The sequence below is a fragment of the Bos indicus x Bos taurus genome, chromosome 3 (assembly GCF_003369695.1).
Source record: "Bos indicus x Bos taurus breed Angus x Brahman F1 hybrid chromosome 3, Bos_hybrid_MaternalHap_v2.0, whole genome shotgun sequence".
NCBI classification, from domain to species: Eukaryota; Metazoa; Chordata; class Mammalia; order Artiodactyla; family Bovidae; genus Bos; species Bos indicus x Bos taurus.
The window spans coordinates 54,575,165-54,719,343 of record NC_040078.1 but is presented as its reverse complement, the minus strand read 5'-3'; the positions used below and the strand labels follow the sequence as shown (position 1 = coordinate 54,719,343).

Below are 144,179 nucleotides of genomic sequence, written 5' to 3'. Positions count from 1 at the left end.
ACTCTGTCATACATATACATGTATCCATTCTCCCACAAACTTCTCTCCAATCTAGGCTGCCTCATAACACTGAGGAGAGTTCCATGTGCCATACAGTAGCACCTCATTGGTTAGCCATTTTCAATATTGCAGTGAGTACATGTTGGTACCAAACTTCTTAACTATCCCTTCCTCCCATTCTTCCCCCATGGAATATTAATATTTTTAATACAAAAATAATCCTGTCTGTGTTTAAGATTTAAATAGTCTGTATGTTAAGGGCCTTCTTTCTGTTTTTTTTCCAATGCCCAGCAAGGAATAGACAGAATGCAATCAGACTCGGGGAGATGGGGGCAGGGGGAAGCGACCTCAGCCAGTGCCTCTCTGAAGAGGTAGGCGCTGGGTCATGCAGTCCTAGGAAGGACTACAGCCCCCTTACCTCAGAAGAGTTAGGATGCACACCTCTGTATTCCATGGTGGGCTTCTTTCTGCACTCCTGGATGGATGCTGGAGGAGGAGCATCCATCCAGGACACGGTTGCATAGGCTGTTGCCTCCCAGCTGCCTCAGGTCCAAACCGAGAGGCTAAGTGGCAGGCTCTCATCCTTTGCAGGCTGGAGGAGGAGCATCCATCCAGGACACGGTTGCATAGGCTGTTGCCTCCCAGCTGCCTCAGGTCCAAACCGAGAGGCTGAGTGGCAGGCTCTCATCCCTGCAGGCTGCTCATCCTTTGCTCCTTCCATGACCCCTTGCCTCCCTTCCCAAAGTGTGGGCTCTGTGTTGGGGGATTTATTGCTCTTTCTAGTCAGCCAAAAAGTGTTCATAAGTAAATTTTAGGAGTGTACTTGCTTTGTGTGTATTCTGCAGCCAGGGAACAATTTCTCAGCTTTCTTTGCTTATTTCTGGAGCCCCTCCTGTGTTTGGTTCTGGGGGAAATGCTTCTCTTTAGAAGCAGAAAACGGAGCGGGATGTTACACCCATCCTGTTATGGACTGAGTTGATAAAGGAGCCTATTATACAGAGTGAAGTAAGCCAGAGAGAAAAACACCAATACAGTAAACTAACGCATATACATGGAATTTAGAAGGATGGTAACAACATCCCTGTATGCAAGACAGCAAAGGAGACACAGGTATATGGAACAGTCTTTTGGACTCTGTGGGAGAGGGACGTGGGTGATGATTTGGGAGAATGGCATTAAAACATGTATAATATCATATAAGAAACGAATTGCCAGTCCAGGTTTGATGCAGGATACAGGAAGCTTGGGGCTGGTGCACTGGGATGACCCAGAGGGATGGAATGGGCACGGAGGTGGGAGGGGGGTTCAGGATGGGGAACACATGTACACCCGTGGTGGACACAGAAGAACTGTACAAAAAAGATCTTCATGACCCAGATAATCACGATGGTGTGATCACTGACCTAGAGACAGACATCCTGGAATGTGAAGTCAAGTGGGCCTTAGAAAGCATCACTACAAACAAAGCTAGTGGAGGTGATGGAATTCCAGTTGAGTTATTCCAAATCCTGAAAGATGATGATGTGAAAGTGCTGCATTCAATATGCCAGCAAATTTGGAAAACTCAGCAGTGGCCACAGGACTGGAAAAGGTCAGTTTTCATTCCAATCCCAAAGAAAGGCAATGCCAAAGAATGCTCAAACTACCGCACAATTGCACTCATCTCACACGCTACTAAAGTAATGCCCAAAATTCTCCAAACCAGGCTTCAGCACTATGTGAACCATGAACTTCCTGATATTCAAGCTGGTTTTAGAAAAGGCAGAGGAACCTGTGATCAAATTGCCAACATCCGCTGGATCATAGAAAAAGCAAGAGAGTTCCAGAAAAACATCTATTTCTGCTTTATTGACTATGCCAAAGCCTTTGACTGTGTGGATCACAATAAACTGTGGAAAATTCTGAAAGAGATGGGAATACCAGACTACCTGATCTGCCTCTTGAGAAATTTGTATGCAGGTCAGGAAGCAACAGTTAGAACTGGACATGGAACAACAGACTGCTTCCAAATAGGAAAAGGAGTTCATCAAGGCTGTATATTGTCACCCTGTTTATTTAACTTATATGCAGAGTACATCATGAGAAACGCTGGACTGGAAGAAACACAAACTGGAATCAAGATTGCCGGGAGAAATATCAGTAACCTCAGATATGCAGATGACACCACCCTTATGGCAGAAAGTGAAGAGGAACTCAAAAGCCTCTTGATGAAAGTGAAAGTGGAGAGTGAAAAAGTTGGCTTAAAGCTCAACATTCAGAAAACAAAGATCATGGCATCTGGTCCCACCACTTCATGGGAAATAGATGGGAAAACAGGTCAGACTTTATTTTTCTGGGCTCCAAAATCACTGCAGATGGTGACCGCAGCCATGAAATTAAAAGGCGCTTACTCCTTGGAAGGAAAGTTATGACCAACCTAGATAGCATATTCAAAAGCAGAGACATTACATTGCCAACAAAGGTTCGTCTAGTCAAGGCTATGGTTTTTCCAGTGGTCATGTATGGATGTGAGAGTTGGACTGTGAAGAAGGCTGAGCGCCAAAGAATTGAGGCTTTTGAACTGTGGTGTTGGAGAAGACTCTTGCAAGTCCCTTGGACTGCAAGGAGATCCAACCAGTCCATTCTGAAGGAGATCAGCTCTGGGATTTCTTTGGAAGGAATGATGCTAAAGCTGAAACTCCAGTACTTTGGCCACCTGATGAGAAGAGTTGACTCATTGGAAAAGACTCTGATGCTGGGAGGGATTGGGGGCAGGAGGAGAAGGAGACGACAGAGGATGAGATGGCTGGATGGCATCACTGACTCGATGGACGTGAGCCTCAGTGAACTCCGGGAGTTGGTGATGGACAGGGAGGCCTGGCGTGCTGCGATTCATGGGGTCGCAAAGAGTTGGACACGACTGAGCGACTGATCTGATCTGATCACAAAACTGATACAATACTGTAAAGTAAAAAAAAATAATAATAATAATAAAAAGAGAGAGGAAATCAGGTCTAAGCCACATGGCCTTTTTTGGAGAGGTTAGTTGTTAGATTTTCTTTCTTTTTTCATTTCTGTGTTCTGCTCTGAGGCAAGGACACCAGATGAGGTGCGAACAGTGGCATCCCTTCCTCCACACTCAGGTTTACAATCCCACCCTCAGTCGTCCTCCCCAGTTGCCTTTGGGGGTCTTTTGTGTTTTAATACAGAATGAAAACCTATTTTTTCTGGGTCTGTGAAAAATTCTACTGGTATTTTCATAGGGATTGCACTAATCTGTAGATTGTCTTGATTATCATGGCCCTTTTTACAATACTGATTCTTCCAATCCACAAACATGGTATATCTTTCCATTTGTTGGTGTCATCTCTCATTTCCTTGATCAATGTCTTACAGTTTTCAGAGTACATATCTTTTGCCTCCTTAGGTAAGATTACTCTTATACTGTTTACTGTTTTTGCTGGAATGGTAAATGGGATTGTTTCCTTCTCTTTCTGATGGCTCATATTTAGTGTATTGAGTGCAATAGATCTCTGTTTACTAATTTTGCATCTCCTTCCCAATTTTAAGATGTTTTAGTTCTATTTCTGGGAAAAAAGTCATTGGTAACTTAATAGGGATTGTATTGGATCTGTGTATTGCCTTGAGAAGCACAATCATTTGACCAATATTGATTCTTACAACACTTAACATGCTATATCTTTTCATCTATTGGTCTTGGTGCCAAGATGAAGATGTCCAGGAGACCTCACACTGATTAGTATTCTTTGAGACCTGAAATTCTCTGTTAGTCCCGTGGATTGGACTCAGCACTCATACCACAAGAGCTCAAGCTCAACACTTAGCTTGAGAGTCAAGCCTCTGCAAGCCAGGCTGAATGGAAACAAACAAAAAGCAAAAGACAGCAACAGTAAAGAAAAGAATAATAACAAAGAATAAATGCTAAGCTAAAATTTAAAAAAATAAAAACATACATTAGAAAAAAATAGCAATAAAAATGGAACAGCAGTATTCAAAGAAAAGAAATCCACAATAGCAAAAAAAAAAAAAAAAGTGAAAGTGAGTGAAAGTCTGTCAGTCATATCCGACTCTTTGTGACCCCAAGGACTGTAGCCTGCCAGACTCCTCTGTCCATGGCATTTTCCAGGCAAGAATACTGGAGTGGGAAGCTGTTCCCTTCTCCAGGGAATCTTCCCAACCCGGGATTGAACCCAGGTCTCCTGCATTGCAGGTGGATTCTTTACATCTGAGCCATCAGGAAAGCCCAAGAAACCTGGAGTGGGTAGCCTATATCTTCTTCAGGAGACCTTCCCAACCCAGGGATTGAACTGGGGCTCTTGCATTGCAGGCAGATTGTTTACCAGCTGAGCTACTAGGGAAGCCCACAATGGCAAAATAAATATGTCAGAAAGAAAAACACCAATACAATATTATACTAATGCATATATATGGAATTCAGAAAGATGGTAACAATGACCCTATATGTGAGACAGCAAAAGAGACACAGATGTATAGAATAGTCTTTTGGACTCTGTGGGAGAGGGTGAGGGTGGGATGATTTGAGAGAATAGCATTGAAACATGTATATTATCATATGTGAAATAGATCGCCAGTCCAGGTTCGATGCATGAGACAGGGTGCTCAGGGCCAGTTCACTGGGATGACCCTGAGGGATGGGATGGGGAGGGGGGAGGGAGGGAGTGTCAGGATGGGGAACTCATGTATACCCATGGCTGATTCATGTCAATGTATGGCAAAATCTACTACAATATTGTAAAGTAATTAGCCTCCAATTAAAATAAATAACTTTTTTTAAAAAGGCAAAAAAAGTAAAAAGATAAAAAACTAAACAATATTAATAATAATATAAATTTTTTAAAAGGTAAAAAATATAAAAATTCCCTGGTGCATCCTCTCTCAGGGTCCTTGCCCCCATGGTGAGCTACAACATATCTCTGCCTCCCAGGCAGGCCGCCAAGGCCTCCAGGCAGCTCTCTGGCCCTGTGTGTCAGCCCACCTCTGTGTGTGCTCTTCTCACCGGCGTTTACTCCTGGAGCTGCTTCTGATCACATGTGCCTATGCAGGCTGCCAGGGATGCAGGTTTCCACAGATACCCCATAAGAGCCGGTGCAGCTGGAAGAAGCCTTGGAAGGTGCTCAGCCTTGGTCGGAGTAGGGGCACAGGAGGTGCAGCTCAGGCCTGGGAAACCCCAGCAACCGGGAAAGACCCTGATGGTTGGATGTGGTCCAGGGCCAGGGGCCTGTCTGGCTGGAAGAGGCCTTGAGAAGGGTGGTATTCTAGCTTTCATTTGATTTCTATTAGCATGAAATCTCTTTTTCCATCTGCTCACTTTCAAACTGTATGTGTCTATAGATGTGAAGTGAGCCTCTTGTAGGCAGCATATACACAGGTCTTGTTTTTTTATACATTCAGCTACTCTATCTCTCTTGGTTGGAGCATTTTGGATATGTACACTCAAGATAAAGATCAATATGTATGTTCTTATGGCCATTTGGTGAATTGTTTTGGAAATGTTTCTGTAGGTCTTCTTTTCCTCTTTGTTCATCTTTTGCTCTCTTCTTTTATGATTTGATGACTAACTACAATGTTGTGTTTAGATTCCTTGAGTTATTTGTGTACATCTATTACGGAGTTTTGATTTGCAGTTACCAGGAAGTGTCTTTTTTTAATTAAAGGCTATGCTGCTGCTAAGTCGCTTCAGTTGTGTCTGACTCTGTGTGACCCCACCAGGCTCCCCTGTCCCTGGGATTCTCCAGGCAAGAACACTGGAGTGGGTTGCCATTTCCTTCTCCAATGCATCAAAGTGAAAAGTGAAAGTGGAGTCGCTCAGTCATGTCCAACTCTTAGCGACCCCATGGAATGCAGCCTACCAGGCTCCTCTGTCCGTGGGATTTTCCAGGCAATGGAAACCATTGGAGTGGTTGCCATTGCCTTCTCCAATGAAAGGCTATATGTATATGTATATGTAATATGTATATGTAATTAAGTTGTTGATCTCTTATTTTCAAATACATTTTCAAAACCCTGCATTTGTATTCTCCTTCCTTCAAGATTACAATTTTTGATAGCCTATTTTGCATCTCTTTATTTTGTGTATCCTTTAATTGTTCATTGTGGTTAGAGACCATTTTACTGCTTTTGTCCTGTAATCTCCTTATTAGATTTGTGTGTGGCTGATTTCCTGCCTTTACTGTTGAGCCTTTCATTTCATAATTTTCTTGTTTTACTTATGGCCATTTTTGCCTAGAAACTCTTTTATCATTTGTTGTCATGGTTGTTTGGTGGTATTGAACTCTTTTACCTTTTGCTTACCTGTAACACCTTTGAACTCTCCATCAAGTCTTAATGATTGCCCTATTGCACAGAGCAGGCTTAGTTTTGGTTTTTCCCTTTAATCACTTTAAATATATGGTGTCTATATATTTCATCTAGCCTGCAGTTTCTGCTGAAAAATTAGTTTATATCTTATGGAAGTTCTTTTGCATATTATTTGCTTATTTTCCCTTGTTTCTTTTAGTATGGTCTCTTTGTCTTTATTTTTTTTTAATTTTCACTGATCTTTTATTTTAAAGTTTTATTGAAGTATAGTTGATTTACAATGCTATGTTAGTTTAAGGTGTACAGCAAAATGAATCAGTTATACATATACATATATCCACTTTTTTTTTTAAAGATTCTTATCCCATATAGGCCATTACAGAGTACGGAGTCGAGTTTCCTGTGCTATACAGTAGGTCCTGAGTAGTTATCTGTTTTATATATAGCAGTATGTATATGTCAATCACAATCTTCCAGTTTATCCTTCCCCTCCTATCCCTTGGTAACCATAAGTTTGTTTTCTACATCTGTGACTCTACTTCTGTTTTGTAGATAAGTTCATTTGTACCTTTTTGTAGATTCCACATATAAGAGATATCATATGATATTTGTCTTCTTGTGTCTGACTTCACTTAGTAATGACAATCTCCAGATCCATCCATGTTGCTGCAAATGGTATTATTTTGCTCTTTTTATGGTTGAGTAATATTCCATTGTATATATGTACTATATCTTCTGTATCTGTTCCTCTGTTGAGGAACATTTAGGTTGCTTCCGTGTCCTGGCTATAGTAAATAGTGCTGTAATGAAAATTGGGGTGCATGTATCTTTTTGAATTATGGTTTTCTCTGGGTATATGCCTGGGAGTGCAACTGTTGGGTCATATAATAGTTCTCTTTTTAGTTTTTTAAGGAACATCCATACTCTTCTCCATAGTGGCTATGCTGCACTGTGCTCAGTTGTGTCTGACTCTTTTGTGACCCCATAGACTAGTCCACCAGGATCCTCTGTCCATGGAATTTTCTAGGCATGAATACAGGAGTGAGTTGCCATTTCCTTTCCCAGGGGATCTTCCCCAGCCAGGGATTGAACCCTAGTCTCTTTTGTCTCCTGCACTGGCAGGTGGATTCTTTACCCCTGAGCCACCCGGGAAGCCCCATAGTGGCCGTACCAATTTACATTAATTCTATTTCATTTTATTTTTAATTTATTTATTTTAATTGGAAGCTAATTACTTTACAATATTGTAGTGGATTTTGCCATACATTGACATGAATCAGCCATGGGTATACATGAGTTCCCCATCCTGACACTCTCTCCCTCCTCCCTCCCCATCCCATCCCTCAGGGTCATCCCAGTGAACTGGCCCTGAGCACCACATCGAACCTGGACTGGCAATCTATTTAACATATGGTAATATACATGTTTCAGTGCTATTCTCTCAAATCATCCCACCCTCACCTTCTCCCACAGAATCCAAAAGTCTGTCCATTACATCTGTGTCTCTTTTGCTGGCTCGCATACAGGGTCATCGTTACCATCTTTCTAAATTCCATATATATGCGTTAATATACTGTATTGATGTTTTCTTTCTGACTTACTTCACTCTGTATAATAGGCTCCAGTTTCATCTACTTCATTAGAACTGATTCAAATGCATTCTTTTTAATGGCTGAGTAATATTTCATTGTGTATATGTACCATGGCCTTCTTATACATTCATCTGCTGATGGACATCTAGATTGCTTCCATGTCCTAGCTATTGTAAACAATGCTGCAATGAGCATTGGGGTACATGTGTCTCTTTCAATTCTGGTTTCCTCGGTGTGTATGCCCAGTAGCGGGATTGCTGGGTCATATGGCAGTTCTATTTCCAGTTTTTTAAGGAATCTCCACACTGTTCTCCATAGTGGCTGTACTAGTTTGCATTCCCACCAAGAGTGTAAGAGGGTTCCTTTTTCTTCACACCCTCTCCAGCATTTATTGCTTGTAGATTTTGGATAGCAGACATTCTGACTGGCATGAGATGGTACCTCATTGTGGTTTTGATTTGCATCTGTCTGATAATGAGTGATGTTGAGCATCTTTTCATGTGTTAGTTAGCCATCTGTATGTCTTCTTTGGAGAAATGTCTGTTAGTTCTTTGGCCCATTTTTTGATTGGGTCATTTATTTTTCTGGAATTGAGCTGCATGAGCTGCTTATGTATTTTTGAGATTAATTCTTTGTCAGTTGCTTTGTTTGCTATTATTGTCTCCCATTCTGAAGGCTGTCTTTTCACCTTGCTTATAGCTTCCTTCATTGTGCAAAAGCTTTTAAGTTTAATTAGGTCCCATTTGTTTATTTTTGCTTTTATTTCCATTACTCTGGGAGGTGGGTCATAGAGGATCTTGCTGTGATTTATGTCAGAGAGTGTTTTGCCTATGTTTTCCTCTAGTTTTATATTTTCTGGTTGTCTTTTTAATTATAATGTATCTTGATGTGTCACTCTGGATTCATGTTATGTGAAACACTCTCCACTTCCTAGACTCCAGTGTCTGTTTCCTTTTCCAGGTTAGGGAGGTTTTCAGCTATGACATCTTCAGTTATATTCTCATCCCCCTCCCTCTCTCTCTTCTCCTTCTGGGACCCCTATACTACACTGAAAATATGTGTCAGCTTAATGGTATAGGGTCTCTTAAATTGTCTTCAGCCTTTTGGGTAGGGACAGATCTTGGAACTAAAGAGTCAATATGGAAGCTGCCAAGAGTGTTCATGTGGTTCAGAGTTTCTCAGTATGGCTGCCACCCAGAATCTGTGTCTCCAGGGTGATCTACAATCACCACCTCGCCTCTCCAGGAAACTCCAAAATTAGCCAGTAGGGCTGGCCCAGGCTTCTATCAAATTGCTGCTTTTTCTCTGGGTCCTCACATGAGTGAAATTTTGTGTGTGCCATTTTAGACTGGGATTCCTGAAACTATGCCCTATTGGCCTTCAAAGTTAGATGCTCTGGGGCTCATCTTTCTGGTACTGGAGTCCTGTGTTCAAGAGCATGAAGTGGGGCTCAGACCTCTTGCTCCTGCAGGAGAACCTCTACAAGATGATTATTCTCCAGTTTGAGGGTTCCCTCACTCAGGGTGTATGGGATCTGATGATATTGTGATTTTGCCCCTCCTACCAGTCTCCTTGTCATTCCCTCCTTATGTCTTTAATTATAGAAGATATATTCTGGTATTTTCCCATCTTTTCCATTGATTGCTTCTCTGCAAGTAGTTTTGGTTTGGTGTGCTTATAAGTGTAAGAAAGCTCAGGGTCTTTCTAAAATTCCATCTTGGCTGTTCTCAAAAGTTATTTCTTTTTTTTTAATTTTTAAACTTTACATAATTGTATTAGTTTCGCCAAATATCAAAATGAATCCGCCACAGGTATACATGTGTTCCCCATCCTGAACCCTCCTCCCTCCTCCCTCCCCATACCATCCCTCTGGGTCGTCCCAGTGCACTAGCCCCAAGCATCCAGTATCGTGCATCGAAGCTGGACTGGCATCTTGTTTCATACATGATATTTTACATGTTTCAATGCCATTCTCCCAAATCTTCCCACCCTCTCCCTCTCCCATAGAGTCCATAAGACTGTTCTATAACCCTGTGTACGAGACAGCAAAAAAGTTATTTCTTAACTAAGCTTTCAAGAAATTGGTGTCAGGTTCTCAAATGACATGTCAGTGTGTCCATAGAGTTTAAGGCTGTATTTAAGTCTAATTTGAGAAAATTTGGGCAACAATTCATGAATTCTGCCTGTCTCCTCCCTTGTTTCCTTTCTTGCTTTGTTTGATTAATGTTTTATAAATGAGAAGTTCTAAAGTTTATCTCGACCCTTTTTCATGAATGTAAAGTGCTGGTGTCAATTTTAGGACAAAATGTGAAGTACAGTTTATGGTTAATAGAAGTGAAATTGAAAATGAAAGTAGGGCAGGATTACTTTGAAATAGGTCTAATGCTAGGAATTAGACCTATTTTGATTAGATTCTTATTTTGATCAGCTTCTTATTTTGATCAAAAAAATGTACTGTTTATGTGGGAAACAAACCAAAACGTTGATACCAGGGACAATCGAAACTTTTTGTAAATTGCATATAATATCAAGGTAAATGATGGTGAATTCTTTAAGTTTATAACTTGAAGAAAGTTCATTTTCCCATCTCTCTTTTAGAGTGTTTCTTTCGAGATAGTTGGGCAAATGTACTTTCCCTATTTGTAAAACTATTTATGTTTCATGTATACATCACTATAATTTGACATCTGTATATAGAAATAAATGATCACTACCACAAATACACTTGTCATTCATCACTGTACAGTTGATTCTCTTCACCAATTTTGTCTACCCCCTGGCACCGTTTCCTCTTGTAATTGCCAATTGTTCACTGTATCTATGAGTTCATTTTGTTTTACTTTGTTTGCTTATTTGCTTTTTCTTTTTTTGTCTCCTCATACGAGTGAAATAATATGGTATTTGTCTTTCTCCACTTGATCTATTTCATTCAGCATAATAGTGTCAAGGTCCTTCAGTGTTGCAAAAGTCAGAATTTCATTCTATTTTATGGCTGACTAGTATTTATTGTATTTATATATAAAACATCTTTTTTTGTCCATTTATTCATTGACAGGCACTTAGGTTGTTTCCGTATCTTGACTATTGCAAATAAAACTGCAAAGAATATAGGGGTGCCTGCCAGGAGCCACCACAGGAGATCCCACCCATGACAAAGGTCATGCGGAAGAGACCTGGCAGGCAAAGGTGGATCAGGCCTCGAGGGACCCCCTGAATCTGCTCGAGCATCTACCCCAAAACCAAAATCTCTCTGTTTATTACATTGTGCCTTTCACCAACTCTTCTGACATTAACAGGGGGCTGTCCCCGACCACCTTTCTCTGGAAAAAACCAACTTAGGGCTTTAGTTAATGGACATGATAAGAGTGTTTCAATTCAAAACCCTCTGATGGCTTTCTAGCTTGCCTGACGGATTTATCCATGCTCTTGCAATTAACACACATGATTGCTCACAACTCCCCAACCTTGAAAGGCACAGGAAGCCAAAACTTTCTAAAAGTCCTAATGAGCATAAAGTCTTTTAAGGGTTGAAAAATTATTAGAATAGATAGTACTGGTAAAGGGCTTCATTATTGGGCCAATGCTTGCTGCCAAGTTCCCATATCCCTTATCCATTGTGCACCTGGGAGTGCCTTGGTTAACATAGTTGGAATGTAAGAAAAACAAGTAGCAATCTTGGAATTAACCACATCAGACCTTTGAGCTAATTGGTTATTTCTTTGTTGTGACCCACTGCACCTTTGCTCCGTGAGAATGTAACTTTATTTAGTATTTTCTGAGGCTGGGGAAAATAGAGCAAAAACACTTCAAGGGAAAATAAGTTTTCTGGTTGAGCAGCCTTTATCAAAAAAGGGTCATAAAATGTCCACAGGCCTCCAAGGCCAGAAGATATTGTACACAACATTGTTTATGGGAAAGGTATGAAGAAAAAAATCCCGGTTTTGATAAAGACAAAACAGATACAATGTTTGGGCTGACTCTGTATGACTTTGCATCTTTCATTTCCCTCTACGTACAAGTTAAGGTATAAAAGTTCCTTTTGAAAATAAAGTTATGGGCCTCGCTCACCAAAGCTTGGTTTCCCTGTGTCATTCTTTTTTTCCTTTTCCCTCCCTTTCTCTCTCTGTTCTTCCTTCAGGATGACTCCTTGGAACACAGGAGCTTTATTGGCTTTCTGTGTAAATCAAGGAAGATTAAGCCCTGCTCTCCGCTTTGCTATCCTTATCACCTAAGCCATCATCCTGAGGGTAGCCCTGGATCCTGCTGGGGCTGGACCCCGGAAGGTGCCTGTATCCTTTGGAGGTATTCCCTGGTGGCTCAGATGATAAAGAATCAGCCTGTAATGAGGGAGGTCTGAGTCAATCCCTGGGTCCAGAAGATCCCCTGGAGAAGGAAATGGCAGCCCACTCCAGTATTCTTGCCTGAAAAATCCCATGGATGAAGGAGCCTGATAGGCTACAGTCCATAGGATCACAGAGTGACCACACGACTGAGTGACTACACTTTTATATCCTTTTGAATTACTTTTCCTATTCTTTGGAATAACCCTAACCCTAACCCTAAACCCTAACCCTAACCCTAACCATATACTCAGGATCCTTCAAGCTAGGATTCAACAGTACGTGAAGATTTAGAAAAGACAGAGGAACCAGAGATCAAATTGCTAACATTTGTTGGATCATAGAGAAAGCAAACATCTGTTGGATCATAGAGAAAGCAAGGGAATTCAAAAAAAAACATCTACTTTTGCTTCACTGACTATGCTAAAGCCCTTGAGTGTGTGGATCACAATAAACCATGGAAAATGCTTAAAGAAATGGGAATACCAGACCACCTTATCTGCCTCCTGAGAAACCTTTATGCAGGTAAAGAAGCAACAGTTAGAACCAGACATGGAACAATGGAGTGGTTCAAAATTGGGAAAGGAGTACATCAAGGCTGCATATTGTCACCCTGCTTATTTAACATACATGCCGAGTACATCATATGAAATGTTGGGTTGGATGACTCACAAGCTGGAATCAAGATTGCTGGGAGAAATATCAATAATCTCTGATATGTGAATGACACCTCTCTAATGGAAGAAAGCAAAGAGGAACTAAAGAACATCTTGATGAAGGTGAAAGAGGAGAGTGCAAAAGCTGGCTTAAAACTCAACATTCAAAAAATGAAGAGAATGGCATCTGGTCCCATCTCTTTATGGCAAATAGATGGAGAAAACATGGAAATAATGACAGGCTTATTTTCTTGGGCCCCAAAATTAGTGTAGATAGTGACTGCAGCCATGAAATTAAAAGATGCTTGCTCTTTGGAAGGAAAGCTATGACCAACTGAGAGCATTTTATAAAGCTGAGACATCAGTTTGAAAAAAAAAAAAAGTACATAGAGTCAAAGCTATGTTTTTTCCAGTAGTCAAGTACAGATGTGAGAGTTGTACCCTCAAGAAGGCTGAGCACCAAAGAATTGATGCTTTCAAATTGTGATGCTGGAGAAGACGGTTGAGAGCAGCATGGAGATCAAACCAGTCAATCCTGAAGGAAATCAATCCTGAACATACATTGGAAGGACTGATTCTGAAACTGAAGCTCCAATACTTTGGCCACATGATGCAAAGAGCCAGCTCACTCTGGAAAAGACCCTGGGAAAGAATGAAGGAAGGAGGAGAAAGGGGTGACAGAGGATGAGATGGTTAGATGGCATCACGGACTCAATGGACATGAGTTTGAGCAAACTTTTGGCGATAGTGAAGGACAGGGAAGCCTGGCAAGCTGCAGTTCATGGGGTTGCAAAGAGTTGGACATGACTAAGTGACTGAACAACAACAATGGTAGTTTTATTTCCAGGCTCCCTGACATTTTGGTGGCTTAACCTATGTTCAATTCTGGCTGTAATCATTTCTTTTCAGAGAGCTGAGATGTAAAATTATTCTTTCCCATGAGGGCAATTAACCTAACAATGGATTACTCAGTTTCCATTTTCGCATGAGTTGAACACTATGAAGCAAGGCTCAGAAAGTTCAGCATGTAATAGCAAATTTTACAGTTTTCATCATATTATGGGAAAACAAGATCCCATTGATCTTACGGAAACATGCTCTGTACTGGCTAAAAAATGCAATGGAAAGGACTTATTTGCTTTGATATATAATGAAACCATTTTATCCTTTCTAGTCGTGTGTGTGTGTGTTAGTCATGTCTGACTCTTTGTGAGCCCATGGGATTGTAGCCCGCCAGGTTCCTCTGTCCATGGAATTCTCCAGGCAAAAATACTGGAATGGTTATCCATTCATTTCTCCAGAGGACCATCCTGACCCAGAAATCGAATCCAGGTCTCCTGTATTGTTGGCAGATTCTTTACCATCTGATTACAGTCTACCTATATGCATGTTCTAGTGTTATTCTCTTAGTTGTGTCTGACTCCTTGCAACCCCATTGACTGTGGCCCGCCAGGCTCCTCAGTCCTTGGCAATCTACAAGCAAGAATAATGGAATGGGTTGCCATGCCCTTCTCCAGGGGATCTTCCTGACCCAGGGATTGAATCCAGGTCTCAGTCATTGGAGGCAGATTCTTTACTATTTGAGCTATGAGAGAACCCCATGCATGTACTAGGCCTGCTTATTCAATGATATAAAAATGTCCTCTTTTTAAATTGTTATGAAGAGGAATTTCTTTAAAAGGTTTTTTTTTTTTTTTTTTTTGGTTTGCTTATTTATTTATTTTAAATTTATTTATCTTAATTGGAGGCTAATTACTTTACAATATTGTATTGGTTTTGCCATACATCAACATGAATCCGCCATGGATGTACACGTGTTCCGCATCCTGAACTCCACACCCCCACCTCCCTCCCCATACCATCCCTCTGGGTCATCCTAGTGCACCAGTCCCAAGCATCCTGTATCATGCATCAAACCTGGACTGGCAATTCATTTCTTATATGACATTATACATGTTTCAATGCCCTTCTCCCAAATCATCCCACCCTCTCCCTCTCCCACAGAGTCCAAAAAACTGTTCTATACTTCTGTGTCTCTTTTGCTATCTCGCATACAGGGTTATCATTATCATCTTTCTAAATTCCATATATATGCGTTAGTATACTGTATTGGTGTTTTTCTTTCTGGCTTACTTCACTCTGTATAATTGGCTCCAGTTTCATCCACCTCATTAGAACTGATTCAAATGTATTTTTTTAATGGCTGAGTAATACTCCATTGTGTATATGTACCACAACTTTCTTTTTCTTTTTTTTTTTCTTTTTTTTTTTCCATTTTTTTTTTTATTTTTAAAATTAAAAAAATTTCAGGTATACACGTGCTCCCCATCCTGAACCCTCCTCCCTCCCCCCTCCCCATACCATCCCCCTGGGCCGTCCCAGCACACCAGCCCCAAGCATCCAGCATCGTGCACTGAACCTGGACTGGCATCTCGTTTCATACATGACATTTCACATGTTTCAATGCCATTCTCCCAAATCTTCCCACCCTCTCCCTCTCCCACAGAGTCCATAAGACTGTTCTATACATCATTGTCTCTTTTGCTGTCTCGTATACAGGGTTATCGTTACCATCTTTCTAAATTCCATATATATGCGTTAGTATACTGTATTTATGTTTTTCCTTCTGGCTTACTTCACTCTGTATAATAGGCTCCAGTTTCATCCACCTCATTAGAACTGATTCAAATGTATTCTTTTTAATGGCTGAGTAATACTCCATTGTGTATATGTACCACAGCTTTCTTATCCATTCATCTGCTGATGGACATCTAGGTTGCTTCCATGTCCTGGCTATTATAAACAGTGCTGCGATGAACATTGGGGTACATGTGTCTCTTTCCCTTCTGGTTTCCTCAGTGTGTATGCCCAGCAGTGGGATTGCTGGATCATAAGGCAGTTCTATTTCCAGTTTTTTAAGGACTCTCCACACTGTTCTCCATAGTGGCTGTACTAGTTTGCATTCCCACCAACAGTGTAAGAGGGTTCCCTTTTCTCCACACCCTCTCCAGCATTTATTATTTGTAGACTTTTGGATCGCAGCCATTCTGACTGGCGTGAAATGGTACCTCATAGTGGTTTTGATTTGCATTTCTCTGATAAGGAATGATGTTGAGCATCTTTTCATGTGTTTGTTAGCCATCTGTATGTCTTCTTTGGAGAAATGTCTATTTAGATCTTTGGCCCATTTTTTGATTGGGTCATTTATTTTTCTGGAGTTGAGCTGTAGGAGTTGCTTGTATATTTTTGAGATTAGTTGTTTGTCGGTTGCTTCATTTGCTATTATTTTCTCCCATTCTGAAGGCTGTCTTTTCACCTTGCTAATAGTTTCCTTTGATGTGCAGAAGCTTTTAAGGTTAATTAGGTCCCATTTGTTTATTTTTGCTTTTATTTCCAATATTCTGGGAGGTGGGTCATAGAGGATCCTGCTGTGATGTATGTCAGAGAGTGTTTTGCCTATGTTCTCCTCTAGGAGTTTTATAATTTCTGGTCTTACGTTGAGATCTTTAATCCATTTTGAGTTTATTTTTGTATATGGTGTTAGAAAGTGTTCTAGTTTCATTCTTTTACAAGTGGTTGACCAGATTTCCCAGCACCACTTGTTAAAGAGATTGTCTTTAATCCACTGTATATTCTTGCCTCCTTTGTCAAAGATAAGCTGTCCATATGTGCGTGGATTTATCTCTGGGCTTTCTATTTTGTTCCATTGATCTATATTTCTGTCTTTGTGCCAGTACCATACTGTCTTGATAACTGTGGCTTTGTAGTAGAGCCTGAAGTCAGGTAGGTTGATTCCTCCAGTTCCATTCTTCTTTCTCAAGATCGCTTTGGCTATTCGAGGTTTTTTGTATTTCCATACAAATTGTGAAATTATTTGTTCTAGCTCTGTGAAGAATACTGTTGGTAGCTTGATAGGGATTGCATTGAATCTATAAATTGCTTTGGGTAGTATACTCATTTTCACTATATTGATTCTTCCAATCCATGAACATGGTATATTTCTCCATCTATTAGTGTCCTCTTTGATTTCTTTCACCAGTGTTTTATAGTTTTCTATACATAGGTCTTTAGTTTCTTTAGGTAGATATATTCCTAAGTATTTTATTCTTTTCGTTGCAATGGTGAATGGAATTGTTTCCTTAATTTCTCTTTCTGTTTTCTCATTATTAGTGTATAGGAATGCAAGGGATTTCTGTGTGTTGATTTTATATCCTGCAACTTTACTATAATCATTGATTAGTTCTAGTAATTTTCTGGTGGAGTCTTTAGGGTTTTCTATGTAGAGGATCATGTCATCTGCAAATAGTGAGAGTTTTACTTCTTCTTTTCCAATTTGGATTCCTTTTATTTCTTTTTCTGCTCTGATTGCTGTAGCCAAAACTTCCAAAACTATGTTGAATAGTAATGGTGAAAGTGGGCACCCTTGTCTTGTTCCTGACTTTAGAGGAAATGCTTTCAATTTTTCACCATTGAGGATAATGTTCGCTGTGGGTTTGTCATATATAGCTTTTATTATGTTGAGGTATGTTCCTTCTATTCCTGCTTTCTGGAGAGTTTTTATCATAAATGGGTGTTGAATTTTGTCAAAGGCTTTCTCTGCATCTATTGAGATAATCATATGGTTTTTGTTTTTCAATTTGTTAATGTGGTGTATTACATTGATTGATTTGCGGATATTGAAGAATCCTTGCATCCCTGGGATAAAGCCCACTTGGTCATGGTGTATGATCTTTTTAATGTGTTGTTGGATTCTGATTGCTAGAATTTTGTTTAGGATTTTTGCATCTATGTTCATCAGTGATATTGGCCTGTAGTTTTCTTTTTTTGTGGGATCTTTGTCAGGTTTTGGTATTAGGGTGATGGTAGCCTCATAGAATGAGTTTGGAAGTTTACCTTCCTCTGCAATTTTCTGGAAGAGTTTGAGCAGGATAGGTGTTAGCTCTTCTCTAAATTTTTGGTAGAATTCAGCTGTGAAGCCGTCTGGACCTGGGCTTTTGTTTGCTGGAAGATTTTTGATTACAGTTTCAATTTCCGTGCTTGTGATGGGTCTGTTAAGGTTTTCTATTTCTTCCTGGTCGAGTTTTGGAAAGTTGTACTTTTCTAAGAATTTGTCCATTTCTTCCTCGTTGTCCATTTTATTGGCATATAATTGTTGATAATAGTCTCTTATGATCCTTTGTATTTCTGTGTTGTCTGTTGTGATCTCTCCATTTTCGTTTCTAATTTTATTGATTTGATTTTTCTCCCTTTGTTTCTTGATGAGTCTGGCTAATGGTTTGTCAATTTTATTTATCCTTTCAAAGAACCAGCTTTTGGCTTTGTTGATTTTTGCTATGGTCTCTTTTGTTTCTTTTGCATTTATTTCTGCTCTAATTTTTAAGATTTCTTTCCTTCTACTAACCCTGGGGTTCTTCATTTCTTCCTTTTCTAGTTGCTTTAGGTGTAGAGTTAGGTTATTTATTTGACTTTTTTCTTGTTTCTTGAGGTGTGCCTGTATTGCTATGAACTTTCCCCTTAGGACTGCTTTTACTGTGTCCCACAGGTTTTGGGTTGTTGTGTTTTCATTTTCATTCGTTTCTATGCAAATTTTGATTTCTTTTTTGATTTCTTCTGTGATTTGTTGGTTATTCAGCAGCGTGTTGTTCAGCCTCCATATGTTGGAATTTTTAATAGTTTTTCTCCTGTAATTGAGATCTAATCTTACTGCATTGTGGTCAGAAAAGATGCTTGGAATGATTTCTATTTTTTTGAATTTACCAAGGCTAGCTTTATGGCCCAGGATGTGATCTATCCTGGAGAAGGTTCCATGTGCGCTTGAGAAAAAGGTGAAATTCATTGTTTTGGGATGAAATGTCCTATAGATATCAATTAGGTCTAACTGGTCTATTGTATCGTTTAAAGTTTGTGTTTCCTTGTTAATTTTCTGTTTAGTTGATCTATCCATAGGTGTGAGTGGGGTATTAAAGTCTCCCACTATTATTGTGTTATTGTTAATTTCTCCTTTCATACTTGTTAGCATTTGTCTTACATACTGCGGTGCTCCCGTGTTGGGTGCATATATATTTATAATTGTTATATCTCCTTCTTGGATTGATCCTTTGATCATTATGTAGTGACCTTCTTTGTCTCTTTTCACAGCCTTTGTTTTAAAGTCTATTTTATCTGATATGAGTATTGCTACTCCTGCTTTCTTTTGGTCCCTATTTGCATGGAAAATCTTTTTCCAGCCCTTCACTTTCAGTCTGTATGTGTCCCCTGTTTTGAGGTGGGTCTCCTGTAGACAACATATGTAGGGGTCTTGTTTTTGTATCCATTCAGCCAGTCTTTGTCTTTTGGTTGGGGCATTCAACCCATTTACGTTTAAGGTAATTACTGATAAGTATGATCCCGTTGCCATTTACTTTATTGTTTGGGGTTCGAATTTATACACCATTTTTGTGTTTCCTGTCTAGAGAATATCCTTTAGTATTTGTTGTAGAGATGGTTTGGTGGTGCAGAATTCTCTCAGCTTTTGCTTGTCTGAGAAGCTTTTGATTTCTCCTTCATACTTGAATGAAATCCTTGCTGGGTACAATAATCTGGGCTGTAGGTTATTTTCTTTCATCATTTTAAGTATGTCTTGCCATTCCCTCCTGGCTTGAAGAGTTTCTATTGAAAGATCAGCTGTTATCCTTATGGGATTTCCCTTGTGTGTTATTTGTTGTTTTTCCCTTGCTGCTTTTAATATTTGTTCTTTGTGTTTGATCTTTGTTAATTTGATTAATATGTGTCTTGGGGTGTTTCGCCTTGGGTTTATCCTGTTTGGGATTCTCTGGGTTTCTTGGACTTGGGTGATTATTTCCTTCCCCAGTTTAGGGAAGTTTTCAACTATTATCTCCTCAAGTATTTTCTCATGGTCTTTCTTTTTGTCTTCTTCTTCTGGAACCCCTATGATTCGAATGTTGTAGCGTTTAATATTGTCCTGGAGGTCTCTGAGATTGTCCTCATTTCTTTTAATTCGTTTTTCTTTTATTCTCTCTGATTCATTTATTTCTACCATTCTATCTTCTAATTCACTAATCCTATCTTCTGCCTCTGTTATTCTACTATTTGTTGCCTCCAGAGTGTTTTTAATTTCATTTATTGCATTATTCATTATATATTGACTCTTTTTTATTTCTTCTAGGTCCTTGTTAAACCTTTCTTGCATCTTCTCAATCCTTGTCTCCAAGCTATTTATCTGTGATTCCACTTTAATTTCAAGATTTTGGATCAATTTCACTATCATTATTCGGAATTCTTTATCAGGTAGATTCCCTATCTCTTCCTCTTTTGTTTGGTTTGGTGGGCATTTATCCTGTTCCTTTATCTGCTGGCTATTCCTCTGTCTCTTCATCTTGTTTAAATTGCTGAGTTTGGGGTGTCCTTTCTGTATTCTGGCAGTTTGTGGAGTTCTCTTTATTGTGGCTTTTCCTCGCTGTGTGTGGGTTTGTACAGGTGGCTTGTCAAGGTTTCCTGGTTAGGGAAGCTTGTGTCGGTGTTCTGATGGGTGGAGCTGTATTTCTTCTCTTTGTTCAGTCGCGCTGTGGGGAGGGAGGGAGGGATGCTGCAAACAAATAACACTGGCGTGCGCTCGCAGTGCCTCAGCCACACTGGGTCTGCCCCCGCTCACGGCGCGTGTAGCCTCCCTGCCCACACTGCTCGGGCTCTAGGTTGTTCCTCCGGGAACAATCCGAGGCTGGCCCTGGGTTGCATGTACCTCCCTGGTCCAAGCCGCTCAGGTTCAGGCACTCGGGTAGTCCTCAGAGGCGCAGACTCAGTTGGGCCTGAGTTTTGTGCTCTTCCCAGGTCCGAGCAGCTCAAGTGATGAGGTGTTTGGCGAGCGCCAATGCTGCGACTTATCGCCTCCCCGCCACTCGGTTATCTGGGCGTAAAACCGGCGCACCTTCTCAGGCAGATGTTAACCGTCCAGACCCCCAAGAAGTTTTAGTTAGCAAAGAAGCCTGCTTACAGTTTTATAGATAATGTCTCTCTGGGGCTGCGATTGCCCCCTTCCGGCTCTGGCTGCCTGTCACCGGAGGGGGAAGGTCTGCAGCCGGCTATCTCTGTTCAATTCTTTGTTCCGTGCGCGGGCCTGGCGGTGTCTTAAGTTGGGGCTGGCTTTTCGCGTGGTAGATATCCCACAGTCTGGTTTGCTAGCCCAGATTATTTCGCTCAGATAGTGCTCAGGGTATTCAGGCCAGATTCTTACTCTAAGCGATGCAGCCCGCGCTGCGCCTCCCTGCCCAGCCCCCACTTGCTAATGGCGCGTGCAGGCGTCTACGCTGCTTCTCCGCTGGGGGAGTTACCGTAGGACTCGCAATCTTCGAGTTTTAATTGTTTATTTATTTTTTCTTCCTGTTATGTTGCCCTCTGTGCTTCCAAAGCTCGGCACAGATTCGGCAGTGAGAAGGTTTCCTGGTGTTTGGAAACTTCTCTCTTTTTAAGACTCCCTTCCCGGGACGGAACTCCGTCCCTCCCTCTTTTGTCTCTTTTTTTGTCTTTTATATTTTTTCCTACCTCCTTTCGAAGAGTTGGATTGCTTTTCTGGGTGCCTGATGTCCTCTGCCGGCATTCAGAAGTTGTTTTGTGGAATTTACTCGACGTTTAAATGCTCTTTTGATGAATTTGTGGGGGAGAAAGTGTTCTCCCTGTCCTACTCCTCCGTCATCTTGGCTCCTCCTCCCGTACCACAACTTTCTTATCCATTCATCTGCTGATGGACATCTAGGTTGCTTCCATGTCCTGGCTATTATAAACAGTGCTGCGATGAACACTGGGGTACACGTGTCTCTTTCAATTCTGGTTCCCTCAGTGTGTATGCCCAGCAGTGGGATTGCTGGGTGATAAGGCAGTTATATTTCCAGTGTTTTTTTTTGTTTTTTTTTTTTTTAACTTTACAATATTGTATTGGTTTTGCCATATTTCCAGTTTTTTTAAGGAATCTCCACACTGTTCTCCATAGTGGCTGTACTAGTTTGCATTCCCACCAACAGTATAAGAGGGTTCCCTTTTCTCCACATCCTCTCCAGCATTTATTGCTTTGGGTATTAGTTCTAAAAGGTCTTGTAGGTCTTCATAGAATGTGGGGTAACTCCTCTCATGCCTCCTATGGGTATCATTAAAACATAAGTAACTTTCCCGTCTAACAAATCCTGCCTATTTCTCTGGGCATTCAAGGTCTCATTATGGATTCAGAAACTATGTTTCAAGACTCAGTCCTCTCTACTCTGCTACTGGGAATCTTTTTCAGAACTTAACTCAGGTGGCAGCTCAATGATGATATGATACCTATGTTGATATCTTCTCCATTTAATTTTCCTCCTCTTCACATGGACAGAAGTAAGAAAAGGAAGTGCTACATGTTCATGAATAGGAATGTAGAGTTCTCATCTCAGCCTTCTCACAAATTCTGCTTATGAATGCATACTTTTCCTCTTGGGAGTCTGATAAAAATATATAGGTTAATAGAAGTTGCATCAATTCTATAACATATGGAGTTTAGCTTATCAAGATATGTGGTGAATAATGGACAGAGAATGTTTCTTGAGACACTATTTTATATGTATAAAGTTTGGATTGTCTGTTGAAATGAAAGTAATATCTCTTCCTGTTGGGCCCTTAATTTCTTGCAGGTTTAACCCCTTTAGGTTCTGGGCAACCTGGACTACCTGCTGTCACTCACTGTATTTTGTGAACTTCTCTTCCCTTGCTGGTTTCCATCTGGGATCCACAGTGTGATCTGAATCCAAGGTCATCTAAATGTGTTATGTACTGTCTTCCTACAAACACTGGTTCTTCTGTGCACAGAGCTTGGACAATGAGGATCATAGGAAAAATTTTGCCCTGGCCTTTTAATTTGCTGTCTTAATTCAACTTTTGTGACATATTCTTGCGAATTGTAACCTCATATGTTGGATAATGAGGTTAAATTCTCTTGTTGTTCAGTCACTAAATTGTGTCCTATTCTTTGTGACCCTGTAGATTGCAACACTTCACTATGCTTCCTGCTTCCTGTTCTTCATCATCTCCTGGAGTTTTTCTCAAAGTCATGTCCATTGAGTTGGTGATGCCATATTATCACTTTTTTTTTTTTTTTTTTTTGCTGAATATGTACTATATTTGTTCATTTAGAGCTTCTTCAAACTGGTTCTTGTGTAATGATGCAATACGCCAGAGTTTAACTACTTTTCTATGTATGGCCATTTAGATTGCTTTCAATATTTTGCAATTACAAACAATGCGGAAATGAACAGACCTACAAGCCTTCTCATATTTTTTCTTTTTTTAATGTAAATTTATTTATTTTAACTGGAGGCTAGTTACTTTACAATATTGTATTGGTTTTGCCATACATCAACATGAATCCGCCATGGATGTACACGTGTTCCGCATCCTGAACCCCACACCCCCATCTCCCTCCCCATACCATCCCTCTGGGTCATCCTAGTGCACCAGCCCCAAGCATCCTGTATCATGCATCAAACCTGGACTGGCAATTCGTTTCTTATATGATATTATACATGTTTCAATGCCCTTCTCCCAAATCATCCCACCCTCTCCCTCTCCCACATAGTCCAAAAGACTGTTCTATACATCTGTGTCTCTTTTGCTGTCTCGCATACAGGATTATCGTTATCATCTTTCTAAATTCCATATATATGTGTTAGTATACTGTATTGGTGTTTTTCTTTCTGGCTTATTTCACTCTGTATAATCGGCTCCAGTTTCACTCACCTCATTAGAACTGATTCAAATGTATTTTTTTTAATGGCTGAGTAATACTCCATTGTGTATATGTACCACAGCTTTCTTATCCATTCATCTGCTGATGGACATCTAGGTTGCTTCCATGTCCTGGCTATTATAAACAGTGCTGCAATGAATACTGGGGTACATGTGTCTCTTTCCCTTCTGGTTTCCTCAGTGTGTATGCCCAGCAGTGGGATTGCTGGATCATAAGGCAGTTCTATTTCCAGTTTTTTAAGGACTCTCCACACTGTTCTCCATAGTGGCTGTACTAGTTTGCATTCCCACCAATAGTGTAAGAGGGTTCCTTTTTCTTCACACCCTCTCCAGCATTTATTGCTTGTAGACTTTTGGATAGCAGCCATTCTTACTGGCATGAAATGGTACCTCATTGTGGTTTTGATTTGCATCTGTCTGATAATGAGTGATGTTGAGCGTATTTTCATGTGTTTCAAGCCATCTGTATGTCTTCTTTGGAGAAATGTCTGTTAGTTCTTTGGCCCATTTTTTGATTGGGTCATTTATTTTTCTGGAATTGAGCTGCAGGAGTTGCTTGTATATTTTTGAGATTAGTTCTTTGTCAGTTGCTATTATTTTCTCCCATTCTGAAGGCTGTCTTTTCACCTTGTCTATAGTTTCCTTGTTGTGCAGAAGCTTTTAATTTTAATTAGGTCCCATTTGTTTAGTTTTTCTTTTATTTCCAATATTCTGGGAGGTGGGTCATAGAGGATCCTGCTGTGATTTATGTCAGAGAGTGTTTTGCCTATGTTCTCCTCTAGGAGTTTTATAGTTTCTGGTCTTATGTTTAGATCTTTAATCCATTTTGAGTTTATTTTTGTGTATGGTGTCATAAAGTGTTCTAGTTTCATTCTTTTACAAGTGGTTGACCAGTTTTCCCAGCACCACTTGTTAAAGAGATTGTCTTTTCTCCATTGTATATTCTTGCCTCCTTTGTCAAAGATAAGGTGTCCATAGGTGCCTGCATTTATCTCTGGGCTTTCTATTTTGTTCCATTGATCTATATTTCTGTCTTTGTGCCAGTACCATACTGTCTTGATGACTGTGGCTTTGTAGTAGAGCCTGAAGTGCAGTTTGATTCCTCCAGTTCCATTCTTCTTTCTCAAGATTGCTTTGGCTATTTGAGGTTTTTTGTATTTTCATACAAATTGTGAAATTATTTGTTCTAGCTCTGTGAAAAATACCGTTGGTAGCTTGATAGGGATTGCATTGAATCTATAAATTGCTTTGGGTAGTATACTCATTTTCACTATATTGATTCTTCTGATCCATGAACATGGTATATTTCTCTATCTATTAGTGTCCTCTTTGATTTCTTTCACCAGTGTTTTATAGTTTTCTATAGAATATGAAGGCATGGAATTTTCCCCTACATTTCACGCCTCTTTTCAGATGACCAAGGTTACTCTCTGTAGAGAAATTTTGGCATGTTGATTGTGAATATCTCAATTCATAATAGGAACAAAACTGTTCTTTTATGAAAACATTTATACATCAATAATAAACACCTGAGAATCTTGAAAATTATGTATTCCATTATAACAAGAATTTCTAGCTCATTGTTAGAGTTGCAGTTTATTATTTTTATACTTTTTTGTCAATAGTGAATATTTTCCCATGAGTTTGATTCCTTTATAATCATAGTAGAATCATAGAAGAACACACACAACTGGAAACTACTTTTCCTTTGAAAATGAGAAATCATTTATTTCAAAAGAAAATTTTTTGCTAGGTGATATGTATTGGAATCCATTGCCATATATTTGCTAGGTAAGTATTAATGACATTACACAATACCTGTCATACAGCATGTCCAATGTATATGGATGAATTATCTTAATAAAATTGCTTACATAAAGAGGAGGCTTCAATGAGGGATTTTATTTGTCCTTTTGGTTTGGACAGAAACCAGGGGCAAGTAATGAAGTTCCAGGTATAATAATGATGTTTGATTCTAGTGAGCAAGTAAGAGACAAATATTCAAGTCAATGGCAGATTGTAACTGAAAAAGGTATTTCCTCCATGTGGTAATTAACATTAAAATATTTCAAATAATAGTGTGCTGTGTATGTTTAGATGCTGACTTCAATTAATACCCATAGGGTGGTTAATAGAATGTGAATTGACCAAATCTAGAATATAACATTTTAGATAAGGTGATTTTTGTACAGGAAGTCTTTTCTGAATTAAGAAAAAGAGTTTGTTAAGGGGCATAAGAGCCAATAGTAATAATGAAATCAGTGTTGCTTAAGACATGTGATATGTTGGGGAAACTGAGCAGGTCCCAATCCTCTTGCACAAACAGGAGGGGCCATGGCTCCTGCCAGCTGTGCTGTTCCAAGGCTCTCTTCTACTGCTCTTATTAACCGCATCCCAGAGAAGACCAGCCCTTGATAGAACTTCAAGGCCAGAGGACCTGCCATAACTGGTAACCATGGACCAGGTGTTTGCTTCATAGAGCAGGGCTTCCCCAGACTGCAGATTGGTTGTTTAAATGCTCTTGCCTGTGTTACACTCAATGCTCACACAATTAACAGAAAAAAAATCTGAGCCTGAGGAAACCAAAGGACCCTACTTGACACTTTCTTCCTAGTCCTGCTTCCTTAAGAAGCTATTTCCCATATTCTTGAAGAGAAGTCTCTTTTCCAATCTGTGTGTTAAGCTTCTGTTTTTAATTTTAATAATTGTATTTATGTTTCAATAAGTAAGAATTTCTACAAAGTATAAAAGTCACAGAGGAATGTGTCATGCAAAGTTAGTTATCCTCTCATGTTTTACATCAGATATGCAGGTCCATTCCTATTGTCCTCATGGATACCAATTTCTTCTGTATTTTCCAAAGATAGATGATAATGTATGCACACATTCATTATTTTTCCATTCAGTAATACAACTATACACACTTTCTGCATCTTGAGGTTTTCTCATGTTAGCACAAATAGAGTTTCCTTTTTCACTTCAGTGAATGTAGAGTATTCCTGTGTAATTGTGTCTCAGGATTTATCTCACTACTGTATGACAGAGGGACTTTAAAGTTGTTTCCTCTTCTGGAATTACAATAACCCTGCAGCAAGTATACTGCTACATATGTCATTTTCAACTTGGGTAAATAAACCTGCAAGATAAATTGCTAAACGTGGACTTCTGTACCAGCAGTATTTGCATTTAAATCTTTGGTACATATTTGCACCAATTTTCACTCTCCCTAGCATTTATCAGAGACCCCCATTCCCTGGTATCCTTGCCAGCCAGTGTCCTGTCCAAACTCTTCTTTCTGGACCATCTGGGAGGTGACATAAGTCCCTCCTAATTTTACCTTGTACATCATTTATAATCAGTAAAGTTAAAAACAGTTCTCTTGTATATTTCTGCCAATTTAAAAATGTCTTTGTTGCTTTTTCCTCACTGATTTATAAGGGCTCATTATAACTTAAAGAATTGATCTCTGTGACTGTATTATAGACTGCAAATGTTCTTCCTCTTCTCATTTGTTTCTTGGTTTTCTTAACACTTTTCTAGAATTAATCATTACCTTACAAGTTATTTTCTATTTATTAAAATTAACTAATTTAATCAAAAATTTTTTTCTTTTTTGCATATCAGGCCCTGGTAATCCCTTTGGTAATAACTTTCATAATTTTTTGGTAGTTTTTATTTTTAAGCTCCTCCTGAACAAAACTATAATGATAGACATATTTTAAAAATGAACTGTAGTGTTACACTACTAAAACATAAGGAGCCTTTCAAAATACACTTAGTAGGATTTCTCAGCCCCTTTCATATGATCACTGAGAAGTTTTAGTCCCACACAAAGTGCTTTATAAGCCCCAGCAAATATTGCAATTAATGTCATGCTAGCCGTATCAAGGACATTTGAAATGTAGGACTTATTTTCAGTTGTTTCAATATCTTCTTCTAGCTAATCTATCTCTTTAGTTAGCTCCTCAGCTTCCTTTTAAAATCCTTCTGTAAGTATTTCTTTTTGCATCTGTAAAGAAGGAGATTCCCCTTTTGCAAATGCCCCAGATTAGCATTCTGTATCAAAGTTACAGGTGATATGCATGTGCATCTATTTCTCTAATACCTTAGATGCTTTTTGATATTAGTCTAATATTTGCAAACATTTGTACTAGGGAAGAGAGAACATCTAGGGTTTGGAGCTTCCATGTTCCCTCAAGACCATCTTTCTGGGCACAGAAGACTTGGGCCTAGGTCATGCCTGAAAACTACCCCAAGAGGGGGTTCCAGCCCTAAGAATACACTTTGGGAGAATATGTGAGTGCACTCTAAATATTTGTCAGTTTCACTGAGGTAAAATGACCACACACATGTCACCAAAATGGTACTCCTGACTTGCTTTAGAACTCTGGCCATCAAATTCTAGACAAAGAAAGTGTTTACTCTAGATGTGTAAAATGAATCAGGCAGACATGGAAACAAATGTAGTAAGTTTTACAGTTTAGTACCCTGTATTTCATACCGGCACAATCTGATACCTTCAAGAGCAGATGGAACTATTCCAGGTCTCTGATGGTTGTCCCCCAAATTCTAAGGACTCTAAGACTGAGGTCCTATTCACTTGGGAACACATGTGATGCTGTAATCACCATGAACAGCAGTCTAGGAGCCTGGGCCATGTTATTGGTCCCATTCAAACGGTAACACTACAGAAGGTGCTGAGTCATTCAGAGGTAAACCTTCAGCACAATTCACATCTCTTTGATGTTACAGTGAATGCTATGTTTTTGTATTTCCCTCCGGGATCTGATTTAAGGTCAAATTCCTGTCCCTTTATTCCTGAGGAGTTAGGGGTTCCCCATCAGGCCCAGCCCAGGCCCATCTAGACTTACCTTTAGCTTGTGCTCTGGCATCGTTTCCTGCTCTCTCAGAAGGGTTTCTCTTTCCCTATCCATCTTCTCTTACAGTTGGGTGAACGTTTCTTTGAAGCTTCTCTCTTGTGCTTCCATTTTTTGTTCCTCTTCATTCTGTTTCTCTCTTAGCAGCTCCTGTTCCCTCTTAGCTGTATCCTTTTTGGTGCACTCAGCTCTTTTACAAGAGTTTTAAAGAGGGAAGAGTTATGCTGAGCTGTCACCTCCTTTGCTCAGAGATAAAGTGGCTTTAATATTGTGGGAAGGAGTCTGACTGTTCCTGCTACCACATCAGACAACATGTTTCAGCCCATGATGTAGAAGCACTGATTAGATGTACATAAAACCCAAACTCCCCCGTTTATTTCCACATGTAGCAGAGAGGTTCCATGGAAGAAGAGGAAGGTCTGGTGTCAGGAAGTGTTTGTTCCCACATCTGCCAAAGGGCAGCACAGGAACCACCTTCCCCTCTGAGAGCTCAGTCCTCCCTGTACCTGCCATGGCCTTGTCCCCATCAGTGAGGGCCTGGTCTGCCTGCAGGATGGCTTCCTCTATTCCTCCCTATGACTGCAGGAAGCTCTGGAGGACCTCGTTGGCTTGAGGAAACAACAAGGAGCAACGACTCATCAGGCAGCAAAGATGTAGTGTCTTGCTATGGAAATCGTTGTTCAATAAACCTACAGACTGGATCCTGTAAATTCTCCATCCTTTGTAGGCTCCCCAAATGGTTATAGACCCTAGAATTCTGTGCAGGTCTACAAGCCCCCACCATCCATTGTTCACATCTGCCATATCTACATGTTCTTTTGTTCTTGACTAATGCTCATCTACTGTTCCTTTATTAGGGCATCGCTTATGCATACTTCAACTTGTCCTTTCTACCTCATCTTCCTGGAAGCTTTCCTAAGCTATAGTCTGAGTTCTGAATGGCTGCCAAGAACTCACAGCTACCCCACCAGTAAACCACTTGCTGGCTGTGTTGTCTTAAGCAAATTAATAATTTCTCTGTACATCAGAGTTCTCAATTTTATTATGGCATGACAGCAGTACCAATTCATTATTCTGAGGACTAAAATCATTGTCTCATCAATATAGTGGAGTGGAAAGATCCTGAGTTCACCCTCAAAGTCTGTTTGCAAAACAACCATTGGTGAAAAACATGGAAGCTATCAGAAGAGATCTCCTACAAATGGTCATATAAAGGAGGAACCACAGTGAGATGAGTAGGAGTAGTGGAGTTTAAATACAGTCAAATTCCATACCCCTGTGTGGGCTATTCACTATTGAGAGGATAATTATAATGCTAAACATTTTCCAAGGAGTGAGAATTCCTAGGTCTGTATCATCACCCACCCCTCCACCACAGCCATGGATCTAGCACCTTGAAGACAATCCTCAAGAACTTTGCTGTGAAGGCCAGTGAGGCTGACTTTCAGCAGTCCCAGAGGGCTTGGGGAAATAAGAATCCTAGCTCTTACAGGGTGCACACTAAATGTCACATGTCCCAGGACCCAGAGAATAAGCGGTAATTTGATAGGAGCCTGGGTCAGACCTACCTGCAGTGTGGGGTCTGAGCAAGGGGATTTATTGTTATTTAATGGAATGGTTTTTCCAAAAGTCATGTATGGATATGAGAGTTGGACTGTGTAGAAAGCTGAGCACTGAAGAATTGATGCTTTTGAACTGTGGTGTTGGAGAAGACTCTTGAGAGTCCCTTGGACTGCAAGGAGATCCAAACAGTCCATTCTAAAGGAGATCAATCCTGGGTGTTCTTTGGAAGGAATGATGCTAGAGCTGGAACTCCAGTACTTTGGCCACCTCATGCGAAGAGTTGACTCATTGGAAAAGACTCTGATGCTGGGAGGGATTAGGGGCAGGAGGAAAAGGGGATGACAGAGGATGAATTGGCTGAATGGCATCACTGACTCAATGGACATGAGTCTGAGTGAACTCCAGGAGTTGGTGATGGACAGGGAGGCCTGGCGTGCTGCGATTCATGGGGTCGCAAAGAGTCAGACATGACTGAGCGACTGAACTGAACTGAACTGACTGAATGAAAGTGTGCTCGGAAGGTCAAATTTAAGTGCAAACTTATCTGGAGCTGCAGCCAGGGGTCAAGTCAGCTGCCCTGGCTCGCCCCTAGGGCTCCTCCTGCATCTGGCTCCTCTGGAAACCTGACTCTTGTATTCAGAAGCTGAAAAGAAAGCAAGTTATTAAAGGCCATTCAGGTATTGATGGGTTTATGAGAAAAGAAATCAAAATTGAAAGAACATGGAAAAAAAAAAAAAAAACAGAGGCAGGAATCTGGATGAAATGTGGGAAAGACAGGGGATGACTGTTCCTCCACGCCTGGCTGGGTAAGCTTTTGTGCCTCCTACACAAGTGGCTTGAATGTGCCCAAGTAATGTGCAGATGAGAGTTCAACAGTCTGTCTCTCAGGGGTGTTTTTGTGAGAGAGGGTTTTATAAATTTTTCTCCACTTGAAAAATGTTTCATTTTTTCCTTTCTAAAGTGTTTCTTCTTTTTAACTCAGTGATTTTTTAATATAAATTTATTTATTTTAATTGGAGGCTAATTACTTTACAATATTGTATTGGTTTTGCCATACATCAACATGAATCAGCCACGGGTATTCACATGTTCCCCATCCTGAACCCCCCTCTCACCTCCCTCCCCGTACCATCCCTCTGGATCTCCCCAGTGATATTTTTTTCATTAGTAAAAGAAATATGTGTGTGTACAAAATCCTTAATTTTATAGCCCATAGTCACTATTTTTTTTTTTAAATAGGAGAATAATTGCTTCACAATGTTGTGTTGATTTCTGCCATACACCACCACAAATCAGCCATAATTATGTGTATATCCCCTCCCTCTTGAGCTTCACTATTATTTTGTTAGAGTTTTCCTCTTTTCTTTTACTAGCGTGGATCCAGATTTGGAGGTTAAGGCTTGATTCATCCCTTCCATTCTTTTCTGTATCCTTTAAGGCATTGTGCTAACCTGCAAGTTAAAAGTTTGACTGCTGCTGTTAGGGAACCAGGTTCTTTTGCCCAAGGAGCTGCAAGCCAAAACATTGAGACCCCAGGTTTGAAGCAGAGAGTTTATTTGTGAGGTATCAACTAAAAAAGATGCACCATTTGAGAGTTGTGAGTTTAGTCTTATTTGGGGCAAAATGAGGACTGTAGCCCAGAAGGCAGCACCTCAGGTAGCTCTGAGAGACTGCTCCAAAGAAGTAGTGGGGGATGTTCAATATATAAGGTTTTGGTGAATGGGGAGTTCAGTGCAATCAAGTGCTTACTTTACAAGAGTTTTTCTCCTAGTCACGAGGATCTGATGTCACCATGAATGGATTTAGTGGTTTTCTAGATATGAAGGGGCTCTTCCCTGATAGCTTAGTTGGTAAAGAATCCACCTGCAATTCAGGAGACCCTGATTTGATTCCTGGGTCGGGAAGATCTCCTGGTGAAGGGATACTCTACCCACTCCAGTACACTTGGGCTTCCCTGGTGGCTCAGCTGGTAAAGAATCCACCTGCAATGCATGAGACATGGGTTCAATCCCTCGGTTGGGAAGATCCCCTGGAGAAGAGAAAGGCTACCCACTCCAGCATTGTGGCCTGGAGAATTTCATGGGCTGTATAGTCCATGGGGTCGCAAAGAGTCAGACACGACTGAGCGACTTTCACTTTCACTTTAGATATGAGGAGATGCAGGGATTGGTATCATAAAATCTGTTCCCCCAAAATATCCAACTATATAAAGACCTGTCCCATCAGATTCTGTGGAGCACAGAGTGCCTCATTCCACCCTGAACTTCCTCAGGGGTTGTTGAAGGTCAACAGCTGCAGCAGCACAGGGTTCAATCTCCTCAGAGGCAGATGGCAAATGCCCTTATTGTTCAGTTGTTGGCAGTGCTCTTGGCAAGTGCCCATTTATAGTTGACAGAGGCAACCCAGTAAGGCTGCAGGGGCTGTGATGACAGTAGGTCATGGGACAAGCAGGTCTCTTCTGAGCAGACTCTGATGAGCTATATTGGTTTCCCTGGTTTCAGCCAGGTTTGTTGGGTTACAAGAGGAAGGAGTTTTCAAACAAGCTCTTCCCTTATCTGCTGTTCTGTAAAAGGAGCTCAAGAATTTCCCTTAGGTACCAGTTTCTGTTACAGGTTTTTAACCCTATGAATCAGGGTTTGGCTATCCCATCTGTATTTCAGATGGCAGTGAGGGAAAGGAAGGACATGCAGAGTATAGTCTCAAAATTCTATGCCCAAGCCTCCCCAAGAGCAAGGGCGGTTGCACATATTCCCTATGCAGACTTCTCTAGCTACAAAGGCAACTAGAAAAGTATAATACCCTTAGATTACCATACACTTATTTTGTAAAATAGAATGATACGATATTCGGAGCAGCTGCTGCTGCTAAGTCGCTTCAGTCGTGTCTGACTCTGTGAGATCCCATAGATGGCAGCCCACCAGTTCCCCCATCCCTGGGATTCTCCAGGCAAGAACACTGGAGTGGGTTGCCATTTCCTTCTCCAGTCCATGAAAGTGAAAAGTGAAAGTGAAGTCGCTCAGTTGTGTCTGACTCTTAGCGACCCCATGGACTGCAGCCTACCAGGCTCCTCCGTCCATGGGATTTTCCAGGCAAGAGTACTGGAGTGGGGTGCCATTGCCTTCTCCGATTTGGAGCTGCAGAGTGTGTTATAACTGTAAAGGTGTATGTGACGATATCAGGGACAGATTTTTCTTGAATTCTGAGACCACACTTAGTATATTCAAGACTTGAACCCAAGCTGGGAAAATTACTGTGGCCCCATAAGCCTGAGTCACTGAGATTGATTCAGAGGGAGGTTGGGCATGTGACCTAAAACCAGATAAAGTTAATCTTTTCTCAGTTACCTGTATCCAAGAAAATTTTCTCTCTTTTTCTCTCTCACTCTTTGTCTTTTTTCAGCTCTCTTGATTTCCTGAGAGATTTCTTCATTAACTTTTTGTTTTCATTAACTTTTTGTTGTTGTCAGCGAGGGAATAAAGATGTATGATTCAAAATGAAAATTGTAATGCCATTTAGATATGTTTGGCTCTGCAACATGATGTATATTATAAACATGATATATGTTATTACTTACAAATAAATTTGGAGGCTTTCCGTTTCCATGGTTTGTAATTGCTTCAGGAAAAATACTTGAAAAGTTATATCCCATAACTCTAATTCACAAAAGTATAGTATTAGGAAAGAAAGAATGAGTAAAATGTGTTCATAAATGGAAGGCAGTCAATGAGATGATTTACCTGAAGATTTTTATAGTTACTATTTGTTTAACTCCAGAAAAAGTGGTCTTCCATCTTGTTTTAGAAGTTGTGCTTCTTTGTCACCTAGTAAGGAAATCAGTCCTGAATATTCATTGGAAGGACTGATGCTAAAGCTGAAACTCCAATACTTCGGCCACTTGATGCAAAGAACTGACTCATTTGAAAAGACCCTGATGCTGGGAATGATTGATGGCGGGAGGAGAAGTGAGCAACCAAGGATGAGATGGTTGAATGGCATCACCAACTCAATGGACATGAATTTGAGTAAGCTCTGGGAGTTGGTAATGGACAGGGAGGCCTGGCACGTTGCAGTCCATGGGGTCGCAAAGAGTCGGACATGACTGAGTGAACTGAACTGAACTGAACATTGAACCTTGTGTCCAGTGAAACATCTGAGAGGAAGAATCTCATTTCCACATCCTCAGAGTTTAGTGCCAGACCACAGGGTGTGGATGGACCAGCATTATAAACAGCTCGAACATGAAGTACTTGCAGTTCAGAAATATGAGTGCAGTTCTTCACATGGAAAATGTGGGTACAAAGAAGTACTAGCTCTTTGGGGGATAAAGTTCCTAGGCTTGGGGAGCTTTAGAATTGGAGAGAGTAACCATTGAGGCAAAATGTTTATAAAACGAGGCAAAACTAAAAGCACCTTGGATGTTGCTGAGCACAGAAATAAACAAGATAAAAGAATAGGCATTCAGGACTATAAAATTGTAAGGTGATAGACCTTGATTGCTTATTTGGCTATAATAAGTATGTCACTCTGCTTGCAAGCTGGAGTGGAGGTGTATCACCTGATGAAGTTCAGCCTCAGTGTATCTGCAACACGAGGTAAAGGGATGACTGATAGCGTTCAAGCTAATCTCTCTTTAGATCTCATTTTTAAAGGAAAAAGTTATTTCTGGCATAAGGTTCCTTTTACCATTTTTGAAGTGTCAGAAATGTTCACATGATCAAAGTCTGCAGTTAGTTGGGTAGGAGTTTAATATAGTTTAATATAGTTGGGTAGGAGTTTTGGGGGAAGGTGTCTATTAGAGCTATACAGAAACAGAAAGCAGGATCTAATACAAACCAAAAGCCCCAAGTGTCTGTGTATTCATCCACCATTAGTCTCATTCTGTGTTGTCCATTCTTCTAAATTTTTAGGATCCACATGTACTTCACCAGGAATGGTTACCTTCTCATTCATCTCCACTACCTTTTAAGAATATTGGAGCCAATATCATATCATAATTGTATTATAATCTAATTGTATTTGTATTGTACAATGTAATTGTATTATATATTACAGTTGTATTTATATGTAATACATATAATAAATAGATTTAAGAGCCTAGATCTGATGAATAGAGTGCCTGATGAACTATGGCATGAGGTTTGTGACATTGTACAGGAGACAGGGATCAAGACCATCCCCATGGAAAAGAAATGCAAAAAACCAAAATGGCTGTCTGGGGAGGCCTTACAAATAGCTGTGAAAAGAAGAGAAGTGAAAAGCAAAGGAGAAAAGGAAAGACATAAGCATCTGAATGCAGAGTTCCAAAGAATAGCAAGAAGAGATAAGAAAGCCTTCTTCAGTGATTAATGCAAAGAAATAGAGGAAAACAACAGAATGGGAAACACTAGAGATCTCTTCAAGAAAGTTAAAGATACCAAGGGAATATTTCATGCAAAGATGGGCTCTATAAAGGACAGAAATGGTATGGACCTAACAGAAGCAGAAGATATTAAGAAGAGATGGCAAGAATACACGGAAGAACTGTACAGAAAAGATCTTCATGACCCAGATAATTACGATGGTGTGATCACTGACCTAGAGCCAGACATCCTGAAATTCGAAGTCAAGTGGGGCTTAGAAAGCATCACTATGAACAAAGCTAGTGGCAGTGGAGCTATTTCAAATCCTGAAAGATGATGCTGTGAAAGTGCTGCACTCAATATGCCAGCAAATTTGGAAAACTCAGCAGTGGCCACAGGACTAGAAAAGGTCAGTTTTCATTCCAATCCCAAAAAAAGGCAATGCCAAAGAATGCTCAAACTACCACACAATTGCACTCATCTCACACACTAGTAAAGTAATGCTCAAAATTCTCCAAGCCAGGCTTCAGCAGTATGTGAACCGTGAACTTCCTGATGTTCAAGCTGGTTTTAGAAAAGGTAGAGGAACCAGAGATCAAATTGCCAACATCCGCTGGATCATGAAAAAAGCAGAGAGTTCCAGAAAAACATCTATTTCTGCTTTATTGATTATGCCAAAACCTTTGACTGTGTGGATCACAGTAAACTGTGGAAAATTCTGAAAGCAATGGGAATACCAGACCGCCTGACCTGCCTCTTGAGAAATCTGTATTCAGGTCAGGAAGCAACAGTTAGAACTGGACATGGAACAACAGACTGGTTCCAAATAGGAAAATGAGTACATCAAGGCTGTATATTGTCACCCTGATTATTTAACTTCTATGCAGAGTACATCATGAGAAACGCTGGACTAGAAGAAGCACAAGCTGGAATCAAGATTGCCAGGAGAAATATCAATAACCTCAGATATGCAGATGACATCACCCTTACGGGAGAAAGTGAAGAGGAACTAAAAAGCCTCTTAATGAAAGTGAAAGTGGAGAGTGAAAAAGTTGGCTTAAAGCTCAACATTCAGAAAATGAAGATCATGGCATCCAGTCCCATCACTTGATGGGAAATAGATGAGAAAACAGTGGAAACACTGTCAGAATTTATTTTTTTGGGCTCCAAAATCACTGCAGATGGTGACTTCAGCCATGAAATTAAAAGACGCTTACTCCTTGGAAGGAAAGTTATGACCAACCTAGATAGCATATTCAAAAGCAGAGACGTTACATTGCCAAAAAAGGTTCATCTAGTCAAGGCTATGGTTTTTCCTGTGGTCATGTATGGATGTGAGAGTTGGACTGTGAAGAAGGCTGAGCGCCAAAGAATTGATGCTTTTGAACTGTGGTGTTGGAGAAGACTCTTGCGAGTCCCTTGGACTGCAAGGAGATCCAACCAGTCCATTCTGAAGGAGATCAGCCCTGGGATTTCTTTGGAAGGAATGATGCTAAAGCTGAAACTCCAGTACTTTGGCCACCTCATGCGAAGAGTTGACTCATTGGAAAAGACTCTGATGCTGGGAGGGATTGGGGGCAGGAGGAGAAGGGGACGACAGAGGATGAGATGGCTGGATGGCATCACAGACTCGATGGACATGAGTCTGAGTGAACCCCGGGAGTTGGTGATGGACAGGGAGGCCTGGCATGCTGTGATTCATGGGGTCGCAGAGAGTCGGACACGGCTGAGTGACTGAACTGAACTGAACAAATCCTAAGGGCATATATGTGTCTTTGCAGACCTTGTTTTCCTGGGAGCAGAATAAAAGCATTGTTGTTGTTATTCAGTCACTAAGTCATGTCCAGTACTCCTGCCTGGAGAACTCCATGGACAGAGGAGTGTGGCAGGCTACAGTCCATAGGGTCTCAAAGAGTTGGATTTTCTCTTTGCATTTCTAATGAGTTCTGACAATTCATCTGTAACACTAAAGAATTTCCTTAATAAATACATTCTGTGAGGACTGTGTAATACCCAGTCAACAGGCAAGAGACTCTCATGAGCACACCATACACAAGTCTAAGGAGAAGGGGAAAGAGATGTAGTGATGTCCAGAGAAGCTCACTCTTCCTGTTCTAAGTACTGTGTGAAAAAATGGTTGCCTTGCTGTCTTCCTCCAGAATTGTTCAACAAGTACTTGTGTAGAACTTTGATTCCATCAGTAATTTAACAAATATTTATTAATTATAAAGTCTGGAAGAGGCCTGGAGCCTTAAAATGTGTGTAACTTTATTCCAACAGACGACCACTTGGGACTGAACATCAGAGCAGTGCAGGTTCCTTTCTCTCTGCTTTAACAGTGCTTTCCCTCACTCCTGACCCCTTCCTTTCTCTAAGCCACGATCACTTCATGGCACAAATGCATGTGCCTGTTTCTTGTTTGCATTACTTGTCACGTGTGTCAGGAAGATTTGATGGGGAAACAGAACTCCTCACTGCCCCCTCACCCCCTTTACCAGACCATCCAGACATCCAGTGTTCAGGATATTCCTCTGATGACACCAGAGGGTCTTCGGGGATTGGACCAGCTGAAGGACTTATTCCAGAGACTTTGGTCAGAGAAGTGGCAATTGAGCATTAACCCTGAACCCTTCAGAAAGCAGAGTCATCCTACAGACTCTGCAGTTTGTCAGCATGTGGGTGGCATGTTCAGTGAGAAATGGATCCTCCTCACATCAAAAGCACAGTTTTATTTCAATAGACATTCCTTGAACTGGTAACAGTTATGGTGACAATATGAATTTTGCCAATTACTGGCTCTTTTTTTTTTTTTTTTTTTTTTGCTATTTTAAACAATATCATTGTTCTGTGAGCCGAATGTGGTGGCTTCATTGCTGGGCAAGTCTCCTGGGAGAGAAACTGGGGGAACTCAGAGCACATGGGTTGTGCAGTCTGTCCCAGAGAAAAGTGGCAGGTTCAGATGGGTGTGTGTGTACTTTCTGCCTGAATTCTTTCAGTACCAGTTCCTAAAATTGTGCCCTTTATTTTGAGAACCCTAAGCAGCAATTAATGCAGTAAGGAAGTGGCAATTTGGGCCCCTAATGGGTGGAAGTTTATGTATTTATTCATGTGTATTGTTTGAACACCTGAAGTCTCAGTGGTGGTCTTTGTGGTGGGAGCTAAGTATACAGTGAAAATCATCTAGTAGACAGGATCATGAGGCGGTTGCTGCTAAGTCGCTTCAGTCATGTCCGACTCTTGTGACCCCATAGATGGCAGCCCACAAGGCTCCCCCGTGCCTGGGATTCTCCAGGCAAGAACACTGGAGTGGGTTGCCATTTCCTTCTCCAGTGCGTGAAAGTGAAAAGTGAAAGTGAATCGCTCAGTCGTGTCTGACTCTTAGCGACCCCATGGACTGCAGCCCACCAGGATCCTCCGGCCATGGGATTTTCCAGGCAACAGTGCTGGAGTGGGGTGCCATTACCTTCTCCGCATGAGGTGGTAGAGGAGATAAAATGTAAACAAGTCATTTCAATGTCGAAATTATATAAAAATCCTGTGGTCTGAGTGAAACATGGTACAATGGGGGCGCAGAGAAGGGACACCACGCCCAGTTCATTTTAAGCACAAGGCCTAGCATTAGACAGCTGAGAAGAATTCTTAAATGTTGTGTTGAAATTGAAGAAAACCTCTTCTTTGAACACACTGTCTTCATAAGGTGTAGCAGGAATTTGGAGGTCATAACATTCCAGCAGACTTTATACCTAAAAATCACTTAGGGACTAGAAGTTCAAAGCCTTAATGACAACAACAGTATGATACACATCTGGTGCTTTCTGCTTCCTGCTCTAATAAGTAGATTCCTCCTGCGGAGTTGACTTTTTATTTCTCACAGTATTCAACACTTGCATCTTGTCATAACAACTATTCCATCCCATGTATTATTATTTCTTATTTAATGTTAATAATTCTATTTATGTTTGAATAGGTGATAAATCATACAAAATATAAAGCCCACAGAAGAATATGTCAGGTATTTTTTGTCTCAAATATGCAGGTCCATTCCTATTTTGCTCATGGATACCAGTTTCTTTCATGTTTCCAGAGATAGAAGATAATATATTCATACATTGATTATGTTTTAAATCAGTAATGCAATTTACACACTTTCTGCATCTTTATTTATTTATTTACTTATGATACATCTTGGAGATTTTCTCACGTTACCACAAATACAGCTTCCTTTTCACTTTAGTGATATAGAGCATTCCTGTGTAATTGTGTCTCAGCATTTACCTCACTAGTATGTGATAGGGGGACTTTAAAGATGTTTCCAGTCTTTTGGAATTACAACAATCCTTCAATAAATGTACCACCATTCATTCCATATTCAGCTTGGGTACATAAATGTTTAAGATAAATCCCTAAGTGAGAACTTGCTGGATCAACAGTGTTTGCATTTAAATTTTAGTATACATCTGTATCAATCTGCACTCTTCCTAGCAAATATCAGGCTGCCAATTTCCTGTAACCCTTGCCAGGCCAGTGTCCTGTCAAAACTATACTTCTTGGCCCACTGAGAGGTGACACAGTTATCTCCTAATTATACTTTGCATACCTTTTATAATCAGCAAAGGTAAACATTTTAATTATCTTCTTATATGTTTACCCATTTAAAAAATGTGGTTGTTGCCCTTTCCTTGCTGATTTATGTGGGGTTGTTAGATCGAGTCTAAAGAAACTCTCTCCATATCTATATCATAGGTGACTGTCCCTTCTCTTTATGCTTTGCTGAAAACTTTGCTATGAATCAATCATTATCTTTTAACTCATTTTCCATTTCTTTAAATCAACCAAGTCAATCAAAATTATTTAGATATTTAGATATCAGGCCCTGATTCTTTGGTAATAATTTCTTATTTTTAAACTTTTCTTGACTGAAACTACTGTGACATATACTTCAAGGATGAGCCACCCTTACATGAAGTTTTTTTTCATGTACTTAACAGGAGTTGTCAGCTCATTTAACAACTCACCTGAGATCCATCATATCTATACACGCATAAAAAATTTAAATAGTGAGAATGCTAACATAAGGCCAAATGCTGTCAGAATTTTTAAAATTTCAAAGTGCCTATCATTTTTAGTTCTTTTGATTTCCTTTTGTAGTTGAAGTATCTCAATATGTAATTCACTGGCTTTCCTTTCAAATCCTTCAGTAAGCATTTCTTTTTGCATCTGTAAAAAGAAGACAGTGCCCTGTTGAAAATATCAAAACATCAGAGTTTTATATCTAATAACTACAGGAGCTCAGCACCTGTGTCTATTTCTATATGGCCTTAGATGCTTTTTGATGAGTTTGTCCAATATTTCTAAATGTTTGGATGTGGGTGGGTAGAGAGAATATTTAGAGTTTACAGCTTCCCAGGATTTACCTAAATCAGTGACCCCAACCTTTTAGGCACCAGGAACCAATTTCATGGAAGACAATTTTTCTACAGACCGGAGTAGGGGGGAATGGTTTCAGGATGATTCAAGCATATTGTATCTATGTGCACACTATTCCTATTATTATTACATCATGATATATAATGGAATAATTACACAACTCACTATAAAGCAGAATCAGAGGGAGCCCCGAGTTTGTTTTCCTGCAACCAGATGGTTGCATCTGAGGGGATGGGAGACAGTGATGTCTGAAATGTGTTGCTTATATCCAGTCTACTAGGCAATATAATTTCAGTTGCTGTTACTGCAAAAAACCCTGCTTAGTGAAGACAGGATGATGAAATGGAAGCAGGCTTTTCAGTGCTTTTGTGGCAACCTCAGGATATTTCACTTTGCCATTAATCTGGAAAGTATTTGACATTTGAAGCTATCTCAAACATACTTTTAAGGCCACTGTCGTTTGGGATTTCATGCAAATTCATCCTGTTCTACAATGGATAAAGTTGATTCATTTGGTTATTCACAAATGCGTTTCGGATTCTTTCCTTTCCGGTTTAGGAGTCTTTTGTGTTTGGGAAGTGATGTTCAAACTGTTTGGAAAGCCGAGATAGGTGTTCACACACCGGTTGGGAGAAAGAGGCCCTGGCTCATTCTTTTTCAAAATCTCTGCTAATGTTTGAAACATGCCAAAAATCCCAGTGTTCACCCATCATCTGCATACTTACAGTTTGCCTTTGAATGCAGCCACTTTATCTGCTGACTTGAACACAGTTGTCATTCTCCCATGAAGTTGACAGATTTTGTTGAATATGTCACACAAGTAAGCAAGTTTGGGTCACAACCCATTCTGTGTCACTGAAATGTGCCGCCAGTGCTGTCTTTCTAAAAGGAATCTCTGGAGTGGCTCTCTTAACTCAAAAACTCTGGCCCAGGACCTACGTTTAGAAAGCTATCCCACTTTTGTGTATAAGAGATGTGTGTGCTCTACATCTGTTTCCTCACAGAGCTAGGCAAACAGACATGAGTTAAGGGCAGATATTTTAATGTGGTTGACAATTTTAATCACATCGTGCAAAATGTTGTTACATTCAGGTGACATTTTTCATCTAGCCAGCATTTCTCTAAGGATAACACAGTGCGTAGACTCACATTCAGAAGTGAGCTCTTTGACCTGAATAGTGAATCGAGAAAGCCATTCAGTCATGGCAGCCACTCCATCCATGCACATACCAACACAGATGCCCAATTCAGGTGTCCTGATGTGTAATCATTCAAAGACTTGAATAGTTCTGTGGTTGTGGTGTTGGTTGGCAACAAAACTGCACATAACATATCTGCATGCACATCCTCTCATCCTCTGAAAAATAGATTCCTCAAAAACAAGACTGTTGCTTTGTTGTCAACATTCATAGACTTGTCAGCCTGGATTGCATACCACTGTGACTCATTAACCTCTAACAATTGTGCCTCAATGCCCTCTGCTATTTCAAAAATTCATCTAGTTTCAGTGCTAGCCAAAAGAGGAACACGTGCCATCTTCTGAACTGCAGCCTCTCCTAAAAGTTCCTGACAAATGTCCTTGGCAGTTGGCAGGATCAACTCTTCACCAACTCTTCTTAGCTCAAGCGTGTGGTTAGCCACTAAGAATGATGCTTTCAGTGCAGACACGTTTGATGAAGTGGTAGCCTTCAATAACTGCTTCTGTTCTTCTTGTTCACATTTTTTTTCTTTTGAAAAACTACAAAAGCTTGTCCTTCAATGCAGAGGGCTTGGTTTCTATGTGGGGAATCAGTTTTGAAGGTTTCATGGCTTCAATGTGTACCTGGTCCCTACATCTTATGCAGAGTGGGTTGGAGAATCTGAACCACCTATTGCAATGAACCTGTAATTTAAGTAGGACTTCTGGTAATTTCTTTTAAATGCAACTTTCATTTTGTTGGCAGTCTTAGTGTCTTCTGGGGTCTCATCATTGGGTCTTTCCCCCTTTTCAAAGAAGCTGTCCAGTGACATTTTTTTTTTTTTAACTTATTTTGGCTAGGCTTAGCTTGTGAGCTCACCAAAACTGTGATTGAGACAAGTGAGCAGTGTGGAAAAGAGGTGGGGACAGAAGTGGTAAATAAAATAATCAGTGGGCCATATATGGCCTAAAATAAGTGTTGGATTCTTATTTGAAACCTGCCACCAGATGCACAATTGAAGTACATCAACTCTTGCCAGTATAGAACCTGCCACTAGATGCAGCTTAATTAATTGTCACTTGCCACTCACTGATAGGGTTTTGATATGAGTCTGCCAGCAATTGATTTATGATGGCTTTGTGCAGTCAAACCTCTCTGCTAATGGTAATATGAATTTGCAGTCACTCCCCTGCATCACTGCCTCAGCTCCAGCTCAGATCATCAGGCATTAGATTCTCATAAGGAACACACAACCTAGACCCCCTGCATGCACAGTTCACGGTCGGGTTCAGGCTCCTCTGAGAATCTAATGCCGCCACTGATCTGACAGGGGACAGAGTTCAGGCGGTAATGTGAGTGATGGGGAGTGGCTGTAAATACAGATGAGGCTCTGCTCACTTGCTTGCTCACCACTCACCTCCTGCTGTGTAGCCTTGTTGCTAATAGGCCACATCTGCTGCCAGTCTGTGCCTGTGGGCTGCCAACCCAAGCTCTGCACCATCTCCCTGGGTAGGGAGGATCTGTTCCTCAGTCAGGCCTTAAAGCTATACCAGTGATGTGTTTCAGCCCTAAGAATGCACTCTGGGAGGGAATGTAGGTGAATTCTGAATATTTCTCAGTTCCCCTGAGATAAAATGGCCACAACTCATGTCACAAATAATGAGATCTGCTGACCCTCTTTAGGACACTGACTATCAAACTCCAGGTTTGAACAAAGAATATATTTACTCTAGGTGTGTAAAATGAATCAGGCAGATCTGGAAATAAATGTAGCAAATTTTAGAGCTTTCAGCATCCCATATATCATACCAGGCACAATCTGATACCTTCAAGAGCAGATGGAACTATTCCAGGTCTCTGATGGTTGTACCAAAAATTCTAACGACTCTAACACTGAAGTCCTATTCATGTTGGGGCAAATATGACACTGTAATCACCACAAACAGCAGTTCAGGAGCCTGGACCATGTTATTTTCCCTTCCAGACCCTAACAGTACAGAAAGTGCTGAGTCTTACAGAGGTGAGTCTTACAGAGGTGAGGCTTCAGCACGATCCACATCTCTTTGATATTTACATTAAACATATGTCTTTGGATTTCTGTCTGGGATCTGACTATAGGTCATATTTCTGTCCCTTTATTATAGAGAAACTAGCATTTTGCCTATCAGACTCTGCCCACGCCCATCTGGACTTACCTTCAGCTTGTGTGCCAGCACTGCTTCCTGCTCTCTTAGAAGGTTTTCTCTTTCCATCATCAACTTCTCTTTCAACTGGGCTACATTTTCCTTACAGCTTCTCTCTTGGGCCTCCATTTTTTGCTTCTCATCATTCAGTTCCTGTGTTAGCAGATCCTGTTTCATCTCTGCTTCTTGTCTCTTTGTACATTCCTCTGTTTCACAAGAGTTTTAAATAAATAACAGTTATGCTGAGCTATACCTTCCTGAGCTCAAAGACTAAAATGATATTAAATTGGTGGGAAGGAGTCTGACTGTTCCTGCTACCACATTAGACAACCTGCTTCAGCATATGAGGTAGAAGACCTGATTGGATGTACATAAAACCCAAACTCCCCTGGTTATTTCCACATGTAGCAGAGAGGTTCCACAGAAGAAGAGGAAGCTCTGGTTCCAGGAAGAGTTTGCTCCCACACCTGCCAAAGGGCAGCACAGGAACCACCTTCCCCTCTGAGAGCCCAGTCCTCCCTGTACCTGCCATGGCCTTGTCCCCATCAGTGAGGGCCTGGTCTGCCTTCAGGATGGCTTTCTCTACTCCTGCCTGCGACTGCAGGAAGCTTTGGAGGACCTGGTTTGCCTGAGAAAACAACAAGAAGCAAAGACTCATCAGGCAGCAAAGACTAGAGTCTTGCTGTGGAAATTATTGTTCAGTAAACCTACAGACTGTGTCCCTATATGTTCTTCATCCTTCTTGGGGCCCCACAGTGGTTAAAGATCCTGTAATTCTGTGCAATTGTACAGACACCAATCCTCGACTGCTTGCAGCTGTAGTCTCTGCACATTGTTTTTCTTCTAATGCTCATCTACTCTTTCTTTACTGGATACCATTTACTGACAGTCCAACTTGTGGCCTTTACCTCCTCTTCCAGGAAGCATTCTTAAGCTTTATTCTGAGTTCTGAATGGCTTCCAGGAACAAAACAGCTGCCCTGTAAGCACTACTACTTGACAGTTGTGTGATCTTGGGCAACTTAGTACATCCTCCCCATGTCATATTTCTCAACTTTATAATAAAGATGATAGCAGTATCTAATTTATATTATTCTGAGGACTAAATTGATAATCCAACCAAATCACCTAAGGTACAGTTGATGTAGTGAGTGCTTAACATACATCAGCCATCGTCATCATCACCACCACCATCACTATCACTCATCCCTATCAATGTATATAATAACCATTGTCCCACCATATCCATTGACTATTTACATGTCCGTCTCAGGTAAGACCATAAGCTTCTTGAAAATAGCAGCTTTTCTTTAATTTTCCCTATTCTTTGCAGAAAGCCCATTTGAGGGAAATTTCTTTTTAAAATTTTGTTATTTTATTTTTATGCAATTTTTAAAGGTTACACTGCATTTAAGGTTACTACAAAATATTGGCTATATTCCCTATACTTTGCAATACATCTTTGTAGCCTATCTTACACCCAATCATTTGTACCTCACACCCTCCCTCCTGTATTGCCCCCACTCCACATTAGTAACAAATAATTTGTCCTCTATGTCTGTGAATCTTCTTCTTTGTTATGTTTACTAGTTTGCTGTAGCTTTGGATGTCAAGTATAAGTGATATCATCAGTATTTGTCTTTCCCTGTTTAACTTATTTCTCTTAGTATAAGTCAATCCATGTTGCCACACATGGCAAAATTTCGTCCTTTTATTTTTTTAATAACTGAGTAAGTAGCATTCATATATATGCACACTCCACATCTTCTTTATCCATTCATCTGTTGATGGATATTTAGGTTGCTTCCATATCTTGGCTATTGTAAATAATGCTGCTATGAACTTTGGGATGCGGGTATCTATTTGAATTGGTGTTTTGCAAAACCTAGTACATTGTTTGAATAAAAGGAATAGTCTCTTTCATCTAGATCCTTGATAATAAGTCCTGTCTTTGGGTAGAAATATTTCTGGTTTGTTGAAGAGTAGCTAACATGCTGTAGATATAAAAGCTGAAAATGTGAAGATATTGCCATGCTCTCCTTTCTCTACAAAAGTTGTGCTATGGTCTTAGAATTTCAAAATAACCAACAAAAACCCTTGGACTCAAATCTGTTGTTCTTTCCCAAACCCCTTACTCCTCACCTTAACTCCTTTCCTGGGAATGAGTTTATAGTTCTCTTCAAACTTGTTCCTTGCTTCTAAGTAGCAATGATATCCTCCAGGGACAAAGAAAGTTCCCTCTGAAATACTCGTCATTAAGGGCTCTGAAAGCTTTTTAAGCTCAGCCTGACAATATCTGACAGATGCTTCTTCATTTTGCAACAAGAAATCATCTTTCTTTTTCTTGATCATGATCTGTTGGAAAAACAAGGAGAAATGCAATAGAAAGGAGCTGTTAGAAGAAAACATCCAACTGTGATCCTCTTGAAGGAAGCAATGGGACAACATCGGCACACATGAGACACAGAATAATAGATATAGAGTCAGGAGACTAGCTTTAGTCCCAGGTATGACCAACTCTGTGTGACTTATAGGAAGTCCCTTAACTTTCTTGTCTCTGTGTCAGCATCTGTGAAATGGTGGGTTGGCAGATGTGGATTTCATTGTTCCTTTAACAGTAGTAGGATTAATAGTGATAAATCCATCAACAATGAAAAATAGCAAGTTCAATATGATTTGAAGTAGGCTTTCTTATGCATACTAGGTGCTTTAAATAAAATATACACATAGCAAATCAACTGCCTAACATAGTGAGTGAAGTATACACTGAACAGAGTTTTGAACTTTTTCTGAATTCTTGTTTCATTGAGGGTTTGATTGTGTGAAAATATAGGAACAGAAATTTTGTACTTGTGCTTATAAATTACAGTTGGGCTGGTTTTCCTCTAAGAGATTTTTGTAACTTGTAGGATGGACAAAGGTAGACAGAAAGACAAGGTTTCAGTGATGGTGCTAATGGTAAGTAGAATTATGAACTCTAAGAATTCTCTCCCTTGGTGTTCACACTGCATAGTCCCTGGACCTATGAGCACGATGAATGTTGATCCTGTGTTTAGATTATGTCTTATGGCACAGGCTACTTTAAGAAAGTGAGATTACCCAAGTGGGCATTACATAATCACACAAGCCCTTTCCATGCAGTCTTCTCTAGTTGGTGGCAGAAGAGGTAATTGGAGTGATTAGAAACAAAAGCAGAATACAATGCACCATTGCTGGCTTGAAGATGAAGGGGGGTTCCGCAGAGCCCATATGAGTTCTGATGAAAAATATATTCATATATTTACATATGGGTAGGACACTCTGGCTTATACATGATTTAAATTAAACTTTATGCTAAATACAATAACCTGTTTTGTGGCCTATCAAACATGTACATCTGCTCTAACCATTAAAAAAGAATGCATTTAAAAATCAAAATGGAAGGGGCAGTCCTAAGATGGCAGAGAAATAGGATGGGGAGACCACTTTCTCCCCCACAAATTCATCAAAAGAACATTTAAACACCGAGTAAAATCCACAAAACAACTTCTGAATGCCAGCAGAGGACATCAGGCACCCAGAAAAGCAGCCCATTGTCTTTGAAAGGAGGTAGGAAAAAATATAAAAGACAAAAAATAGAGACAAAAGAGGTAGGGATGCAGCTCCATTCTGGGAAGGGAGTCTTAAAAAGAGAGAAGTTTCCAAACACCAGGAAACACTCTCACTGCCAAGTCTGTGGCAAGCCTTGGAAGCACAGAGGGCAACATAACAGGGAGGAAAAAAAATAATAATTAAAACCCATAGATTATGAGCCCAACGGTAACTCCCCCAGCGGAGAAGCAGCTCAGACACCTGTACCCACCACTAGCAAGTGGGGGCTGGGCAGGGAGGCTTGGGCTGCATGGCTTAGAGTAAGGACAGGGCCTGAATGCCCCAAGGGCACTCTGAGAGAACTAAGTTGGGCTAGCAAATCAGACTGTGGGATAACTACCATGCGCAAAGCCAGCCCTAACCTAAGACACCACCAGGCCTGCGCATAGAATAAAGGACTGAACAGAGATAGCCGGCTGCAGACCATGCCCCTCCAGTGACAGGCAGCCAGAGTCAGAAAGGGGGCAATCGCAGCCCCAGAGAGACATTATCTACCAAACTGCAAGCAGGCTTCTTTGCTAACTAAGATTTCTTGGGGTTCTGGACAGTCAACATCTGACTGAGAAGGTGCGCTGGTTGTACACCCAGAAAACTGAGCGGCAGGGACAGGGGAGGCAATAAGTCGCAGCAATTGCGCTCACCAAACATCTCATTACCTGAGCTACTCGGACCTGGGAAGGGCACAAAATGCAGGCCCAACTGAGTCTGCACCTCTGAGGACAACCCGAGTGCCTGAACCTGAGCGGCTTAGACCTGGGAGGTGCATGAAGCCCAGGGCCAGCCTTGGATGGTTCCTGGAGGAGCAACATAGAGCCTGAGCAGTGTGGACAGGAAGGGCACATGCGCTGTGAGTTGGGGCAGGCCCAGTGTGGCTGAGGCACTGAGAGCACAAGCCAGTGTTATTTGTTTGTAGTGTCCCTCCCTCCCCACAGTGTGACTGAACAAGTGATCCTAAAAGAAAGTGTCCACCACCGTCACCTTTGTGTCAGGGCAGAAATCAGACACTGAAGAGACCAGCAAACAGAAGAAGCTAAAACAGAGGGAACCGCCTTGGAAGTGACAGGTGCAATAGATTAAAACCCTGTAGTTAGTACCAACTACATGGGAAGGGGCCTATAGATGTTGAGAAATACAAGTCAGACCAAGGAACTATCCGAAAATGAGCTGACCCCACAAAACCCACAATACCACCAGAGAAAGTCCTAGATATATTTTTACAATCATTCTTTTATTATTTTTCTTTTTAATTATTTTTCAATTTTTACATCCTCTATTACTCCTTTAATTTTCACTTTTATAACCTACTAGTACTTTGCAAAAAAAAAAAAAAACCCTATTTTTTAAAAGCAAACTTCATATATATATATATATTTTAATAATTTTTGTGGCTTTGTTTTTTTATTCTTTTCTTTTTTCTCTTTCTTTTTTTTTTCTTCTTTTCTTTAATATTGTACTTTTTAAATTCCAAACTCTACTCTAGATTTTTAGTCTTTGCCTTTTGGTATTTGTTATCAATTTTGTTCCTTTAAGAACCCAATCTTCAGTACACATTTTTACTTGCGAGCAAGACTACTGGCTTGACTGCTCTCTCCCTCTTTGGACTCTCCTTTTTCTCCACCAGGTCGCCTCTGTCTTCTCCCTATCCCCTCTCTTCTCTACGCAACTCTGTGAATCTCTGTGTGTTCTAGACAGTGAAGAACACTTAGGGAACTGATTACTGGCTGGATCTGTCTCTCTCCTTTTCATTCCCCGCTTTTATCCTCCTGGCCACCTCTGTCTCCTTCCTCCCTCTTCTCTTCTCTGTATAACTCCATGAACATCTCTGAGTGGTCCAGTTGGGGAGTGCACATAAGAAAGTGATTACTGGCTAGCTTGCTCTCTCCCCTATTGATTACACCTCATCTCATTCGTGTCACCTCTAACTCCCTCTTCCCTCTTCTCTTCTCCATGTAACTCTGTGACTCTCTCTGGGTGTCCCTCACTGTGGAGAAACTTTTCATCATTAACCTAGATGTTTTATCAATGGTGCAGTATAGAAGGAGAAGTCTTGAGACTACTGTAAAAATAAGAATGAAAACCAGAAGTAGGAGGCTTAAGTCCAAACCCTGATTACACCAGAGAACTCCGGACCCAGGGAACTTTAATCGACAGGAGCTCATCAGATGCCTCCATACCTACACTGAAACCAAGCACCACCCAAGGGCCAATAAGTTCCAGAGCAAGACGTACTATGCAAATTCTCCAGCAACACAGGAACGCAGCCCTGAGCTTCAATATACAGGCTGCCCAAAGTTACTCCAAACCCATTGACATCTCATAATTCATTACTAAACACTTCATTGCACTCCCGAGAGAAGAAATCCAGCTCCACCCACCAGAACACTGACACAAGCTTCCCTAACCAAGAAACCTTGACAAGCCACCTGTACAACCCCACTCACAGTGAGGAAACTCCACAATAAAGAGAACTCCACAAAGTGCCAGAATACAGAAAGGCCATCCCAAACTCAGCAATATAAACAAGATGAAGAGACAGAAAAATACCCAGTAGGTAAAGGAACAGGATAAATTGCCCTCCAAACCAAACAAAAGAGGAAGAGATAGGGAATCTACCTGATAAAGAATTCTGAATAATGATAGTGAAAATGGTCTAAAATCTTGAAATCAAAATGGAATCACAGATAAATAGCCTGGAGACAAAGATTGAGAAGATGCAAGAAAGGTTTAACAAGGACCTAAAAGAAATTTAAAAAGAGTCATTATATACTGAATAACGCAATAAATGAGATCAAAAACACTCTGGACGCAACAAATAGTAGAATAACAGAGGCAGAAGATAGGGTTAGTGAAGTAGAAGATAGAATGGTAGAAATAAATGAATCAGAGAGGAAAAAAGAAAAACAAATTAAAAGAAATGAGGACAATCTCAGGGACCTCCAGGACAGTGTTAAATGCCCCAACATTTGAATCATAGGAGTCCCAGAAGAAGAAGACAAAAAGAAAGACCATGAGAAAATACTTGAGGAGATAATCATTGAAAACTTCCCTAAAATGGGGAAGGAAATAATCACCCAAGTCCAGGAAACCCAGAGAGTCCCAAACAAGATAAACCCAAGGCAAAACACCCCAAGACACATATTAATCAAATTAACAAAGATCAAACACAAAGAACAAATATTAAAAGCAGCAAGGGAAAAACAACAAATAACACACAAGGGGATTCCCATGAGGATAACAGCTGATCTTTCAATCTGAAACTCTTCAGGCCAGGAAGGAATTGCAAGACATACTTAAAGTGATGAAAGAAAATAACCTACAGCCCAGATTACTGTATCCAGCAAGGATCTCATTCAAATATGAAGGAGAAATCAAAAGCTTTACAGGCAAGCAAAAGCTGAGAGAATTCAGCACCATCAAACCAGCTCTCCAACAAATGCTAAAGGATATCTTCTAGACAGGAAACACAAAAAGGGTGTATAAACTCGAATCCAAAACAATAAAGTAAATGGCAACGGGATCATACTTATCAATAATTACCTTAAACATAAATGGGTTTAATGCCCAAACCAAAAGACAAAGACTGGCCGAATGGATACAAAAACAAGACCCCTATATATGTTGTCTACAAGAGACCCACCCCAAAACAGGGGACACATAGGGACTGAAAGTGAAGGGCTGGAAAAAGATTTTCCGTGCAAATAGAGACCAAAAGAAAGGAGGAGTAGCAATACTCATATCAGATAAAATAGACTTTAAAACAAAGGCTGTGAAAAGAAACAAAGAAGGACACTACATAATGACCTAGGGATGAAACCAAGAAGAAGATATAATGATTATAAATATATATATATATTTATATATGACCCAACATAGGAGGACTGCAATATGTAAGACAAATGCTAACAAGTATGAAAGGGGAAATTAACAATAACACAATAATAGTGGGAGACTTTAATACCCCACTCACACCTATGGATAGATCAACTAAACAGAAAATTAACAAGGAAACACAAACTTTAAACGATACAATAGACCAGTTAGACCTAATCGATATCTATAGGACATTCCATCCCCAAACAATGAATTTCAACATTTTCTCAAGCTCACACGGAACCTTCTCCAGGATAGATCACATCCTGGGCCATAAAAATAGCCTTGGTAAATTCAAAAACACTAAAATCATTCCAAGCATCTTTTCTGACCACAATGCAGTAAGATTAGATCTCAATTACAGGAGAAAAAAACTATTAAAAATTCCAACATATGGAGGCTGAAAAACACACTGCTGAATAATCAACAAATCAGAGAAGAAATCAAAATATGCATAGAAATGAATGAAAATGAAAACACAACAACCCAAAACCTGTGGGACACTGTAAAAGCAGTGTTAAAGGGAAAGTTCATAGCAATACAGGTATACCTCAAGAAACAAGAAAAAAGTCAAATAAATAACCTAACTCTACACCTAAAGCAACTAGAAAAGGAAGAAATGAAGAACCCCAGGGTTAGTAGAAGGAAAGAAATCTTAAAAATTCGGGCAGAAATAAATGCAAAAGAAACAAAAGAGATCATAGCAAAAATCAACAAAGCCAAAAGCTGGTTCTTTGAAAGGATAAATAAAATTGAGAAACCATTAGCCAGACTCATCAAGAAACAAAGGGAGAAAAAGCAAATCAATAAAATGAGAAATGAAAATGGAGAGATCACAACAGACAACACAGAAATACAAAGGATCATAAGAGACTACTTTCAGCAATTATATGCCAATAAAATGGACAACGTGGAAGAAATGGACAAATTCTTAGAAAAGTACAACTTTCCAAAACTTGACCAGGAAGAAATAGAAAATCTTAACAAACCCATCACAAGCACGGAAATTGAAACTGTAACCAGAAATCTTCCAGCAAACAAAAGCCCAGGTCCAGACAGCTTCACAGCTGAATTCTACCAAAAATTTAGAGAAGAGCTAACACCTATCCTACTCAAACTCTTCCAGAAAATTGCAGAGGAAGGTAAACTTCCAAACTCATTCTATGAGGTCACCATCACCCTAATACCAAAACCTAACAAAGATGCCACAAAAAAAGAAAACTACAGGCCAATATCAATGATGAACATAGATGCAAAAAAATCCTTAACAAAATTCTAGCAATCAGAATCCAACAACACATTAAAAAGATCATATACCATGACCAAGTGGGCTTTATCCCAGGGATGCAAGGCTTCTTTATTATCTGCAAACCAATCAATATAATACACCACATTAACAAATTGAAAAATAAAAGCCATATGATTATCTCAATAGATGTAGATAAAGCCATTGACAAAAGTCAACATCCATTTATGATAAAAACTCTCCAGAAAGCAGGAATAGAAGGAACATACCTCAACATAATAAAAGCTATATATGACAAACTCACAGCAAACATTATCCTCAATGGTGAAAAATTGAAAGCATTTCCCCTAAAGTCAGGAACAAGACAAAGGTGCCCACTCTCACCACTACTATTCAACGTAGTTTTGGAAGTTTTGGCCACAGCAATCAGAGCAGAAAAAGAAATAAAAGGAATCCACACTGGAAAAGAAGAAGTAAAACTCTCACTGTTTGCATGTGACACGATACTCTACATAGAAAACCCTAAAGATTCCACCAGAAAATTACTAGAGCTAGTCAATGAATATAGTAAAGTTTCAGGATATAAAATTAACATGCAGAAACCCCTTGCATTCCTATACACTATAATAATGAGAAAATAGAGAAATTAAGGAAACAATTCCATTCACCATTGCAATGAAAAGAATAAAATACTTAGGAATGTATCTACCTAAAGATACTAAAGACCTATATATAGAAAACTATAAAACACTGGTGAAAGAAATCAAAGAGGACACTAATAGATGGAGAAATATACCATGTTCATGGATCGGAAGAATCAATATAGTGAAAATGAGTAGACTACCCAAAGCAATCTATAGATTCAATGCAATCCCTATCAAGCTACCAATGGTATTTTTCACAGAGCTAGAACAAAGAATTTCACAATTTGTATGGAAATACAGAAAACCTCTAATAGCCAAAGCAATCTTGAGAAAGAAGAATGGAACTGGAGCAATCAACCTGCCTGACTTCAGGATCTACTACAAAGCCACAGTCATCAAGACAGTATGGTACTGGCACAAGACAGAAATACAGATCAATGGAACAAAATAGAAAGCCCAGAGATAAATCCAGGCACCTATGGACACCTTATCTTTGACAAAGGAGGCAAGAATATACAATGGAGAAAAGACAATCTCTTTAACAAGTGGTGCTGGGAAAACTGGTCAACCACTTGTAAAAGAATGAAAGTAGAACACTTTCTAACACCATACACAAAAATAAATTCAAAATGGATTAAAGATCTAAACATAAGACCAGAAACTATAAAACTCCTAAAGGAAAAGATAGGCAAATCACTCTCTGACATAAATCACAGCAGGATCCTCTATGACCCACCTCCCAGAATATTGGAAATAAAAGCAAAAATAAACAAATGGGACCTAATTAAACTTAAAAGCTTCTGCACAGCAAAGGAAACTATAAGCAAGGTGAAAAGAGAGCCTTCAGAATGGGAGAAAATAATAGCAACTGAAGCACCTGACAAGCAACTAATCTCAAAAATATACAAGCAGCACCTGCAGCTCAATTCTAGAAAAATTAACGACTCAATTAAAAAATGGGCCAAAGAACCAACAGACATTTCTCCAAAGAAGACATACAGATGGCTAACAAACACATGAAAAGATGCTCAACATTACTCATTAGCAGAGAAATGCAAATCAAAACCACAATGAGGTACCATTTCATGCCAGTCAGAATGGCTGAGATCCAAAAGTCTACAAGCAATAAATGCTGGAGAGGGTGTGGAGAAAAGGGAACCCTCTTACACTGTTGGTGGGAATGCAAACTAGTACAGCCACTATGGAGAACAGTGTGGAGATTCCTTAAAAAACTGGAAATAGAACTGCCATACAACCCAGCAATCCCACTGCTGGGCATACACACTGAGGAAACCAGAATTGAAAGAGACACGTGTATCCCAATGTTCATCGCAGCACTGTTTATAATAGCCAGGACATGGAAGCAACCTAGATGTCCATCAGCAGATGAATGGATAAGAAAGCTGTGGTACATATACACAATGGAGTATTACTCAGCCATTAAAAAGAATGCATTTGAATCAGTTCTAATGAGGTGGATGAAACTGGAGCCTATTATACAGAGTGAATATGTAAAATTTTTCTTTCCAGAAAGAAAAATACCAATACAGTATACTAACGCATATATATGGAATTTAGAAAGATGGTAACTATAACCCTGTAAGCGAGACAGCAAAAGAGACACAGATGTAGAGAACAGTCTTTTGGACTCTGTGGGAGAGGGAGAGGGTGGGATGATTTGAGAGAATGACATTGAAACATGTATAATATCATATATGAAACGAATCGCCAGTCCAGGTACCATGCATGATACTGGATGCTTGGGGCTGGTGCACTGGGACGACCCAGAGGGATGGTACAGAGAGGGAGGAGGCAGGAGGCTTCGGGATGGGGAACATGTATATACCTGTGGCAAATTCATGTTGATGTATGGCAAAACCAATACAGTATTGTAAAGTAATTAACCTCTAATATAAATTTAAAAATAAAAATCACAATGGAATAACTGTAGGGCAGGATTAAAAATTGAGATTTGTGGCCATTGTAGATGTGGTTTCAGACATGTTTCTGCATCCCTGAGAACTTGAGTCTTCTGAACTGTATCAAATTCAAGGATGCCACCATCCATTCTCAAAAGAGTGTCTGCTAGTAACTGGGAGCTGCACACTTAGGAACTCAAAGTGTACAACTGTAAAAATGCAATAGTTTCAGACCCCAAACAATCCTTCTTTAACAAGCACTCTTATTTCTTTCCAGCTACAATCTTAATTCTTGACAAATAATACAGGTAATTTTGTGGGTTTTGCCTATAGTAAGGGTTTCCTGCACCCTGCATTTTGTCATGCAACAGAACAGAATTCAAGTTCTTCTTTAATCTGTATCTTTGGGCTCTAGTCCTCATTTGGCTCAAGTAAAACTCTTCTCTTATCCTGAGAAAAGTTGTTTACTGATTATTCTTGGTGGTATTGCTAAACCCATTTGAACCTTGATTTGTTTTCAGCTTGCTGTACTCTGAGCACATCACCCATACACACCCTGCACTGGTGTGTGACCTAAAAAAGTGTGAGCTAATAACTGTGTGCTGTTTTAAGCACCAAAGCACAGGGTAATTTGTTTACAGTAGAAAATAAAAAGGCCAGTTTTTAGGGAAAAAAGAAGGAAAGTGGCCTGTAGGGTCCTGTCATTCACAAGAATCCAAACTCCTTTTACAATGAGAAGCATATGAATCATAGGTGAATAGAAGGCACCTAAGAACATTTCTCATCCTCTGCAGAGGAGGAGATGGTTGGATGGCATCCCCCACTCAGTGGACATGAATTTGAGCAAACTCCAGGACATAGTAGAGGACAGAGGAGCCTGGTGTGTTGCAGTCCATGGGATCCGAGAGTCGGGCATGACTGACCTACTACTGAACAACAGCAACAACAAAGAACATTTCTAGAACCACAGGAATCAGGAAGGATATATTCTAGGCCACATTACCACAAGTTTCGTCTGGAAATCCTGATTTTCATCCTTGAAAGAGCGCTCCATGAAGACTGCAATGGCTTCCTTCTCACAGGCTGCATGCACCTCCAGCAACTCCTTGAGTGTGTCTGTGGGGAGGTTCAGTCGCTGGGCTATCTGCTCACTGTAGTGGTCAGCTGCCTTCTGCACAGCTGCTGAGTTCTCCAGCAGGGCCAGAGTTGTCACTGCGTTCTCCAGACAAGGAACTGATCCACTGTTGATGGCATTTACATAGGCCTCCACCAGAGGCCCCAGCCCTGAATAACATATTATATTGTGTTGTCCAAAAAGTTCGTTTAGATTTTCCCATAAGATGCTACAGAAAAATCCAAACAAACTTTTTGGCCAATTCAATATTTTGAAAATACAATGTTTTCATTCATTTTATGAACCTTAGATCAGTATCCTAAACATCACTAAAATGATGATGATATCATTTATTAAATGATAAAATGAGCTTGAAATTTTCTTTTCTTCTCTTTTTTCTCCTCATCTTCATATCCTTCTCCTTTTTCTTCTATAATTTTCTTATAATAACACCAGTGTCTCCTATTCACTCTCTTTTATGGTTCTCAGTTCATCACAATACAATATTAACTGAATACCTCAACAATATGTTCAAAGTTCTCCTGGAACACTTTCCCCATTGTAGCAAAATACAGAGAACTTACATATGTAAATAAATTATGTATTTTGTGGGTACTATTTCCAAATGAAAATGCAGTGCCCCATGTAAAAATGTCATCAAGAATTTCCAGATAGTGACAAAAACATTAAAACAGACAGGGCACATCTCAGCACAGGGCACTGTGAGACTGCTCAGGCAGACTGTGCATGAAGCCAGCTCTGTTTATAAGACTGTATTTACATTTGTTTCTCAGTCTTTCAATGAGTTTATATAGATTCATGGTGTACTACTTATTTTCTGATTCATGTGAATTCACAAAATAACTTGTATATCCTCACTAGAAATACTTATCCACCGGATGACTCATCATAATGAATATTTGTATCCTTAACATAGCTTCAGTGTAAATTTGGGTTGGCCAAAAAGTTCGTTTGGGTTTTTCCATAACATCTTACTGAAAACCTGAAAGAACATTTTGACCAGCCCTACAGTTTCATGAGATATGATAGTCTTCAGAAAACCCTCATGTAGGGAAATTTTAACGAAGTAACATGCACTTCTATATGGGGCATAAATATGTTTTTCCAAATTATATAGAGAAGACACAACTGAAAAAAAGAAAGCACAATTATTGGCAATCCTAGAGGATATTCACAACTTCAACTCCACCACACATTCCTCACCCACACTGAATCACAGAGAGACATGCTCTAGCAAAGGAGGCTCACTTTTCCCGGTGACAGTGATTCCTTCTTTTAAGGTCTTGGTCTTTGCATGCGTATAGATATATGAACAGAAATCTTTTGATTGCTTCTGGAAATCCTCATCCAGTTGATTATCTGGCATTTCCTCAAGATGGAGTAATTGTTTTTTGTTGCTTGCAGGACGGTCAAAGACAAAACACTTTCGTTTGGGAAAAAACTTCCTGATACACTCTCTGGGCAAGTTGAAATTTTGAATTTGGGGACCTTCATCTGCAAAAGTGGAAAAAGAGCAATCACAGAAGCGACAGACTCCAGGTAAGGGGGCTGAGGACTTTCATTTCCAGGGATTTTTGTATCACTCTAATTCCTGTGCCTGTAAATCTTTTTCAGTCTTACAGTAATCTACTATGGAAACTCTTTGTACTGAGCCAAGAGTGAAGAAAGTACTCCTGGGGAGGAAGAAGAAGCATCCATTCCAACGGAAGAAACCTGTGGTTGTTTTCCTCAGCCATTGTATAGTATGCCATGGATTAATTATTTATTAAATAAAGACCTCATACAGCTTATGGTGGAAACCCTGTCGGGGATTTATACAGACCTGCCAATGAACTTCCCTTGTGGCTCAGATGGTAAAGCATCTGCTTACAATGCAAGGAGACCCGGGTTCAATCCCTGGGTCAGGAAGATCTCCTGGAGAAGGAAATGGCAATCCACTCCAGTATCTTTGCCTGGAAAATCCAGTCCATGGGGTCTCAAAGAGTTGGACACAACTGAGCAACTTCACTTTCTTGAAAGATAAACTAATACAAATAATTGTCAGAAATACTTTTCTGATCTTACTGTCTCCATTTCAGATATGAAATATGGGCTCAAAAGTAAAGAAATCATAGAAATAAGGATATTCACAGTATTTCTGGGAAAGAAACCACACGGGAGACAAATGATACACAAGGCAGTGAAGTTTTACAAAATCAGAGTAAAAAAAAATGCACATTCTATAAATATGTTTTGGGATTATTTTAGCATACACAATCTCATGGTAAGATTGGCCTAAATGAAACTAGGACACCTCATCAGTCTTTTGCGTCATATTCTGTTGGAAGTGACAGTAGCATCCAGAGAGATTCTGGGCATATATCTGCAGTTCAATAAATATTTATTGAAAGAGTAAATAAATGATTAAGCAAACAAAATCAATATTTCTTCTAAGTACCACTCATTATTCTCTCTGCTAATTATAATGTGTTATAACTAATTTGTTATATAATATAACATACTATGTAAGGTTCTAGAATAAAGAGTGTGAGATTAGGCAAAAGCATTTGAAGACGTTTCACAGTCTCAGTGAAACGACATAGCAATGCTTTTCTTTGGAACTAATTAAGGTATAAATTGTCTGTCTGTGAAGAATGTATCTATATAAGATACTAAAATACACTGTGAGAAATATATTTAAAAATTAATTATTTTGCTTACCTTATGATTTTGTATTTACTAATTTCAATTTGATGGGTTATATTTCTCAAATAGAAGAGGAGAAACACAATATGAAACAGTATATGAGCCTTTTTTTTTTTCATGGTATTACTTTTTCTAAAGTCATTCGGTAGAATATTGGATTCTAAATTTCCTCTATGAGCTTAAGTTCTGGTGGCTGGGGTTTTCCCAGTAACAATAATGACTGAAGCCACCTCCCAGTCATTCACCAAGTACCATTAGCATGGCCTCAAATCCAACTTCAAATCAAGTTCTGACATAAAGGGCTCTGTTAACCCCACCTCCTACTGAGCTTCCTACCACCCTGGCCTTGCTCTGATACCTGGAATCAACTTCAAGGCACTCTCCAGGTACTCATCTTCCGTGATGGAGTTCCCGTCTAACTCCAGCTCCAGCATGAAATCCCGCACAGTCCAAATAAAGTCTGGAAAGAAACTCACAAATTGGGCTGAATCCTCTACTTCATCAGAGTTGGGAGATGATTTGGTTCTGATCAGCTCTGTTAATTCAGTCACATAGCTGGGATCTTAGCTAAGGAAAAAGAAGTACTCTCCAACACAGTTTCCAGATCTCACCTCAAAACAAGTTCTATCATTATTCCCTTTTGCCCCATTTTCCATCTTCATCAACCATAAGAATGAAGTCATGGGCAAGAAAAAACAGTGTCAGTTGTTATTCCCATAAACTCAATGAAACATGGCGGTTCAATTCCTGAAAGGATACTGCAGCTGCTGCAAGGCCTGATCATTGATGCTGTTCATGCTGTTGTAGATAAAGGTGCTGCTCAGGAGCACAGCCAGGGCAAAGATCCACAAGTCATTCTTGGAGTCCTAGAAAGTATGTTAGAGAGTGAGGACACTACTCCTCATGCTCTCATTCAGGTGTTCACTCACTATAACAGCTATACTGTAACTCAGTTGTAAGGTAAATAAATTTTCAAGACAATGATAAATTCAAACTTTCTGGTATTGATATTTTCCACTTCAAGTGCTTCAGTGTGATTAGCTATTTACAGAAGTTAACGACATCTTATATGTGATTAAAATGTTTAATACAGTGCCTGGAACATAGAAGTTGTACAACAGTAAGTGGGCAGTGATTGCTTTGCAAGTTTTTTTAGATCACAATGTATATTAGAGTCAGAAATACTATTTAATTAAATTCATCAACTGCTAACTATGCATCTAGATAGCAAAAGATACTTATTTGCTTATGAGGATATAAAGTTCTGCATGATAATGCCCACCCTAGAGAGATGGCTTTCTTGAGGGGCAGATATACATGGGAACATACAAATCTATCCACAATGACAAACAGCCTGGCATGGAACCAAATGTTGTACTGTAAAAGACAAAGTGGCAACTCCCAAAAGACAGAAAAAATACTCTGTGCATTCATAGCCAGAATTAATTATGTCTGATAGTGACGTGATGGAATTAGGTTGAAAGGAACTGGGTTTTCAAAACTTGACACAATGTGGATTTGTGGAGTTATAGGGACTCTGCAGGTAGAAGGGCTCACAGAAGCTGATCACAATTGCCAGAAAGTGTGGTCACACAGAGAAATTACAAGGTTATTTTAGTTGACTGAAGTAGTTTTACCCATGTAGTAGTAGATGTTGAGGCTAAAAATGAGATTCGGAAGGTCATGAGTGACTTTGGAATTGATTTTATATATATATATATACACTACAGAAATGGGCTCCCTGCCTGACAATGCAGGGGATATGTATTCAATCCCTGAGTAAAGAACATCCCCTGGAGAAGGAAATGGCAACCCTCTCAAGTATTCTTACCTGGAAAATCCTATGAACAGAGGAGCCTGGCAGGCTACAGTCCATGGGGTTGCAAAGAGTTGGACACGACTTAGTGACTGAGTACACATGCATACTACAAAGATACTTGACACACAGTGGGGCAGCAAGGGGTTCTGCTGCACAGACACAATATATTCCAAGTGATGAAAGGTGAGAACCAACAAACAAGAATACGCTACCCAGCAAGACTCTCATTAAGATATGATGGAGAAATCAAATGCTTTCCTGACAAGCCAAAATTTAAGAGAATTCAGCACCACCAATCCAGCTTTGTTTGTTGTTCAGCAACAGCAACAGTTGCTCAGTAGTGTCCAACTCTGTAAATCCCATGGACTGCAGTATGCCAGACTTCCCTATCCTTCACTGTCTCCCAGAGTTTTCTCAAATTCATGTCCATTGAATCGGTGATGCCATCCAACCATCTCATCCTCTGTCACCCACTTCTCCTCCTTCCTTCAATCCTTCCCTGCATCAGGGTCTTTTGCAATGAGCCAGCTCTTTGCATCAGGAAGCCAAAGTATTCAAGCTTCAGCTTGAACATTATTCCTTCCAAAGAATATTCAGGGTTGATTTCCTTTAGGATTGACTAGTTGGATCTGCTTGCTATCCAAGGGACTCTCAAGAGTCTTCTCCAGCACCACAGGTCAATAGTTCTTCAGTGCTCAGCCTTCTTTATGGTCCAACTCTCGCATCCATACATGACTGCTAGAAAAACTATAGCTTTTACTAGATGCACCTTTGTTGGCAGAGTGATGTCTGTGTTCTTTAATACACTGTCTAGGTTTGTCACAGATTTTCTTCCAAGGAACAAACATCTTTTAACTTCATGGCTGAAATCACCATCTGCAGTGATTTTGGAGCCCAAGAAAATACATCTGTCACTGTTTCTATTGTTTCCCCATCTATTTGCCATGAAGTGATGGGACCGGATGCCGTGATCATTTTTTGAACGTTGAGTTTTAAGCCAGCTTTTTCACTCTCCTCTTTCACTTTCATCAAGAGGCTGTTTAGTTCCTCTTTGCTTTCTGCTGTGGCATAAGGGTGGCATCATCAGCATATCTGAAGTTATTGATATTTCTCCCAGCAATCTTGATTCCAGCTTGTGCTTGATCCAGCCTGGCATTTCTCATGATGTACTCTGCATATAAGTTAAATAAGCAGGGTGACAATATGCAGCCTTGACATACTTCTTCCAAGTTGAACCAGTCCGTTGTTCCATGTGCAGTACTAGTTGTTGCTTCTTGTCCTGCATACAGGTTTCTCAGGAGGCAAGTAAGGTGATCTGGTATTCCCATCTCTTGAAGATATTTCCACAGTTTGTTGTGATCCACACAGCCAAAGGCTTTAGCGTGGTAGCCAATGAAACAAAAGTAGATGCTTTTCTGGAATTCCCTTACTTTTCCTATGATACAACAGATGTTAACATTTGATCCCTGGTTTTTCTGCCTTTTCTAAATCCAGCTTGTACATCTGGAAGTTCACGGTTCATGCACTGTTGAAGCCTGGCTTGAAGGATTTTGAGCATTACCTTGCTAGCATGTGAAATGAGTACAATTGTGTGGTAGTTTGAACATTCTTTGGCATTGCCCTTCTTTGGGACTGGAATGAAAACTGACCTTTTCCAGCCCTGTGGCCACTGCTGAGTCTGCCAAATTTGCTGATATACCGAGTGCAGCTCTTTAATGGCATCATCTTTTAGGATTTGAAATAGCTCAGCTGGAATTCCATCACCTCCATTAGCTTTGTTTGCAGTAATGCTTCCTAAAGTCCACTGGACTTCACACTCCAGGATGTCTGGCTCTAGGTGAGCAACCACACCATCGTGGTTGTCTGGGTCATTAAGACCTTTTTTGTGTATTTCTTCTGTGTATTCTTGCCTCCTCTTCTTAATCTCTTCTGCTTCTGTTATGTCCATACTGTTTCTGTCCTTTATTGTGCCCATCAGTGCATGAAATGTTCCCTGGTATCTCTAATTTTCTAGAAGAGATCTCTAGTCTCTCCCATTCTATTGCTTTCCTCTATTTCTTTGTATTGTACACTTAAGTGAAAGGCAAAGGAGAAAAGGAATTATATACCAATCTGAATGAGGAGTTCCAAAGAATAGCAAGGAAGGATAAGAAAGGTTTCTTTTCTTTTATTAATTTTTTTAATTGAAGGATAATTGCTTTACAGAATTTTGTTGTTTTCTGTCAAACCTCAACATGAAGGAAAGGCTTCTTAAGTGAACAATGCAAAGAAATAGAGGAAAACAATAGAGTAGGAAAGACTAGAGATTTCTTCAAGAAAATTAGAGAAATCAAGGGAAAATTTCATGCAAAGATGGGCACAATCCAGCTTTACAAATATTAAAGGCACTTCTCTAGGCAGGAAACACAAGAGAAGAAAAGGATCTACAAAAATAAACCCAATACAATTAAGAAAATGGCAACAGAATTATATATATCAATAATTACTTTAAATGTAAATGGATTAAATGCACCAACGAAAAGGCATAAACTGGCTGGGCTGATGAAAACATGTGCATGTACGCACTTCCACTTACCACATCACTCTACTTAGCCCCCCAAATTGTATGTAATTATTTTATATTGTTAGGTTAATCATGTTTTATTATGGCTTGCAATTGTAATTATCTTTTTTCTTTCTAGCTATTGATTGTGAAAACTGATACACATCTTTTATTACTGTGATTATGTAACTATCATTCCCTTAACACTGTTGTATCATGCTGCTGCTGCTAAGTCGCTTCAGTCGTGTCCGACTCTGTGTGACCCCATAGACAGCAGCCCACCAAGCTCCCCCATCCCTGGGATTCTCCAGGCAAGAACACTGGAGTGGGTTGCCATTTCCTTCTCCAATGCATGAAAGTGAAAAGTGAAAGTGAAGTCGCTCAGTCCTGTCCGATTCTTAGCGACTCCATGGACTACAGCCTACCAGGCTCTTCCATCCATGGGATTTTCCAGGCAAGAGTACTGGAGTGGAGTGCCATTGCCTTCTCCATATTGTATCATGATTGGTCAACAACAACAACAAAAGAACAGAATTCTTTTTCAGTGCAATTGCCATTTAATAGAAAACCTGTAATCACTTATTAAAATCCAGATGCATATCAGAATTATCTTGGAATTTTTTTAAAAATACAAATGCCCAGGTATTGCTTTTTTTTCCCCCAAAGCTCTAGATGTGTTTCTAATGAACAGTCATATTTAATAACAACTGGACTATATGATGATATTCTACTTTTCTCTAGGTTGTTTCACTTTTCCTATTTCATATTCAGTGCTCCCATTGGGTTTAGTTTATGCTTTTCAATTTCTCTGTCTCTTTTTTTTTTTTTTTTGATGTTCTTCTAAAGTCCTTATCAAGAATAGTAGAAAAGCTTTTGTATATATATGATATATATGAATATATTATACATAATGTGTATTATATATATATATATATATATTTTAGAAAACATAAATTTTTGTCTGGCTAAAAATTATGACATTTTGATTCTATTTGTTTGACTTAGTATGCATAGAGTCCTAGATTTCTAATTTATATTCACTCAAAACTTTGATATAGTTCCATGTATTTTGGCAGAAGCACACTGGCTGTGATGTACCGCACAGAAGTGTGGCCGAGAGAAGCTACCCCTCGCCCAAGGTCAGGGGCAGTGACTGAGAGTGCCAGGATGCGAAGGCACAGGAGCGGCCTAGAGGAGCTATCCCACATCCGAGGTCAGGGGCAGCGGCTGACAGGAGCAACCCCACATCCAAGAAGTGGTGGCTGTGAGGGTGCAGGGGGGCTGAGAGGAGCTACTCCACATTCAAGGTCAGGAAGGGCAGCCATAAGGAGATACCCCTCATCCAAGGTAAGGAGCAGCAGCTGTGCTTTGCCGGAGCAGCCGTGAACAGATACCCCAAGTCCAAGGTAAGAGAAACCCAAGTAAGATGGTAAGTGTTGTGAGAGGGCATCAGAGAGCAGACACACTGAAACCACAATCACAGAAAACTAGCCAATCCAATCACATGTAACACAGTCTTGTCTAACTCAATTCAACTAAGCCATTTTGTGTGGGGCCACCCAAGATGGGCAGGTCATGGTGGAGAGATCTGACAAAATGTGGTCCACTGGAGAAGGGAATGGCAAACCACTTCAGTATTCTTGCCTTGAGAACCCCATGAACAGTATGAAAAGGCAAAATGATAGGATACTGAAAGAGGAACTTCCCAGGTCAGTAGGTGCCCAATATGCTACTGGAGATCAATAGAGAAATAACTCCAGAAAGAATGAAGGGATGGAGCCAAAGCAAAAAGAATACCCAGCTGTGGATGTGACTGGTGATAGAAACAAGGTCCGATGCTGTAAAGAGCAATATTGCATAGGAACCTGGAATGTCAGGTCCATGAATCAAGGTAAATTGAAAGTGGTCAAATAGAAGGCAAGAGCGAACGTCAATATTCTAGGAATCAGCCAACTAAATTGGACTGGAATGGGTGAATTTAACTCAGATGACCATTATATCTACTACTGTGGGCAGGAATCCCTTAGAAGAAATGGAGTAGCCATTTGGTGACCAATCATGGTCACCAAAAGAGTCCAAAATGCAGTACTTGGATGCAATCTCAAAAACGAAAGAATGATCTCTGTTCATTTCCAAGGCAAACCATTCAATATCACCGTAATCCAAGCCTACGTTCCAACCAGTAATGCTGAAGAAGCTGAAGTTGAATGGTTCTATGAAGACCTCCAAGACCTTTTAGAACTAACACCCAAAAAAGATGTCCTTTTCATTATAGGGGACTGGAATGCAAAAGTAGGAAGTCAAGAAACACCTGGAGTAACAGGCAAATTTGGCCATGGAGTACGGAATGAGGCAGGGTGAAGGCTAATATAGCTTTGCAAAGAAAATGCACTGGTCATAGCAAACACCCTCTTCCAACAGCAAAGAGAAGACTCTACACATGGACATCACCAGATGGTCAACACCGAAATCAGATTGATTATATTCTTTGCAGCCAAAGATGGAGAAGCTCTATACAGTCAGCAAAAACAAGACCGGGAGCTTACTGTGGCTCAGATCATGAATTCCTTATTGTCAAATTCAGATTTACATTGAAGAAAATAGGGAAAACCATTACACCATTCAAATATGACCTAAATCAAATCCCTTATGATTATACAGTGGAAGTGAGAAATAGATTTAAGGGACTAGATCTGATAGACAGAGTGCCTGATGAACTATGGACAGAGGTTCGTGACATTGTACAGGAGACAGGGATCAAGACCATCCCCATGGAAAATGCAAAAAAGCAAAATGACTGTATGAGGAGGCCTTACAAATAGCCATGAAAAGAAGAGAAGCTAAAAGCAAAGGAGAAAAGGAAAGATAAAAGCATCTGAATGCAGAGTTCCAAAGAATAACAAGGAGAGATAAGAAAGCCTTCCTCAGCGATCAATGCAAAGAAATAGAGGAAAACAACAGAATGGGAAAGGCTAGAGATCTCTTCAAGAAAATTAGAGATACCAAGGGAACATTTCATGCAAAGATGGGCTCGATAAAGGACAGAAATGGTACAGACCTAACAGAAGCAGAAGATATTAAGAAGAGGTGGCAAGAATACACAGGAGAACTGTACAAAAAAGACCTTCACAACCCAGATAATCATGATGGTGTGATCACTGACCTAGAGCCAGATATCCTGGAATGTGAAGTCAAGTGGGCCTTAGAAAGCATCACTACAAACAAAGCTAGTGGAGGTGATGGAATTTCAGTTAAGGTATTTCAAATCGTGGAAGATGATGCTGTGAAAGTGCTTCACTGAATATGCCAGCAAATTTGGAAAACTTAGCAGTGGCCACAGGACTGGAAAAGGTCAGTTTTCATTCTAATCCCAAAGAAAAGCAATGCCAATGCATGCTCAAACTACCACACAATTGCACATGCTAGTAAAGTAATGTTCAAAATTCTCCAAGCCACGTTTCAGCAATACTTGAACCGTGAGATTCAAGATGTTCAAGCTGGTTTTAGAAAAGGCAGAGGAACCAGAGATCAAATTGCCAACATCCGCTGGATCATCAAAAAAGCCAGAGAGTTCCAGAAAAAACATCTATTTCTGCTTTATTGACTAGGTTAAAGCCTTTGACTGTGTGGATCACAATAAACTGTGGAAAATTCTGAAAGAGATGGGAATATCAGACCACCTGATCTGCGTCTTGAGAAACCTATATGCAGGTCAGGAAGCAACAGTTAGAACTGGACATGGAACAACAGACTGGTTCCAAATAGGAAAAGGAATACGTCAAGGCTGTGTATTGTCATCCTGCTTATTTACCTTATATGCAGAGTACATCATGAGAAACGCTGGGCTGGAAGAAGCACAAGCTGGAATCAAGATTGCTGGGAGAAATATCAATAACCTCAGATACGCAGATGATACTGCCCTTATGGCAGAAAGCGAAGAGGAACTAAAAAGCCTCTTGATGAAAGTGAAAGTGGAGAGTGAAAAAGTTGGCTTAAAGCTCAACGTTTAGAAAACTAAGATCATGTCATCTGGTCCCATCATTTCATGGGAAATAAATGAGGAAACAGTGGAAACAGTGTCAGGCTTTATTTTGGGGGGCTCCAAAATCACTACAGATGGTGATTGCAGCTGTCAAATTAAAAGACGCTTACTTCTTGGAAGGAAAGTTATGACCAACCTAGATAGCATATTAAAAAACAGAGATATTACTTCGTCGACAAAAGCCCTTTTAGACAAGGCTATGGTTTTTCCAGTGGTCATGTATGGATGTGAGAGTTGAACTGTGAAGAAAGCTGAGCGCCAAAGAATTGATGCTTTTGAACTGTGGTGTTGGAGAAGACTCTTGAGAGTCCCTTGGACTGCCAGGAGATCCAACCAGTCAATCCTAAAGCAGAGCAGTCCAGGGTGTTCATTGGAAGGACTGATGCTAAAGCTGAAACTCCAGTACTTTGGCCACTTCATGAGAAGTGTTGACTCATTGGAAAAGACCCTGATGCTGAGAGGGATTGGGGGCAGGAGGAGAAGGGGACAACAGAGGATGAGATGGCTGGATGGCATCACTGACTTGATGCACATAAGTTTGGGTGAACTTTGGGAGGTGGTGATGGACAGGGAGGCCTGGTGTGCTGCAATTCATGGGTTCCCAAAGACTCAGACACGACTGAGAGACTCACCTGAACTGAACTGATTTTGGCATCTAGTATATTCTGAAGGAGATCAGCCCTGGGATTTCTTTGGAAGGAATGATGCTAAAGCTGAAACTCCAGTACTTTGGCCAACCTATGCAAAGAGTTGACTCATTGGAAAAGACTCTGATGCTGGGAGGGATTGAGGGCAGAAGGAGAAGGGGACGACAGAGGATGACATAACTGGATGGCATCACTGACTTGATGGATATGAGTCTGAATGAACTCTGGGAGTTGGTGATGGACAGGGAGGCCTGGTGTGCTGCGATTCATGGGATCACAAAGAGTTGGACACGACTGAGAGACTGAACTGAACTGATGACTGCTAGAAGTCTGTGTGTGTTTAGCTGCTCAGTCATGTCCTACTGTTTGCTACCCGCTGCCTGCCAGACTCCTCTGTCCATGGAATTCTCCAGGCCAGCATACTGGAGTGGGTAGCCATTCCCTTCTCCAGGGTATTTTTTGGATCCAGGGATTTAACCCAGGTCTCCTGCGTTACAGGCAGATTCTTTACTGTCTGAATCACCAGAAAAGTTTATTATCTTAGTTATTTTTTAAAAACAAGTTTTTTGAATGAGGCTTGAAACTTCTAATCCAATTCTGAGAATATAAAGAAATACTATGTTGTAAAAAAAAAATAGGAATTTAACATGTGATATAGTATTATTAACTAAAGTTCAGTTTTGTTCAAATTTCACAAAACTTTATGCTTGTGTCCCTTGTTTTTATACCTTATTCAAGACTCCACGTAGTATTTAACTGCATTGAGCAGCTTCAGCTGCATATAACAAATTCTGGTAAATTCTCTTTTCATTTTTATTCTATTACAAATATTTTCTAGTTTTCCTTGTTATGGCCTTTTGGATATACCCATTCAAAAGGACATTAAATTTCTAAACCCATATAATTTTTTAAGTATATCTTTGATATTAATGTCTCATTTTGATACCAAATTCTCATTTAAATGCTTTCTACTCTGCAATCACCCTCTGTGTTGTTTTCAGTCTCCTAACTTTATTGAGGATTTCAATGGCTAAGTCAAATATCTATCTTGGTAAATGTCACAGTGCACTTATAAGTGTGTGGGTTATTTTAACATATCTTTTGATATTGGTCTCTAACATAATTTCACAATGATAAGAGAACAGATTCTATGAGTTCAATACCTTTATACCATGACTCTTTTGCACCTGATCTCACATCCCTGGATAAGTTCCCTTGTCTCCTAGTTTATAATCTATGGGTACTTGGGTAGAATTTGCATTCTACTCTTTTGTGAAAATTGTATAAATCTTAGTTATGTTGAATTGGTTCATACTGCTTTTCAGGTCTACTATATCCTTCTCTTTTTCTGAATATTCATTCCATTAATTTTCAAGAGTTTGATATTGAAGCTCCAACTAAAATCTTATCTACTTAAAATTAATTATAATATATGGTGGTACTATATATAGCTTTCTTCTGTATTTTCCAGGTCTCCTATAAATGTGTTATCATATTTTCACAATTTAAAAATAAAAATGAAAGAGGAAAAAGAGTAAAGAAGATTCCCTGCCTTACCTTCTCCACATTGCCCAGGCCCTCAGTGTCCAGAAGGACCAGGATGTGGTTCTCCTTGGAGGGGTGGGGCACACACCACATCCAGATGCCTTTGGTTTCAGACCTCACTGTGGAGCCCAGACGGAAACCTGCACAGAAAGAAGAATGCAAAGCACAATAAGGACAGATAGTCCAGGCTGCTCATGGGTTACTTTGGGTAAAATTGTTGAAATGTGAGTGCGTGGCTGGGGGAAATGTGTTTTCATTTCAGCAAGGACTGTCAGCTCCAATGTTTACACATGCTCAAGACCTTCCCAAGAAATATTTCTTGTCCCCTATTCACCTCATAACATTAATGGCTCATACTGTGTCACATTCCAGAATTCATGTGAACTCTATTAACCTTTCTATTTTTATCAGTTCCATATTCTCCACTTTCTGATGGAGTCCCAACAGTGAGAGGTACCAGCAAGAGAGCAGAAGTCAGGCGCCTGTTCCCTTGGCTTCCACCCTGGTGAGCCATGGTGTCCTAGTACCTCTGTTCCTCTGCCTTCATCACATCTCCTTTCATTTAGCTCCATCCAGTTGTTCTGGTCTCTGTCACATTCTGGAATCCACTAACTGCCTCTTCACCCTATAGGAATTATAAAGGCTCCCTGGCCATTGTTTCTGCCACCCTCTGAGTGCTCCTGCTTCCTTCAGAAAAATGAAGTGAAGACCTGTGAGAATTGTTTGCCCTTCTTTCTAAGGCTTAAACCAACAGAAAGTGATTATGTGAGGTAATGGGCTGCCTGTTAGCTCAAACAGTAAAGAATCTGCCTGCAATGCAGGAGACCTGGGTTAGATCCCTGGGTTGGGAAGATCCCCTGGAGAAGGGAATGACAACCCACTCCAGTATCCCTGCTTAGAGAATTCCATGGACAGAGGAATCTGATGGGCTACAGTCCATGGATCACAGAGTCAAACAGGACTGAGCAACTAACACACATATGTGTAATAAAGCAAAATATGTCTTATCTATAGTCCAAGATTTTGACTGTCTGCCAGATGCCAATGCTCCCTTCAACTGAGAATAGAAATGCATATGATGAAATGCATAGGGGAGCATGGCTTAGGCCATTCAATTGCCATGTTCTGTGTATTCTGCTCTAGCGGGTATAAGACCTGAGATGATCTGTACTCTTCTACATCGTGATGACATTTGACTGCTTTCTGATTAATACAGAGCAGTCTGAGCTCCCAGTTCTCCCAGGGAGAAAGGCAGGGTATAATTGAAGTTCGTCACAATCAGTTATGTGAGGTAAAGGAGAGACAAAGAATCATAAGAAGGTGACAGTAGTGAGCTGCTTCTGCTAGTGAACTTTGACTGGGCACCAATTTTGCTTGTTTGTTTGTTGTTGTTGTTGTTGTTGTTCTTCCTGTCATTTAACTGGGATAGCAGTGCCACAATTCAAGTTCTTTAAAACATAACTAGGTGATGGATTTCCTTAGTAGTGGAAATCACCTCCTTATTACCTGATGTTATCTTGAATAAAATAAAAAGGAATATTGTTGAAACACCTTGACTGTTGAAACATCTTTGACTGATATCATTTTTTAAGAGTTCTCAAATCTTTAATCATCAAAAAAATGACCTATTAATTATTTTAGCCTGGCAAAGAAAAAATGTTCTCCCCTGACTAGTTGTCAAGAATTCCTTAAAAGAAAGACAAATATAAAATGTTTAATTTGAGGCCAATGGGAGACTGTAAGCAAAAAGAAAGAGGAAGACAGGAAGAAGTCTATCTACAAGTACTACTTACCTGTAGTGAGGCAAATAATGTGCAACTGTACAGACACCAGATCAGCCAAAGCTAAAAAACTTCTTACCAAATTTTTATGATGATGTGGAGAATTCCAGTTACTGCTAATATGTACATAAATTGCACATAAAACTTGAAATACTGTTTGATATTATCTTGAAAGCCTGAAAACATATGGACTCCATGACCCAGCAGTGGCATTTCTGAGTATATCAAACAAGGGTAGCTAGTGTACACGTGCATCAGGATGTAGATACAGGAATATTCGCAACAGTGAACCCATAAATGTTGGAGCTACAAATAATACCAGTGTTCATCATCAATGAGTGAATAAATAAAATTTCCTATCCTCTGTCAATAGCGTACTCTACAGTGGTGAATATACATGAATTATAGATATGTATGACAGACTAGATGACCCTCATAAACTTCTTGTTGAGCTGAAGACGCAAGATCCCCATGATTGTCACAATGTAACTCCCTTTGTATTAAGTTTGAGCAATGCTTAACAAATGCAGAAACATAATATAAAGCCATTTTTAAAAAGGAAGAATGAAAGAATGCACCATGGAAGTCAAAACATGGGCGGGATCTAGTGAAGGTATGAGAGGGCATGATTAGGGATTTTGGGTGTTGAAGTATTTCTTGATCTGTGTAGTAATTACACAGATGATCACTTTAGGTTTATCAACTTTATTGTGTGTGTATATATATACATATATATATATATGTCTTATGCACTGTTCTATATGTAGTACAGCTCAGATAATAGAAAAGACTAAGTAGAGAAACAGGGGTATAATTTACCAAAGCTTGGAAATAAGGAAATTAAATGAAGCAAAAAATGATGGATGGTAGCTTCATTGAGATATGGGAGGTTGAGGAATTCATCTGTCTGTATTTCTTTACATCTCTTCTAAAAAACAAAGCGTGTTGAACAACATTTGTGTGCTATTTGAAATAACCTTGTCGTTTAGGGCAAAAGTGATGAAGGAGAAAGGAAGGGAGTCATTTTTGAAGATGAACCCTTGAGGAGATGGCAGTGGATGGGATTGGGACAAATTAGGCGGACATTTTGATGGGCCTGTGAACTCTCCAGTACTGGATAAAAGAGGGAACAATGTGGAGAGACAGGTTTGGAGATAAAAATTCAATGATGAGAATTAAGAAGTTGTTTTCAATGGGGGGAGTTAGAACATGGCAATAGAGGAGGATGATCAGCAGCCTGTGTTATCACTGTTTCCCAGCAAATGGTCCTGAACAATACTCACCGTGGTTCTGTCCTGCTAGGCGGTTCATCAGGTAGGACTTTCCTGTCCGATACAGCCCTGCGATGGCCACCACCACCAGAGGCTGAGATATCTGGTCAAGAATCTTCAGTGCTTTGGGATTTACTGATAATTTATTTTTCCAGTTTTCCACCAGATAGATGGGGTCCATTTTGGTAGGTCCAGCTGCAATGGGAACCTGTAACCCAGAGGAACAGCTTAGTAGACTATAAGATCTGGAAGTCATCTCTCACAGTGTACATTAGCCTTATGTTTGTGAAACTTACATATCAATTTTCCACGCTTTGCATGTTTCTAAAAGGTAAGTATTTAGCCAACCTGTGTCAAGGCCTGTACAGGTAAATTATGGAAATTATCTTATTGATCTTTAAGTGAACTCTAAAACAACCTTGGCTGCATGAGCCCTACAGTGAACAGAATGAGAAAACAAAGTATTGATGATGGAACCTTGAAAACACTAACATTTGGGGGGTACAGAGAGGCAGATGGGACATGAAGGAGATGAGGAGTGTTCAGAGATGATTTCTGGAGTGTCAGAATGATTTGGTCACTCATTAATTGTACAAATATTCACTGAGAAGCTACCATGCACTGAACACGGTTCTAGGGGCTCAGTATCAAACTGAAGAAAATGGATAGAAATCTCTGCCTCATGGTACTCTATTCCAGTGGTGGAAACAAATAATATAGAAAGCAAAACCTATATATATATATATATATATATATATATATGTAAGGCTTGTACATGCTCAGCCATATCCAACTCTTTGCCACCCCATGGACTGTAGCTTGCTAGCATTCTCTGTCCTTGGGATTTTTCCAGGCAAGAATACTGGAGTGGATTGCCACTTACTACTCCAAGAGATCTTCCCAACCCAGGGAGCAAACCCATGTCTCCTGCATTGGTGGGCAGATTCTTTAACACTGAGCCACCTGGGGAGCCCTATATGTACATGAGAGGGCAATGGCCTATGGAACACTGTGGGTTGAATTTATGGAGAGAGTATCCAGGGAAGACCTTGACAATAAAGGAAAGATGAAGGTGATCAGTGTCCTCATCCTTTGATGAGGACAGACAGATGCAGGGAAGCAGTGGGAGCAGGAACAGGCTGGAAGAGGAGGGTCAGTGAGAGAAAGAAATTGAGGTAAAGAATGCAGCTTCCTCTCGAACAAACACAACAGAATTTAAGGTACCTACACAATGTTGTTCATGTAAGAATTAATTTATTAACAGAAATTGTAGGACATTTCTTAAGCAGATAGAGAAGAGAAGCAAGCAACCAGGGTGTTGTCAGATCTGCCTAGATATGTCAGAGTCTCACATCTGGGCTAGCTTCTACTTTAAATAATTTCATTACAATGGTAGGGTGTTTTATGATCTCAAGAGTCAGACTGCAGTAGCAGTCAGAGAGCTTGGATTGTCCCTTTATTTTCTCAAAGACTATACTAAGCAACGTCCACATGTTGCCATACTTTATGAACTGTGTGATGACTGGGAAGATTAATTTCTCTGTGCCTCAAGTTTCTCTTCTGTAAAGTGGTGACATGAAAAGTAAAGATCAATCTGTCATTAAGGTCGTTGTTGTTCAGTTGCTAAGTTGAGTCCAACTACAGCATGCTAGGCTTCTTTGTCCTTCACTATCACCCGGAGTTTGGTCAAAATCATGTCCATTGAGTCAGTGATGCTATCTAACCATTTCATTCTCTATCATTTCTTCTCCTCCTGCCCTAAATCTTTCCCAGCATCAGGGTCTTTTCTAGGCGGCATTTTGCATGAGGGGGCCAAAGTATTGGAGCTTCAGCTTCAGCATCAGTCCTTCCAATGAATATTCAGGGTTGATTTCCTTTAGGATTGACTGGTTTGATCTCCTTGCAGTACAAGGGACTCTCAAGAGTCTTCTCCAGCACCACAATTTGAAAGCATAAATTTTTTGGCACTCAGTCTTCTTTATGGTCCAACTCTCACATCCATACATGACTACTGGATAAACCATAGCTTTGACTATACACACCTTTTTTGGCAAAGCGACATCTTTGCCTTTTAATATGTTGTCTATGTTGTCATAGCTTTCCTTCCAAGGAGCAAGTTTTTTTTTGTTTTTTTTTTTTTTTAATTTCATGACTACAGTCACTATCTGCAGTGATTTTAGAGCCCATGAAAATAAAATCTGTCACTGCTTCGACTGGATGCCATGATTTTAGTTTTCTGAATGAGTTATGTCAGCTTTTTCACTCTCCTCTTTGACCCTCATGAAGAGACTGTTTAGTTCCTCTTCAATTTCTGCCATTAGAGTGGTATCATCTGCATATCTGAGGCTGTTGATATTTCTCCTGGCAATCTTGATTCCAGCTTGTGATTCATCCAAAACAGCATTTTGCATGATGTACTCTGCATATACATTATTAATAAATAAGCGGGGTGTCAATATAAAGCCTTGTCATCATCCTTTCCCAATTTTGAACCAGTCCATTGTTCCATGTCCAGTTCTAACTGTTGCTTCTTGACTTGAATACTCAAGGTTTCTCAGGAGGCATTTAAGGTGGTCTGATATTCATGTCTCTTGAAGAATTTTCCATGGTTCTTTATGATCCACACAGTCAAAGGCTTTAGCATAGTCAATGAAGCAGAAGTAGATTTTTTATTTTTTAAATTCCCTTGCTTTTTCTATGATCCAACAGATGTTGGCAATTTGATCCCTGGTTCCTCTCCCTTTTCTAAATCCAGTTTGTACACCTGGAACTTCTTATTTCATGTATGGCTGAAGCCAAGCTTGAAGGGTTTTGAGCATTACCTTGGTAGCATGTGAAATGAGAGAGAGTGGACAATAGTTTGAGCAATCTTTGGCATTGCCCTTCTTTTTCACTGGAATGAAAACTGACCTTTTCCAGTCCTGGGGCCACTGCTGGGTTTCCAAATTTGCTGATATATTGAGTGCAGCACTTTAATAGCACCACCCTTTGGGATTTGAAATACCTCAGCTGGAATTCCATCTCCTCCATTAGCTTTGTTCGTAGTAATGCTTCCTTAGGCCCACTTGACTTCACACTCCAGGATATCTGACTCTAGGTAAGTGATCACTCCATCGTGGTTACCTAGGACATTAAGTTTTTTTGTGTGTAGGTCTTCTGTGTATTCTTGCCACTTCTTCTTAATCTTTTCTGCTTCTGTTATGTCCTTACTGCTTCTGTCCTTAATTGTCCCCATGTTTGCATGAAATGGTTCTCTCGATATCTCCAATTTTCTTGAAGAGATCTCCAGTCTTTTCCATTCTATTGTTTTCCTCTATTTCTTTGCATTGTTCACTTAAGAACGCTTTTTTATTTCTCCTTGTTATTCTCTAAAACTCTGCATTCAGTTGGGTTTATCTTTTCCTTTCTCCCTTGCCTTTCACGTCTTTTCTTTTCTCAGCTATTTGTAAGGCCTCCTCAGACAACCACTTTGCTTTTTGCATTTCTTTTTTTTGCGGGGGGAGGGAGAGGGATTGTTTTTGTCATTTCCTCCTGTACAGTGTTATGAATCTCTGTCCATAGTTCTTCAGGTATTGTATCAGATCTAATCCTTTGTATCTATTTATCACCTCCAGCGTATAATCAAGGGCTTCCCTCATAGAGCAGTCAGTAAAGAATCTGCCTGCAAAGCAGGAGATCTGCATTCAATTTCTGGGTTGGGAACATCCCCTGGAGAAGGAATTGGCAACCTACTCTAGTATTCTTGCCTGGAGAATAATCCCATGCACAGAGGAGCCTGGCAGACTACAGTCCATAAGATCACAAACCAAAACACTGTATAATCCTAAGGGATTTTATTTAGGTCATACCTAATGGACTAGCAGTTTTCACTACTTTCTTCAATTTAAGCCTTATCTTTTTCAATAAAGAGCTCATGATCTGAGCCACAGCCAGCTCTAGGTCTTATTTTTGCTGACTGTATAGAGCTCATCCAATATGGGCTGGAAAGAATATATCAGTCTGATTTCAGTATTGACTATCTGGTGATGTCCCTTCACCATGACAACAAGGCTATGATCCATGTAGGTAGTGGGGTCATTAGGAGGATTACATATCTCATAATGCTTACCATACTCTTAAAATTATACAAGCATATAGTCAATCCTATACAATTTTACAATTGTGTGTTTCTGAAGTCTGGGAGGGTAATTTCTGAATGAAAGGGGAGAGTTGGCTTTGGCCTGAGAAAGTGACACTTCCTTCCCTGGTTGCAGCAGTGGGAGGACACAGCCCAAGAGGAAGATGAGCAGGCTGGGAGGCCCAAGCAGTAACAACTGAGAGGGAGAACAGCAACGGGGGAAGAGTCAGGCTGGAGGAGCTGAAAGCTGCCCCGAGATGTCCAAGTACAGGTTCTGGAGTTGGGCTGCCAGGGTTCAAACCTGAGGGTTCAAGTCACTTATTGTCTGTTGAAACCTTGAGAAAGGAACTTACGTGCAAAGCCTCCATTTTCCTACCGGTGTTATAGGAAAAACAGTAATTCCTGCCTGATTTATTACTATACACATGGTAAGATATAAGTTCTCAGAAAGTTTTTAAAACTTTTCCTGCATTAATGTATGACTTCAAGAGTAAATAGGTTGGACAATATGTTATAATGTGTTGGTACATTCTGTAAGTTGCAATTTGCCAAGAAATATAACTTATCTAAAATCTCTCAGTCAGGAAAAAACATGAATTTGCTCAAAAGAATTCCTCTCTAAAATTTCTCCTTCTCTCACTCTCTCTTACTCTTTTTTCTTTTTTTCTACAGTGGATGGGGACCAGAGACAGAGCAGTAAAATGACCTTTTACTGCTGTGTTAGGTGAAAATTAATAAAAGGAATCTTCACTCAAATGGAATCAGCAGGCCAGAAAGAAGACCTCTCACACAGTACCACTGGAGATCCCCAAGGAAAAAATCTTCAACAGGAGATTCTCCAGTGAGAGTCCCCAACAGGAAAAAGTATGCCTCACATCTCCTAGAAGAACCCAGGAGTACCCCAGCAACCCAGCCAAGGGAAAAGGGTCATTACCTTGAACTCTCACTTTCCTCCAATGGACTTTCTTTTAAAACAATCCTTTCCAACTTACTACTTTTCTTTATAAAATAAGACAGAGAAACTTCCTCTTTTTCTTGGTTGAATTTGCCCCATGTCTTTTGCTACAGGTTGCTTGTCCCAAATGACAATTCCCCTGCTATTCCTGAGTAAATCCATTTTTACTTGAAAAATCACTATTTTTAAGGTGAACAGATTTAAGCAACAGGAATAGTAGCATTCACTTCTGAGTCAGAATATTCATAAAGCTTTGTAGGCGACCATAAATTTACCATGTACTTTTTTTTTTTAATTAAAAATATTCTGAGGTTTTCAAACCAAGAAACTTCAAAACTAAATAGAATGAAATAGTGTTACTAGATGGCAGAAAATGATGAACAGTTTCCAATGGTTACTATTCAGTAGAGTTATCTGAAGTGATAGTTAAAAGTACCCCACACTCTGTATTTTCAGCAAGCATCAGAAGTTATAAGAGGCAGTATTTGTACGGGCCAGGTATTAAAAAAAAAAAAAAAAAAGCATGGTAAATACACATGAATAGGCTTACAGTTAGTGTTTTTTCATTAAGAATGAGATTGAACTATTTCAAATAATAGTTTTGTATTATTCAAAATATTAAATGTTAAGAAAAAAATAATCCACTGTTAATCTGTTAGGATTTAAATTGTCTGTGGACTACCACTAGTGCCCAGCGGGGTGCAGTCATGATGGAGGGGGCTGGAGGAGGAGACTGCACCCAGGGCTTCTGCGAGTGGGCTGGGAGTTTGGGCCCTCAGTCCTAAAAAGGACTTCAGCCCCTTTTTCTCAGAAAATGAAGCATACTCTCTTCCTTGTCCCATGCCAGATTTTTGCTCCAGCCCTGCTTAGGGGGTTTCCTTGGACAACAAGGAGATCAAACCAGTCAATCTAAAAGAAATTCAATTCTGAATATTGATTGGAAGGACTATTGCTGAAGCTAAAGCTCCAATATTGGCTACCTGATGTGAAGAGCCAACATATTGGAAAAGACCCTGATGCTGGGAAAGATTGAGGGCAGAAGCAGAAGGGGTGAAAGAGGATGAAATGGTTGGATGGCATCATGGACTCAATGGACATGAGTTTGAGCAAACCCCAGGAGGTAGTGGAGGCTGGGGTGCTTCAGCCCATGGGGTCGCAGAGAGTCAGACACCATCTTAGCAGCTGAACAACAGCAACTAGTACATGCTCCAGGAAGAGCAGAGCATCAGGGTGACATGCCTCAAAGCCAACCAACTCTGAGCTGCTTGAGCTACGCTCTGACCCCACGGGGCCATCCTTGCCTCCCCTCCCCCAGGATAGGGCCTGCACTGGGGGATTTTATTGTTGTTATTTAACAGAAGAGTGCTTGGAAGGTCAAGCTTAGGAGCAAACTTACTTGGAGCAGACACTGCAGCTGGGAGTCAAGTCAGCTGCTCCGGATCGCCCCTAGGGCTCATTTTGCTTCTGTCTCCTCTGGATACTGCTCTTATTCAGAAGCTGAAAAGCCAGTTGGTTATTAAAAGTCACCCGGTGTGGGTGGGGTTTATGAGAATCGAAACTGAAAAGACAGAAGGACTTGTATTTTTTTTTTCCCTTTCCTGGAGGCAGTAACCTAGATGCCTTCCAGGAAAGCCAGGGAGATAACGGTTCCTCCCTGCCTGGCTGGGTAAACCCAACTTCGTCCCTCCTCCACAGGTGACTTAGGCATTCCTGACCCCACAGTGAATGAGACCCAAATAATGGTAGGATGAGAGTTCAACAGCCTGTCTCTCAGGGGTGTTTTTATGAAAGAAGGGGTTTATTTATTAATTTTTTTTTTCAGTTGAAAAGCCTTTAATTCTTTTATTTTTCTCTTTCCTTTTTAAAAAAGTATTTTCTTTTTAACTCTATGATTTCTTTCTTCACTGGAGAAGAAAATGGCAACCCACTCCAGTGTTCCTGCCTGGAGAACTCCATGGACAGAGGAACCTGTGTATTTAACCCTTGATTTTATAGCCCAGAAATATTCACTGTTTTTTGTTTGCTTGTTTTTTTCCTGCTCTTTTACTAAGGTGGATCCACATTTGGGGTTTGGGGGTTGATTCAGATTTCTTCCATTCTTTTCTATATCCTAAGGTGTTGTACTAACCTACAAGTTAAAAGCTTGACTGCTGCTGTTAGGGAACCAGGTTCTTTTGCCCAAGGAGCCACAAGCCAAAACACTGAGACACCAAGGTTTGCAGCAGAGGCCACCCAGTAAGGAGGCAAGAGAACAAGTCTCAGGTCTGCCTCCCAAGAGGACAGGGGCTTAGAATATTAACAGGAGCAAGAAGCAGAATGGTCTTATGCCTTAGAGAAAAGTGATTGGTGGTAAGGAAAAGTGAGATAATTGGTGTTCTGTGCAAGTTTATCTTGGTTACATGCTTCTTCATGGGACATGTGCAAATACAGAGGATTTGGTGTGAAACAGGTTGGTGAATTTTGGGCTGTGATGACAGTGGATCACCTATGGGACAAAAAGTCTCTTCTGTGCAGATTCTGATGAGCTGTATTGGTTTGACCTGGTATCGACCAGTTTTATTGTGTTACAATAGGAGTTTTCAAACAACCTGTTCCCTTACCTGCTGTTCTGTAAAAGGAGCTCAAGAATTTCACTTAGTCACCAGTTTCTGTTACAGGTCTTTAACCCTGTGAATCAGGGTTTGGTTATCTGCCAGGAGCCAGCACGGGAGTTCCCACCCATGACAAAGGTCATGCGGAGAGGATTTGACATGCAAAGGCGAATCAGAACTCGAGAGGCCCCCTGGACCTGCCCAAGCATCTACCCCAAAACCAAAATCTGTCTGTTTTGCTATTTCACGACTTTCACCAACTCTTCTGACATTAACGGGGGGCTATCCCCGATCACCTTTCTCTGAAGAAAATCAACTTAGAGCTCTAGTTAATAAGTCTCCTGGGCATAATAGGAGTGTTTCAGTTCAAACCCCTCTGATGACTTTCTAGCTTGCCTGACAGGTTTGTTCGGACTCCTGCAGCTACGCATGTGATTGTTCACAGCCTCCCAACCATGAGAGGCATGGGAAGCTTAAGATATATTGTCTTCCCCACCCTCCTCAGCATTTACTTGTAGACTTTTCAATGATGACCGTTCTGACTGGTATGAAGTAGTACCTCATCATAGTTTTGATTTGTGATATTGAGCATCTTTTCTTATGGCTCTTGGCCACCTGTATGTCTTTGGAGAAATGATGTTTAGGTCTTCTCACTTTTATGATTTTGTTTGTTTTTTTTTTTGATGTTGAGCTGCATGTTGGTTGCATAATTTGCAGATATTCTCTCCCATTCTGTAGGTTGTCATTTTGTTTTGTTTATGGTTTCCCTTGCTGTGCAAAAGCTTACAAGTTTGACTAAGTCCCATTTGTTTATTTTTGCTTTTATTTCTTTGGCCTTGGGAAACTGACCTAAGAAAACATTGGTACAATTTTATGTCAGAGTTTTGCCTGTGTTCTTTTCTAGAAGTTTTATAATGTCATGTCTTATTGAAGTCTTTAAGCCATTTTGAGTTTATTTTTGTGTCTAGTAAAAGGGAGAAAAAAAATAAAAGGGAGTGTTCTAACTTCAAAAAAAAAAAAAAAGATATTCTAACAGTGCAGAGCTTCTCAGAGAGTTAAAATTGTTAGAATAGAACTAGTAGAGGATTTCTTTTTTGAGCTAGTGCCTGTTGCCAAGTTTCCATATCTCTTACCTACTGTGTCCCTGGGAGTGTATTGATTAATATAGTTGGTATATAGAAATGTAAGGAGTAGCTTTAATGTTTGTAACCTTGGACCCTTGAGTTAATTCTTTTCTTGTTATAAGCCACCACACTTTTGCCCTATAGGCATGCAACTTTATCTAATGCTTTCAGAGGGTGGCGCCTGACTTTAGAATAATCACCTTTAGAGAAAATAAGTTTTCTGATTGACTAACCATTATTCAGAAGAAAGGGTCATAAAATGTTAACAGGCCTCCTGGCCAGAAGATGATGTAAATCACCTAAAGCCTTTGCATATGATAAGTTTTCAGAAAGAAAGCCTGGCTTCGATAAGAGTCAAGGACTGCTGACCTTGCATGACTCCGCACCCCCTCTTATCCTCTATGCACAACTTAAGTTATAAAAGCTACTTTGGAAAATAAAGTTGGGGGCCATGCTCATCAAACTTAGTCTCCCCATGTTGTTCTTTCTTGTTTCCTTTTCTCTCCTTTTCTTCTCTGTTCTTCCTTCAGGATGACTAATTTGGAGCACAGGGGCCCTCTGAGACCATTTATTTGCCCGGGCTTCTAAGACCCACTCGAGAAGGTGCCTAAGGTGGGGCACTTTCCGCGATTTGAGAGGGCGCCTGTGGCCTCCATGGTCAGTGCAATCCTGATGTCCCAGGTTTTATTGGCTTTCTGCGTAAACCAGTTAGTTCAAGCCTCTGTCTCTTTCTCCTTTTATCTATCCTTTCGCCAATGTCATCCTCCCGAGGCAATCCCTGGATCCAACCGGGGCTGGGCACCGGTAGTTATCCCATCTGTACCTAGACGGCAATGAGGAGAAAGGAAGGACAGGCAGAATGTAGTCTCAAAGTTCTATGGCCAAGACTCCCCAGGAGCTAGTGCTTTGGCACGTATTCCATATGCAGACTTTTCTAGCTGCAAAATCAGCTAGAACAGTATTAAAATCCTTAGTCAGATTGCCATATGCTTATTTTATAAAATAAAATGATACTGTATTTGGAGCTGCAGAGCGTGTTGTAACTGTAAAGGTATATGTGACAATATCAGGGACAGATTTTTCTAGAATTCTGAGACTACACTGGGTAGATTCAAGACTTAAGTCCAATCTGGGAAAATTACTGTGGCCATATAATTCCTGAGCCACCAAGACTGATTTAGGGGGGAGATTAAATACGTGAACTGTGAACTTCCAGATGTTCAAGCTGGTTTTAGAAAAGGCAGAGGAACCAGAGATCAAATTGCCAACATCCGCTGGATCAGCGAAAAAGCAAGAGAGTTCCAGAAAAACATCTATTTCTGCTTTATTGACTAGGGTAAAGCCTTTGACTGTGTGGATCACAATAAACTGTGGAAAATTCTTCAAGAGATGGGAATACCAGACTACCAGACCTGCCTTTTGAGAAACCTGTATGCAGGTCAGGAAGCAACAGTTAGAGCTCGACAGGGAACAACAGACTGGTCCCAAATAGGAAAGGAGTATGTCAAGGCTGAATATTGTCATCCTGTTTATTTAACTTATATGCAGAGTACATCATGAGAAACGCTGGCTAGAAGAAGCACAAGCTGGAATCAAGATTGCTGGGAGAAATATCAATAACCTCAGATATGCAGATGACACCACCTTTATGGCAGAAAGTGAAGAGGAACTAAAAAGCCTCTTGATGAAAGTGAAAGAGGAGAGTGAAAAAGTTGGCTTAAAGCTCAACATTCAGAAAACGAAGATCATGGCATCTGGTCCCATCACTTCATGGGAAATAGATGCGGAAACAGTGGAAACACTGTCAGACTTTATCTTTTTGGTCTCCAAAATCACTGCAGATGGTGACTGCAGCTTGAAATTAAAAGACACTTACTCCTTGGAAGAAAAGTTATGACCAACCTAGATAGCATAGTCAAAAGCAGAGACATTACTTTGCCAACAAAGGTCTGTTTAGTCAAGGCTATGGTTTTTCCTGTGGTCATGTATGGATGCGAGAGTTGGACTGTGAAGAAAGCTGAGCACCAAAGAATTGATGCTTTTGAACTGTGGTGTTGGAGAAGACTCTTGAGAGTCCCTTGGACTGCAAGGAGATCCAACCAGTTCATTCTGACAGAGATCAGTCCTGGGTGTTCTTTGGAAGGACCGATGCTAAAACTGAAACTCCAGTACTTTGGCCACCTCATGAGAAGAGTTGTCTCATTGGAAAAGACTCTGATGCTGGGAGGGATTGGGGGCAGGAGGAAAAGGGGATGACAGAGGATGAGATGGCTCAATGGCATCACCGACTTGATGGACGTGAGTTTAAGTGAACTCCAGGAGATGGTGATGGACAGGGAGGCCTGGCATGCTGCTATTCATTGGGTCACAAAGAGTCGGACATGACTGAGTGACTGAACTGAACTGAGGCATATGACCTAAAATAGATAAAATTAATCATTTCTCAGTTACATGGATCCAAGAAAAAAAATTTTTTTTTGCTCTTGCTCTTGTTCTGTTTCTCTGAATCTCTTCTCTTGTTTTCATCAACTTTTTGTTGTTGTCAGTGAGGGTATAAAGATTTGTGTTTCTAGATGAAGACTGTAAGCCACTCAGATATGTTTGGCTCTGGAACGTGATATATACTATTACCAAAGTATCTACAAGTGTTATATGAAAACAGACTATAGTGTGTGAGAGTAATACATATAGCAGCATATAAAAATAGATTTTAAGAGCAAAAATGCCTGTCTATAGGCATGCAGAAATTTGAAGACAATTTCAGCTTTATAGGAGACATAATATTGTTGTATATGTATGTACCTTGTGGCTCAGCTGGTAAAGAAGCCACCTGCAATGTGGGAGACCTGGGTTTGATCCCTGGGTTGGGAAGATCCCCTGGAGAAGGGAAAGGCTACCCACTTCAGTATTCTGGCCTGGAGAATTCCATGGACTATACAGTCCATGGGATCACAAAGAGTCGGACACGACTAAATGACTTTCACTTTCACTTTATAATATGGCTTCCAACAAATTGAGAAATGGCAGAACTGAAAGAATAGGGAAAGTCACAATTTTTTAGGACACACTTATCCCACTTCAGAGATTAATTAATAGAACGAACACACAAAATCAGTAATGATGTTGAAGACTTGAAGTGAAGTGAAGTGTTAGTCACTCAGTCATGTCTGACTCTTTGCAACTCCATGGACTGTAATTCATCAGGCTCCTCTGTCCATGGAATTCTCCATCAAGAGTACTGGTGTGGGTTACCACTTTATTCTCCAGGGGAATATTCTTGACCCATATCTCCTGCATTGTAGGCAAATTTTTTAACATCTGAGCCACCAGAGAAGCCCAAAGCTTTGAAGAGGATAATTAGCAAATTGAATAAATATTTAGTATGCTTATAATTGTGATCAAACACTGTAGAAAACATTTTTTCAGGTTAACAAATTAAAGTTAAGCAGAGTATACCAATTTACCATAATATTATATTAAAAAAATATTCCCTGGTGGCTCAGATGGTAAAGAATCTGCCTGAAATGCAGGAGACCCAGGTCCAATCCCTGGGCTGAAAAGATCCCCTGGAGAAGGGAATTGCTACCCATTCCACTATTCTTGCCTGGAGAATCCCATGGACAAAGGAGCCTGGTAGGCTATAGTCCATGAGGTTGCAAAGAGCTGGACACGACTGAGCAACTAACACTTTCACTTTTCAATGTTATAAAACAGTGACAAAAAGATAACTGAAGATTCTTATATTTTTATGTTATAATTCTAAATAATCTATACACCACAAAGAATTTTATTTTGAAAAATAGAAAATATTTTTAAATGAGCAATACTGATAATACTATATTTCAGACTTCAAGATGCAGTTAAATCACTAATTTCAGTGAAATTCATATCCTCAGGCCATAAACTAGTAAAGAATTAAAGTAGAAAACAAGCTAAATATCAACCTCTTCAAGTGATCCAAATGCAGAAAAAGTAGAAGAAACCAAAATAAAAGCAAAACAGACTTGGTGAAGTAGAAAACCACTATATAATAAGAGAGTCAAAGCAACCAAAATGTTTGTAAAATTGGTAGTTTATGAAATTGGTAAACTTAGAGTGACTAATTAAGAGAAATGAGATCCATGTTCCAAACTACTAAGAATCCAAAATGTCTCAAGAGAACATTGCTCCAATCTGAAAAGAAAAAAAAGGCCAAATAATCTATAAAATCATTCTTTTAAAAACCTATCCCAAGTTAGGTCACAAAGCAAGAAGATAGAATTTCAAAGAGTTGCAATCCCTTTTGAGAAGATGAGCTACATAAACAAGTTATCTTTTATCTGATTACAGATATTAGAATAACAAAAATTTTAATAAACTTCCTGAATATTGCACAATGGCCAGAATCCCCAATAAACCTTGACATAAGAGAAATTCACACATACTCATATAAAATCTTCCATTGGCCTCCATCAGGTATCATAAGAAATAGTAGATGGAGGGCAGGAGATATGCAATAAGCTTTGTTGGGCAGACTGACTGAGTTTTTCAAGGTTTGAGGTGCAATAGATTTACCTGGAAAACCTAAGAGTATGCAGGCATTCAACAAAGCCTTGCATTGAGTAAATAAACAACAACAACAACAAAACAAAAACAGCAGTCTACCATTGGAATAGGTCAAGAGCACAGAGACTGCCCACAAGACAAGTATGCAGGGTCTGCTAAAGGTTGAGGATGGAACAGGAAAACTAAAAGAGTCTTCTGGTGCTTCAGGTCTTCCACTACAAATAGTAGAATTCCACTGGAGGAATGTGAAGCTTGTGGTGGACTTGATGTAGTGTAGCAACAACAAAACTCAGCACAGATGTATTACTACACTGAATAAATGCCCCCCACAATCATCCTAACCAAAATAGAGGTTGTGCTATTTTTCAACTATAAATCTTATTATCTCAATATCCACTTTTTTTTTACAGTGCTAAGCATATAATAAAAATGGAGTCAAGCAAAAACAAGAAACAAACAAAAACAAACAAACAAAAAAATCCAAGTTAAAACTATGCATCATAATGAGATAAGACAAAGAACAGAAACAATATCAGAAATAAACCTAATGTGGAACAATCGGGGCCTTTGAAATCACTATTACTATGTTGAAAAATCTCCTGGAAAGGTGAATGACACACATGAACACACTAAAATTTTTCAAAGACTGCATGCTATTAACAGAGTTAAATGGAAATCCTATAAAAGTAAAGCACAATATCAGTGACTAAGAATTCTTTTAAAGGAATTAACAGAAAATATATGAACAAATTGGTGGAAAGAACCATACAATCTGAGACAGATCGATAGTCATTAACCACATGGAAACACAGAAATAGAGAGAAAAAAATATTCTGAGCCTTCAATAGTTTAGGATATCCCCCAGTACAATGACAAAAGGTTTCCGTGCACATAACTGGAAAAATAAAAATAGAAGAAGTAAAGAAAGAGGCAGGAAAAATACTTGAAGAGAAAATTTCCCAAAATTAATAAAAGAGACAAATGACCAATCAAAGGTTCACAGAACCCCAAACAAAACAAATATAAGATAAATACGGCCTTGCGCCCCACAGACTAGTAATAAAAACCAATTATGAACAGAAAATCTTAGAGACAAGCAGTGAAAAAAGAAACATTACATACAAAAGAGCAAAAACTAGGCTTGGAAAGAAACATTGCTGGAAATTACATAAGCTAGGAGAAAGTGGAATAACATTTCTTTTAAAGTGTTGAATGAAAAATGTCAACCAGAATAATCTACAGAGTAACAATGCCTTTAAAGTGAATGCAAAAGACTTTTAAACTATAGCATTTGTATGTACCCTATTGGTGGGAATGTAAATTGATGGAGCCACTATGAAAACCAGTATGAAGGTTCCTCAAAAGACTAAAAATATAACTACCATAGCAAGGGTATGGTATGGGCATGGTACGTGGTATGAATTTATGTAAGCATTACACTCATTCATGATTGTTCTGGGCTCATGAACTAATCACTTCCTAAAGGCCCCACCACCAAAACCAGCACATTGGGCATAAGTTTTTCAACATATGATATTTGGGGAGACATACTGATTTAGATGGTAGTATAAAAGGATATCCAATCAGTCCATTCTGAAGAAGATCAGCCCTGGGATTTCTTTGGAAGGAATGATGCTAAAGCTGAAACTCCAGTACTTTGGCCACCTCATGTGAAGAGTTGACTCATTGGAAAAGACTCTGATGCTGGGAGGGATTGGGGGCAGGAGGAGAAGGGGACGACAGAGGATGAGATGCTGGATGGCATCACTGACTCGATGGACGTGAGTCTAAGTGAACTCCAAGACATGGTGATGGACAGAGAGGCTTGGCGTGCTGCGATTCATGGGGTCGCAAAGAGTCGGACACGACTGAGCTACTGAACTGAACCGAACTGATAAAAGTTCCCTAGGGCAGGCAGGGGTCCCAACTCCCCTCACCCCCTGCTGCAGACTGGTACTAGTCCATGCCTGTTAGGAACTTTGCTGCACAGCAGGAGGTGAGCTGCAGGGCAAGAAAGGGAAGCTTCATGTGCCACTCCCCATCACTAGTATCACCGCTTGAACTATCCTCTACCTCCACTCCCATTGTCTTCCATAAGACCAGTCCCTGGTTCCAAAACGTATCGGGACCACTCTTCTAGGGAAACCAAAAGATAGCAAAGAGACAAAAACATTAACAGTAAGGAAATTTTATTTCCTGACACAGCAGCCAAAACAAGTGGTAAACACAATCTAACCTGTTGACCGTTAACATAAAACCTCACACTATAGACGTATTTACTTCAGGTCCTTCAAAATAATAAACTATGCCAGCTTTCAACAAAAAATTACTAGACATGCTGAAAGGCATAAAAGCAGTCTGAAGCATCAAATCAAGTATCAGAACCAGACTCAGACAAGGCAATTTGCAAATAATTTGCAAATTATCAGACAGCTAAATTTAAAATTACTGTGACTAATATGCTAAGAAATCTAATGGAGAAGAGGAAAATGTGAATGAACAAGTGAGTAATGTAGGGAGAGAAATGGAAACTCCCACAATTGTAAGGAGATACAAGAAACTAAAAACATGCTGACAGAATGAAGAATGTCTTTGGTGGGTTCATCAGTAGACTGAACATGATTGGGACGGACTCAGTGAATTTGGAGGTGTGTCAATAGAAACTTTCAAATTGAAAAGCACATCATATTCAACTACAGAAAATCAAAGGCAAAGAGAAAATCTTGAAATAAGCCAAAGAGATTTTATTTTACTCATAGAAGCACTAGGGTAAGAATTATATCAGACGTCTCCTTTGAAAGCATACAAGCAAGAAGAGAATGCAGTGAAATAATCAAAATCTTGAAAGAAATAGCAACACCAAATTAGAATTCTGTGTCTACTGAAATTATTCTTCTGAGTGAAGGAGAAATAAGTACTTCCTCAGACAAACAAAAATTGAGGGAATCTCTCACCAGGAACCCTGATTTGTAAGAAATGTTTAAAGTTCTTCAGAGGAGGAAAATGATATATCAGAAATTTGGATCTACATAAAGACTGGAAGAGCACTGAAGGAGGAATAAATGGCAAGAAAATAAAAATATATTTCTCTTATTCTAAGTTGATCTAACATACAACAATTTATTAAAGCAATAATAGCGCCAGTGTATTTGAAGATTGAAGAGTATGTATGAGTGAAATGAATTATAGCAATGATACAAAAGACCAGAGAGAAGAGTTAGGAATATTTTGTTATTTTAAGGTGCTTGTGCTATTGGTGATGTGGTATAGTGTTATTTGACACTGAACATGGATTGGTTAGAAATGTATATTGCAATTTCTAGGGCAAACAGTTTAAAACAATTTTTTAAAGGGTATAATTGCTATGCTAAGAAAGGATAGAAAATAGAATCATATAAAAAGCATAATTAAAACCAAAAGTTAGAAAAGGAGTGAAAGATAAAATAGTGACAAAGATATGGGCAATGAATAGTGAAAAGTATAAAGTCAGGTGGATATTAATCCTACTTTATCAGTAATCAATTTCAATATCAATAGTCTAAATACACCAATTAAAAGACAGAGACTGTCAGAGTGGATTAAAAACACAAAACTCAATTATCTGTTGTGTACAAGAAAACCACTTTAGGATTGACTGGTTTGAGAGCAAGTGTTTTTTGTTTGTTTTATTTTATTATTTTTTTTTTTACTTTACAATATTGTATTGGTTTTGCCATACATCAACATGCATCCACCACCGGTGTACACGTGTACCACATACTGAACCCCCCTCCCACCTCCCTCCCTATACCATCCCTCCAGGTCATCCCAGTGCACCAGCCCCAAGCTTCCTGTATCCTGCATCAAACCTGGACTGGCGATTAGTTTCTTATAGGATATTATACATGTTTTAATGCCATTCTCCCAAATCATCCACCCCTCCCTCTCACACAGAGTCCAAAAGACTGTTCTATACATCTGTTTCTCTTTTGCTGTCTCGCATACAGGGTTGTCATTACCATCTTTCTAAATTCCATATATATGCGTTAGTATACTATATTGGTATTTTTCTTTCTGGCTTACTTCACTCTGTATAATAGGTTCCAGTTTCATCCATCTCATTAGAACTGATTCAAATGTATTCTTTTTAATGGCTGAGTAATACTCCATTGTGTATATGTACCACAGCTTTCTTATCCATTCATCTGCTGATGGACATCTAGGTTGCTTCCATATCCTGGCTATTATGAACAGTGCTGCGATGAACATTGGGGTACACATGTCTCTTTCAATTCTGGTTTCCTCAGGGTGTATGCCCAACAGTGGGATTGCTGAGTCATGTGGCAGTTCTATTTCCAGTTTTTTAAGGAATCTCCACACTGTTCTCCATAGTGGCTGTACTAGTTTGCATTCCCACAAATAATGTAAGAGGATTCCCTTTTCTCCACAACCTCTCCAGCGTTTATTGCTTGTAGACTTTGGGATCGCAGCTATTCTGACTGGCGTGAAATGGTACCTCATTGTGGTTTTGATTTGCATTTCCCTGATAATGAGTGATGTTGAGCATCTTTTCACATGTTTGTTAGCCATCTGTATGTCTTCTTTGGAGAAATGTCTATTTAGTTCTTTGGCCCATTTTTTGACTGGGCGGTTTATTTTTCTGAAATTGCGCTGAAGGCGTTGTTTGTATGTTTTTGAGATTAGTTGCTTGTCAGGTGCTTCATTTGCTATTATTTTCTCCCATTCTGAAGGCTGCCTTTTCATCTTGTTTACAGTTTCTTTTGTTGTGAAGAAGCTTTTAATTTTAATTAGATCCCATTTGTTTATTTTTGCTTTTGTTTCCAATATTCTGGGAGGTGGGTCATAGAGGATCCTACTGTGAAGTATGTCGGAGAGTGTTTTGCCTATGTTGTCCTCTAAGATTTTTATAGTTTCTGGTCTTATGTTTAGATCTTTAATCCATTTTGAGTTTATTTTTGTGTATGGTGTTAGAAAGTGTTCTAGTTTCATTCTTTTACAAGTGGTTGACCAGTTTTCCCAGCACCACTTGTTAAAGAGATTATCTTTTCTCCACTGTATATTCTTGCCTCCTTTGTCAAAGATAAGGTGTCCATAGGTGTGTGGGTTTATTAATTTCATGACTGCAGTCACTATCTGCAGTGATTTAGAGCCCGTGAAAATAAAATCTGTCACTGCTTCGACTGGATGCCATGGTCTTAGTTTTCTGAATGTTGAGTTTTAAGTCAACTTTTTCACTCTCCTCTTTCTCCCTCATGAAAAACTCTTTAGTTCCTCTTCAATTTCTGCCATTAGAGTAGTATCGTCTGCATATCTGAGGCTGTTGATATTTCTCCTAGCCATCTTGATTCCAGCTTGTGATTCATTCAAACCAGCATTTTGCATCATGTACTCTGCATATACATTATTAATAAATAAGCAGGATGTCAATATAAAGCCTTGTCATCATCCTTTCCCAATCTTGAAACAGTCCATTGTTCCATGTCCAGTTCTAATTGTTGCTTCTTGACTTGCATACAGGTTTCTCAGGAGGCATTTAAGGTGGTCTGATATTCATGTCTCCTGCAGATTTTTACACAGTTTTTTATGATCCACACAGTCAAAGCCTTTAGCATAGTCAATGAAGCAGAAGTAGATCTTTTTGTTTTTGTTTTGGAATTCCCTTGCTTTTTCTATGATCCAACAGATGTTGGCAATTTGATCCCTGGTTCCTCTCCCTTTTCTAAATCCAGTTTCTACATCTGGAAGTTCTCATTTCATGTACGGCTGAAGCCAAGCTTGAAGGATTTTGAGCATTTCCTTGCTAGCATGTGAAATGAGAGACTGGACAGTAGTTTGAGCATTCTTTGTCATTGCCCTTCTTTTGGATTGGAATGAAAACTGACCTTTTCCAGTCCTGGGGCCACTGCTGGGTTTCCATATTTGCTGATATATTGAGTGCAGCACTTTAATAGCACCACCCTTTAGGATTTGAAATAGCTCAGCTGGAATTCCACCTCCTCCACTAGCTTTGTTCATAGTAATGCTTCCTAAGGTGCACCTGACTTCACACTCCAGGATATCTGACTCTAGGTGAGTGATCACTCCATCGTGGTTATCTAGGACATTAAGTTTTTGTGTGTGTAGGTCTTCTGTGTATTCTTGCCACCTCTTCTTAATCTCTTCTGCTTCTGTTACTGCTTCTATCCTTAATTGTGCCCATGTTTGCACGAAATGGTTCTCTCGATATCTCCAATTTTCTTGAAGACATCTCCAGTCTTTACCATTCTATTGTTTTCCTCTATTTCTTTGCATTGTTCACTTAAGAAGGCCTTTTTATTTCTCCTTGTTATTCTCTGAAACTCTGCATTCAGTTGATCTTTTCCTTTCTCCCTTGCCTTTCACGTCTTTTCTTTTCGCAGCTACTTGTAAGGCCTCCTAAGATAACCACTTTGCTTTCTTGCAGTTCTTTTTTTTTTTTTTTTTTTTTGCGGGGGAGGGGATTGTTTTCGTCATTGCCTCTCGTACAATGTTATGAATCTCTGTCCATAGTGCTTCAGGTACTCTATCAGATCTAATCTTTTGAATCTATTTATCACCTCCAGTGTATAATCAAGGGCTTCCCTTGTGGCGCAGTCAGTAAAGAATCTGCCTGCAATGCAGGAGATCTGCGTTCAATTTCTGGGTTGGGAACATCCCCTGGAGAAGGAATTGGCAACCCACTCTAGTTTTCGTGCCTGGAGAATAATCCCATGCACAGAGGAGCCTGGCAGGCTACAGTCCGTAGGGTCACAAACCAAACCAGTCTCCTAAGGGGATATATTTAGGTCATACCTAATGTACTAGCAGTTTTCACTACTTTCTTCAATTTAAGCCTTAACTTTTTCAATAAAGATCTCATTATCTGAGCCACAGTCAGCTCTAGGTCTTGTTTTTGCTGACTGTATAGAGATCCATCAATCTGGGCTGCATAGAATATATCAATCTGATTTCAGTATTGACTATCTGGTGATGTCCCTTCACCATGAAAAGGCTGTGATCCATGTAGGTATTGGGGTCATTAGGAGGATTACATATGTCATAATGCTTACCATACTCTTCAAGTTATACAAGCACATAGTCAATCCTATTTAATTTTACAATTGTGTGTCTCTGAAGACTGGGAGGGTAATTTCTGAATGAAAGGGGAGAGTTGGCTTTGGCCTGAGAAAGTGACACTTCCTTCCCTGGTTGCAGCAGTGGGAGGACACAACCCAAGAGGAAGATGAGCAGGCTGGGAGGCCCAAGCAGTAACAACTGAGAGGGAGAACAGCAACGGGGGAAGAGTCAGGCTGGAGGAGCTGAAAGCTGCCCCGAGATGTCCAAGTACAGGTTCTGGAGTTGGGCTGCCAGGGTTCAAACCTGAGGGTTCAAGTCACTTATTGTCTGTTGAAACCTTGAAAAAGGAACTTATGTGCAAAGCCTCCATTTTCTTACCAGTGTTATAAGAAAAACAGTAATTCCTGCCTGATTCATTACTATACAGATGGTAAGATATGAGTTCTCAGAAAGTATTAAAACTTTTCCTGCATTAATGTATGACTTCAACAGTAAATAAGTTGGACAATATGTTATAATGTGTTGGTGCATTCTGTAAGTTGCAATTTGCCAAGAAATATAAGTTATCTAAAATCTCTCAGTCAGGAAAAATCATGAATTTGCTCAAAAGAATTCCTCTCTGAAAATTCTTCTTCTCTCACTCTCTCTTACTCTTTTTTTTTTTCTTCCTACAGTGGATAGGGAGCAGAGACAGCAGTAAAATGACCTTTTACAGCTGTGTTAGGTGAAAATTAATAAAAGGAAACTTCACTCAAATGGAATCAGCAGGCCAGAAAGAAGACCTCTCACACAGTACCACTGGAGATCAGTTATGAGAATTGACAATCACAAATCCCAAGGAAAAAATCTTCAACAGGAGATTCTCCAGTGAGAGGCCCCAACAGGAAAAAGTATGCCTCACATCTCCTAGAAGAACCCAGGAAAACCCCAGCAACCCAGCCAAGGGAAAAGGGTCATTACCTTGAACTCTCCCTTTTCTCCAATGGACTTTCTTTTAAAACAATCCTTTCCAACTTACTACTCTTCTCTATAAAATAAGACAGAGAAACTTCCTCTTTTTCTTGGTTGAATTTGCCCCATGTCTTTTGCTACAGGTTGCTTGTCCCAAATGACAATTCCCCTGCAATTCATGAGTAAACCCATTTTTACTTGAAAAATCACTATTTTTAAGGTGAACAGTTTTAAGCAACAAATACAGTAGCATTCACTTCTGAGTCAAAATATTCATAAAGCTTTGGTAGGAGTCCATGAGTTTACAGTGTATTTTTTTTTAATTAAAAATATTCTGAGGTTTTCAAACCAAGAAACTTCAAAATTAAATAACTAGAATGAAATAGGGTTACTAGGTGGCAGAAGATGATGAACAGTTTCCAATGGTTACTATTCAGTAGAGTTATTTGAAGTGATAGTTAAAAGTACCCCACACTCTGTATTTTCAGCAAGCATCAGGAGTTATAAATGGCAGTATGGTATTGACCAGGTATTTAAAAAAAAAAAAAAAAGCATGGTAAATACACATGAATGGGCTTACAGTTAGTATTTTTTCATTAAGAATGAGATTGAATTATTTCAAATAATAATTTTGTATTATTCAGATTATTGAATGTTAAGAAAAAAAAATCCACTGTTAATCTGTTAGGATTTAAATTGTCTGTGGACTACCACAAGTGCCCAGCGGGATGCAGTCATGATGGAGGGGGCTGGTGGAGGAGACTGCACCCAGGGCTTCTGCGAGGGGGCTGGGAGTTTGGGCCCTCAGTCCTAAAAAGGACTTCAGCCCCTTTTTCTCAGAAGATGAAGCATACTCTCCTCCTTGTCCCATGCCGGACTTTTTGCTCCAGCCCTGCTTAGGGGGTTCCCTTGGACAACAAGGAGATCAAACCAGTCAATCCTAAAGGAATTCAATTCTGAATATTCATTGGAAGGACTTCATTGGAATTCATTCATTCATTCACAGTTGCTGAAGCTAAAGTTCCAATATTGGCTACCTGATATGAAGAGCCAACATATTGGAAAACACCCTGGTGTTGGGAAAGATTGAGGGCCGAAGCAGAAGGGGTGAAAGAGGATGAAATGATTGGATGGCATCATGGACTCAATGGACATGAGTTTGAGCAAACCCCAGGAAGTAGTGGAAGCTGGGGTGCTGCAGCCCTTGGGGTCGCAAAGAGTTGGACACCATCTTAGCGGCTGAAAAACAGCAACTGCTACATGCTCCAAGAGGAGCAGAGCATCAGGGTGACATGCCTCAAAGCCAACCCACGCTGAGCTGCTTGAGCTATGCTCTGACCCCACAGGGCCATCCTCGCCTCCCCTCCCCCAGGATAGGGCCTGCACTGGGGGATTTTATTGTCGTTATTTAACAGAAGAGTACTTGGAAGGTCAAGTTTAGGAGCAAACTTACTTGGAATAGACACTGCAGCTGGGAGTCAAGTCAGCTGCTCTGGATCGCCCTTAGGGCTCCTCTTGCTTCTGGCTCCTTTGGATACCGCTCTTATATTCAGCAGCTGAAAAGCCAGTTGGTTATTAAAAGTCACCCCGTGTGGGTGGGGTTTATGAGAATCGAAATTGAAAGGACAGAAGGACTTCTTTTTTTTTTTCCCCCTTTCCTGGAGGCAGTAACCTAGATGCCTTCCAGGAAAGCCAGGGAGATAAGGGTTCCTCCCTGCCTGGCTGGGTAAACCCAACTTCGTCCCTCCTCCACAGGTGACTTAGGCATTCCTGACCCCACAGTGAATGAGACCCAAATAATGGTAGGATGAGAGTTCAACAGCCTGTCTCTCAGGAGTGTTTTTGTGAAAGAAGGGATTTTTTAATTAATTTTTCTCAGTTGAAAAGCCCTTTAATTAGTTTATTTTTCTCTTTCCTTTTTAAAAAAAGTATTTTCTTTTTAACTCGGTCATTTCTTTCTTTACTGGAGAAGGAAATGGTAACCCACTGCAGTGTTCCTGCCTGGAGAATTCCATGGACAGAGGAACCTGTGTATTTAACCTTGATTTTATAGCCCAGAAATATTCACTGTTTTTTTTTTTTTTTCCTGTTCTTTTATTAAGGTGGATCCACCTTTGGGGTTTGGGGGTTGATTCAGATTTCTTCCATTCTTTTCTGTATCCTAAGGTGTTGTACTAACCTACAAGTTAAAAGCCTGACTGCTGCTGTTAGGGAACCAGGTTCTTTTGCCCAAGGAGCTACAAGCCAAAACACTGAGACACCAAGGTTTGCAGCAGAGGCCACCCAGTAAGGAGGCAAGAGAACAAGTCTCAGGTCTGCCTCCCAGGAAGACAGGTGCTTAGAATATTGACAGGAGAAAGAAGCAGAATGGTCTTAGGCCTTAGAGAAAGGTGATTGGTGGTAAGGAAAAGTGAGATAATTGGTGTTCTGTGCAAGTTTATCTTGGTTACATGCTTCTTCATGGGACATGTGCAAATACAGAGGATTCAGTGTGAAACAGGTTGGTGAATTTTGGGCTGTGATGACAGTGGGTCGCCTATGGGACAAAAAGGTCTCTTCTGTGCAGATTCTGATGAGCTGTATTGGTTTGACCTGGTATCGACCAGTTTTATTTTGTTACAATAGGAGTTTTCAAACAACCTGTTCCCTTACCTGCTGTTCTGTAAAAGGAGCTCAAGAATTTCACTTAGTCACCAGTTTCTGTTACAGGTCTTTAACCCTGTGAATCAGGGTTTGGTTATCTGCCAGGAGCCAGCACGGGAGTTCCCACCCATGACAAAGGTCATGCGGAGAGGATTTGACATGCAAAGGCGAATCAGAACTCGAGAGGCCCCCTGGACCTGCCCAAGCATCTACCCCTAACCCAAAATCTGTTTTGCTATTTCACGACTTTCACCAACTCTTCTGACATTAACGGGGGGCTACCCCGATCACCTTTCTCTGAAGAAAATCAACTTAGAGCTCTAGTTAATAAGTCTCCTGGGCATAATAGGAGTGTTTCAATTCAAACCCCTCTGATGACTTTCTAGCTTGCCTGACAGGTTTGTTTGGACTCCTGCAGCTACGCATGTGATTGTTCACAGCCTCCCAACCACGAGAGGCACTGGAAGCTTAAGATATTCTAACAGTGCAGAGCTTCTCAGAGAGTTAAAATTGTTCGAATAGAACTAGTAGAGGATTTCTTTTTTGAGCTACTGCTTGTTGCCAAGTTTCCATATCTCTTACCTACTGTGTCCCTGGGAGTGTATTGATTAATATAGCTGGTATATAGAAATGTAAGGAGTAGCTTTAATGTTTGTAACCTTGGACCCTTGAGTTAATTCTTTTCTTGTTATAAGCCACCACACTTTTGCCCTATAGGCATGCAACTTTATCTAATGCTTTCAGAGGGTGGCGCCTGACTTTAGAATAATCACCTTTAGAGAAAATAAGTTTTCTGATTGACTAACCATTATTCAGAAGAAAGGGTCATAAAATGTTAACAGGCCTCCTGGCCAGAAGATGATGTAAATCACCTAAAGCCTTTGCGTATGATAAGTTTTCAGAAAGAAAGCCTGGCTTCGGTGAGGGTCAAGGACTGTTGACCTTGCATGACTCTACACCCGCTATTATCCTCTATGCACAACTTGAGTTATAAAAGCTACTTTGGAAAATAAAGTTGCGGGCCATGCTCATCAAGCTTAGTCTCCTCATGCTGTTCTTTCTTGTTTCCTTTTCTCTCCTTTTCTTCTCTGTTCTTCCTTCAGGATGACTAATTTGGAGCACAGGGGCCCTCTGAGACCACTTATTTGCCTGGGCTTCTAAGACCCACTCGAGAAGGTGCCTAAGGTGGGGTACTTTCCGCAATTTGAGAGGGCGCCTATGGCCTCCATGGTCAGTGCAATCCTGATGTCCCAGGTTTTATTGGCTTTCTGCGTAAACCAGTTAGTTCAAGCCTCTGTCTCTTTCTCCTTTTATCTATCCTTTTGCCAATGCCGTCCTCCCGAGGCAATCCCTGGATCCAACCGGGGCTGGCCACCGGTAGTTATCCCATCTGTACCTAGACGGCAATGAGGAGAAATGAAGGACAGGCAGAATGTAGTCTCAAAGTTCTATGGCCAAGACTCCCCAGGAGCTAGTGCTATGGCACATATTCCCTATGCAGACTTTTCTAGCTGCAAAATCATCTAGAACAGTATAAAAATCCTTAGTCAGATTGCCATACGCTTATTTCATAAAATAAAATGGTACCGTATTTGGAGCTGCAGAGCGTGTTGTAACTGTAAAGGTATATGTGACAATATCAGGGACAGATTTTTCTAGAATTCTGAGACTACACTGGGTAGATTCAAGACTTAAATCCAAGTTGGGAAAATTACTAAGGCCCTATAATTCCTGAGCCATCAACATTGATTTAGGGGGTGATTAAATACGTGAACCGTGAACTTCCAGATGTTCAAGCTGGTTTTAGAAAAGGCAGAGAAACAAGAGATCAAATTGCCAATCATGGGATCATGGATCCCATGGGAAAAGGGATCATGGGAAAAGCAAGAGAGTTCCAGAAAAACATCTATTTCTGCTTTATAGACTATGCCAAAGCCTTTGACTGTGTGGATCACAATAAACTGTGGACAATTCTGAAAGAGATGGGAATACCAGACCACCTGACCTGCCTCTTGAGAAACCTGTATGCAGGTCAGGAAGCAACAGTTAGAACTGGAAAGGGAACAACAGACTGGACCCAAATAGGAAAAGGAGTATGTCAAGGCTGAATATTGTCACCCTGTTTATTTAACTTATATGCAGAGTACATCCTGAGAAACGCTGGACTGGAAGAAGCACAAGCTAGAATCAAGATTGCTGGGAGAAATATCAATAACCTCAGATATGCAGATGACACCATCCTTATGGCAGAAAGTGAAGAGGAACTAAAAAGCCTCTTGATGAAAGTGAAAGAGGAGAGTGAAAAAGTTGGCTTAAAGCTCAACATTCAGAAAACGAAGATCATGGCATCCGGTCCCATCACTTCATGGGAAATAGATGGGGAAACAGTGGAAACAATGTCAGACTTTATCTTTTGGGGCTCCAAAATCACTGCAGTTGGTGACTGCAGCCATGAAATTAAAAGACGCTTACTCCTTGGAAGGAAAGTTATGACCAACCTAGATAGCATATTCAAAAGCAGAGACATTACTTTGCCAACAAAGGTCTGTTTAGTCAAGGCTATGGTTTTTCCTGTGGTCATGTATGGATGTGAGAGTTGGACTGTGAAGAAAGCTGAGCACCAAAGAATTGATGCTTTTGAACTGTGGTGTTGGAGACGACTCTTGAGAGTCCCGTGGACTGCAAGGAGATCCAACCAGTCCATTCTGAAGGAGATCAGCCCTGGGATTTCTTTGGAAGGAATGATGCTAAAACTGAAACTCCAGTACTTTGGCCACCTCATGCGAAGAGTTGACTCTTTGGAAAAGACTCTGATGCTGGGAGGGATTGGGGATAGGAGGAGAAGGGGATGACAGAGGATGAGATGGCTGGATGGCATCACTGACTCGATGGACGCGAGTTTGAGTGAACTCCAGGAGATGGTGATGGACAGGGAGGCCTGGAGTTCTGCGATTCATGGGGTCACAAAGAGTCGGACATGACTGAGTGACTGACCTGAACTGAGGCATATGACCTAAAATAGATAAAGTTAATCATTTCTCAGTTACGTGGATCCAATAATTTTTTTTTTTTGCTCTTGCTCTTGCTCTTGTTCTGTTTCTCTGAATCTCTTCTCTTGTTTTCATCAACTTTTTGTTGTTGTCAGTGAGGGTATAAAGATTTGTGTTTCTAGATGAAGACTGTAAGGCCACTCAGATATGTTTGGCTCTGGAACGTGATATATACTATTACCAAAATATCTACAAGTGTTGTATGAAAACAGATTATAGTATGTGTGATTAATACATATAGCAGCATATGAAAATAGATTTTAAGAGCAATAATGCCTGTCTATAGGCATGCAGAAATTTGAAGACAATTTCAGCTTTATAGAAGACATAATATTGTTGTATATGTATGTACCTTGTGGCTCAGCTGGTAAAGAATCCACCTGCAATGTGGGAGACCTGGGTTCGATCCCTGGGTTGGGAAGATCCCCTGGAGAAGGGAAAGGCTACCCACTTCAGTATTCTGGCCTGGAGAATTCCATGGACTATACAGTCCATGGGGTCGCAAAGAGTCGGACACGACTGAATGACTTTCACTTTCACTTTATAATATGGCTTCCAATAAATTGAGAAATGGCAGAAATGAAAGAATAGGGAAAGTCAAAATTTTTAGGACACACTTATCCCATTTCAGAGATTAATTAATAGAACCAACACACAAAATCAGTAATGGTGTTGAAGACTTGAAGTGAAGTGAAGTGTTCATCACTCAGTCGTGTCTGACTCTTTGCAACTCCATGGACTGTAACTCATCAGGCTCTTCTGTCCATGGAATTCTCCAGGAAAGAATACTGGTGTGGGTTGCCACTTTTTTCTCCAGGGGAATCTTCCTGACCCAGAGGTCAAACCCATATCTCCTGTATTGTAGGCAAATTCTTTAACATCTGAGCCACCAGAGAAGACTAAAGCTTTGAAGAGGATAATTAGCAAATTGAACAAATAGATATTTAATAGGCTGATAATTGTGATCAAACACTGTAGAAAACATATTTTTTCAGGTTAACAAATTAAAGTCAAGTAGCATATACCAATTTACCATAATATTATGTTAAAAAAAATATTCCCTGGTGGCTCAGATGGTAAAGAATCTGCCTGAAATCCAGGAGACCCAGGTCCAATCCCTGGGCTGAAAAGATCCCCTGGAGAAGGGAATCGCTACCCATTCCACTATTCTTACCTGGAGAATCCCATGGACAAAGGAGCCTGGTAGGCTACAGTCCATGAGATTGAAAAGACTTGGACACAACTGAGCAACTAACACTTTCACTTTTCAATGTTATAAAACAGTGACAAAAAGATAACTGAAGATTCTTATATTTTTATAGTATAATTCTAAATAATCTATAGGTCACAAGGAATTTTATTTTGAAAAATAGAAAATATTTTTAAATGACCAATACTGATAATACTATATTTCAGACTTCAAGATGCAGTTAAATCACTAATTTCAGTGAAATTCATATCCTCAGGCCATAAACTAGTAAAGAATTAAAGTAGAAAACAAGCTAAATATCAACCTCTTCAAGTATCCAAATGCAGAAAAAGTAGAAGAAACCAAAATAAAAGCAAAACAGACTTAGTGAAGTAGAAAACCATTATATAATAAGAGAGTCAAAGCAACCAAACTGTTTGTAAAATTGGTAGTTTATGAAATTGGTAAAGCTAGAGTGATTAATCAAGAGAAATGAGATCCATGTTCCAAACTACTAAGAATCCAAAATGTGTCAAGAGAACATTGCTCCAATCTGAAAAGAAAAAAAGGTCCAAATAATCTATAAAATCATTCTTTTAAAGACCTATCCCAAGTGAGATCACAAAGATAAAATTAGATTAAAATTAGATTAAAATTAAGATATTGAAGATAAAATTTCAATGAGTTGCAATCCCTTTTGAGAAGATGAGCCCATAAACAAGTTATCTTTTATCTGATTACAGATATTAGAATAACAAAAATTTTAATAAACTTCCTGCATATTGCACAATGACCAGAATCCCCAATAAACCTTGACATAAGAGAAATTCACACATACTTATATAAATCTTCCATTGGCCTCCATCAGGTATCATAAGAAATAGTAGATGCAGGGCAGGAGATATGTGATAACCTTTGTGGGGCAGACTGACTGAGCTTTTCAAGGTTTGAGGTGCAACAGATTTACCTGGAAAACCTAAGAGTATGCAGGCATTCAACAAAGCCTTGCAATGAGTAAATAAACAAAAACAAAAAGCAAAAACAGCAGTCTACCATTAGACTAGGTCAAGAGCACAGAGACTGCCCATAAGACAAGTATGCAGGGTCTGCTAAAGATTGAGGATGGAACAGGAAAACTATAAGAGTCTTCTGGTGCTTCAGGTCTTCCACTACAAATAGTAGAATTCCACTGGAGGAATGTGAAGCTTGTGGTGGACTTGATGTAGTGTAGCAACAACAAAACTCAGCACAGATGAATTACTACACTGAATAAATGCCCCCCACAATCATCCTAACCAAAATAGAGGTTGTGCTATTTTTCAACTATAAATCTTATTATCTCAATATCTACTTTTTTTTTACAATGCTAAGCATATAATAAAAATGGAGTTAAGAAAAACAAGAAACAAACAAAAACAAAACAAAAAAATCCAAGTTAAAACTATGCATCATAATAAGATAAGACAAAGAACAGAAACAATATCAGAAATAAACCTAATGTGGAACAATCAGGGTCTTTGAAATCACTATTATTATGTTGAAAAATCTACTGGAAAGGTGAATAACACACATGAACACATTAAAAATTTTTAAAGACTGCATGCTATTAATAGAGTTAAATGGAAATCCTATAAAAGTAAAGCACAATATCAGTGACTAAGAATTCTTTTAAAGGAAATAACAGAAAATATGTGAACAAATTGGTGGAAAGAACCATACAATCTGAGATAGATCAATAGTCATTAACCACATAGAAACACAGAATTAGAGAGAAAAAAATATTCTGAGCCTTCAATAGTTTAGGATATCGCCAGTACAATGACAAAAGGTTTCTCATGCACATAACTGGAAAAATAAAAATAGAAGAAGTAAAGAAAGAGGCAGGAAAAATACTTGAAGAGAAAATTTCCCAAAATTAATAAAAGAGACAAATGGCCAAAGTTCATAGAACCCCAAACAAAACAAATATAAGATAAATATGGCCTTGCACCCCACAGACTAGTAATAAAAGCCAATTATGAACAGAAAATCTTAAAGACAAGCAGTGAAAAAAGAAACATTGCATACAAAAGAGCAAAAACTAGGCTTGGAAAGAAACATTGCTGGAAATTACATAAGCTAGGAGAAAGTGGAATAACATCTCTTTTAAAGTGTTGAATGAAAAATGTCAACCAGAATAATCTACAGAGTAACAATGCCTTTAAAGTGAATGCAAAAGACTTTTAAACTGTAGCATTTGTATGTACCCTATTGGTGGGAATGTAAATTGATGGAGCCACTATGAAAAACAGTATGAAAGTTCCTCAAAAGACTAAAAATATAACTACCATAGCAAGGGCATGGTATGGGCATGGTACGTGGTATGAATTTATGTAAGCATTACAGTCATTCATGATTATTCTGGGCTCATGAACTAATCACTTCCTAAAGGCCCCACCACCAAAACCAGCACATTGGGCATATGTTTTTCAACATATGATATTTGGGGAGACATACTGATTTTGATGGTAGTATAAAAGGATATCCAACCAGTGCATTCTGAAGGAGATCAGCCGTGGGATTTCTTTGGAAGGAATGATGCTAAAGCTGAAACTCCAGTACTTTGGCCACCTCATGCGAAGAGTTGATTCATTGGAAAAGACTCTGATTCTGGGAGGGATTGGGGGCAGGAGGAGAAGGGGATGACAGAGGATGAGATGGCTGGATGGCATCACTGATTTGATGGACGTGAGTCTGAGTGAACTCCAGGACTTGGTGATGGACAGAGAGGCCTGGCATGCTGCGATTCATGGGGTCGCAAAGAGTCGGACACGACTGAGCTACTGAACTGAACTGAACTGATAAAAGTTCTCTAGGGCAGGCAGGGGTCCCAACTCCCCTCACCCCCTGCTGCAGACTGGTACTGGTCCATGGCCTGTTAGGAACTTGGTTGCACAGCAGGAGATGAGCTGCAGGGCAAGAAAGGGAAGCTTCATGTGCCACTCCCCATCACTAGTATCACCACTTGAACTATCCTCTACCTCCACTCCCATTGTCTTCCATAAGACCAGTCCCTGGTTCCAAAATGTTTGGGGACCACTCTTCTAGGGAAACCAAAAGATAGCAGAGAGACAAAAACATTAACAGTAAGGAAATTTTATTTCCTGACACAGCAGCTAAAACGAGTGGTAAACACAATCTAACTTGTTGACAGTTAACATAAAACCTCACACTATGGACATATTTACCTCAGGTCCTTCAAAATATTAAACTATGCCAGCTTTCAACAAAAAATTACTAGACGTGCTAAAAGGCATAAAAGCAGTCTGAAGTGTCAAATCAAGTATCAGAACCAGACTCAGACAAGGCAGAAATTTGCAAATTATCAGACAGCTAAATTTAAAATTACTGTGACTAATATGCTAAGAAATCTAATGGAGAAGAGGAAAATGTGAATGAACAAGTGAGTAATGTAGGGAGAGAAATGGAAACTCCCACAATTGTAAGGAGATACAAGAAACTAAAAACATGCTGACAGAATGAAGAATGTCTTTGGTGGGTTCATCAGTAGACTGAACATGATTGGGACGGACTCAGTGAATTTGGAGGTGTGTCAATAGAAACTTTCAAATTGAAAAGCACATCATATTCAACTACAGAAAATCAAAGGCAAAGAGAAAATCTTGAAATAAGCCAAAGAGATTTTATTTTACTCATAGAAGCACTAGGGTAAGAATTATATCAGACGTCTCCTTTGAAAGCATACAAGCAAGAAGAGAATGCAGTGAAATAATCAAAATCTTGAAAGAAATAGCAACACCAAATTAGAATTCTGTGTCTACTGAAATTATTCTTCTGAGTGAAGGAGAAATAAGTACTTCCTCAGACAAACAAAAATTGAGGGAATCTCTCACCAGGAACCCTGATTTGTAAGAAATGTTTAAAGTTCTTCAGAGGAGGAAAATGATATATCAGAAATTTGGATCTACATAAAGACTGGAAGAGCACTGAAGGAGGAATAAATGGCAAGAAAATAAAAATATATTTCTCTTATTCTAAGTTGATCTAACATACAACAATTTACTAAAACAATAATAGCACCAACGTATTTGAAGATTGAAGAGTATGTATGAGTGAAATGAATTATAGCAATGATACAAAAGACCAGAGAGAAGAGTTAGGAATATTTTGTTATTTTAAGGTGCTTGTGCTATTGGTGATGTGGTATAGTGTTATTTGACACTGTTATTTAACATGGATTGGTTAGAAATGTATATTGCAATCTCTAGGGCAAACAGTTTAAAAAATTTTTTTAAAGAGGTATAATTGCTATGCTAAGAAAGACTGCAAGGAGATGCTAAGAAAGGATAGAAAATGGAATCATATAAAATGCATAATTAAAACCAAAAGTTAGAAAAGGAGTGAAAGATTAAAAAAAAAGATATATTTATGTCATATACGGTACATATAGATGATGGTAGATAACATCAGTTTAGTTCAGTTCAGTCCCTCAGTCATGTCCGAGTCTTTGCAACACCGTGGACTGCAGCACGCCAGGCTTCCCTGTCCACCACAAACTCCTGGAGCTTGCTCAAACTCATGTACATCGAGTGGGTGATGCCATCTAACCATCTTAACCTTCTCCTCCTTCCCTCAATGTTTTCCAGCATCAGGGTCTTTTCCAATGTGTCAGTTCTTCACATCAGGTGGCCAAAGTATTGGAGTTTCAGCTTCAGCATCAGTCCTTCCAATGAATATTCAGGACTGATTTCCTTTCAGATTGACGGGTTTGATCTCCTTGCAGTCCAAGGGATTCTCCAGTCTTCTCTAACACCACAGTTCAAAAACATCAATTCTTTGGCCCTCAGCTTTCTTTAGAGTCCAACTCTCACATCCATACATGACTCATGGAAAAGCCAAAGCTTACTCTAGACAAAAGTTTTGTTGGCAAAGTAATATTTCTGCTTTTTAATGTGCTGTCTAGGTTGATCACAGCATTTCTTCCAAAGAGCAAGCCTCTTTTAATTTCATGGCTTCAGTCACCATCTGCAGTGATTTTGGAGCTCCTCCAAAAATAAAGTCTGTCACTGTTTGCATTGTTTCCCCATCTATTTGCCAGAAGTGATTGGACTGCATGCCATGATCTTAGTTTTCAGAATGTTGAATTTTAAGCCAACTATTTCACTGTCTTCTTTCACTTTCATCAAGAGGCTCTTTAATTCCTCTTCACTTTCTCTCATAATGGTGGTGTCATCTGCATATCTGAGGTTATTGATATGTCTCCCAGCAATTTCATTCCAGCTTGTGTTTCACCCAGCACAGCATTGTGCATGATGTACTCTGCATACAAGTTAAAGAAGCAGGGTTACAATACACAGCCTTGATGTACTCCTTTCCAGATTTGCAACCAGTCTGGTGTGCCATGTCCAGTTCTAACTGCTGCTTCCTGACCTGCAAACATATTTCTCAAGTGCAGGTCAGGTGGTCTGGTATTTCCATCTCTTGAAGAATTTCCCAAAGTTTGTGGTGATTCATACAGTCAAAGGCTTTAGCATAGTCAATAAAGCAGAAGTAGATGTTTTTCTGGAACTCTATTGCTTTTTTGATGATCCAATGGATGTTGGCAATTTGATCTCCAGTTCCTCTGCCTTTTCTAAAACCAGCTTGAATATCTGGAAGTTCACAGTTCATGTAGTATTGAAGCCTGGCTTGGAGAGTTTTGAGCATTACTTTGCTAGCATGTGAGATGAGTGCCATTGTGTGGTAGTTTGAGCATTCTATGACATTACCTTTCTTTGGGATTGGAATGAAAACTGACCTTTTCAGTCCTGTGGCCACTGCTGAGTTATCCAAATTTGCTGGTATATTGAGTGCAGCACTTTCACAGCATCATATTTTAGGATTTGAAATTGCTCTACTCGAATTCCATCACCTCCACTAGCTTTGTTTGTAGTGATGCTTCCTAAGGCCCACTTGATTTCAGACTTCATGATGTCTTGCTCTAGGTGAGTGATGACTAGTTATCTGTGTCATGAAGATCTTTTTTTGCATAGTTATTCTGTGTATTCTTATCACCTTTTCTTAATATCTTCAGCTTCTGTTAAGTCCATGCAATTTCTGTCCTTTATTTTGCCTATCTTTGCTTGAAATATACCCTTAGTAGCTCTAATTTTCTTGAAGAGATATCTCAGTTCAGTTCAGTTTAGTCGCTCAGTCATGTCTGACTCTTTGTGACCCCATGAATCGCAGCACGCCAGGCCTCCCTGTCCATCACCAACTCCCGGAGTTCACTCAGACTCACGTCCATCGAGTCAGTGATGCCATCCAGCCATCTCATCCTCTGTTGTCCCCTTCTCTTCCTGCCCCAATCCCTCCCAGCATCAGAGTCTTTTCCAAAGAGTCAACTCTTCGCCTGAGGTGGCCAAAGTACTGGAGTTTCAGCCTCAGCATCATTCCTTCCAATGAACACCCAGGACTGGTCTCCCTTAGAATGGACTGGTTGGATCTCCTTGCAGTCCAAGGGACTCTCAAGAGTCTTCTCCAACACCACAGTTCAAAAGCATCAATTCTTCAGCCCTCAGCTTTCTTCACAGTCCAACTCTTGCATCCTTACATGACCATTGGAAAAACCATAGCCTTGACTAAACAGACCTTTGTTGGCAAAGTAATGTCTCTGTTCTTCAATATGCTACCTAGGTGGTCATAACTTTTCTTCCAAGGAGTAAGCGTCTTTTAATTTCAAGGCTGTAGTCACCATCTGTAGTGATTTTGTAGCCCAAAAAGATAAAGTCTGACATTGTTTCCACTGTTTTCCCATCAATTTCCCATGAAGTGATGGGACCAGATGACATGATCTTCGTTTTCTGAATGTTGAGCTTTAAGCCAACTTTCCCACTCTCTGACTTTCATTAAGAGGCTTTTTAGTTCCTCTTCACTTTCTGCCATAAGGGTGGTGTCATCTGCATATCTGAGGTTATTGATATTTCTCCCTGCAACCTTGATTCTCAGCTTGTGCTTCTTCCAGCCCAGCATTTCTCATGATGTACTCTGCATATAAGTTAAATAAACAGGGTGACAATACACAGCCTTGATGTATACCTTTTCCTATTTGGAACCAGTCTGTTGTTCCATGTCCAGTTCTAACTGTTGCTTGCTGACCTGCATACAGGTTTCTCAAGAGGCAGGTCAGGGGTCTGGTAAGCCCATCTCTTTCAGAATTTTCCACAGTTTATTGTGATCCACACAGTCAAAGGCTTTGGCATAGTCAATAAAGCAGAAATAGATGTTTTTCTGGAACTCTCTTCCTTTTTCCATGATCCAGTGGATGTTGGCAATTTGATCTCTGGTCCCTCTGCCTTTTCTAAAACCAGCTTGAACATCTGGAAGTGCACTGTTCACGTATTGCTGAAGCCTGGCTTGGAGAATTTTGAGCATTACTTTACTAGTGTGTGATATGAGTGCAATTGTGCAGTAGTTTGAGCATTCTTTGGCATTGCTTTTCTTTGGGATTGGAATGAAAACTGACCTTTTCCAGTCCTGTGGCCACTGCTGAGTTTTCCAAATATGCTGGCATATTGAGTGCAGCACTTTCACAGCATCATCTTCCAGGATTTGAAATAGCTCAACTGGAATTCCATCACCTCCACTAGCTTTGTTCGTAGTGATGCTTTCTAAGGCCCACTTGACTTCACATTCCAGGATGTTTGGCTCTAGGTGAGTGAACACACCATCATGATTATCTGGGTCATGAAGCTCTTTTTTGTACAGTTCTTCTGTGTATTCTTGCCACCTCTTCTTAATATTGCTGCTTCTGTTTGGTCCATTCTATTTCTGTCCTTTATCGAGCCCATCTTTGCATGAAATGTTCCCTTGGTATCTCTAATTTTCTTGAAGAGATCTCTAGCCTTCCCCATTCTGTTGTTTTTGTCTATTTCTTTGCACTGATCGCTAAGGAAGGCTTTCTTATTTCTCCTTGCTATTCTTTGGAACTCTGCATTCAGATGCTTTAGCTTTCCTTTTTTCCTTTGCTTTTCATGTCTCTTCTTTTCACAGTTTTTTGTAAGGCCTCCCCAGACAGCCATTTTGCTTTTTTGCATTTTTTTTTTTCCCATGGGGATGGTCTTGATCCCTGTCTTCTGTACAATGTCACGAACCTCTGTCCATTGTTCATCAGGCACTCTGTCTATCAGATCTAGTCCCTTAAATCTATTTCTCACTTCCACTGTATAATCATAAGGAATTTGATTTAGGTCATGCCTGAATGGTCTAGTGGTTTTTCCTACTTTCTTCAATTTAAGTCTGAATTTGGCAATAAGGTGTTCATGATCTGAGCCACAGTCAGCTCCCGGTCTTGTTTTCCTGACTGTATAGAGTTTCTCCACCTTTGGCTGCAAAGAATATAATCAATCTGATTTCGGTGTTGACCATCTGGTGATGTCCATGTGTAGAGTCTTCTCTTGTGTTGTTGGAAGAGAGTGTTTGCTATGACCAGTGCGTTCTCTTGGCAAAACTCTATTAGCCTTTGCCCTGCTTCATTCCGTATTCCAAGGCCAAATTTACCTTTTACCCCAGGTATTTCTTGACTTTCTACTTTTACATTCCAGTCGCCTATAATGAAAAGGACATCTTTTTGGGGTGTTAGTTCTAAAAGGTCTTGGAGGTCTTCATAGAACTGTTCAACTTCAGCTTCTTTAGTGTTACTGGTTGGGGCATATACTTGGATTACTGTCATATTGAATGGTTTGCCTTCGAAACAAACAGAGATCATTCTGTTGTTTTTGAGATTGCATCCAAGTACTGCATTTCGGACTCTTTTGGTGACCATGATGGCTACTCCATTTCTTCTAAGGGATTCCTGCCCACAGTAGTAGATATAATTGTCATCGGAGTTAAATTCACCCATTCCAGTCCGTTTTAGTTCGCTGATTCCTAGAATATTGACCTTCACTCTTGCCTTCTATTTGACCACTTCCAATTTGCCTTGATTCATGGACCTGACATTCCAGGTTCCTATGCAATATTGCTCTTTACAGCATCGGACCTTGCTTCTATCACCAGTCACATCCACAACTAGGTATTGTTTTTGCTTTGGCTCCCTCCCTTCATTCTTTCTGGAGTTATTTCTCCACTTATCTCCAGTAGCTTATTGGGCACCTACTGACCTGGGGAGATCCTCTTTTGGTATCCTATCATCTTGCCTTTTCATACTGTTCATAGGGTTCTCAAAGCAAGAATACTGAAGTGGTTTACCATTCCCTTCTCCAGTGGACCACATTCTGTCAGAACTCTCCACCATGACCCCCCATCTTGGATGGCCCCATACGGCATGGCTTAGTTTCACTGAGGTAGACTAGGCTGTGGTCCATGTGATTGGACTGACTACTTTCTGTGTATATGGTTTCAGTGTGTCTGCCCTCTGATGCCCTCTTGCAACACCTATCATCTTACTTGGGTTTCTCTTACCTTGGACATGGGGTATCTGTTCACGGCTGCTCCAACAAAGCACAGCTGCTGCTCCTTACCTTGGACGAGGGGTATGTCCTCACGGCCACCCTCCTGACCTTGGACTTGGAGTAGCTCCTCTTGGCCCTCCTGCGACCACGCAGCCACCACTCCTTGGAAGTAGGGTTGCTCCTCTCAGCCACCACCCCTGACCTCAGGCATGGGGAGCTTCTCTCGGCCACCTCCCCTGACCTTGGGCTAGGGGTAGCTCCTCTTGGCCATGCTTCTGCACGGTCCTTCTCAAAGCAAAAAGCACCATGTTCAGATGAGTTCAATGGTGGATTCTACCCAACATTTAAAGAAGAAATCATGTGAATTTTACATGATCACCTTTAGAAAATAGAAGCAGAGAAATATTACTGGCTCATTCTGTCAGATCAACATTACGTTAACACCAAAGCTATGCAAAGGCATTACAAGAAAATCACACAAACATTTCTCAGGAATAAAGATGCCAAAATTCTCAACAAAATATTAGCAAATTGAATACAGTAATGTCTACAAAGAATAATACATATAATACAACCAAGTGGGATTTGTAGGTGAAATATAAGGCATTATGTACAAAACAACAGAGGAAAAGTTAAAAAGAATATTGAGATCATGGTAAAGAAAAAAATTTAAAAATCACATTGTATGTGATGTATGTGATAATACTACTGGGTTATTATCATTATTTCTAACATAGTGTGTATCTCCAGAAATCTACCTAGAAGAATCAATTGACACTAACATGGATGGAAATGGCTCACATTATGAGACTATAGTTTCCCACGTGGAAGGGAGACAACTCTCATTTCTAGATTCCAGTGGGGAGGCATATGATTTATATTCTGCCAAGCAGGTACACTTTTGTGAGATTGAGATGGAGACATGAAGTGAAGTGAAGTCACTCAGTCGTACCCAACTCTTTGTCACCCCCATGGACTGTAGACTTCCAGGCTCCTCCATCTATAGGATTTTCCAGGCAAGAATACTGGAGTGAGTTGCCCTATCCTGGATCCCATGGACTATACATTCCATGGAATTCTCCAGGCCATAATACTGGAGTGGGTAGATATTCCCTTCTCCAAGGGACCTTCCCAACCTAGGGATTGAACCCAGGTGTCCTGCATTGCAGGCGAATTCTTTACCAGCTGAGCCACTAGGGAAGCCCAAGATGGAGACATAGCAACCCTCAATGCAACTTTTCATGGGGGGTTTATTTACTTCAGATGTAAAGGTGGAAGCATCCAATACTTAGAGCTGACATTGGTAGAGCATCTGACTTGTGATCTGGAGATCACTGTACCAGGTGGTAATGGGTGTGCTGTTTTCTCTGGTAATGGATGAGATGCCTTCCCGTGTGGTTGATATTATTCTTGGTGAAAGATCAGTAGAGTTTGACTCCCTTACCATCTTGGAGAATCTGTCTGCTACCTACCAGGCTTAAAAGTCATTTTCCTTTTAAGTTACTGAGAAGATACTGTTTTTTGCAGTGAGAACCTTAAGTGATACATGTCCTAAGACAATTGTGGTAGGTTAATAAAGTTATGACCAACCTAGATAGCATATTCAAAAGCAGAGACATTACTTTGCCAACAAAGGTCCGTCTAGTCAAGGCTATGGTTTTTCCTGTGGTCATGTATGGATGTGAGAGTTGGACTGTGAAGGAGGCTGAGCACCAAAGAATTGATGCTTTTGAACTGTGGTGTTGAAGAAGACTCTTGAGAGTCCCTTGGACTGCAAGGAGATCCAACCAGTCCATTCTAAAGGAGATCAGCTGTGGGATTTCTTTGGAAGGAATGATGCTAAAGCTGAAACTCCAGTACTTTGGCCACCTCATGCGCAGAATTGACTCATTGGAAAAGACTCTGATGCTGGGAGGGATTGGAGGCAGGAGGAGAAGGGGATGACAGAGGATGAGATGGCTGGATGGCATCACTGACTCGATGGACGTGAGTCTGAGTGAACTCCGGGAGTTGGTGATGGACAGGGAAGCCTGACGTGCTGCAATTCATGAGGTCACAAAGAGTTGGACATGACTGAGCGATTGAACTGAACTGAACTGAACTGAATATTTTTTGTATTAATGAATTATTTTTATTTTTATTGTTTTTTGTCCTTCCATACTAGCTAGATATTTGCCTTGAGTGGCTCCCAGCCTGTGATGTCATAGCAAACAGGAAGAAAGAAAAATGGAGTTAGGTAAGGTTTTGAAGAATTATAGTTATGATTCTCAGAGGAATAGAAAGGAATTTTGAGCTAAATTTTCCTTTTTGTGATTGTAGAAGTTATTCTTGGAACTGTGGGTGAGGGGAACTAAGAAAAGAAGAGTAAAATAGAGAGACATTTTGTGGCCTAGAAATGGGGCAGTAATTATCTAGAGGGATTCTCTAGACAAAGAAGGTTGAACATCCACTCATATATCCATTTCACACAGGTGCAAATAATGCCCCTACCAGTGTTCAGGAATCCCTTCAGTGACCATGGCAATGCAGCCTCCACCCAATGGAGAATTAAACACTGTCTGCACCCTGAAGTTAAATGTTCCAGGTCTCCCTTATTGGAAGCCGCCATGTGACCTAGAGACCACTTAACTGTGCTTAACTGAGCTTAACTGTGCTTCGTGACTTTGTACACTCCTGTCAGACTTTTCCTGTGTATACAACACTCCAACTCCATCCCAGTACCAAAGTAAATCCTTGAGTAAGACCTTGGAGCTGAGACTATCTAGAGGGGTGGTTTATGTGTGGGGAATAGACTACACTGAATAGAACACCTCTGATATCCCCAAATTCGATGTAAGTGTATCCCAATTACACAATTAAAATTCTCTCTAGAATCAATATGCATGATTTCAAACATAGGTTCTACTGAGGTATCATATTAGTCATTTATACTATATTTAATCATGAATTGAATTCTTCTGTAGGTTAAACACTGCCTTCACATTTTATTTCATCTTTGCAAACTTTAAGTCTCAATGAAAATGCATCTTATGACTTCAACTTTAGTGGCAATTGTTTGACATCTTGAAGTTGCTCATTTAACTTCTTCTTAACAGATAGAAGCTGGTTAGGAAATTATGGTCCTTAGGTTTTTAGAGAATATTACATGGTCCTCCTCCTTCCGGTTTCTTCTGGAGGGCTACAATCTCTTCCTGAAGTTTCATGCTTTCCTTTTGGAATCCCTCACGGAGAAGTCGTCCCTGTTCCTAAAAGGGAAAGTGGAGACTGAATACAACTTAAAACACTTCCCACATTTGCTAAATATATCTATATTAATCCCTCATGGGTTGTGAAACTTCTTTTTGAAATCTCTTCTTCCTTTAATTTTCATTATATCCCTCTTTCTTGAGTCTACTATCAAAATTTTTCTGGGATTTATTTAGCTTCAGAAATATTCTTCTCTTGTGGTTTCTAAAATATTAGTGACCCCTAGAATTAATTTTTTACCTCCTTCAACCTGAAACAACAGTCTTTAAAGAAAAACTGTCCTGTTCTATCTCAGCTCTATATCACATGATCTCCCAAATATATATCTAAGAAGGCAAGGAAGATGAAGGGACACCATAGGAAGGTTACTACAAAATTCAGAATCACAGGAGGTGTTTGATCAGGGAATTTAGTACAAGTCTCCAAATTTTTGTAGCAGAGATAACAGAAATAAGTTCAGGAGGTAAAGCCTACACTGGTCCATGCTCTATTACAGGGTAGACATCCCGACTCAGCATAGAGTTGGAGAACAGCCCAGAGATCAGGAAGAAACTAGCAGCCTGGGTATGTGGTTCATTGTATGATATGGAATCTCCTGATGGCTCAGATGGTAGAGAATCTGCCTGAAATGCAGGAGACCTGGGTCGGGAAGATCCCCTGGAGAAGGAAATGGCAACCCACTCCAGTATTCTTGTCTGGAAAATCCCATGGACAGAGGAGTCTGGTAGGCTAGAGTCCATGGGGTCCAAAAGGGGTCGGGCACCACTTAGCAACTAAACAACAAGATAGACTTCAATAACCAGAGATGGTTAGGGGTAGAAGCAGTAAGGAAATGAAGTGTCTACTAGTGCTTGGGCTAGAACAGTCCTTAAACTGATATAATGCTCTAACTTCTAAGAGCTTTTGATTCAGCACAGTGGAAGATAGAATGGAGATGCTACAATTGAATACCTGAAGTTTAAGGGCTAGAACCCTCTCTTGGTCTGCTGTTAACTGGGCCCTCTCCTTTTCCATCTTCTCAGTCAGTTGCTTCACATGTTCCTGATAACTCGCTTCTTTTTCTTGCATCATCTGTTCACTCTTCTTTTGCATTTCCTCTAACATTTTGTTTGCAGCTTCTGCAGCTTCAGACTTCATACGTTCCACTTAAGAAGAAAAATAAGCAGAGAAATATGAGAATCTTAATTTTTTTATAGCTTTATTTCTGCTTTCACCCTTTTTACTTGTTTGCTTATCTCATGAAGAAAGCCTCTTGTGTTCATTTTTGCACTGAACAATCAGAATCTGACTGCCAATGCAGGAGATGTGAGTTTGATCCCTTGGTGGAGATCCCCTGGAGGAGGGCATGGCAACCCACTCCAGTGTTCTTGCCTGGAGAATCCCATGGGCAGAGGAGCCTGGCAGGCTACAGTCCACGGGGTTGCAAGAGAGTTGGACACAAATTAGTGACTAAACAACAAGAATAAATCAGAAGACAGATGAATATAAATATTGGATAAGTAAAGAATCCTTTAAAAATATGAAATATACTTGCTATTTTTTTTGCACTATAGTAATATTTCAGGTGGATCGATGTGGCTAACATTAACATTTCTGGGGCTTTCTAACTATCTAGAGTGTTTTCACAGAGAAGGCAATGGCACCCCACTCCAGTCCTCTTGCCTGGAAAATCCTGAGGACGGAGGAGCCTGGTAGGCTACAGTCCATGGGGTCACAAAGAGTCGGACACTGAGAGACTTCACTTTCACTTTTCACTTTCTTGCATTGGAGAAGGAAATGGCAACCTACTCCAGTGTTCTTTCCTGGAGAATCCCAGGGACAGGGGAGCCTGGTGGGCTGCCATATATGGGGTGACACAGAGTTGGACACGACTGGAGCAACTTAGCAGCAGCAGAGTGTTTTCAGCTGTTCTCACCTTCAATCTCTTTCTCCTTTTCTGTCAGCGACTGATCAGTCTGTAGAAGTGCATCAGCCACACCCTCTTTGGAATCCAAATATTTCCTCAGTGTCTCTTCTGTCTATTGATGCAGACCAAGTTAAAATTAGGAAATAGAGACTATGGGTTAAAGGAAAACCTAGCAATACATATTTCAATTCAATTTCATTTTACCCATCTTAGAATTTATTAATGAATACTATTTCAAACTGGCTTAAAACCCAACTCTAGATCCACCCTCAAATTTGCTTCATTCTCAGTCACCCCAGTGTTAGAAATGTAATCAGTAAAGCTGATCTTCTAATTGTATGGATTACAAAACTTATGGCTGTTCTTTACATCAGCTAATGGTATTTGCTTTGGATTCAAAATAAAACCAGCAAGAGCCCATCAGTTGCAACCTATTTCTCCCAAACACACCGGTCCAAGATAGTATCTCTTCTTGCCTGGACCATGGTATTAGCATCATAATTGGTCTCCCTACTTCCTTCTATTCTTGCTCCCCTACAGTCTGATTTCCTGAGAGCAGCTAGCATCGTATCACTTTAAGAAGGATTACTTCACTCTGATGCACCAAATCCTCTGCTGATTTTCCAGCTCTTTTCAAGTAAAACTGAAACTGCTCTCAGGGCCCTCCAGGATACTACCTAGTTAGCCTCTGGCCTTGAACATCTCTCTGACCTCACCTCCTGCCATCTCTTTCTTTGCTCATTGCCCTCTTGCCACATTTGTTGGACATAAACCAATTCATCCTTCTGGGATTTTCTGTTGTTTGAAATTATCTTCTTCTAGATGATCGCTTGGCTTACTTCCTGACTTCCTTGAAGACTGTTGAAACAGCATCTCACCAGAGAGGCCCTCTCTAAAATCCTACATATAAAATAGGACCATGTTCCCTTCCTCTCCTAGGCCTGTACCCTACTTTATTTTTCTTCAGGGCGATTTTTATCTCTGCAAAAGCAGCTTCTAGAGTCACCCTAATATTTTTCTCCCCTTTGTTCTTAGTAATAGAACCCATTTTTTTTCCAATCAGGGCACATCATAGGCCATGATAACACACTGAATTTTTTTAGTCAACCTCTCTGATAGCTGGAGGTGGCCATATGATTAAAATTTGGCTAATACCACTTATGCAAAAGCCTTAAAGAGAGTTGATCCAGAGACCTTTTACTCTTCTGTTTTCCCCCTTTCTTCCCATCTGTAATATGGAAGGAATGGGTGAAACTCCAACAGCCATCTTACACCATGAATTGACCTTGAAGATGGAGGCTGGGTGCTAAGGTGCTTGAGCAGAACAGAAGGGAGTCTGGGAGCAGCATGATTGTGGAATTGTCATAGCAGCCTGGACCCCTCTGCCTTACTTCTTGTATATAAGAGAGAAAGAAACTTTTGTGTTAAGACACTCTTGCTTTTTTTTAAATAATATGTGCCCAAACTTAATTCTAACTGATATAACCTGAGTATACTGGCACAGAAGCATACTTATGAGCCCAGAGTTTCCTATTAGTGTTTCCATTTTAGCTGTACCACTTATTACCTGTACATCTTAGGTGAGTTATTTTACTTCCTTCAGTTTTCTTATTTATAAAATGAGGACATTGATACTTCATAGTGCTTTTGTGAGGATTGAATGAGTTAAACCCATTTGTTTCCTAACACAAAATAAGGTCTATATGTGAACTGTTATTATTATTAGATTTTCTGTAAGCTATACTTTGTTGATTGCTGATGAATACTTTGAAAGAACTTGCTTGTTTTTAAACTGCACTAATCCCAGCTTACTCCTTGGAAGAAAAGTTATGACCAACATAGATAGCATATTGAAAAGCAGAGACACTACTTTGCCAACAAAGGTCCATCTAGTCAAGGCTACGGTTTTTCTAGTAGTCAAGTATGGATGTGAGAATTGGACTGTGAAGAAAGCTGAGTGCCGAAGAATTGATGCTATTGAACTGTGGTGTTGGAGAAGACTCTTGAGAGTCCCTTGGACTGCAAGGAGATCCAACCAGTCCATTCTAAAGGAGATCAGCCCTGGGTGTTCTTTGGAGGTAATAATGCTAAAGCTGAAACTCCAGTACTTTGGCCACCTCATGCGAAGAGTTGACTCATTGGAAAAGATCCTGATGCTGGGACGGATTGGAGGCAGGAGGAGAAGGGGATGACAGCAGATGAGATGGCTGGATGGTCTCACAGACTCGACGGACGTGAGTCGGAGTGAACTCCAGGAGTTGGTGATGGACAGGGAGGCCTGGTGTGCTGTGATTCATGGGGTCGAAAAGAGTAGGACATGACTGAGTGACTGAACTTAACTGAATCCCAGTTATTGGAGAAGGCAATGGTACCCCACTCCAGTACTCTTGCCTGGAAAATCCCATGGACAGAGGAGCCTGGTAGGCTGCAGTCCATGGGGTGGCGAAGAGTCGGACACAACTGAGAGACTTCACTTTCACTTTTTGCTTTCATGCACTGGAGAAGGAAATGGCAACCCACTCCAGTGTTCTTGCCTGGAGAATCCCAGGGACGGGGGAGCCTGGTGGGTTGCTGTCTATGGGGTCACACAGAGTCGGACACGACTGAAGCGACTTAGCAGCAGCAGCAGCAATCCCAGTTATAGACATATTGTTAGGCCTGAGTAGAGAATTGTTGGATGATAGAGTGACTAAACTATTGAATAAATTCTGCAAGAGTTTTTGAGGGCTCCCATCTGTGCCTCCAAGAAGCACTACCATGGAATGAACCTGCTCTTCACTTCATGGTAGTCTGTCCTACTGAATAAACCAGTGAATAGTCAATGAAAGCCACAGGCACCATTTACCCATTGCATTTTTGTTGTTCCCACTGTAGTTTGAAAGAGTCACTTCAGCGAGGCCCCAGAAAAGGTGATCAGTTTGTACTTTACCTGTACCCCCTTTCTGGGGACCTGGTGGTACTTATTCTTCAGCTCATTCATCTTCTTAATAAATAAATAATAACCTCCTGGTTTAGAAAATTTTCCCTGCTTCACATCTTCATATAGAGGATGAAAAATGTCCTGAATTAAAGCCATGCAGTAATCTGAGGATGCTTTCATGTTTTGTTTACAAAAGTCATCTCGCTTTGCTTCTAACTTGTCCTGTGAGGTGAAAAATAGCACAAATGGCACCGTAAGCAATGATGAGAATGTGAACCAATGTGGATTACTGGGAAATGCTTCTCCTGCAGAGAATGTGGCACATAAATATAACACAGCCCTCACCATGTTGGGAGAGTCTAGACAACTCTTCAATAGAATGCTGGTTTAAAAAATGCATCTACTTCTCCTTGTGTTTATCTGAAGCTTTTTTTGCTATGGTTTTTTAGCTTCAGAGAATGATTCTCAAAGCATAAACACTGCTCATTTGAAAGTTCTCTTTTTAAGTTCCTAATAGTTTACCACACAATTATGCAGTATGATAGGCCTGCAGGAAGTTCCTGGTTCTGCCAATTTGTGACTTAGTGGCACTCAATCTTCATGAAATGAGATGTCTTTGTTGGTAAAACACAGGAAATTGTATCTATCTCATAGATTCCCTGTCAGGATTATATGCAGCGGTATAAAGTGTTAAGCCCAGTGACTTCTTTATAAGTGCTCAAAGGGTCAATGATTAGTGGTATGTTCTTTAAAATAATAGTACTTTTGCATATTTTCTCAATAAAAGGCTAAAGAAGGTAATGGAGATTGTACTGCAGTTAATGTCTGTATGGAGAAAGCCTACAGAGCAGCACTTTTTACCTACATTCAATTCTAGAAGAGAATTTGCATGTTTCTTTGGTCTAGAAAGACATCCAAAGCCTGCTGACCTTCACTATTTAGTTTCATCAGAACCTGTGAAAGCAGGAAGGTATGATTTGTAAAATTCTGCCCTATAAGTCAGGGAAGGAATTGTCATCTGTCAAATGATAATTTGTCATACAACAATCCTTCCTCAATTTGGAAGAACTCAGACTTGAGTCCTCAAATAGCATGCTAATGATTGATTTCTCCTTCTTGTCTTTCTGAATATTTATTGTTGCTTTACATTAAACACAAAAAGTTTTTAGGGTTTTCACAAAGAAGCGAATCCTTCTATGTTATTAGCAGGGAATATGAAAGCACTGTGTCTTTGACTAACTCTAAATTAAAAAATAAATTAAAATAATCTTACATAAATACAGTGTTACAGTTTACTTGTTTGATTAAAATATGACATCTATAGGGTAGAGATTGATAGATGAGGATATTTTTAATAACCATAGTTGGTCGTGGTACCATAGTCTCCAGGACTAAGGCTAAGAATAGTCTGTTCTTTTAGTAAAGAGTGCAAATGAGTACATATAACTGAGGGCTGCTATCCTTGGGTCTGGGAGGACTACTTATAGCGAGAAAGGCTTATTCACATTGTTGTATGGAAGAAACCAATACAATATTGTAAAGCAATTATCTTCCAATTAAAAACAAAAAAGAGGAAGGCCCAGATTTTTCTTCCTCTCATTAACCAGAATAGCAAACATACCCCTAATTTTTTCTGAAACACTTGGTCCACATCCTTGAAAGAGTTCTTCATGAAGACTTCAATGGCCTCTTTCTCAGTGGCCCTGTGCAGGTCCAGCAGTTCCTGGAGGGTTTCCGTGGGCAACTTCAGCTTCTGGCCCATCTGCTGGTCATAGTGGGCAATGGCCTTTTGCACTGCAGCCAAGTTCTCGATCTCGGCCAAGGCCAGGACTGCACTCTCCAAGCAGGGCAGATCCCCACTGCTGATGGAATTGACATAGGTCAGCACCAGGCTCTCTAGTCCTATGAAAGGGAATTTAAAAAAACAGTGACTAAGAGTTGGTGAGACAGAGGAACAAGCTGTGTTAGTTTAGTCCTGAGCATGCAAATTTAATCATTCTGAGTCAACTGATAGTGCACTTTTTATGCTTTTCCAGTGTTACAAACAGTAGTTTTAAGAATTTTTAAGAAGAATTGTGATGGGATATTTTGCTACTCTCTAGGTTCAGAATAGTTCAAAGCTTCCCTTTCCTCCTTCTTCCTTCACCTAAATGGAAGCTATTGGAATGAATGGGTTAGAGTAAGGATATTTTGCAGACAAGATGGTAAGTCTTAATCTTTTCTTAGCCTTCCTGAATCTCCCTTCTTTTTTTAATGAATTCCTCTTCCTTTCTCAATTCTAAGTAATATAAAGGTCAAGGAGACATTTTAATTTACACAAGCACATGTGTGTGTAAATGTAAGTGTACATGTGATGCATCTCACTAGTTCTGTTTCTGGCCTAAATAAGGGAGTTTTCCTAGATATTCTTTCATCAGAATTCCATGCAGTGTGATCAATTCATCCAAGTTTTCCAGGGAATTCTGGTTTTAACACTGAAAGTCTTACATACCAGGAAATCGCAGCCTTGGGAAAACTGGAGTGGTTTGTGGCCCTACAACTACTAGTTCTTGACTACAATAAGCTATCACCTCATACTGGTCAGAATGCCATTGTTCAAAGGTCTACAAATAGCAAATGCTGGAGAGGGTGTGAAGAAAAGGTGGCCCTCATACACTGTTGGTGGGAATGTAAATTGATGCAGTCACTATGGAGAACATTATGGAGGTTCCCTAAAAAATGAAAAATAGAGTCCTCTTATGACCCTGAAACCCTAATCTTGGGCATATATACAGAGAAAACTATTATATGAAAAGATGCATGCACACCAATCTTAATAGAAGCACTATTTATAATAGTCAGGACATGCATGCATGCTCAGTCACTTTAGTCATGTCTGACTCTGCGACCCTATGGATTGTAGCCCACAAGACCCCTCTGTCCTTGGGATTCTCCAGACATGAATACTGGAGTGGGTTGCTGTACCCTCCTCCAGGGGAATCTTCCTGACTCAGGGATCAAACCTAGGTCTCCCACATTGCAAGTGGATTCTTTACCACTGAGCCACCAGGGAAGCCCCAGTCAGGACATAGAAGCAACCAAATGTCCATCAACAATGAATGGATAAAGAAGATATGGTACATATATATAATGGAATATTACCCAGCCATAAAAATGAAATAATGTGCTTTGCAGCAATATAAATGGGCCTAGAGATTATCATACTAAATGAAATAATCAAACAGTGAAAGACAAATATCATATGATATCACTTATATGCATGTGTGCTAAGTCACTTCAGTCATGTCTGACTTTTTGTGACCCTATGGACTGGACCCTGCCAGAGTCCTCTGTCCATGGGATTCTCTAGGCAAGAATACTGGTGTGGGTTGCCATTTCCTCCACCAGGGGATCTTCCCAACCCAAGTGGTTGAACTCAAGTCTCTCATTGCCCCCTGCATTGGCAGGAAGGAAAATCAATACTAAATAATCCAGATCTAAACAACTTCATCCATTCTGGAAAGCTATTCTGGATATTTCTTTTAGTAAATAACATCTGTTCAAGTAGTTGCTTAAGCTCAGAATCCTGGAGTTAAGCTTAACACTGCCATATCATTACTTCCACACACCCACATGCCTTCCATCATCAAAATTTATCGATTTGATATTCAAAATATGTGAGGATTCTGTTAATTTTGACAGTCTCTATTGCTACTATCTTAGCCTACATAGTCACCATTTATTATAAAATATTTCAAGTACCATTCATCTTCTTGTTGCTTCATGCACATCCCTCTAGCATGTTATCTATAAAACATCCTGAAGGACTGTATGAAACATAAATTACATATCTTTACCTCTTTGCCTGTCATTCCTCAAGATCTTTTCACTGGGCTCAGACTTTAACCTCCTTGAAGTCACCCGCAGGTCCTTTCAGGTATGGTTCCCTGTACTTATCAGTGTTTAATCATTAGGTTTACATAAATTGTTTAAGTACCTTTTGTTCCCATCAGGTTGGAATGAGGATTATGCCCAGTGGTTGGTACATGGCAGGCACTCCTAATCAGAGTGCCTAATCACACATTTTTGCATTGATTAACAAGAGAATTGTGTTAAGGTGAGAAGCAAAGCCTCACATACATGGAATATTTGCCTTTTCCTGACTTTGTCAATAATACACCTCTCCTGGAAGGAATTTCATAAAAATGGAGTTGAGAAGTTGGTGGAGAAGCTTACTACACCAGGATTAGATTCTAGGTCTTTTTCTTTATTCATCTGACTCATGTGAATATTAGATAATATCAGAAATAGTTTTAGTTCATATGTAAAATTCACAATGTGACCCTTGCAGTGTGTTTTCCTTGGCATCATTAAACTCTGTATTTGTCAGAAGTAATCCTCATGCCTCCCAATTCTGTTGTCCATAATGGCTGTAGGAAAGTCCAGGTAAGGAAAGAGAGTAAGAGGGACTCACGAGGCCCATTGACTGTGATACCGCCTGAGAGAGTCTTGGCCTTGGAATGGCTGAGGATGTAGAAGCAGAAGTCTGCAACTTGTTCTCTGAATTCAGGGTTCAAATCTTCCTCCTGTAGCTGCTCCAGGTGGATGAGGTACTTCCTATGAGCAGGCCGATCAAAGATGAAGCACTTTTTCTCTGGGAAGAACTTTCGGATACATAACCGAGGTTCATTAAAGTTTTTAGTTTTTTTATCATTTCCTAGAGGAAAGAAAATTAGAGGTTTTACATCTTCAGGCTACTTCAAATATATACCCTTCAACTTTGTAATTTGCACAAATCCTATATAAAGAGGTAAAAATTAACTAATCATGGATCAGACCCAATAATTAAAGGGGTAGAGAAATGAAATTTCTTTCCTTCTCCAAGAAGGAAGTAACTTAAAATTAGATTGCACTGATTTATCTAAGAAACATTTCATTTCTTCTAATAGAGCAGCCAGGATAACAAAGTTATAAAATTATAATTTTCAGCATCTGCATTGAAATGGTCATTCTGATACTGTTTTCTCTTTTTTTGTTTGCCAACCATGAGTCCCAATAACCTTGTTTTAGCTTCAGTGAATTCTCCAGGTACTCATCAGCAGTGATGGGTTGTCCATCTGCTTCCAGCTCCAGGGAGAAATCTCTCAGAGTCCACACAAAGTCTGGAAAAAAGCTCACAAAGTTGGCTGAGTCTTGGACCTCATGTTTATCAGGCGAGGATTTTGCCCTGATTCGACGTGTCAGCTCTGTCACATAGCTGGGATGCTAACATAGGAAAACTGCAGAAAAGGAGTAGCACCTTTTATGCTATACTGTTCCCCAAAGCTTATCTAAAATAATTTTTCTTAATTAGCTCATTCATTCATTCCACAAACATTTATTGAGCAATTACTATAAACCAGGAATTGTCCTAGGGACAAATAACATTGCAATGAGTGAGAAAATGCTACCATCTACATTCTAGTGAGGGCTTCCCTAGTGGCTCAGAAAGTAAAGAATCTGCCTGCATTGCAGGAGACCCAGGTATGATTACTGGGTTAGGAAGATTCCCTGGAGAGTGGAATGGCAACCCACTCCAGTATTATTGCCTGGAGAATTCCATGGCCAGAGGAGCCTGGCTGGCTACAGTCTATGGGGTCGCAAAGAGTAGGACACGACTGAGTGACTAACACACACACACACACACACATTCTGGAGAGGGGGACAGATGATAAACAAGTAAACAAAAATATAATAAACCTGAGATACTGATAATAGTTGCCTTGAAGAAAAATGAACCTCAGCTAAACTTTAGAGAATAACTGTGTATCTGTGCATGGTGCTGGTTTATATGGTGGTTCAGGTAAATTCATTCTGAGGTGATCATTGTGCAGAAATCTAAATGAACTGAGAGAGGCTTCCATGTACTAATCCACTGGAGAAACCTTCCTGGCAGAGGAAATAGCTCCTGCAAAACCTCAGAGGGGAAACCACTGAGTGTGTCTAACATACAGCAGGGAGGCCAGCGTGGCTAGGGAAGAAGCCTTAGAATAGCTAAGGTCCAGACTATGTAGGCACTGTAGGCCACAGAAAGTGTTTGAATTTTAATCTTAATTTAATAGGAAGCCACTGAGAAGCTTTAAATTGAGAGGGAAATATGACCTAATGTTTGTTTTTAAAACAAAAACTGGCAGGTGCTGTACCTAGGAGAGGCAAGAGAGAAGAGAAAGAGAAGCTTAGGCAGTTAAGAAGATAACCTGGAGGTGAGAAGATGGAAGCTTAAACTGAAATTACCATTGAAGAAGTGGTGGGAATTAGCCAGCCTGGGCAAATACCTATGACAGGGGAGCTGACCATACTGCAAGCGATAGTTTGTAGGATATAAAGAAAGGAATTGTCTAGGATGAATACTAAGCTTTTGATCCAAAAATCTCTATGAGTGCTATGGAAATTTACTGCGATGTTGAAGGAGTACTTTTGGTCAAAAATTTAAGACTTTTCTAGAGATAATTCCACACATGTATGGACAGCTTATCTTTGACAAAGGAAGCAAAAATATACAATGGAGAAAAGATAGTCTCTTTAAGTGCTGGGAAAACTGCTCAACCACACATAAAAGAATGAAACTAGAACACCATACACAAAAATAAACTCGAAATGGATTAAAGATATAAGTGTAAGACCAGAAACTATAAAACTCTATAGAGGAAACTATAAACTATAAACTCTTAGAGGAAAACATAGGAAGAACATTCAATAACATAAATCACAGCAAGATCTTCTATGACCCACCTCCCAGAGTAATGGAAATAAAACCAAAAATAAACAAATGGGACTTATAACTTAAAAGCTTTTGCACAATGAAGGAAACTATAAGCAAGGTGAAAAGACAGCCTTCAGAATGGGATAAAATAATAGCAAATGAAACAGCTGACAAACATTTAATCTCCAAAATATTCAAGAAGCTCATGCAGCTCAATACAGAAAAAGCAAACAATCCAGTCAAAAAGTAGGCAAAAGAATTAAACAGAGATTTCTCCAAAGAAGACATATAGATGGTTAATAAACACATGAAAAGATGCTCAACATCACTCATTATTAGACAAATGCAAATCAAAACCACAATGAGGTATCATCTCATGCCAGTCAGAATGGCCATCATCAAAATGTCCACAAACAATAAATGCTAGAGAGGGTGTGGAGAAAAGGGAACTCTTTTACACTGTTGGTGGGAATGCAAACTGGTACAGCCACTATGGAGAACAGTGTGGAGTTTCCTTAAAAAACTGGGAATAGACATGCCGTATGACCCAGCGATCTCACTGCTGGGCATACACCCCCAAAGAAACCCAAATTGAAAGAGACACATGTACCCCAATGTTCATTGCAGCACTATTTACAATAACTAGGATATGGAAGCAACCTAGATGTTCATTGGCAGATGAATGGATAAGGAAGTTGCAGTACATATACTCAATGGAATATTACTCAGCTATAAAAAGGAACACATTTGAGTCAGTTCTAATGAGGTGAATAAAACAGGAGCCTATTATACAGAGTGAAGTAGTCAGAAAGAGAAACACAAATACTGTATATTATTGCATATATGTGGAATTTAGAAAGATAATAATGATGATCCTATATGGAAGGCAGCAAAAGAGAAACAGATGTAAAGAACAGACTTTTGGAGTCTGTGGGAGAAGGCCAGGGTGGGATGATTTGAAAGAATAGCATTGAAACATGTATATTACCATAGGTAAAATAGATGGTCAGTGCAATTCGATGCATGTAGCAGGACAACCAAAGCTGGTGCTCTGGGATAATGCAGAGGGATGGGGTGGGGAGGGAGGAGGGAACGGGGGTTCAGGATAGGGGGACACATGTGTAACCATGGCTGATTAATGTCAATGTATGGCAAAAACTGTCACAACATTGTAAAGTAATTATCCTCCAATTAAAATATATTAATTTTTAAAAAAAGAATCCCCCATGTATTTCTACTTTAGTAGTGCCAGAAGCATGATAATATTCAATTCATTATAGTCACTTAAATATTTAAGACTTTTGTGTTATTTTTGCATGTTAAGTTTGAGATGTTTCTTACACATCTAAATGGAGACTTGTAATCAACTAGATACACAATTTTGTACCTGAGAGTGGTGGTCATGATTGCTTATACAAATGTCATGGTAACTGACATAAAGGTGCTAGTGAAAGTCCGAGGCTGGATGAGATGGACTAGGGACTAAGAAAAGAAGAATAGAAGCCAAAGAATCAAAGAACCACCATACTTAAAGGCCAAGAAGAAGCTGAATGAGAACTTGAGTTTTAGAGGATACCGAGGGTTTGTCAATGGATATTTGTAGGGGGAGGTGATCAAATATGACTGCAGTTTTGTCCCCTGAGGTGGACCCAGGCAATTGAAGTATGCTCACCCTCTTCTCCATCTTTGGAATATGCATTGCACTTGCCTTCCCCATGCTGGAAGCCGCACACGGACACAGCCTCCTTGAGATAGTAATGTGGTGCTAAAACCATCTGGACTGTGTACTCACCAGGTCCAGTTTAGGCGTCTATAGAGACCTTTAAAATTTGGTGGGTGGGTGTGGAAATCTGTTAATCTTCCAGTCACCTAAGAAAGCATGCTGTTGCTACTGCTGCTAAGTCGCTTCAGTCATGTCCGACTCTGTGCGACCCCACAGACGGCAGCCCACCAGGCTCCCCCATCCCTGGGATTCTCCAGGCAAGATCACTGGAGTGGGTTGCCACTTCCTTCTCCAATGCATGAAAATGAAAAGTGAAAGTGAAGTCGCTCAGTTGTGTCTGACTCTTCACAACCCCATGGACTGCAGCCTACCAGGCTCCTCTGTCCGTAGGATTTTCCAGGCAAGAGTACTGGAGTGGGGTGCCATGGCTTTCTCTGCTAAGAAAGCATACCTAAGTAAATTCCCTTGCTTATTAAACCTCCCACCTGCCAATCTCAAGTGATCTGCCATCCTCTTTTGTCTCTCCTTACTGTCTGGGTGAGCTTCCCAGGTGGTACCAGTGTTAGTAAGGGTACCAGGGTTAGTAAGGGTACCAGGATTAGTAAGACCCTCTGGAGGAGGGCACGGCAATCCACTCCAGAATTATTGCCTGGAGAATCCCTTCGACAAACCAGCCTGGTGGGCTACAGTCCATAGAATCACAAACAATCAGACATGACTGATCGACTTAGCACACACACTCATACATGGTATCTAGGGACTGGGGTCAGCTTCAGATTACGCATAGGAAGCTCCTGAGGAGATTGTGACCCAAAAATATTAACTCAGATAGAAGGCATACAGAATCTTGTGCAGCTAAGTGTCTGAGGATGATGTGTGATTAGAAAGGCTTGGGCTTCTGGTGGTGATTGAGGTAAACAGGTATGGTGAGCATAAACATAATGGGGTTCATTAAGAAGGGGATTCCTGAATTCTTCTGCAGTGGACCACCAGTGTAATTGTTGATAAAATGAAGCTGTTCTTTTCTAGATTTTATGTTGTCTAGTCCACAAAAAGGATACTGTAGTTGGTCCATGGCCTGCTGATTGATGGTTCCTATGCTGTTGTATACAAAGGTGCTGCTCAGGAGAACCGCCAGGGCAAAGATCCAGGAGTCATTCTGGTTGTCTCCCTAGAAGTCATTGGAGAAGCCACGCCAAGTAACTAAGAGCACATGATTCCAGTTCAGATGGACAGACTCTGAACCCAGCTGTCTCTATCTGGAAACACATTAATCATTTCCCTATGCAAAGTTTTATCCATCTGTATATGATTTTAAAAACATAAAATCAATGGTGTAGTGAAATTTAAATAAGACTTTATATAACTGCATATGAGAGTGTAAAGCAAATAAGCACTTGATCAGGTAATAGAATTCAAACCTATCTCCTGAACTGAGATTATGATCTTCTATTCCCATGACATATCATGATGAAGCACCTTTTAAACAGTAGTTAAAATGTACCCGTACATCATGAGAAACGCTGGACTGGAAGAAACACAAGCTGGAATCAAGATTGCCAGGAGAAATATCAATAACCTCAGATATGCAGATGACACCACCCTTATGGCAGAAAGTGAAGAGGAACAAAAAAGCCTCTTGATGAAAGTGAAAGTGGAGAGTGAAAAAGTTGGCTTAAAGCTCAACATTCAGAAAATGAAGATCATGGCATCCGGTCCCATCACTTCATGGGAAATAGATGGGGAAACAGTGGAAACGGTGTCAGACTTTATTTTTGGGGGCTCCAAAATCACTGCAGATGGTGACTTCAGCCATGAAATTAAAAGACACTTCTTCCTTGGAAGGAAAGTTATGACCAACCTAGATAGCATATTGAAAAGCAGAGACATTACTTTGCCAACAAAGGTCCGTCTAGTCAAGGCTATGGTTTTTCCTGTGGTCATGTATGGATGTGAGAGTTGGACTGTGAAAAAGGCTGAGCGCCGAAGAATGGATGCTTTTGAACTGTGGTGTTGGAGAAGACTCTTGAGAGTCCCTTGGACTGCAAGGAGGTCCAACCAGTCCATTCTGAAGGAGATCAGCCCTGGGATTTCTTTGGAAGGAATGATGCTAAAGCTGAAACTCCAGTACTTTGGCCACCTCATGAAGAGAGTTGACCCTTTGGAAAAGACTCTGATGCTAGGAGGGATTGGGGGCAGGAGGAGAAGGGGACGATAGAGGATGAGATGGCTGGATGGCATCACTGACTTGATGGACGTGAGTCTGAGTGAACTCCAGGAGATGGTGATGGACAGGGAGGCCTGGCGTGCTGCAATTCACGGGGTCGCAAAGAGTCGGACATGACTGAGTGACTGAACTGAACTGAACTGAACTGAAGAGTAGTAATATATGATCCTTTATGAACAAAGCTGTTGTTATCAGGTCTTATACTCTGCTTCTCTCACTAATCTTACAGCTGCGGATAACTCTGTTTCCACCATCTTTCTGGATTCCCACTCTGACAAATCAGACATGTTTATAAACTTTCTAGTTAGGTTTAGATGCACCTTCCATAGCTTTATTAGAACATTTTCCTACAATATGAAAGGAAATGACTTAAAAAGTCATCAGGCATTATTTTATGGGTTACAAAAATATCAGTGGGCCTTACTGACCACTCTCAATGCTTATATGTGTGGCCAAGATATGCAACAATTCTTAAATTAGCCTATTGTTCTCATACTTAGTGTTTAGTGCTCTCACATAAAGCTCACTTTGGATTGCTTCAAATTGCATTTGAGGTCAAATCTTGAGCACAAACAAGTAATAAAATAAAAAAAAATACATTAATAGTATATGTTTGAAGCACAATTCAAAGGGTGGGAAGTGATAGTGAGAGAAGGGCTACTGATTTGACATAAACAGGATTAGAAGATTTATTTCTTTACCTTCTCCACATCCCCCAGACCCTCGGTATCAAGCAGAACCAGAGTATGGTCTGGCTTCTTGGGATGAGGCACACACCACATCCAGATGCCCTTCGTGTGAGACTGCACCGTGGAGCCCAGAGAGAAGCCTGCAAGGGGGCATGGGGAAAATAGAGGATGGATTTTTAATAGCAGGTGGATTGGATCTGGAAATTGAGACATTAGGTAATAAAGTCAAGGTTTAAAGAAATAAATGAAAGCATAATCAATATTGATCTTAATTATGAGAAAAAGAGAGAATTGAGAACATTCAGTACAAACTGAAATTTTTGTATTACCTTAGAGATCACTATAAGCTTGATGTTAATCCACATACATGTTAATAAATGTTTTATTGTTTATTATTATCTGTGTTAGTTTTATTTATAACTACTGTACTCCTTTCAGAAAGATACATTTATACTTTAAAGAGAAAGTTAAGGCAAAGTGGGAAGAAAGAGTCTACTCTTAACATCCAGCACAGAATGAATGCTAGAAGCCCATCACTAAAATGAAAATTAGCTTTCAATATCCCTCCCAGGTCTCTCCCTTCCTCTCCTCACATCACCATGCTGCACTCTGGGAGTGTGGGTGGACAGAAGGGACTTGGCTGGGCTCTGCTGGTGTCACTCACCCTTGTTCTTCCCGGCCAGCTTGTTCATCAGGTAGGACTTGCCTGTGCGGTAGAGGCCCACGATAGCCACCACCACAACAGGCTGCCTGATGGCAGACAGGATCTTCAGAGCTTCTGGATTAACCAGCAGTCTCCCATTAATATTCTCAATGAGGCACTCTGGGCCTGGCATGTGGATCTCTGAGGCCATGTCCAGGGTGCCCTCTGATCTTCAAGGGAAAAGATGGTATGGAAAGCAACATTTAGTCAGTGAGCTGAGTGAGAACTTTACAGTTAGGACCAAAATTTGGTTTTCTTCTTGAACTTTTTTCCTTATGTGTTTTAAAAAGCCCAATGGCCTCTTTAAGCTTGTCCTATAGACTAGCCCACTGGGTCTCTTTAAAAATAACTTTATTTTGAAGGAGGTTACCCTTACACAAAAGCATACATTGGATACAGAGAACTTCCATATGCCATTTCCCCAGCTATCCTGTTATTAATATCTTATGTAACCACAGACAATGATTGAAAGAGGACTTTCATATTGAAACAATACTATTAACTAAGCTACACACTTTTCCCCATGTCATCAGTTTTCCTTTTGTCCTAGTTGTTTTTGTCCTCTCTTACCTTTTGTTCCTAGTGTCCTTTTCTGATCCAGGATGCAATTCAGGATCCTTTGTCACATTCACTCATTACCTTTGCTTAGTCTTCTCTCATCATTGGCAGTTCTTCATTTTTATTTTGTCTCTCATGACATTGTCATGTTAGAAGAGTATTGGCCTGTCATTTTGCAAAATATCCCTCTGTTTGGGTTTTTCTTATGGTTCCTCATAATTAGATTGAGGTTATATTTTTCCCTTTTTTGGCAAGAATGCCATGGTTGTGATGTTCTGCCAGTCTCGGTGTATCATATCAAAGGTTTCATAGTGTCTAGAGAACATACTCTGGTGCTGTAATGTTAACTCTGCTCACTTAGTTTAGGTGTTGCCTGCCAGATTTCTCCACTGTAAAGTTACATTACCTCCTTGTAATTAAAAAGGTTAACATGGGGGGATATATTTTTGAGATTGCAGATATATTCTCCTCAAAGTTTCATATCATTTTTTCAGTACTGATTTTAGCATCCACTAATAATGATTCCTGCTTGTAACAGTTATTACTGTGGCGCTTGACTGTAGGTCATTTGTACTTCACCATTCCTTCAACATTAGCTGAGGTTCTACTTCAAACAAGAGCTATCCCTTCTCTATTTTTTTTCCTCGTTTAATTATTTAGTTGTATCAGTATAGACTCATAGATATTTATTTTATTTTATTCTGTCGGGTTTAGTACTTTACTATCATTCCCTTGTGGCTCAGAAGTAAAGAATCCGCCTGCTAAGAAGGAAAGGCAGGTTCAAACCCTGGGTCGGAAAGATCCGGGAGAAGGAAATGGTAACATACTCCAGTATTCTTGCCCAGAAAATCCCATGGATAGAGGAACCTGGGAGGCTATAGTCCACCGGGTCACAAAAGGTCAGACACAACTTAGTGACTAAACAACAACAAACAAATTATTATTTACTTACTGCTTAATTTGCCCCAGATTTGTTTTTTGAGAGCTTCTTCGACCTGGCTCCTGGGTCGTTTGGCCATGCTTCCATCATATTCTAAGCACTTTTTTACTTTGTGGCACCACAAGGTATTCCTGGTCCATCTTGTACTTTGTCTGAGTCAGCTCTAGATTTGGCCATTTCTCCCAGAAACCCTGATTCCTTTCTTTGAATAACAGAACTTTGATGCCAGGATATAACACTAGGTGTGTACCTTATTTCTGGGTCTCCTAAGTGGGCCAAATTCAGAAATACATGTATGAATACTAGCACACGTGGATACATCTGTATTTATTTCTGTCTTTGTGTATACAGCCTTAATTTCCTGCTGATGTTTTTAATTGGAGGATAATTGCTTTACAATGTTGTGTTGGTTTCTGTTGTATAACAGCATGAATCATTCATAAGCACATACATATCCCCTCCCTTCTGACCCTCGCTCTCACCCCACCATCCCACCCCTCTAGGTTGTCAGAGTGCCAGGCTGGACTCCCTATGTTATATACTGCTCATGTTTCTTATTGCAGTTCAACACAACAGGAATTACTCAAGCTTTACCTTTACTCCATACTCTGACTATGAAAGCCACAGCTCTTATTATCATAAATTTGCTTATGTGCTCAGTCCTAGTATATGTATAAAGTAGTTTCAAAGTTGCTAATCCATATCTTGGTGATAAATAGATTTACTAATTAAAGTACATTATTAAGATACAGTATTTTTTGTCTTTAACCTAATATATATAGTCAAAACACTGTATTCTGAAATTCTTAGATTTGTTCTTTCCTTTCTCATCCTCTTGAGCTGTTATTCATTTGTAACACAGTCAGTTTCATTTGTTACTATTTGTGCTTTATTTAGGACTCCCCCACATCTTGGTTGGGCTTCTGTGGTAGCTCAGAACCCGCCTGCCATGTGGGAGACCTGGGTTCAGTCCCTGGGTTGGGAAGATCCCCCAGAGAAAGAAATGGCTACCCACTCCACTATTCTTGCTTGGAGAATTCCATGGACAGAGGAGTCTCGCAAGCTACAGTCCATAACGTTGCAAAGAGTTGGACATGACTAAATGACTAACATTTTCACTTATTTCACATCTTGGTTAATTTTAGTATGTGATTATTTTTTGAGTATGTGAAACATTATGTAGTTGTGAGAGTCAGAGCTTTCCAAAAAGGTATACTCAGAGAAATGTCACTTTGTCTTCATCTGGTCACTCCATTCCTGTTCCACCCTTCTATTCTTGAAAGCTCAGTAGTGTTCAACTCTGTGCGACCCCATGTAGCCCACCAGGCTCCTCTGCCCATGGGATTTCTATTCTTACTACCTCATAATCACCCATTCTCTGAAAATAAACCCATCTCATTAGTTTCTGGTTGATATTTCCTAGATATTCTTTCCATAAATCAGATATATTTTCTTATTCACATTTTTAATTAGAAAGATCACATTTTACAAATATATGGAAATCACTCTATATCACTTCATAGAAAGCTTGCTCATTCTTTTTGATGGGTGTCTACTCCATTAAATGTATATACCATAGTTTTTAACCACTCCTATGTGTGGGCACTTAGATTGCTTCTGCAGCTAAGTCACTTCAGTCATGTCCAACTCTGTGTGACACCAGAGACAGCAGCCCACCTGGCTCCACCGTCCCCAGGACTCTCCAGGCAAGAACACTGGAGTGGGTTGCCATTTCCTTCTCCAATGCATGAAAGCAAAAAGTGAAAGTGAAGTCGCTCAGTCATGTCCGACTCCTAGCGACCCCATGGACCACAGCCCACCAGGCTCCTCTGTCCATGGGATTTTCCAGGCAAGAGTACTGGAGTGGGGTGCCATTGCCTTCTCCGAGATTGCTTCTAGTGTTTTTCAATTACACTGCCGCAATGAATAACCCTGCTTTCATATTGCAGCTGTTTCTTCAGAATAGATTCTTGGGAATGTGGTTGCTCTGTTAAAAGGCAAGAATATAGACTTTTATTGATTATTGCCAAATTCTTTTCTAGAAGAAGGGTATCAGTCAGTTCAGTTGCTCAGTCCTGTCCAACTCTGTGACCCCATGAATCACAGCACGCCAGGCCTCCCTGTCCATCACCAACTCCCGGAGTTCACTCAGACTCCTGTCCCTCGAGTCAGTGATGCCATCCAGCCATCTTATCCTCTGTCATCCCCTTCTCCTCCTGCCCCCAATCCCTCCCAGCATCAGAGTCTTTTCCAATGAGTCAGCTCTTCACATGAGGTGGCCAAAGTACTGGAGTTTCAGCTTTAGCATCATTCCTTCCAAAGAAATCCCAGGGCTGATCTCCTTCAGAATGGACTGGTTGGATGTCCTTGCAGTCCAAGGGACTCTCAAGGGTCTTCTCCAACACCACAGTTCAAAAGCATCAATTATTCGGCGCTCAGCTATCGTCACAGTCCAACACTCACATCCATTCATGACCACTAGAAAACCATAGCCTTGACTAGACGGACCTCTGTTGGCAAAGTAATGTCTCTGTTTTTCAACATGCTATCTAGGTTGGTCATAACTTTTCTTCCAAGGAGTAATTGTCTTTTAATTTCATGGCTGCAGTCACCATCTGCAGTGATTTTGGAGCCCCAAAAAATAAAGTCTGACACTATTTCCGCATCTATTTCCCATGAAGTGATGGGACCAGATGCCATGATCTTCGTTTTCTGAATGTTGAGCTTTAAGCCAACTTTTTCATTCTCCACTTTCACTTTCATCAAGAGGCTTTTTAGTTCCTCTTCACTTTCTGCCATAAGGGTGGTGTCATACCAGACAGCATTTCCACTGGCTCAGCTTGTATCACATTTCCATAACATGGAGATTTATTTTCCTTGTATCTCACATCTTCTGACTTCATTACAAAATTTCCCTTCAAAGCTTCTCACCTTCAAATTTTAATATTTGGACAGGACACCCTGAGCTGTCTCACCTCAGGCATATATAACAGGCAGCCTGCTTCTGGGGAATATTATGTCAAACATTTATATAATGTGAAACACATGCCATCCTAACCCAGTCTTGGACCTGATTTCTCCCAAGTCTGTTCCTGGGCAAACTCTGGATCAGACTGAGACTCAGAGTCTCCAGTGGCTTCCTCCTCTCAGGGACGGGCACTGCTGAGCTGCCATAGTCTACCCTATCTAGTGACTCACTGGTTCTTAACCATTGATCTGCATCTGAATTCATGTGTTTTGGTCCAAGACTGATACCTCTAATCTGAATCTCACTCTTCATGACAAATTAAAATTACAATGGAGTAATCATAGTTCAGACATGCAAAACTAGAGTTGAGTGCCATTAAGAATTTAGTCTAAGACATATCCTAGCACCATGAAAAGCTTGAATTTTCTCTGACCTGTATCACACCTAAGGACAGCATCAGCTGTATTTGGGACAACATCTGCTACTTGCAACTTTATGGTTCAGGATTCCTTCCTCCCCCCACCTTGGGGAACTTTAAAACCATTTCAGCGATTTAAACCAATTTAAAATCAATTCAGTAACCAATTCAGGGCCTTACTTTTTGCCTTAATTATAATCCTTAACACAGAATTGTAAATAACTGGTCTTAGTTTTGACCTTACTAAACTTTTTCTCTTTTGTAGTCAATAGGAACACAAGTTTTTAAGTGCTTCTTGAACTTGTCTCCCAGGCTGCAGTCCTAATAAACCTTGAGTAAAACACCTCTTCATTTTAATCAGGTCACAGTTTCTGAAATTTTTGTTAACACTCTATATTTCACTTAATTATGTTACCAAAATTTGACCTCCTTTGTTTTGAAGATCCATTCATTATTATCTCCGCATATATCAACTGGCATATTGCTTTTAATTACCTCAGGTAATGAAGCTAGTCTTATGAAACATGATCTTATAAACGATCATGTTTCCTCTCTGAATTCTGTTCTATATAAAGTATTTATTTAGATGATTTTAGTCATAACCTCTTTAACCAGGACTTGATGATCTGATCATTTTATAGCATTAAGAGAAATTGAAGTTTTCTTTTAGTAATGCCCTACTTACCTTGTTAACTTCAGTGTCTCAATCCCTGTAACTGGAAGTGATCATGATAAAACTTTTATTAACTTTTTGAGATATCAACAAAGACAGTCTAAGGGATGCTGGTTTTTATTCTTATCCTATAAGAAAGCATGATTGCTTCTATTATGGTTGATTACTTCTGACTCTGGCTGAAGACTGGAATCTTATATGATGCCAGTCTTGCCACCTACCTGGCTCCCCATTTCTCTGCTGCTGCTGCTAAGTCGCTTCAGTCGTGTCTGACTCTGTGCGACCCCATAGACGGCAGCCCACCAGGCTCCCCTGTCCCTGGGATTCTCCAGGCAAGAACACTGGAGTGGGTTGCCATTTCCTTCTCCAATGCATGAAAGTGAGAAGTGAAAGTGAAGTTGCTCAGTCGTGTCCAACTCTTAGCGACCCCATGGACTGCAGCCTACCAAGCTCCTCCATCCATGGGACTTTTCGGGCAAGAGTACTGGAGTAGGGTGCCATTGCCTTCTCCGATTTCTCTAGGGGTGGCTAAAAAAAAAAAGCTTTTTTTTTTTTTTCCTATGACAGTACTGTACTCATTTCCTCTTACAACAGTGGCCCACCAGGACTGCTGGCAAGAAGATTGTCTGGTTTTAACATGAGACATAGCACTTTCATAAAATGAGAATCAATCAGTTACTGACCAGAAAAAGTGGCTGCACAAAGATTTGTAAGCCCCCAAATTACAATAACCTGTAGCCTTTTTTTGTAGACCCCAAGTTCTAGCACTTTGACAGTTTGCAATAAAGACAGAAGTGAACCCTGAGCTTTAGTTAGTGGGTTTTATCAAAGATAAATAAAGACAATTTAATAAAGTATCAAGAAAGAATCTTGAAGCATTCCTGGCTCTCAGTTTAGACTCTGCCTCTGCTGGAACCTAATTCAACACAGAGCTCAGCAGTGGGCACTTAAAGGACACCCTGCTGCCCAACATCAGACTTTCATCTGAACCCATGACAGATCAGGCTCTGCGCAGCCTGTCTTGGTATGATTGCTTTAGAGAAAGTGTGCTGCCTCCCATAAATCTCTTCCCACCCAGCCTCAGTCTTACCCGGTGGAGAGATCCTGTAGAGATGAGCAGAAAGCTGCCTCAACTGGAAGGTTAGAAGAGCTTGTCCTCTTCGTGTTTCTTCTGAGTTTGCTTTCACTATTCTCTCTCACTGGCAATTTGGGCTTTATTTTATCCCTCCAATCTCCTGGGGCTTCTCAGATTTTCCACACCCAATGATAAGAAAGTGAAACTATCAGGCAATGTCTGCAAAGAAATAGACAGCACTGAAACTCAAAGTAGGATCTAACGCTACAAAGGAAATGCGAGAGCTATGCTAGTGAGAGAGCGTGACATGATTTCTCAACTGGAACCTTTAACTTTTATAATTAGAAAATGTCTTAGAGACTGCTGAAAAGAAAAATCAGAGAAATATCCATTGGATCAATTAAAATAATGCTGTTTATTTCTTGTTTGGAGACAGTTTGAAAAGTATTAGGATGAGAAAACCTACTATAATGATTTTCTAGGTCCAATTAGATTCAGTCACAATGTAGCTTGTTACTTGTGTTTAGTAAGTGAGAACTGTAAGTTCTCCAGGGGAATGACTGTGTCATACATTTTTTTAATTCTCCATACTTAATCCTAGTACTGGCACTTAGTGCTTAATAAGTAATAAAAAATGAGGTTATATTCCATTTTTTCACACTTGATTCATACCCAATGACAACATCTATACATACATTATTCCCTCTTAGTCTTATACCACAATATTTTTACCACAATATTATTTACTTTTACCACAGTATTAGAGAGATTTAATAATGTGCTAAAACCACAAGGTAGTAAGTATGATTGAACCCCAAAAGTCTTTCTCCAGAACCCATGCTATCAACCACCTCACTTAATACCTCCGTTGTTGCCAAGTGAACAACAGTAATAATAATGTTTCTTATTTATCAATTGCTTCCTAGGCCAAACTCTTCACATATTATTACCTATTGCATATAATAATTAGGCAGCTTGAGTTTGTAGTCCTTGGGCTCTTTGGGGCTTCCCTTGTGGCTCAGCTGGTTAAGAATCTGCCTGCAATGCAGCAGACCTGGGTTTGATCCCTGGGTTGGGAAGATCCCCTAGAGAAGGGAAAAGCTACCCACTCCAATATTCTGGCCTGGAGAATTCAATTCCATGTACTGTATAGTCCATAGGGTCCCGAAGAGTCACACAACTGAATGACTTTCACTTTCACTTTCTTTCACTTGAGCTCTTTTGATTGAGGACTTCCATGGGATTTTGACTTATTCTTTTCACGGCCTTCCAGCTATTTAAAGGCCTCTGTGCTCTACATCAAGAGGTCTAAGCCAGGATTCCCCAAAGGTCATTCTACTGAACAGTGAGCCTCTGGAATGTTCCTTGATAAACACATTTCATGGCCAAATAAGTTTGAGAAATATCTTGTTCCCCTGTTAGAGCTTTACCAGTAATAGAAAAGAGCAGAGTGAGGAAGGGAGGGAGGGAAGAAGGGTTCTATAACTTATTTCTCACGTAATCCTTTTTCTGCTTCAAGTAACTGATGTTTCTGTATACTGCTGTGTTGATTCATATAATCTTGTCTCAGTGTTCAACCCATTTTCTGAGTTTGAGTTAAATTCTTTGAGTGGTTTCATTACTCTTTTCATGCTACCAAGATCCCGCATATAAATCTGATTGTAGGCACCTGGGAAGAGCAATTTTTCTACTGTCTTTGAAACTACCTAGCAAAGTTCTCAGTACATAGATGATGCACAAACACTTTTGATATAACAACAAGATTATTGAAAAACAGTGGCACCTAAATGTAATCAAATCCAGACTATGCACCAAACTTTGTTCCATGCATTTGGTATTAGTATTAGAAACAGTAAATGTAGAAATATAAGCAAAGTACTAGATTTGTCCCCATTTTACAGATGATAAAACCTGAGGCTCTCAGAGACTGTGAATTGTCAGAAGTCCCAGACTAGTAAACGTGAATTTGGACCTGAATTTGAAGCCATCTAGCTCTGACTTTGAAGCCAATGCTCTTTTTATGAATGTATAGTTTAAGGCTCATAACAATACTTTAGATATGGGGTACTTATTATCCACATATTTAATGAGGAAAAAGAGTCAGGGGGTAAGAAATATGCCAGCCTAAATATTCTTGTGTACTTTAAAACATACCCTTCATATGCTGAGTATAGTGTTCTATGGATATTCAATAGATATTCAATAGAACTTAATAGAATTCACTGGAATTCCTTTCTTTGTTCTTCATTCCATTCTATGTCTCCAAATTTCCATCTAGCAATATATATAAATAAATAGTAATATAATATAAATATGAATAAAACTAATCTTCATCTGAAAAATTATCTCCTATTTAGTTGAAGAGAGAGTTAAATAATAAACTACTAAATGGCAAAGATGAGAATCAGTGGGAATAAGAAGAGCAAGTGTGGACAGAACAAATTGTAATGCTAAGGCTATGGTGGATGCTCATTTAAAATATTATCTGAGACTTATGCCTCAACTGAGAGCTTGAGGACCAGCCAGTAATCATTTAAAACTGGCGGAAATGATGATTTTTAAATGAATGGTCCTAGGCCAATGAATATCAACAAGGAAAAATGAGAAAATGACTTCCACATCATACCATACACAAAAAGTTATTCCAGAAAGATTGTAGAGTTCAATATAAAAGGGAAAACAATAGCCTCTAGAAAATAGTATGAAAGAATAGTTTCAGGTATTTGAGGATAGGAAAGGTATTTTTAGGGCATAAAATGTGTTTTAAAGATGTGTTTTAAACAGTTGTAAAGATTAACAAATTTAACTATATAAAAATTAAGATATATTGTTTGTCAAAAGACACCCTTAATAAAAGAAAAAGGTAAACTGCATATGAGAACACATTAATAAATGAAGAATTACCATATATAAACATATAAATAACTTCTAGAAAGATAATAGAAAATTGAAAATGATAATTCAGCTCTTCAAAAAGAAGGTATCCAAATGATCATAACATTTGAAAAAGATCTAATAGCTAAATCATAAGATAAATCGAGTTAACATCACTAAGATATTGTAGCACACTCCTATTACAATGGCCTAAATGAACAATACTGATAAATGGAAATGTAGACTAAGACACAGAGCTACTAGAATTCTTAGACATAGTTCCTGAGTAAATTTAGTACAACCACTCAGGTAGCTTTGGTATCGATACTGGTGGCACCAGAAGAAGTCTCCTAGTACTTATGCCCTGTGTAGTCCCCTCCACATTAAGTTCATGCTTAGCCATGTGACTTGACAATGATATGTCAGCAAACATGACCCAGGGTTGAGAAGTATTCCTGCAACTTTCATTTCCTATTAGTATAAGTGAAATTGAATGTGAAAGTAGGACAGGGCTGAAATAGGATTAATGCTGAGAAATCACCTGTTGCTTCTCCAGACCAATGAAATCTGTTGCTTATATCAGGCACCAAGAACTAATTCCGGAAACAGTTTAATCTTCCTGTGAATTATATATAATGAAAGTGTGCTTATAAACTGGAAAAAATTCATTTCCCTATCCCCTTTTCAGAGGTTCTCTTTTCTTCAGAAACTTATAGACAGTTTCTTTTCTCTAAACTTCTAAATGTGAATAAAGGTCTAGGGTCAAAATAAAGTTACTGGCAGCTTTAACACTCAGAGAAGCCTCCAAGTGTCTAGGCTTCACCCCTATTGAAAAATAACCACCCAGAAAACTAAAGCTTCAGGCTCCCTAACACTTTGGGAGTTTAACCTAGGTTCATTCTTGGCTAAAGCTATTTCTACTTAGGGAGATAAGAAATTTTTTATATTATTCTTTCAGATGAGAGAAATTAACTGGTAGTTACCTAAATTGTCCAGTGAGATTAGGGTGAACTCTGTAAAGGAAGGCATGGGAAGTTCTGGATGTCATAGCAAATGGTGCTGCCCCATACTCACTGGAAAACAGGATACTGTTGGCCCAGGGAAACATGTCCCATACCAGCTAAAACAGTGCAAAAGAATCTTACCTGTTCGGCTATAGAAAAAGTGTAACATTTCATGCTACTTGCTAGTCACTTTCAGTCTACCTATATGCATGTACTTGGCATCTGGTCCCATCACTTCATGGGAAATAGATGGGGAAACAATGGAAACAGTTTCAGACTTTATTTTTTGGGGCTCCAAAATCACTGCAGATGGTGACTGCAGCCATGAAATTAAAAGACGCTTACTCCTTGGAAGCAAAGTTATGACCAACCTAGATAGCATGTTGAAAAGCAGAGACATTACTTTGCCAACAGAGGTCCGTCTAGTCAAGGCTATGGTTTTTTCCAGTGGTCATGTGTGAGTAGGACTGTGAAGAAAGCTGAGCACCGAAGAATTGATGCTTTTGAACTGTGGTGTTGGAGAACTCTTGAGAGTCCCTTGGACTGCAAGGAGATCCAACCAGTCCATTCTGAAGGAGATCAGCCCTGGGATTTCTTTGGAAGGAATGATGCTAAAGCTGAAACTCCAGTACTTTGGCCACCTCATGTGAAGAGCTGACTCATTGGAAAAGACTCTGATGCTGGGAGGGATTGGAGGCAGGAGGAGACGGAGACGACAGAGGACGAGATGGCTGGATGGCATCACTGACTCGATGGATGTGATTTTGAGTGAACTCCAGGAGTTGGAGATGGACAGGGAGGCTTGGTGTGCTGTGATTCATGGGGTCGCAAAGAGTCAGACATGACTGAGTAACTGTACTGAACTGAACTGAATTCTTTTTACCCTAAAATGAGACAGTCTTCTTTCTTTTCTAAATTGCCATGATGAGGACTTTCTCTATTGATAAAAATTTTAATGCACCAAAAATATGAAACAACTGAATTTGCATTCTACTCCAAATCCCTTTCCAGATGAACTAAAGATATTTATCATAATAAATTTGGAATTCTGGTTAAGAATAATTTAATTTATGGTAGGTATAAAATTATTTATGAAAAATTTATAAATCAGTAATCAGGATAGAAAATGCTGGAAACATATATTGTATACCCCAAAATTAATCTTATTTTTCACTAACTGATGGCATTAGAGATTATTTTGTATTTCTGAAATTTGTAGATTCTTTAAATGACTATATACAATTATTTTATAATAGTAGAAAAACATACACAACAAAAAGTAATTTCTCTTTTGAAAAAGAAAATCATTTATTCAAGAAATATTTTCTTGAGTATCACAATCCATTGGTCACTCTTTTATTATACATGTATTTAATAAACAATGATGGTATACAAAGCCTGTCATACAATAGTGTTCAACAGGGAGTTATTATATTATATTAATGATTAATAATATATTAATAATATAATAACCATATAATAATATATAACCATAATATAAGGGGAGTTATTACATTAATATTAAGGTAGGTCATATAGGAAAGGCAGCTTGGAATGAGAATTGTATTGATTCCTTTGGTTTGGACAGAGACCAATTTTGTTTGCTATAGTTGCAACATCCAGTGTTTTATCTTCCTGGAAATCAGGAAGAAAAATTATTATATTATTGTTATATTATTCATTATTCTAATTTGATTTCAGAATAAACAGTGTGCTGTGTATGTTTTCAAGCTATCTCTAATTTAAACCCATGGAGTTGTTAATGAACATGTGTCTCGCCCTAATCTGAAAACATCACTTTAAGAGTTGATGATTTAGCACAGGAAGTATTCTTTTCTGAACTAACAAAAATGAATTTGTTACTTGACATGAAAGTTGGCAGAAATAACGGTGACTAGTATTCGCAGTATGTGACAGCTTGGGAGAGGTGAACAGGAGCAGATAACCTGCCAGCTGTGCATGTCCCTGGACTGGACCCTGTGGTCCTATTTCTCCCCCCAGAGAGAGGCTCCTGTCCCTGCTGCAGAATCTCACTGCTCCAACTTGGAGATGAAACTCTGCCTGACACAGAGGGACCTCCCCATGCTGCAGAGAGATTGCTTAAATGCTCTAACCTTCTTGTTATTTTCAAGGTACACATATGTTGCAGAATTTTATCTCAGCCTGAGGATGCTGCAGTAGTCCACTGGACACTCTTACCAGCTCTCCTGAGCTTCCTTAAGCTCTTTCTTGTGTTCTGGTCGCCTCTATTTTTCTTTGTATTTTCCACAGTTTCCTGTCCCTAATCCCTGCTTAATCAGTGAAGTGTTTCCTTAAGAAATACTCTGTTTAGGAATGCAAGAGATTTCTGTGTGTTGATTTTGTATCCTGCAACTTTACTATAATCATTGATTAGTTCTAGTAATTTTCTGGTGGAGTCTTTAGGGTTTTCTATGTAAAGGATCATGTCATCTGCAAACAGTGAGAGTTTTACTTCTTCTTTTCCAATTTGGATTCCTTTTATTTCTTTTTCTGCTCTGATTGCTGTGGCCAAAATTTCCAAAACTATGTTGAATAGTAATGGTGAAAGTGGGCACCCTTGTCTTGTTCCTGACTTTAGAGGAAATGCTTTCAATTTTTCACCATTGAGGATAATGTTTGCTGTGGGTTTGTCATATATAGCTTTTATTATGTTGAGGTATGTTCCTTCTATTCCTGCTTTCTGGAGAGTTCTTATCATAAATAGATGTTGAATTTTTTCAAAGGCTTTCTCTACATCTATTGAGATAATCATATGGTTTTTGTTTTTCAATTTGTTAATGTGGTGTATAACATTGATTGATTTGCGGATATTGAAGAATCCTTGCATCCCT

At 39.9% G+C, this 144,179-nt stretch overlaps 2 protein-coding genes across 5 annotated transcripts; both read right to left on the bottom strand.

Annotated features, from left to right (window-relative positions):
- Window positions 1-39,586: 39,586 nt before the first annotated feature.
- On the bottom strand, window positions 39,587-95,921 carry LOC113889642 (guanylate-binding protein 4-like). Of its 3 annotated transcripts, none has more exons than XM_027536620.1 (11): window positions 79,481-79,584; window positions 73,025-73,220; window positions 69,973-70,100; window positions 60,125-60,231; window positions 59,724-59,920; window positions 57,929-58,174; window positions 56,549-56,829; window positions 46,379-46,591; window positions 44,763-44,865; window positions 44,250-44,443; window positions 39,587-40,666 (listed from the first exon to the last, which is right to left on the bottom strand). In XM_027536620.1, the coding sequence occupies exons 2-11, from the start codon at window positions 73,191-73,193 to the stop codon at window positions 40,481-40,483; spliced, it is 1,824 nt and encodes a 607-aa protein (XP_027392421.1). In that variant the 5' UTR covers window positions 73,194-73,220; window positions 79,481-79,584; the 3' UTR covers window positions 39,587-40,480. The 3 variants fall into 3 exon arrangements, with proteins under 3 accessions (XP_027392421.1, XP_027392422.1, XP_027392423.1); XM_027536621.1 differs by lacking the exon at window positions 79,481-79,584 and adding an exon at window positions 95,823-95,921 and having other exon boundaries at window positions 39,593-40,666; XM_027536622.1 differs by lacking the exon at window positions 39,587-40,666 and adding an exon at window positions 41,898-42,758.
- A 17,673-nt stretch (window positions 95,922-113,594) lies between these two features.
- LOC113889643 (guanylate-binding protein 2-like) lies at window positions 113,595-137,670 on the bottom strand. 2 transcript variants are annotated; one of them, XM_027536623.1, is made up of 11 exons: window positions 137,465-137,670; window positions 130,779-130,987; window positions 130,127-130,254; window positions 128,260-128,369; window positions 123,794-123,990; window positions 123,208-123,450; window positions 120,376-120,656; window positions 118,764-118,976; window positions 115,844-115,946; window positions 114,880-115,073; window positions 113,595-113,927 (listed from the first exon to the last, which is right to left on the bottom strand). In XM_027536623.1, the coding sequence occupies exons 2-11, from the start codon at window positions 130,966-130,968 to the stop codon at window positions 113,814-113,816; spliced, it is 1,773 nt and encodes a 590-aa protein (XP_027392424.1). In that variant the 5' UTR covers window positions 130,969-130,987; window positions 137,465-137,670; the 3' UTR covers window positions 113,595-113,813. The 2 variants fall into 2 exon arrangements, with proteins under 2 accessions (XP_027392424.1, XP_027392425.1); XM_027536624.1 differs by having other exon boundaries at window positions 130,779-130,982.
- Window positions 137,671-144,179: the final 6,509 nt, after the last annotated feature.

Excerpts from the sequence above, each read along its gene's own strand:
- LOC113889642 (XM_027536621.1), bottom strand. The coding sequence starts at position 73,193 with ATGGACCCCATCTATCTGGTGGAAAACTGGAAAAATAAATTATCAGTA. Across the intron at positions 59,921-60,124 it reads CAGGCCTTGCAGCAGCTGCA|CTATGTGACTGAATTAACAG; the intron begins GTATCCTTTCAG and ends CTAAGATCCCAG. Across the intron at positions 44,866-46,378 it reads TTCCCAGGAAAGGAGTTAAG|GCAAACCAGGTCCTCCAAAG; the intron begins GTGAGGAGTAAG and ends TTGTTTTCTCAG.
- LOC113889643 (XM_027536623.1), bottom strand. The coding sequence starts at position 130,968 with ATGGCCTCAGAGATCCACATGCCAGGCCCAGAGTGCCTCATTGAGAAT. Across the intron at positions 128,370-130,126 it reads GTCTGGGGGATGTGGAGAAG|GGAGACAACCAGAATGACTC; the intron begins GTAAAGAAATAA and ends AATGACTTCTAG. Across the intron at positions 115,947-118,763 it reads TCCCCAGAAAGGGGGTACAG|ACAGAAGAGACACTGAGGAA; the intron begins GTAAAGTACAAA and ends CTGCATCAATAG.